Genomic DNA, 144,179 nt, shown 5'->3' with positions numbered 1-144,179 from the left:
AGAAATGATCTCATCTACTGTATATCTGTTTTTTTTTGTGCTAAATTCATATAATTTTCTGATATTTGTGGATTTTCATGAGCACATGTATACTTACACTGTGGTGTACTTTATTTTTTAACAGAATGGTGGCACTCAAGCATGTCTTATAGCCCTCTCAGCCTGCCAGCAGTGGTTGGGTCAGGCCTGTGACCCCTGACCCCTCACTGTTAAATTAACTCTGCCCCCAGTTGGGTGTTGTGCCAAATGTCAGGAGCGGCCTCTAATCCTGTCTCGCTGTCTGGTTGGCCACTGAGCACCAGACTACCTTTCCTGTCCAGACCAATCTACCTAGTACATACCAACCTTAGCTCAACTCTGCTGCAGGCTCTCCTGCACGGAGAGAGGACTACCTACGACTTGGTTGTCCAACTTCGATTTTTTTTTTTTTTTTTTAATAGCACCAACAAAATGAGTTTTAGTTTTGAGCTGAAACTTTTGACCGACAAAGTGGGTGAAAAGTGGAATTGCAAAATTCTGCCGGAGGGATGGAAAAGTGCTGAGGGGAGGTGAAACTAGACACTGTCAAGACAGCTGTGTGTGTGTGTGTGTGTGTGTGTGTGTGTGTGTGTGTGTGTGTGTGTGTGTGTGTGTGTGTGTGTGTGTGTGTACGTGAGACACCTCTGTCTTTCCTGAGCCCTGGGGTCTTTACTGAGGTCTGGTAAAAGAGAAGGAGAGCCCCATGGCTATATCTGTCACAGAGCACAACAGGTTGACTTTAACTTCCCCTGAAAACTTAGCACAGTGCAACTGAGTTTGATAGTTAGGTGTGACCCAGATAAAGTTAACGCAATGTGAAAAAATTTAGGAATACAAAAAATATGACTCACGAGGAATACCATCGGTGGAATGTCATGTATATCATTGTTGCAATGTACTTTTTGCCATATTGATTGTGCCTTAAGCAGGAGATAATTTCCTCCGGACAGATCAATCCAAACCTGTTCCAGAGACCTATGTGACCTCTCCATACCACAGTCATGGAGCACCGACATTGTCTGATGGCACAGCTAATTTGATTTGAGTCAAATGTGGGGCTCAATCACTGCCTATTAGCTTAGATTTAATTAACCCAAATCGTGTTATTGTGTTCGATGACAAAGAGGTTTCTGTGCGGGAACCTCATTGTCAGATCATTGTTCTGTTGTCTCATTCAGCTCAGTCAAAGGTTGACAAAGAAAGACCAGCTGCTAATATGGACTATAGAGGGAAACAAAGGTCATTATTGTTAATGGAGGCTGGCTACTGGATACCTGGTCAGAGAGGCCGTGTATTGACCACAAAATGAAGAGCTTGATTGTATTTTGAAGTTCTCTTTCAGTGCAAATTAATCAGACAAACAGGACATGACATCTTGAATTTAAGATAAATGGAAATTGGTTTCAACATAGAACAAGAAAAGAAAAACTGTCTGTATTGTCTCACATCACTTCCTTTTTCACATTTAGTATCTTGACTTCACTGCCACTAATGATGCTATACTAAGGAAGACAATATATATATATATATATATATATATATATATATAAGCATTTAATCGGTTTTAACTTGTCTTGCTGGCTTGTCACAGAAGCGACCTATATTTGAAATCAAGTTTTTGTTGCAAGTCAAATTAGCAGGAAAAAAGCCTGACACGCAAAGAATGAAAAGTGCAAATCAATCACCTTCAAATGAAATGACATAAATACCATTAGATTCCATAAGATCTTATTTTACCTCACTCTGCTCTTAATGCCTTTCTCTCATCTGGAGTGACATGATATTTTTTCCCTGTGACACACGCTGTAATTGACAAAGCCTTGCTGCACTTTTCCAAAGCGTATTGAGGCCGCTATCTGGTTGAAGAATACAAATTCATCCTGAATCGGAGGTGCTCAACAAAACTGCTGCCAATTATCTGAAGCCCTGTAAATGATAACTCTGTGGCCACTCAAGCATAAAACAAGGAGATGAAGATGAATCTTACTATTCCCCATCATTTCATCCCATTTAATTGACAAGCTCTCACTTCGCCGTTAAATTTAGAAGATTACAAATATGAGCTGAATCTCGAGCACCCAATCCACCCGCTCTAATCACATGCAGAACCAGTCGCAAATTAATCTACATATTTTAATAAGGTGCCAGTAGCAGGGAAGGTGTGTGCAGACATTTAACGGATTATCATCCGCCGTCCCGAGTTCAGAAATTGAATAAATATCTTTCATATAAATACATGGGAACCTCGGCGGATGGTGAGGAGCTTTTTTCTTTCCAACTTGCTCATATTCTTGTCTTTTTCCCCCTCTTTTTTCCCTCTCACAGACAAACATATGGCCTCGGCTTTCAGAGGCTTTCACTTCACTTGTGGGCCATAGTCTTATACTTGGGCCGATTAACAGTCCAAGCACTTATTGAACAAAGAAGATGTAATTTCCCCAGCCCTGCTAATACCAACTGCTCCTGGGTTTCTTACTTGCAACGTAATCTTTATGAGCACAGGAGCGAAATATGATGGCTTTATTAAGAATTAAACCTGCTCTGAAGATGAGGAAGCCTTTGAGTATAAAAATGGCCATGTGTAAAACACTATTATAACTTCCAGTTTTAAAAGTTAATAAAACTAAAAGCTTATTGGGGTTGACTCATGCCTGTGTCGAACACTGTACAGAAAATACTGCACGCAGTAGCAACAGCCTGATTAAGCTGAATCCAGTGAGGTGAAGACTACAGTGTTGGACTGTTCTGAACATTTTTCACAGTTTAGCTGCAAATATATTTTACAATTCCTCAGTATAGTGCAAGCTATCCACAAAAGCAGGCTGGTAATATTAAATAAATAAGTGTTACTGTCAACAAATCCTATGAAGTCCATCTCTTAATTCTTTCCAACTTTCCCATATGTATCTCTCAGTATATATTTGTAACCCAAAAATGGGTCATAAATATATACTTTTTTTTTAAAGGCTAAATCATTTCCCATAACAGCTGGGCACTGGAGCTTTTCGCAAACGTTACCAAACTGGAGTAAATATTGCATTTTTTAGGGACTATTTTCACCTGCGGATAAATACACATTTAGTACACTTGTGGGCAGGGGCGGACTGGGACAGAAATTCGGTCCTGGCAAATTCTGTTCCTTACTGGCCCAATTTCAGACGCGGACATTGTTTGCTTTGTAATAGCAAAAACCAGGTTCACGTGAGATTATGGCACTAGCAGGATGAGGCACACTTACAGGCTTTCATAATTAAATAATACACACACTGGAGCAATTCTTAAAACCTTCAAATAAACTACTATGGCACCATCTTAGAATAGAACAGAAATTAAAACATATTATTACATGCTTTTATTTTGAAAAGTAGAAGCCTGATGGCACCAGATGGTTGGCTCCAGGCAGCAGCCATAAACTTGTGCATATTTTTGTCAAACTAGTGTGATACGCCAGTGTTTTTTTTCTTTCTTGCAGCGGCCCAAATTCGCCCATGAGTTCATCGGCAGACAGATTGCCAGACCACCTATGCTTGTAGGTATTTGTGGTAGCAGAAAACTGTTATGTACAGTAGACTCAAAATAAACTACGGTGTGGCTCATTTGTGTTTTTAATCTCTTATCTTTGCTTTTTGGTCTTTAGTATTTTCATTAGACTTTGACAATAAGATGTAGAATATCACCAGACGTATCCCTTAACATTTGCCGTTGACAATACAGCTATGTTAACCTTTGAAGGTCACACGTGTGCCCATATTGTCATTACATGTTTTCATTGTGCTCATCTTTAGTCCCCGCTCTAAACTACGTACACAAGAGCCGTAAAAACACTAACCCTGAACCTGCAGCTTAACCTGCTATTCACCCTCTTAAACATACCTATTTTCCTGGAGAAACACTGAAAATTACAAGCTTCCTCATTCACCGCAAATAAACCGGTGATGGGAGTCCTTAAGTGGCAGTACAAAGAGTTATAAATTGTTTTTTTTTTCACCTTTTCACAATGCCAGGAGGAATATAGCCCCATTACACTCTTGAGGGTCACTTTTAGTGTCTGAAGGTAGTGCTTACACAGACTTTACAACGTGTATCATTATAGCTTGCCATATAAGGAAGCGGCTGGGATGTGAAAGGGAACGAAAGAGGAGGTCACCAACGCTGTCAGTTTTAAAGGGAAAGGGAGGACCAAAGATCAGCACTCAATTATCACCACTTAACTGAAGTGAATCTTCCTTCTGATTTGTGCCACCTGTTTGTGAAATCAGTGACGTGAACCTTTAGCACATCATACGATAGCCTTAAACGTTCTGTCAGCTAGCTCTTGCTTTAAAGTTCCCTTTTGTGGAGGAATTCTAAACCCAACTATCACACAAAACTCACACACATCACTCCCCATCCAAACACATATTTATCCTCAATCAGTGATAGACATATCTCAGTACCAAGACAAAACGGTGATAAACCACCACCACGACAGTGATTTGTCATTTAGAAGTGATTCGTCTGGTGCTGTCCCATCTCCTGGCTGAGTAAGACATCACATGTCAGCGGTGATTGACAGATTCCAGTTCTGTCAGTTAGCTGCGGGGGAGCTGCAGGGAAAGATAAGGACATCTATCTGTGTAGTCCCCAATGGCAGGCTGGGGTCACGTGAAGGTTCCCTCCAGCCATGATGATATCTGTATCTAGTAGGCCTGGGTTTACTCCTACTATAACACCTGTCCTCAGTTGACCTTTAAACCTGACCCCTGCCACATATCTGGATCAATCTGTATGATCGCTTATTGTTAAATACAGTATGTGGATAGAGTTAACATCCCAAAGTGAAGCAGGTGTGGAACTGCAGAACATCAGTAGATACGTTTTTTTTAATTTAGTTTTAAAAAACAATGACCTATATGGCAAAGGTATATGTTTAGCAAAAACTCAAAATCTTAATGTAAATCTTGGTAATTTGTAGTGTAAACCGTATAAAATGTAAGTTTTCCTCAAATAACTCAGTTCATGCACAACATCTTAGGGCTGGGAACGTCGATACTTTTATGGCACCGAAAAGAAAATACCCAGATCCTATGAGTTGATGATTTATCTTTCGGTGCCAAATTTCGGTTCCAAAAGCGTCTGAGTGCGTAAGCGCAAGCTTATCTGTCCTCTCTGCATATTGACACAGAGCGGAGCTCCGACCGACACACACACACACACACGCACGCAGAGGTGCGGACAGAGTAAAACGGCTCTGCAGTTTTGTTGAAGTCACAGTGAGTCTCGACAATGCCGATAAAGTGGTTTCAAGTGTGGTTACAGTTTTTCAAAACTTCACGCAGACAGCGTTTGCTACGATATGATATTAATGGAGAGGCGAAAGCAGTCGCGGTGCTGTTGTTTTACACTTCCTCTGAGACAAGCAGGCACAACAGTGGTTTCTGTGCCCTGGGGACTGACTGACAGGCTGAGGTTGTAAGGCAAGGCAACTTTACTTATACAGCACCTTTCAGCAACAAGGCAATTTAATTACATTCATTTGCACTTAAGTTAGATCTCCATTAGTTCAATGTTGACAACAGGGCATTATTATTTATAATATGTTCATGTTGTGGCAAAAAGGTTTCTCTTTTTTTTGTTAATTTTTAAAGTTCGGATTGATACCAATCCTGAGTATCTTGACTGGCGCACCCCTATCCAAAAGCACAACCAGTTTACTTTACTGTACTGTACTTTACTCTGAGTGAGCAGTGTTACCAGAATGTTTTAATTTTGATAACTGTTTTGATTCACAATTAAGGTGGAAAAGAAAAGTTTTGTGTTTGATGGATTTTTTTTTATGTAACTGGATTTTTAAAACATATGGTATCGAAAAAGTATCATTAAGGAACCGGTATCGAAATTGGCACCGGATCGAAATATTTTGATCCATCTGGTGCTTGTTTTTGTCATTTACCAGCAATTTACTGGTGAAATAAGTCATTGTTGTAAGTTATTGTTAATACATTATTAATCAATCATTTAATTTTGACCATATGGCCTTAGCAATAAACAAGCCGTTCTTTAATGTTGCCAACTGTCGTTTTGTGGTCCTTTTTTATATTTTATATTATATACATTATAAATATATTATTTTATATTATTTCAGTTCAGGCACCGGTATCGAAAAAAAAAAGAAAAAAGATACCCAACCCTAGGTAATACACACTAAAATCACACTGAACGTGTTATTCCTATCCTTTTGAAGGTATTAAAGGAGCACCCCACCGATTTTACGCAAAGGTTCAGTTTCCTTGTTTTGGGGAGTCGTCTGTGGCTCTGAAAGGAAGCTTTTTAAAGTTTGACATATGTACTGCACTGTACCAGACTGCACAATACTGTTAGTGTGTTAGCAGATTTAACGTCCCTTTACTTTTATCTCTTCAAATCTCCTTATTTGGCTTTATACAACTGCAAATGGGGAATCAGGCATTGCAGGGGGTACTAGAGGTGGAGGGGCGAGCCCTGCAACTAATCTTAAATTACCTTGTATTTAAATCCCTCAACATATGTAGTCTGGACATAAGATCTGTGTCAGAGTTTGTTTAAATGTGTTTAACTGAATAGCTCTTTCATAATGTAATTAGCTCAGCATTACCATGTTGACTGTTACAGTAAAGAAGTCTGGGTGCCCTGTACCTGTAAAGTACAGTATATGCTATGCAGATAAACATGGAGCCATCTGAGGTCAAAAGACTTTACCAACATACAGTATAAGAAGATTGGTGGGCTTTGAGAAAAACAGGACAGGAACACATTTAATTACAGTATAGGTTTCACTGTGCATCTGTCACAATATCAAGAAAATCCTGTCTGATGAACTGACGAGTGTTGGCATGTTTGACTGTTTGTTTCTGAACAGGACAGCCCTCTGAGGTCAACCAGGTTACTTTAGTGAACTGACTTACCCTGTTCCTGTTCTTACGTGTCACAGGTAGTTAGAGTCACCAGACCACAGCCTCACCATGGGGTTAAAGGATATTTTGGCATTTAAAGATGCATTTATGAAATAGAATTTAAGATTAAAACTTGTAGACACGCTTCTCATATTTATGCATAGTAGAAAAATGGACTGATAAGGAGTGATGCAGAAAACTACAAGCAGCAGCTCCGAATCCATAAATGACCTTGTCTGTGAAAGAAGAGAGGGCAAAATGCAAATAGCAACGGGAAATGACAGAGTGGAACAACAGGACATTCAAAGGAGAAACGAGACAGAAAGAATCAGGGGCGGGGGGTGTAGAGGGTAAGAGAGAAAGCCTTGATTATTATCTCAATCATCGAGCGGAATAATAGGACAACAAAAAGCCTGAGTGTGCCCAAACCTACCAGCCTGCTTGCCTGCCTGTCGGGCCTGATGTGGTTAAAAAGAGTTTGGCTAATCGACTAAGCTCTCCCCGTCCCCACCCCAGTGACCCAGAACAGCCATCTTCCTCTCCCTGCGAGACCCCTACAGAGCAAACACTGCAGGGACATTAAACACTCATACACATTTTTAACCATTATCCTAAATGGCAAGGACTGTTCTTTTCTCCTTCCATAAGGTTTGAGCCATTGAATAAACTCAAATGACAATCCATCAATTTATTTCTACTTAGGTTGGTGAATAATGGCGCAATATCAGTCCTGGAAGGAGCATTAGGGAGTACAGATAAGTTCATGAAAAATTGACATCATTCGTTTCAGTAGGGACCTGGATTTTCTTCTCCTGCTGCACCATTTGCCCCTCCTACTAAAAACTCACACATGGCTATGTGGCAGTAACATGGGCAGCATGCCAGGCCCTATTGTTACTGTAAATACTCAAGGGCTAGTGGTTCCCCAGAGGAATATCATTTGAATTGTAGCTATATCTTAACCACCTGTAACATGTGAACTAAGTTTGATCCCTCGAACGTTTCCTGTCCCAGAAGAGAACATAAGGCTCGGCGGTGAAAGGAGGGTAAAATCCCTGTGTGTGGATTTCCTTTAATTACAATAACATTTGCAGTTAATTATGTGGTAAGTATTTTAACAGCACAGGTTGCCTGACCTTCTGTGTCCTAAACTATTGAAGGTTAGGCAACACGATAAAACAGCAAATGAAGACAAAAAAAACTGAGTCAATTATATAAATAAATGTCAATATATCTTCCAAAAGCAGCCACTGTATTATTATACCAAATTGTTTAAATAAAATAAGACAAACTTCCACTTTGAAGACTATTACTTTTGGTTACACTGTACAATTTTTTTTTTTTTTTTAAGATAATTTTTTTGGGGCATTTTTAGGCATTTATTTTCACAGGACAGATGAAGACATGAAAGGGGAGAGAGAGAGGGGGAATGACATGCAGCAAAGGGTCAGAGTCGAACCCACGGCTGCTGCGTTGAGGAGTAAACCTCTATATACAGTTATGTGCGCCTGCTCTACCAACTGAGCTAACCCGGACACTACACTGTACAATTTTAAGGTAATTATTCTTGTGAGTATTTCCTTTTTATAACATTTTATACTTATAACCCACTACCTTTTGAGTAGGAAATATTGTACTTTTGACTTCACTACAAGTGCTTGTTAGCTACTTTACATATTAAGATTGTTCACACATAGATGAATCTATCCAGTAATTTATAATATAGTTAAAATTAGCTTCCATTCCACCATCTACAACATTAAAATTCTTCTCAGACATTAAAGCACCAGTAATAATAATATTAAAATAGCACGACAAGTATTTTTGCATTGTGGTATCTCTTCTTCTACTTCCTGTTGAGTTTTTGACCACTAGTAGTGCTGTTGAGCAATGTTTTTTTGAGTGGATTCCTGTATTGTTTGTATCATGCATGGGTGTGAGTGACTCGATGTGCCAGTTTCAGTCTATTCCAATGAATAGGAGAAGTTGAGAATGAATCCCATTTTCTTTTGTATCGTCCTTATTATGATGAGTTAAGATTAGAGATGTTCCGATACTGCCTAAAACGCTAGTATCGGTATCGGGAAGTACTGGAGTTTATGCACCGATCTGATACCACGTAATAAAGCCCTAAAGAAAATCTAGGTTAAAGTAGTTTATTTTTGTTCTTTTTCTGTTATAACTGACTGTCAAACTGGATAATAAAAGAAAGTTCTGTGGCATTCATTGTTTGTATTTGTTCATGTTTCACAAAGAGTTTAACCTGAGCCAGACCAGCAAAAAAGATAGAAATCATATCACATCCATACATGGATAGTAGTATACAGTTCTTAAAACATAATAAAATATATAACACACTGGTATCGGATCGTTACTCTGTATCGGCCGATACGCAAGTTCAGGTATTGGTATCGGGAAGCAAAAAATGGTATCGGGCCATCTGTAGTTAAGATCACCCATCTTAAATGAAATGTTTTGGCGTACTGATGACGACAAAATGGAGAGGTTGTTTTTAATTTAATGTATATAAGTTGGCGACCTTTTTCTCTAAAGCATGGGGAAACTGTCAAGGTTTATTTGTTTAATTTATGTAATTTATGTTGCTATTCTGGTATCTGGTCCTTTGTTGTGAATAGTGGCATATTGTAAGCCTTGTTAGGGTTGGGCAATTAAAAAAAATTCATTCATATTCATTAATTTCATAAATTGTTTTAACTGACAGTTTGAGGCAGTAATGCACAAAGAACAAAAGCAATGCGCTAGCAAAAGCAAGGAAGAAGAAAACTGCAAGGCACTGCACATAAACGTAGACAAATCACAGTTTAAGATAAACCTAAAAATGTTTGTTTGTTGACAAGAACTCTACAGGGTACCTTTTAACTAAAAGATCAGAATACGTCTTCCACCACTGGCTGCACGTCAGGTGAAACAGTTAGCTCTTTCCAAGTGGGGCTAACTTTAAACCTCTACAGGGCAGCTAAGAAAACAATGGCCCACTTTTGTCAGATGCTCCTCTAAATCCCTATTGGCTTGACCTAGGGAGCAAGTTGGCGTGCTGACTTCCTGTGTGTGGGTGGGTGTGAGAGAGTTGTAGAGTTGGTAAAGTTTGTAATAGCGAGGTGATTGTTAATTTACATCCGTTCATTGCCATCCCCTGGTTTTAATTCCGCTATTAGAGCATTAAAGGCACTGCTGGCAGAGGTCCCATTACTCTGTTACTGGGGGATGTTGGAATGAAACAGTGTTATTATATAAATACCATTGCACTTTTGACTCCAGGAAGCTACTTCCTGAGGTGTAACCCTTAGTCATTCAGGGACCTGATTTACAGTAACTAGCCAGGGGTGGACGTACTTCTTTAACACTTTATTTCACCCCTCTGCGCTCCTTCCCTCTTCTCTCTCCTTCCTCTTCCCACCCTTCACAGACACCCAGGTTTCTTATCTAATTTTAGGACTGGAAATCTCACTCTTTGACATATCCTGGGGCTGATTTTCACCTCGACCACCGGCACAGCTGTCCGTCCATGTGACGTCCAGAGGCGAGATGTTCTGCTTTATTAAAAAGTGTGAATATAAAAAAAAAAGAAAATAGGAGAGAGGGAAAGAGAGTGAGGCACGCACACAAAAGAGGTACAATGGCAGAGACTGTTAACATGCATCTGTCCAATTTGTACATGCAGAGATACAGCCTTGCACTAGCTGAGGGCCGAGGTGTGTTTGTTTGAATTATAACTGGCCATCATGCATTTTGTGTAGTGTACAAATCCATAGAAGAAAGTGTGCTGTTGTGGATCTATTCATCTGACAAACTTCTCAGGCAATTTGAGGTAAAAGACAATAACAATTTACATGACATAGAGAGAGAGAGAGAGAGAGAGGGGGGAGAAAAAAGATGCAAACTCCCTGCCAATCAAACTTGCTTTTGTGTACACCACAGCAGATAAAAAATAACCTGACTTTGGAATCAAAAGATTAAAACAAAAGCTCCCTTGTCGAGTGTCTGTAATAGCAGCAACTCTCTGGCTACTGATTATATAGAAAACAACCGCAATTACATTTCTGAGCTCACAAGAGAGAGGCGAAGAGGCAAAACCAGGCCCAGGAGAGATGATTAATAATTAAATTTGTATTCAAACGCAGCCAATGCACTGACAGCCACACCATCTCACTGGTTCCCTTATCAACCAAATGTAAAAGCATGGCCAACAGGAGAAAAAAATAAAGTGGCTGTCTTTTTCTGGCACAAAAAACACACTCCTTTTCTTCTCGTCTCACATTTGATGAGAGAGCAACAGTGGCGTTTTGATTTAAATGGGAAAATCCCAGTTCTGGGAAAGAGAATGATGCTATTTCCCCCCTAGTGAGTCTTTGGAGAAATCCTCAGCTCCCCTGTGCCTCCGTAACTCCTAATTTATTTCAAGAGTGTGTGTGATTAGAAAAACCCTCCTAAATTACTGTATCGCACAAAACGGTATAATTAAATTAATATTGGATGTAATAATTACTTTGTGGATTCTCATTTTTCATAGACACATCTGCTTTGTTGCCTGAACCATTAGCATTTGTCTGCTGCAATTAACAAAGGCTCTAATGAGATTTCTGCGTATGTACGCGTGTGTATGTGAGCGTGACTTTATAGGAGCCGTGTGTGTGTGTGTGTGTGTGTGTGTGTGTGTGTGTGTGTGTGTGTGTGTGTGTGTGTGTGTGTGTGTGTGTGTGTGTGTGTGTGTGTGTGTGTGTGTGTGTGTGTGTGTCCATCCTTGCGCGAATGCTTATGCATGCAGATTTGACTGCATAGTGTGGGTTAGCGGGCACTTCGCCTCACACTTACAAATATATAACAGCTCGGCGTTTCGTGACACGTTAAAAGGGTTTTGTCATCGCAGGGTTTTTTACGAGTATCTTTGGACAGTAATTTAGCTTCAATGAGAACATGAACTTTAAGGAAAAGGTGGAAAAGTTCCCACTTCTTAATGACTAAAGGTTGAAGAATCTCAGTGGTGCCAAGAAAGGTACATTACTCTCAATCTCAACTGTAATGTATTCCACTACTTGTGAAAAATAGCTACATTTGTCTAATGCATGTCATGGAACTGACTTAATTCTGAATGATGATCCTGGCCACCGATTTCATTCACATTCTCACGCTTTCCAAGGACATGAGTCATTTTCTTTTAACTTTTATCGTTCAAATTTTATATTCACGGTTACTTGTACTAAGAGTTTGATGTTAAGGCTTGGTTAGGGAAATCCAATTCAGATACGCTCTCCCGAGTTTCACTTTGCAACAAATAAATTCCATTACATTAATAAGGTGGCTAAATATGTCAGGTAGTCAATAACTGTCACATGCTGTTGGCAGGTTTGGGACCTGCTCAACCTCCTCCAGTGGTCTTTGAGATAACCCTGTCCATTTGTAATGACTACAGTGAGTGTCACAGTCGTCTCTGTGTATTCTGACTGGCAGGTGAAGCTCTCTTTTCTTCAAACAGGACAACAGTCTCCTTCCCTCTCTCTCTCTGTCTATCTCTCTCTTCTTCTGTCTACAGCACTTCTGTGCCAGTACTGTCACTGCGGATGAAAATGTCCCCTAGTTATCTGCCTGTGTAATTGCTGTCTTGTTTGGTTAGGAGATTAGAGGGCTGAAACTCTTTGTGTGGTCTTGCAGATTGAACAAACAGGCACCAGTAAGAAACCCCTGTCCAAAAACCACAAGACAGACTCTCGTCTGTGTGATGATAGCGAGCCAGATGGACTGGCGCAGGTGATAATTGTGGAGGTTGGCGTGTTGATGGGTCATGTTAGGATTTGACGACGCAGTCTCATTTGAAAGCCATTCCGCTCCGTGCTATTACGTCTCCAGATATGAGAGCTGAAGTTTCTTCCTGCTCATGAATACATACACATCCCACCTGATGACTTAGACTTTTAGATTTTCTTTTTTGAAAATGATTGTGTAGTTGAATTTCTCTTTTGAGTTCTTATAGAGCAACATTCTGTCTGTTCGCTCTTCAGTGTACTGTATACAACTGCTGCACTTCTCCAAGCGGTGAAGTCTGGTTTGGTCCTCTGTGTGCTGTCGCTAGTCAGAAGTGACAGCCTTTATTTCAGCAGCCTGCACTTTTCCTCCCTGTCTCTGAGGGTGGTATCCCATCAACAGCACAGAATCAGCCTCAGCTCCATACAATACGACACTCCTCACCATTAAGGCCACATTTCCATCCCAAGCCCTCCAATCTCCTTTGGCCGAACATGCTTTTATTTCCCCTCGTCTTGCTCCTTTTCGCTTTTTCTTTCTGCTGTCCTCCCTTCTGTGAGCCGAGAGAGGATGTCAGGCTCCTCTTGTCACGGTGGTTCCAATCAGCGGGGCAAAGCTCAGGGATCATGTTTGATACTGTCAGATGGCCTGGAAAATTAAAAACCCAATTAAAGTGGCAGTCCAGAGGTCAGCTCTTCTGCATATCAAAAGCTCTCCTCTGGCTATTCTACACAAATTATATCCAGCTCACAGCTCACTTTGCTTAGGCTGCACCAGCACAGCACTTAGGGAGTAATAAGTGCTTTCCCCTCTCCCTGTTCCATTTCAAACGTAAACCCCTGCGCTTGCTCAGCCAGAAGAAATAGAGACGAACAAATAATCATTACCAAATCATTTTTCGTTGTTTCTTTCTTTGAGCAAGACACAAAGTTCTGTCGTGGGTGTGTTATTAATGTAGCAGGAGAAAGAGAAATACATCCAGGAGTTTATTTTTAGATATGTTACCACCTAACTCTTTTTCTCCTCTTTCTCCTTTGTCCACACAAGACATGCTACATTTCTGCTCGTATTTATCTTTTTGCTTTTTTGAGAAATAGCCACCGACCAAGCCCCCTCATTTCTCTCTCACTTTCTCTATCGCTCTCGTTCTTTTGTGCTCCCTGTTTTACCCACGATTCATTAATTCCTGTACAGTGGTAGGGAAAGGACAGAGAGAAATGGCCAACCAAGCTTAATGGCATGCGTCTCGGGCCAGGCCATTAATATTCAGCTTAATGTTTCTGATAACAGGGCTGGGGGCCATGAGGAGCCGCTGGCCCAGACAGCCTTATTAAGCAGCTGAAGTGGAATGATGCTCGCTCACGTCGGGGATCAAATGCAAGAGTAAACACATATGCACGCACACACACATACATACGTACACACACCCACTCACAGTCAAGACAATTGTGTTTGGGACTTCAGACAGCATCAGGATCTTCCCACTAAATCGCTCCCACCATCCGCCCTCTTCTTATCTGCGTGTCAGTAGCAGCCTCAAAGGTTTGGTAAGTTGCAGGAGCTGTTTGTAAATGTATAGCACCAATGTTCAAATTCATGGTCACAGCCTGGTCAGCTTATTAAATGTTTATGTTCCCACATATGAACATAGCCTTGATAGCCTTGACATTTTTCTTTTTTTATCGCAGAATTTTCTTTTCTTTTCTTTTCTTTTCTTTTCTCCCCTCCCCTTTCTTTTTCTACAGCAAGCCCCAAGTCCTCTGCATTTGGTCTTTTAGCTCCATCTCATTTACATTTAATGACATGATAATACACATTAGCAGACTATTTCAAATAATTACAGCCTTTCAATCGCTTTTTACCCTCACCTCTCTCCCCCAAATGTTCTTCTACATCCTACATGCTCCGTTCATTTTTTTTTCTTCTTCTAAACTTTCATAATTTTAATGGCAATAATAGAAAATGCTTTTCCTCAGAAACAATGTATAATAATATGGCAGGGAGAAAAGAAAAGATTGAGCAATTTTCGAAACAGTGCAGGGCGGAGGGGTGAATAGGACATTACATTCTTTTCTCTGATAGAGGTGGTGTTTTTTTTCTTCCTGTCAATGCTGATGGGTCTTACGTTAAAGCTAACAGCGGCCGGGCAGACGGAAGGTGACAGCTCTCCTGTCAGGTCAGCCATGGCTGATGGTGAATAAGAGCTGCTGTAATTCTCCCTTAAATTAAAAAAAATCCATTCAGAAAACAGGCTGAGAACCTATCGTATTATGTGCTCTCATACTTTTCCTTGTTATATGACGAAAGTCAGACATGCTGCAGACGATTTTAGATGGAGCGGGAGAGAAAGAGGGGAGTTGAGAGATGTTTCTGGTAAGGTGTTGAGTGCCAGAGTTTATGAGTAAACAATAAATAAAGGAATTGGTATTGGCAAAATGTAGGTGCTACACATAATCAAAGAATAATTGTGATGCAGTACAACTTTTTTTTATCATAACTTCTATCATTTATAATCTTCACAGTAACTGCTAAGATCTGGGAACATGGCAACATGGCTTTACAACAAAGTCTGATGTGAGAGGAAACGAAACAAACAACAAGTTGGCAGCTGTTTAGCCAACACTGGCATGCATTGTCATATAGATCATTGAAACATTACCACTTGGACACACGATTAGAAAATGGAAAATGTATATTTCACTGTATCATTTCAATCTGATTATCTGACTAGAAGTAGGAATGATCACCCAAACTACAAACGTAAAACCCAAGCTGTAATAATCCGGAGTTTAATCTCTCACATTTTATCTTCTTTCCAAAATGTCCAGTGTTTTCCAGGATAAAGGTTAAAACATCATTATTCTTGGCTCTAGAAACTATGCTTGAATCTATTTAGCCATGTGTATGAGGGCCTTATCAACTTTGGAAACCTAATGAGAGAACAGTGTTGGCACCCAGCGGTCCCTCTAGTCCTATAAAATGGCTTCATATCCCTTTGCAGTTATGGTACCCTGCAGAGTGATCACTGGACCTAATGACTCTGAAATGTTGGCTGACCATTCCGTTACAGGCCTACACCTTGTTTGAAAGGCGTGAAAGATGACTCATCATCAAGCCAAATTACTTTTCCTATGGCTCCAGGTGTGTATGTGCCAATGCATGTATTGTACTGTCTAATGGCTTTAGATGCAGGTGCTTTCAGGCCATGGCATTTGTTTCTGTTTAGCATGTAATGTCATGATTTCTGAGGCTGCTGCTTCTGCCACTTTTGTAGTTTTAGTGACAGATGCATCAGCAATTTAGGCATCGACTGTTTTCAGTCTTGTGTTGCAGATGAAAGTGGTGATTGTCAGACGTCCTCAGGAGTTGACACATTAATAACTGGCATTTCACTTAACATGGGCCGCCTCTGAAGCTCCTTTTTTGTGATTGAGACGGACAATGTTACCTTTAAGTTATGGATTGTCTACCCCACTCAGAAGTGGGTTTCTTTCTGTTTGTTGTGTGCACCAGCTCTGTAAATGTTCATACTCCAGCTCCATGTCCCATATGTCACTGTAACATCAAGTCTTTTTAAGCTTCATGTCTGAGGCACATGAGCATCAGATTTTCGTTTTATATTTGAATGCATGTCTGAATTGTCCAATGAACACTGGACACTGATAGAGGACTTCCCCGTGGTGCCTATGTCCTGCCAACATGCTGCCTGCATGGCTAAACAATGTAGACTTTATATCTGGAGCCTTTTATTCGTACTATAATCCCATTATTTTTCCCACTCCCTTGTTTCAGAAGCTACTGTTGTAGATGTGAAACTATTCAATCAATGAAGGATTTCTAAAGTATGAAATCCAAACAAAGGGAAATCGAGAACCTGAAACATTGTAATTCTCTATTGTGTGCTGAAGTAGCTTAATATGTACATTGTCTTATTAGCATATGACAAACACACCGTTATCTTTGTATTAGCACGTGCTTATGTATGAATTCATTTGCATGTATGTGCACGTGCATGTGTGCGCGTGCATCCTCGTCTTAATGCGTCTTGACTGGGAAACGGGACTTGTAAATGAAATCAAGGTTTCTGTAGTGTCTCTATTTTTTCCCCTCATAATATTGTGTGAAAGAATTAGCCATGTGGAAGAGTAAGCAGGGCTCCCTCGTGGTGCATGTATGAATCTATTCCTCGCAGTTGCACTGTACCGGTCAAACAAATTAAATTACCACACCAGTATGTAAGTAATTTTATGTAAATTATGGTGTTAATGTTCTGCGTCGTGCTGTTGATGATTGGCTGGTGTGTTCCTCCTCTGGTGGCTGTAGTCTGCGGGCCCGGCAGTCACCGGCTGGAAATGAACACATACGTTTGCCAAGAACAGTCGACAGTCTGCCCTAATTCTTTTCTCTGTACTGTCTGTACATTCAAAAGGATTTAACATATCTTAGTTGGCTTGAGGCTAGAAAAGTAGGGGGACTTTGTACAGGCCTATTGCTGTCAGTACAGATATATCTACATTTGGGATTTTCTTTGGCCAGGAGGAACACTTGTATACTGTAGAGGCTTACAGCAGAATCCATTATATTGTTAATATTATTGAACAATAAATATTACATATGATGCATTATAATGAAAAGCAATATATCTTAATTTCATGTTTCCAAGGTGTTGTTTAGTACAACTTTCAAGCCAGGAATGCAGCAATTACAAAACCCATTCGTGGACTTTCAACACATATCTACCTCCATCTCCTTTCTCCCTCACCAAAAGTCTCCGCTGGCATCCTCCCTCCCCTTACCTTTCCTCCTCTGGCTGCTACAATTTATAGAGCCACAGAGGAGTGCAGGATTTACGCTGGGATTTTTGTTTCAGCCATCTATGGAATTAAGAAGTCTATCCTTGCATTTCATTAAATCCTGCCTAATGAGATGACTGTCTCTCCCCAAAGAGCAGATGATAAAGTACCCTATGCCATGGTGCATAAATTAGTATGGTGAGGTTAAATGCTGGAACTGACTCATGTTTCACAAGAGGACCCTATCCAGCAGTTAAATCAACTTGCATAAATACTGCCAACTGCAGGCTGAATTCAGCTGCCTACTTAGAGCTCGCATCCAAAATTAATGGATCATTTGTTGGGTTATAATAAAATCAAAAGGCAAAAGAATGGAGTTAAGTAGAACTTGACAACTTTGCGCACTGCACCTGCACATATATAGTGTTGTGATTTTAAGTTGCTGTGTACCATAAGGAGTAGTAAACGGTATCAGCAACAACACCACATTGTACAAATACTCCATTGCTGGTTAAAGTCCTCCATTTGAATTTAATTCCATTTGATTTAAAACGTGTAAGTCTTAGTAAACTAGTTACTATAGCTGTTAATGAAATGTTGCAAAATTACATACAATACACAATACACAATTACTCCCTTTGAAATATAGAGCAGGAAAGTACAAATACCAGAGTACCCAAGTACAATACTTTTCTTTTTTCTTTCAATGTTTTTATAGTTTTTTCAGTAATACAATAATACAATTATTAACAAGGACCCCCGCCCCTTCCCACAACAAAATCTCTCCCAACATCTGCCGTATTACAAAAGCCAAAAAACAAAAAGCAAACTATATGACCGTATCATATGCACAGAACAATGGCACCTCCAACAAAGCTATACACACAAATACAAAAACAAACAAGAGTTGTACCTCTGCTATTACCCTCCAATACATGCCCCAGTCCTTTCCCCTTCTGGGGTTCACCACTTATTGAATTTTAGATCTCCTGTCCCGCATTTCCCCTCTGTATAAGCTCCCATATGTCTCTTTTATTTTATTTTTTTATTTTTTATAAATTGGTCAAATGGTTTCCAAATTTTCTGATACATTAATAAATAGGTTAATCTCTCCATAGACATTAATTGCACCATATTCTTGGTCCAAGCACCAATTGTAGGTGCCTCCATTTTCTTCTGGATGAGAGCTATAGTCCTTTTTGCCTGTAGTATAGCGAAAATACACTACTTTGGTAAATGAACTTAGTTGCTCACCACTGCACGCTGTGCACGCCTCTCATTGTATTGACCCTCTTTTTGTTACTTAAACTATAGGTTAGAGTATTCAGTCAGAATTTGTTACAAATCTATTTATTACATTTTTCATCCCTGTTGCTATTTCCGTGGCTGCATTTTTGAGAATAAACCATGAGTGATGACAATCAGTTTGATATACATTTCAGCCAAAACTATCTTATATAATGATGTGCCCCACATGGGTCTTGCACTTTGAAGGAGGCATTCCCAATGTATTAGTATAATTACCAGTGATGAGAAAACAAGCCAAATTTCCTTTCATGAATTCATCTGAGCTGCGGACACACACACACACACACACACACACACACACACACACACACACACACACACGTTCAGAGTGAGAGACAAAGAGAGAGAGAAACCATCAAGAAGAGGTTCATGCCTGATTTGATCATCACCTCTAATTGGAAGATCATTTTCATAAAGCCTTTAAAATAGCTGACAGCTTGTGTCCTTCCTTTCTGTCTATCTCTTACAACTCTTTCACCATATTTTTCCATTTTTTTAAAAGATGCCTTCGGCAGATGGGGAGTGATTGGAGGGGATGCTGGGAGTTTGCTGATATTCCAGGTATTTTAAGCTTTTGGGTCCACATGGGTGTAATGGACTTATTCTCAAGCAGTTCTTGTCTCTCTAATTAGTGGTCCCCCCTCGAGCCGTAACAAGGGCACTGACGAGAGAGGCTTTTTCCCAATGATAATATGAATGGATACCTGCAGGGGGAGATTTCTGCACTGTTCCTCATCCTGTCAGCCACTCTGGGTAACACAGGGGCTTAATGAACCTGAAAACAAGACTGTGTGTGTGTGTGTGTGTGTGTGTGTGTGTGTGTGTGAAATCCAGATGGGAACTGTACAGTACCTCAGAGTTGGCTGTGGTGTATTTAAAAAAAATCACAGTACATCTCTGGTGAGAAATAGGCACTCTGTGTTATGATGATGAAGTCAATTATTTGTGTGTTTTGGATTTCGTGGAGTACGGTATATCAACTGTAAAGGTGAAACAGGTGTCGTCACCTCGCCACGTTCACAGAGGCACAGTTTACCTTGCGTGAAAGTGCAAGAATCCGAGTCAAACCGTACGTGGAACACGAGCTGCCGAACATGTAATGTGATATGTATGTCCTGCCTGTGAGACAGTTTGACTGGTAAGTTGACACCGCAGAGATGCATAGCTAGGATGCATGCAATGTCACAAATGTCACGTATGATCGATCGAACGCCACGCTGTCTGAGTGAGAGGTCATTGCTCTCCATATACAGCCGGAGGATGGGAACGGGACAGAATGCCTGGTCAGCACATGGTCACATTTTGGACGCACCATTTTTCCCCTCCCTCCCCTCCCGAGTGGGTAATGAGCTGAGTTGTTGTTGGTGGAACACACGTCACTCCTTGTGACATTAGACTCACTCATTGCTGCCAGACCCTACCCTGTGCTTTATCTTGGACACTAGGCCCTTCCAATGAGATGCTGCCACTACCTTCTCAAGCTTGCTGACATTGAATGATGTCTTTGTTTATTATGTCTGATAGGTGTCATGTTAGACATGCATTAGGTCTTTGCAAAGTGAGCCTTGCAATTTTTTTTTTCCCTCCGGTAATAGTGCTGTGGACCAAAGCAGGAAAGCACTTGCTTGAGGACGAAGCGATGGGGAAAGTCTATGACAGACTAAGCAAAGTGAAAAAAAAAAAAACGGAAGGGAATAAAGTATAAAGAGGAGAAACACGGGCAGGTTGATTGTGAGGGATGCAGAAAGAGAAAGAGACAGAAAGAGAGAGAGACTGAGAGACAGAGATGGAGGAAGGGAGCCACAGATGTGGCGGGGCCTTGGGCGATACAAGTCATTATGGTGTAAACTGCTCCAGTGGTGATGTTGTGGGGAGAGCAGAGAGGTCACCAGCTCGGGGTGTGTCAAGCAATACATGCAGGCGTACACATAAGTAGGAAATTGAGACACAGAGGAAATTGAGAGAACATCTGGATATGTGCCACCTGCCTAGAGGAAGTCATCTAGTTTACATGCAGTACAGGAGGGGGGTTGTCCCTTCCTGGATGTGCAACCTTCATGCTAGCCTGCACCATTGGGAGAGGATGGAGGACGAAGTGGAGAGTGAAGAGCGTGCAAACCAAATGACACACTTTACAGGGATTAAGTGTTAAAGTAAACACGGATATCGTGAGTTGGGACAGGAAATGGGGAGAAATACACACCGCCGTCTCCTCTGCAGACCCCTATCATGTCACCACAGTTGCTTGTTTTACTCAGCTGCAAGGCCCTGGTCCAAGGTGCCGGATGGATGCTTACCGACAAGCTCCCTGCTTTATCCATTGCAAACCAATTCACACAGCTATTGGGATTTTGGAGTTCAACAGCAAAGATGAAATGTAGGTAAAAGAAACAAATTTACAATTGGAATTTGATTTATTTCTTTATGACTTCTTGTGCGTAAAAGCAAGAAAGAACGGAGAAAAAGAAAAAAGACAGGAAACGCAAAACACAGCGCTAAGTATTGACCATCTGGCTCCAGCCCAAGCTAGCGTGCCACAAAACAATTGCATTCATTAGGTTAATTTATCATGGTGGTAAGCTCAATTTACTTTTGCTTGTGCGAGCGTGGCTCATTAAGATTCAGTCTGCCGTTTCCTCAGGCCGTCTTGTGATCATTCATACAGGGTTAACGCATTTTGGACCAGATAGGAAGCACTCCAGGGTTATCTGCCAGACCTAAACTGTTTAAATAAAGGCAGCAAAAGAAGAGGTGGAGAGAGGGATTACGGTGGCAAATGAGAGAATGAGAAAGGGATGGGGGGGGGGGTGTGTCAGCGGAGGAGTGATCTGAAGAAGAATGCAGTTGAAGAGAAGTGGGGAGAAAGAAAGGCTCAGCTCCTCAGTTGACAGAATGGATGTTGCGGGGCCGTGGTGGAAGAGGAATGGAGAAAGAGCGAGGGAAGGGAGGCACGTGACTAAATGTATTCTGATAACTGAACAGCAGATGTCTCGCATGGAGCTCCTTTGTTGCCTGAACAGCAGGACCCTGCACTTCAGTGGGCTCACTTCACACCGCATTCATTTGCCTGCCAGCTGCCAATTTAGGCGAGAGAGAGTGAAAAAGAAGGAGAAAGAGAGGGAGAGAGAGAGACAGGGAAGGGAGGGAGGCTCACACCAGTCCGTCCTTCCCCTCCCTCGGCATGTCTTGCAGAGAGGCTGCAATTCCGTTCTCTCCTTCCCCCGGTGGCCTGTACAATTAGTGATCTGCATAACCACCCACACCTCCACGCACTGCTCTCACAGAGCAGAGAGGGAGCTGCCTTTGTCTTTTGGCTGCTGTACAATGGGTCGCTTTAGACTTGGCTGGAAGCCAGAAGTCGTGGCACAAAACTGCATGTTCTTGATGGATGACGAATACTCCCCGAGTCTTGTTTCCTCATGCAGCTGATTTGGCAGGTTAGAGATAAACTGCAGCGGCGGCAATCAACAGCCCTGACGTTAAAACACTTCGTAAACTGTGGACAGGGAGAAGTTTCTGAATTGTGAACTCTTATTATCCTCCCAGGTACCTTTTGCTCAATAGAAGCACGCTCTCATTAAGCCCACAAAGCCCACAGTTCATTAACGCCTGGGTGAAAACAAATTCACACCCCTCTGCTAAGTGATGCGGGGCGAGGCGTGATGGCTCGGGTGACTTAAACCACAACTTCACAGCTCACCTGATGCTCATGACCTCGCTGAGAACCAAATCACATCTCACTGCATGCTACACATCCTCCGCCTTATGAGCAAGAGGAAAGAGAAGAGTGTGAAATTCCTGTTTAGTTCATACAATTGTGTATGAGCACACTCCTTACGTAATATTAGAAGTAAACCTGAGCCAAAAGGCTTTATTTTTCTCTAAACTCCTTCGTCATTTCATTGTCCCTCATTGCACAGCAGCACCGTGAACTTCTGCTCTGTTTGACTTTCACCGTGTCATTATCTTAATTGTGAAGGCCATTCAGTGATGGTGGGCGCTATGGAGGTTTGTAGGGATTGCAAGCCCCATTATTAAGCCTTGTGTGGTCCATCGTATGGGAGATAATGCGCGTATTGATCGACGACCACCAGCTCATCTAAATTGTGCTCACTTGTTACAGTACAAAAGGCAGCAAGAGCAGATCCCTCTCATCACCCTCCCCAATGTCAATTCACAGGACGAGCAATGGAACGAGCATTATCCCCACTTCCTGAGTTGGAGAGGGGGGAGATGATAAAAACTTTTTGATTAAGGGAAGGGAATGTTCTATTTCATTCTGATTCGGGAAGCAGGAGAAAGAGCAGAGGATTAATCTTAAGGCCGTCGTTTTACTGCCTATCCCCACTCCTGTCTCAGAGCTGAAGAAGCGCGAGTGAATAATGGGGTGTCCATCAGCCGTGGGCTCAAGCCCAGATTGGGATTTTCTCTGGGGATAATACAAAGCAGGGCGACAATTGATGATTCATAATGTACAGTTTTAGCCTGGCGATAGCGCCAGCTATTGTGGCGGGCTTGGCATTAGTATTACAGTATCTCGCAATGAGGTGTTCCCGCCTGACAGCAATCTTTGGAAGTGTTCTTTTGCTGAGGATGGGAGAATCATAAGTTTATAAATATGGATATAGAGAATCATGTATTCTGTAATTCAGATATGTGACAAATTGCACTTTTAAGTCGTCTGAAGAAACATCCTCATTCAGTCATACATGCACAATATTTAAGGATCCTTTTGAAAGGAAGGGAGGATCCAGCCACGGCAGGAATCAGCGAGGAATAATGGCGCCTTGTTGCGTTCACTTACTTGACTCCCTCATTTTGTTTCATCGCAGTTTTACCTGAACCGAGAACAATCCTGCTAACAAAGTTGTCTGGCTCTCCAGTCATGTGAGCAGCACCTGTCGTGTCAGGGAGTGGAGGCAGAGGCGGCGCTGGGGATCCATGGAGGGGACGCTATCCATCAGTGGTTCCATTTGATATTTAATTTAGACTTTTATGAGCCTTAGAGGATGGGCCATGTCATTTTTCTCTCCCAGGCTCTCTCTATAGGGATTGAGGATAAATTCCTTCCATCCGTGCAGCAGCCTAAGCAAGGATCCCTCAGATTTATAACTGTATGTGATAGTGGTGGTGCTGGTGGTGGACGATAACTGGCCCACACACAGGAGATAGCACATGGGTCTCTGTCTGGGGTCATACCGCTATACTTGCTCAAACTTTGAAAGAAATTTGATAAAAAGTAAAAGACGCACTGATTCATTGCAGATTTTAGTAGTTGCTATAAAAGGTGACTGTGGACGTCATTGCATTGGCATTATATTAGTAAGAAAGAACTGTTATGATGATGTCATATCTGGCGTCTTTAGAATATATTCTCATTTTAAAGCAGCAGAACAAAATCAATTAATTTAGCATTAATCAACAGAGTGTGATATTATGCATACATGTTTTTTATTTCCATGAGTTATGGATTGAGTAAAATACGCAATATTCTGAGAGGGTAATTTTAAGGAGCAGCAACGAGTTTTATAAACTAATCCTCTCCTAATGGTCTGTTTTAACGTAATTTATAGCTTCATTCATTACCCCTTTTGTATCAGTAATTATTTCTAAAATACCAAAGAGCCATCTTTTCGTTCCTGGTTCTTCTCTGGCTCTGATTTATCGCCCCGGCTCTGGCCTGATGCTGTCTTCCCAAGGTGTGACATTTCAAAATATTTATAGCTCTGGCACATTAAAGGCCTTCCTTTGAAGGTGACCGACCGCTCTTCCACACCAGTGTAATTAATGGAATCTCAGCTTGTTCGCCTTGTGTTATTTATCCACTATATTCTGCAGAAACACTATGGAAAACAGCAAGGTGTTGGCTTAGCTACCTCAGCTCATAAACAGGCATTTTATACCCTCCGGTACCAGGATGCATTGCACCGGGGGCGACAGGGAGACCATTCCACATCAAAGCTCCAAAAGTTTAATATTTTATTGATTAGATCTAAACCTTCTGTCCAAAGTGGCAATTAAAATTCAATTAAACTGACTGAAAGCATCATATTAAACTTCATCTCTTTATGAGCTCCAAGATAATGCTGGAGGACAAGACTTGAATATAATCACACCCTTTTTAGATTATATTATCCTTTTCATTCACTATAAAAGTGACACTTTTAGGTATACTTTCAATATTTCTTATCTATAACATTCTAATGAACACATTTTATAGCCATTAAATCAACTATTATTGGGCCTAGTAATAAAGAGAGACTGTTACTTTTTGTTCTGCGCTGCACATTAGAAAATAATTAAGTTGCACCAAATTTCTTCACACAGGTAAATGAAATACTATCGAATCCAGTAACCTATACACAGATTGATTTAGCATACTTTTAAAACCTCAATAATACTTACTGACATTGGATAGCTAATAAGGCGGCCTCAAACTTTTGTTTTATTGAAATGCGCACATCAGTATTATTGTTTTAAGTCCATCATCAACAAGACTCAAGACTACAGCCTATGCTAGCGGGCACAGCGATGCATGCTAACATATGCACACAAAGACAATATTAACATGGTAATGTTTAGCAGGTATAATGCTTACCATGCTCACTATCTTTCAACATTTGCTAAACACAAAGTATGCTACAGCTGAGGCTTATGGGAGTGTTAGATTTGCAGAACCAAAGTATTGGACAAAAATTTCACTCACTAGATGAATAATCAGAGGGACGCAATACATTACATTACATGTCATTTAGCTGACTCTTTTATCCAAAGCGATTTACAATTGGTATATGTCAGAGCTCGCACGCCTCTGGAGCAACTAGGGGTTAAGTGTCTTGCTCAGGGACACATTGGTTGATGTATCGCAATGGGAATCAAACCCAGGTCTCCCACACCAAAGTCATGTATCATATCCACTGCGCCATCACCACCCAATAGTTATGTTATGTTATAGCAATAGTTATATGCAGTCCATCCAGTAGTTCGTCGAGAAATTTCCCTCTGAACCAAAAATGTCAACCTCATGGTGGCGCTGAAAGAAAAGTCAGGGTGTCAACAAAGTCATTAGCCTCCTCCATTTTGCCTGAAAACATATTGTGTTTGTTTCAAAAACGGGAACAGAAATATAACCTAAGAGGAGAGAATATGTTTAAAAAACAAATGGTTAGAACAAATTTTAAAATGAATACGATTTCGGTAAAAGGGTTCGATTTGTGGAATGGTCTCACCGATGATCTTAAGAGGAGCAATTCCATTCATTATTTCAAAAAACAGTTTAAAACATCAATTTTTGTTAAATATATGGTGGCCTAAGAATAATTGTTTGTGATTAAGTGCATATGTCTGTAGGTAGGTATGTATGTATGTATATATATATATATATATATATATATATATATATATATATATATATATATATATATATATATATATATATATATATATAGTATGTATACATGTATATATAGTATGTATACATGTATGTGTGTATGAATACACATGTTTACGCATGTATATTGTTTGTTTAAATTCTGATGGGTAGATGTTGTTTTGTAAAATAGGGTAGGCGTAATAAGCCATGGCTTCAGCCTACACCTTTTCGGTTACCACTCTTGTTTCTAATGAATTTGCTGTACATATTATGTTCTATGTTCAGTAACCGAATAAACATTCATTCATTCATTCATTCATTCATTCCTCCTCTGGGAACCTTGAATGTCTGTAGAAAATGTTGCCAACCCATCAGGTAGATGTTGAGATAATTCACAGAATAAGTCGACACTTTGACCTGCTGGTGGAGCTTCTTTGGGCATTATGGATATCCATTGTTGAAATATTTCCCAAATAAACCAGAAATGTCAACCTATAGTTAGGGCTGTGCAATTAATCTAAATTTTAATTGTGATTACGATTTTGGCTCCAAATTATCACAAAAACAGAATAATCGAGCAAAACGATTATTTTGCACATTACGATTTGCAAGTAAACTCTTATTTTGTCTCGTGTTCTGAATGAAAAAAAAAGTTCAGATGGGAAAAGTATTAAGGGAAATTTCACAGTTCAAAGTGTTTTTAATGTGAGGTAAAAAGGAGAGTTCGCTTCTGCAGACCACAACAAGCCGGTGCAACCCTTTTGTAAGGCAGGACACAACCGTATAAAATAACAAAACAACAACTTTGTTATGTTTTTAATGTGAATTTGCTTAACTTTTTTATAATTTTTTTTATTTTAAGTTCAATAATTGCAACATCTTTTCAAAAGTCAATGAGTAATCGTGTTACATAATCATGATTTCAATATTGACTAAAATAATCGTGATTATGAGTTCTTCCATAATCGAGCAACCCTAGCTATAGTTGCGCGAAAGGAAAAGAATCACCGAAGTCAGTAGATGTTATCCTCTGAGAAACGTGAGTCTGTGTAGAAAATTTCATAGCAATCCATCAAATAGTTTTTGTGATATTTCAGTCTGGACCAAAGTGGTGGCCAGACCGACCGATATTGCCAGCCCTAGAGCCATGTTGCTAACATGTCTCAATTCTAACAAAAACATTAACATGTCTGTTCTATTTGTTGATCAAAAATAATGTCTTAACTTGTGTTGTAACTCCACTGTATCCTTTCATTTTCTTCCTAGGGTCTCATTAAAGGTCAAAGGTCAGCGCTAAGCCACAGGAAGTCCATTGATCCCGCAGTATCCACCGCAGTAAGCAGGCTATTTAGATGTACACACAGAGCAGTGTGGGAGACTGAGAGAGGTTGTTATTACCGAGTGCCTTTCTGTTTCCCCAGGACTGTTTGCTCTGTGTGATTATTCTCTCCCGCTCCCTGAGCATCCAGGCTCCTGCCTCTGTGATAAAGATATTCATTTACCTGATATGAAAATCTTGTTCATGCTGATCCCAAATGACTCTAGATAGAAGAGGGAGAAAGCGGGGAGGTGAGAGACAGCAAAGTGGAGGTGATAGGAGCGAGAGTGGCTGGAAAGAATGACATGAAATATTAATACGTCCTGAGCCAGTGTGACACCTAAAGTTTGCATGATAACAAAATAAGGCTTTGTATCAAATGTGGGCCCAGGATTTCTTTTTTTATTGATTTGTGGAGAAACCATTACTAAGATATACAAGTCAGTGGAAGTGGAGAGTATAAACTTCCCATAGGTTTGAATGTATTTGTCTGATAGGGATTCTGGGAGATAATGAAAAGAATGAACGGATGGAGGTTGTGCATGACCGACTGTGTGCGCAATTGTAGGAATGTGTGTATGTTTTGTGTGTTCTTGACTATGTCAAGGAGTGTCCCACAGTACACTTCCTCCCCTTTATGCTAATGATGAGATTCATATCGTTTTAACTGCCTCTGAATGAGGAAGCTTGGCATGCAGTGCTAGCATCCATCCACTAACTCTTCCACCGATATGAAGTACAGAGATAGATATTATGGGGGGGGGACGATGACTAAATGTGTCCTCTCAAACGCATCCTCATGGTTAAAAGGGTAAAATGAGATGCAGGCGTAGTCCCTCCCCTCATCACATAGCCAGCCAGTCTTCTCTTCCTTTATTTTGTTTGAGTAAATGGCTCACTCATCTCAGGTTTTATTGTCTCTGTCTCAGGGAGCGCTGCTTTTCCCTATAACACGGTCACCATGCGCGGCACATCAGGCAAGTTCTTGATTCTGTACTCAGTAATTTAAAGCCTTTATGGAATTGCAATTTCAGGGCTCAGTGCTTGTTTTTCTAAAATGTACTCAAGGAATTAGCTACTCCAGCCACAAATCAGTTGAATTTATGCACAGTTGTAATACACTTTATGGGCTCATGGTACATTGCTTCAAAAACAGCAGATGTGAAATTATGATAAATATAATGAGGGATTTCTTTTCCCCGCGCCTCTCTTTCTGTCTTTTTTTTTTTTTTTTTTTTTTTTTTTTTTTTTTTTTTCTCTCTCTCTCTCTCTCTCTCTCTTGACTGTGAGAGAGAAGGATGTGAAGCGTGTTTACTTACCCCATACAATACATTTAATGTCTTAGTAAGGGCCGCCAACAAAACCTGATTAATGTCCTCATCTCTTTTATTAAAGATAAGAGTGGCACTGCAGTCAGGAGATAGAGAGAGTGCCATAAATCTCAGGCAAAATGAGCAGTCAAATAATCACTCATCAGAAATGAAATCTACATACATTAACACTCGCAGACATTCTGCGGTGAATATAAACACAGGGCTACGGGCGATGAAGCCAGCTCCATTTATACACATATTCACAGTTAGGGGGAGGTAAAGGTGTCTGGAGAGGGTAAGCTCTCAGCTGGCGGTGATGTTTAAGGGGGTCCTCTCCTGCTAAGCTGCAGTCCACCAGACTAACCATGTGTCCAGAGAAAGAGGCGCACAATCATTAGGGCAATGGATGAGTTGGATGGCGGAGGCAATTAAGCATCACCCTGAATAGGACATAATGTTGATCCATCCCTACGATTAATCAAGGCATGCATTAGACAGTGATGGGCGACCCTGTGCCTTTGTGACAAAATGATTCTTCATCCCGTGTTTGGGGATTGGGATCCTGAGGTCCCTAATGCGCCTTAGAGGCGCCCCAATGAAACCCTGTCATTTATTCTGTTTCTGCCCCTGACAGCTATCAACCTGTCTTCTGCCAGCCAAGGAACATTATCTGAACTCCCAAGGCGGTTAGCGACAGGGACTTATGAGTGGTGATAGCAGACAGGCCGATATGCAAAGCAATGATAATGCTACCTTTCTTTTGTACTATCGCGATCAGCAACCCAGGTATATGTACAGTACTTGCCAAAAGTAACACAGTCTGATACAAAAGACCTGCAATAAATCCTCCTTTCACATTTTTTGTTGAGACTGTTTCAAATTATATATTCATCTGTGTGGTCATTTTGGAGGATTTAGTTTGTGCTGTTGAATTATATTGCATTATACAGAGAGGCATTATTGCTATTTAGCCTACCCTCATTGATACAAATGGGGTGGACAAAATAACGCACGTCAGTATAATGCAATACATTTCAGCAGCACCACAAACTTGCAGCCTCCAGATTCACAATACAGTTGAATTAACACCTTTATAAAGCAGTTTCAACCAAAACAGAACATTAAAGCCTTCATGAATCAACAGTGAGTGTAATTATATTCCTATATGTACCAGCATAGACAACAACATAAAACATCTATAGATGCATACAAACCTGTATGTTCTGTAAACATACAGTATACATTAGGGATGGGTGATATGGAGAAAATCAAATATCAAGATATTTTTGACCAAATACCTCGATATCGATACCGCAACGATATTGGGGTGTTGACTATTGGTGCTTTCACAAAATATTTACACAATGAGATTTTTGATAAATAATCATCAGTAATGTGGATACAATGACTAAGAGGGTAAAGGAAAATAATAGAACCGTTACAACAGTATGTTAAGTTCAGAAATTGACATCACTTTACTGTAATGCAACCTTTAAAACCAGGAAAAGATAACACTTATGTCATATTACGATATTATGATATCCAAAATCTAAGACGATAGCTAGTCTCATATCACAATATTGTTATAATCTCGATATATTGCTTAGCTATAGGATATGTGCAAGCAGTTATGTATGTTCACATACATGAGGTCATATATAAACATACTACTATGCATACACCACAAATAGAGTGCTTTTAATAAGTGATGTTTCCATCTCACTCACATCACAGGCCTCCATGTGACGGATGTCATATGTTGTGATTTAAAACTTCTAAACAAATTAAAAACAAATGCCCAATTCACTATGACTGCTCTTTGTTTTGGTGTCAATCGTATCTTCATAATTAAATTTTTTTTTTTCCTCATTTCATTTCGCTCAATCGGCACTGGTGTGGCACCTGGCAGGGACAGGCTGACACGGTGTCTTTACGGCGGAAATTACAAGAAATGGATTTTCCATGCTTGATAGGAGTGTCAAATGACTTCATATAGAGTTGTGCAAAGTACTACAGCTCAACTCAAAATATTGACAGGGATGTGCAGTAACGTCAGTGGTCTTACTGTGATAATGACTTGCTTACAAGTTAAAACTGTACATGTGCCTCAATGACACAATGCCATAGTACATTTATTGTTTATCCCTCAGAATTAGTCACTCATGATCTCAATATCATGTCCGCTTTGTTTTTTGTTTAATTTTATAGTTGTCTGTGTATTCACCCTGTGACTTTTTGAAAAGATTCAATAGGTAGAGAATATGATAGAAAAATCTTTCATCACTTACTGTAATTTAACACATTATTTAAATGTATAAGATGTCCAGTTGTTCTGCTCCACAGTTTTCTGCCTCTCTGTAGCCTCCCTCTGTCCATATGGTTACCTATTCACCTGTATTGCTGGATCATGAGAATGTCATTACCTCCATCATTGAGCCCAGGCATCTAAGAGCCTGTTAACCTGGAACAGGCCTGGCTGTGCAGCCCTGTGCTGATGGTACAATATGCTCCTTGTTATTCTAGGATCATTGACGCTAAAGCCCTGGCAATCAAGTCAGTTTTGTCGAAGCTCATTGGCTCAGTGGGGTCTCATCTCATCTGCGAGCTTGGAATGAGGTAAGGAGTGTTCGGGTTAGTTGGGTCGTTAGGTAGAAATTCTTTGATAATGGTGCATGTTACATTAGAGCCTTACAAACCAAGGATAAGGGTTTCAGAGTCTGTGTAATGTCATTTTCAGAATGGTTACGGTAGATAAGAAATTCTCTTGAGGTGTGAAGTATGGAGATGAATAGTTCCTTATTAATCTAGACTCATCACATGCTATACAGCCAAGACACACTAGTAGAATAGATTCATACATATCCACGACACTTTTATTGCAGATGATATATAGCCATATGCAGACCTTATGTAGTTAGTATAGGAGTGTGGTTGTTTCTGCTATTATCTTACTTGTTTAAAACAATTGTCCAAACAACAGCTAATTTCATGTAGCATTAAAGAGACATTCATGCATGCCCAGTAGTTGTGAGCAATCTCTCAGCATTAACAGGAGCCTGATGAAATGTACACCCATGAGGAAATGGAAACAGCTGAACAGCTGAGGCCAGAGGTGTGACCTGCAGCCACCAGATCTCCCCTTGTATGAAACTGTGTGGTGGTGGGACACTTTTTCATTGGTCCCCTGTGAGACCAACATCACACATGAAACTTTTGTCATGCAGTTTGGTGCAACCAAAGTTGCAGATAGCAATACCAATAGAGTACTCGATTTGATATCTTTTTTTTATTCTACTTTCGATACCCATCATGTGAATGGAAACATTCAGTTGGGTAGAATGTCACCACCACTCAACCAGTAGCTGCTGTGCTAGTGGGCCAATCACACGTGAACAGCTCTAAATACTGAGAAGCAGCCGCTCAGAGGTGCGACTTAGAGTGGCAGCGAATTCAAAACGCTTCGTTGTTGAATTTGTGAACAAAACATGGCACCATAGATTCTGAAGTCATCCAAAATTGACCCAGAATCCACAAGTTCATTTAAGCAGAATGTAAAATCCGTTTTCAGCCACCGTTAGTGGCAAAGATAATGGGATTGTAAGCTCTGTATTGGATGTTTCTTGCCGAAATGCACATTGGGAGTCGTAGTTAACTTCTCACCTTATGTTTTTATGTACAGAGGCAATGTACCTGCAACTTCTTATAAAAGAACCAGGTATTTTCATGCGCAACTGCTGTGGAGGTACTGCAATAATCACCTATATTGTCTATGGCAGGGGTCTTCAATGTGTTTTAGACCAGGGACCCCTAAGCTGAAAGAGAGAGCGAGTAGGGACCCCCTACCCCATATATTGTATACAATTGAGTTGCATATTAAACTGGGCAGAATGGATGAAAAGAAATGGATATTATTTATGCATCATGTTTTAATGTTAAACATACATCTGGAAGGCACAGTGACTCCTTGATCTCAACTGTACGGCTACTATAGTGGCTAACTTAACTATAGAAAGCTTACCTTCATTGTGTAAATAATTTGTTTTCGCAAATTTCACAAAACGATTTATCTTTGCTATTAACATTTTGCAATCATATTAATGTATGTTTTCAGACTTTTTTTTTGAATTAAGAAACTTTCAAAAATACATATTTTTTACATAATTTGGCGGCCCCGCCAAATTATATACATAACTCTGAGGAACCCCTAGGGGTCCCGGACCACCTGTTAAAGATCTCTGGTCTATGGAGATAATTGTAATGTTTTTAATTGTGTATGTAATGTGTTAAATTCAGTTTTATTAAACTTTGCGTATATCGAACTAGTCCTAAATATGAACTTTAACTGGCAAATTGGATATATACAGTATATGACAACATGAAAACCTCCACGATCAGGCTGCAGTTGTAATAGTTTTATTCAACAGTTCAACCTATACGGCAACTTCTACGTGGTGCATGCTGGCAAATCACGACTTTAAGGAATGTAAAATAAGGATAAAATGTTACCACTATGATCGTATTTAGTGTTGAGTTGTGCTGAAATCCTCAGCAGCATCTCCAGTTTATCCCTGTGGGATGTCAGCCTCTCAGAGGAAGAGGGGGCCATCTTTGAGGAGGTGGCGTCACACAGCTGCCATAGCCCAGCAAAGCTCCTCGAGGAAAGACATGTTGTCAGTGCACATTAATCATCGGGCCCACCATCGGAAACAGATTCCCCTCATAAGCAATTTCACTCATTAGAGTTACGGTGCTGATTTGCTGATTGGAGTTATGCTGAGGCTACTATACTGTGAGGGAAAGAGAGGAGAGCAGGAGTGAGAGGAGAGGAGGAGGGAGGAGAGGGGGAGGGTCTGACACATTTACGGTGATGTGAAAGCTGAGATGTTGATTAATGTGCATTGTTCCTGTCACATAGACTGAATAAATAAATATCAAACAAAAGCAGAGGGAGAGACTCATTTACAAACCAGGAAATGAAAGTTCCATTTAGTTGGGGAGTAAGACCGACTGGGATGACAGTCTGTAGACATGACTGTAAACACGAAATCACCACAGTGTAAGTCAGGGCCGTGTGTGCCCACATGCACAAAGCACCTGGTGTGGCTGTTTCAAGCATTCCTGAAACTGACTCGGTTCAATACTTGTGGCATAGACAAAACATTAAGAGGAGAGCCCCACTGCCCTGTCAGCTCCTCTGAAGTCTGCCTCTGTGATAAGTGGCCTTCCTGGTTAACATCTTGCAATCAGCTTTTGAAAGCCCTTGGGCTGTGATTGATTTCAAAGCAATCTTGCAGCTCACAATTCAAGCAGGACATAAAATAAATACTATTTTACAGAATTTAAAAGCCATCTTACGTGCTCCAAGTGATGCATGGTGATAACAGAATATTCTACAACATCCCCATCCCCGTTCCGGTCATATTTAGGATAGGCTGTTTATATTGATCTTCATATCCCATTCACAAACACCCTTGTTTACATAAATAAACAACATTCTGTTTGCTGCTATGGAAACAGAGTTTACACAGGCCGCAGAAGCACCATTTAATGGAGTAAGATGTTTACATGCCTGAGAATGCTGGCTAATAATGGCATATCTCAGCTGTCATACTCTGGTTTCTCATAACTGGAATATGTGTTTATCCAGGCTATTGGGAGTGGAAGATGGTGTTTACAAGTTACAACTCTTAAATGTAATACTTGTGTATTCCAAGTAACTTCAGAATATTAATGTGAACGGTGCTTCTGTGATAATTCTCTGGCAGTAATAGATATGGAAAATACAAAAGTTGTTGCTCATCATTTCATATTAGATTCCAATTAGTTTTTTTTTTTTTTTTACATTTTCTGACATGAAATCCAAGTAGTTATGTTCCTGCAGTAGCAGAACTTTGTGAACATACTGAATCCATAGTTTAACAGTGCCAACTTTGCGCCGTGTTTTGGTTTGATCCTATCCATTACATCCTTTCAGTCAAGTCCTTGCATGACCCCCAAGTCATTAGATCATTACTCCGTTTTAGGGCGCAGCAAACATCCAAGGCCGACTGAACTTTTCCTGTGGAGTGGAGCCAAAAACCGCATGACTTAATAAATGGTGACAAACATTAGCCAGCACTCACTTCAGCAACATTACATGCTAACAGAGACATGGAGCAAGTTCAACCAAATAAATGGTCACTACAGGTTGTGTGTGTGTGTGTGTGTGTGTGTGTGTGTGTGTGTGTGTGTGTGTGTGTGTGTGTGTGTGTGTGTGTGTGTGTGTGTGTGTGTGTGTGTGTGTGTGTGTGTGTGTGTGTGTACTCTCCTCTGTCACGCCTGCATTATTTCTGTACTTTGATCATTTTCCTTGGCATGTCATTCTTCTTTGACTATGTACAGAGATACACAGCGTGCGCTAATTAGGCGGTTGGTTTTTTTTGTCAGGTGAACGATGGCTACCGATACACCCCTCTGTCATTTTCTTCAAGAGAAAATGCACTCGTGCAGGAATTCCTCTATCTGCTTCCCTCGGCTCCTTTTTTCTCCCTGCTTTTGCAGATTCCTCCGTCTGCCCGGGCAGCCCGGGAGAAGTCGTTTTACAGTTCAATCAGGAATTCTAATAAACTGACCTGTGCTTTAATGACTAATTCATTGTCTCCTTTACTACCTTCATGGGTATAAAGCGGATTAATGACTTGAGCAAGGTTAAAAACAGTACCACTGTGCTTTCCCTTCATCTATTATCAATCATCCTTTAGATTCTTAGGAGAGCAACGGAAATTGAAGGGAAATTAGTAATCCTTTTGATGGATGATAGCATAGGTAGGAGTGTATGCGTAAGATATAAGTGTGGCTATAGTATTAAATAGAAATCGCCTGATAAGTAGCATCGCATGAGGAGCTTGCATTTTAAGACATGCCACATATATGGAGCAAACTGAAATGCTGTATGACAGGAGAATTGTCATTCTCTGACAACAAAGCCACCACAGTTTTAGACCACCCGAGAGAGGAAAATAAGTCATATTTTTGATTATCCTCTCAACGCTGGACTCATAAATACCTGTTATCAAAATGGCCCAGAGACATAATCTCCTATATTGCACAGCACAGTTCTTTACAGTGTGTTTACAACAAAGCTTTTAGGAAAAAAACTACAAGGAAAAAACTCCACAGCAGTTTAGAGAATAGAGGTTAAGAATTTCTCGCGAGTTGTTAAACTTCTTTGACAGTTTCTTTACTTTTCCTCACACTGTACTTCTTTCTTGTTGTTCAGAAATCCCATGGAAGAGGAATATAAAAAAAAAAAACCAAAGGGGAGGCAAAAGGGGAACGAGAGAGGAAGAGGAAGAGCGGGTATAAGGCTGCCTCTCTTTGTTTACCATTCTATATTCCCATCATACGTACGTACACCTCTGCTGCATCTCTGGGCTCTTCCCGTTCTTGGCCCAGTCATTTCTGACAATGTTAATGATTTAGTAGAGAGCCCTCCACAACGGATGATTTGTGACATGTAGGACGGCTCGAAACGGGGGAGGACTAGGCAGGTTTCTGTGGGGAGTGTTTGGGATCCAGGGATGCCTTGAAGATAGTGATTCATTATATTTAAGACAAGTGTGACATCCTACTTCAAGGAAGCAGCACACATATGTATGGAGGGAGAGATTTTTCGGGTGGCCAAAGTGGGGAGGGGTAGGCAAGTACAAAGGAATGCCGCAGTGTTTTTTGAGATGACATAGGAATAGGAGGCAGGCATATGGAGACGGCAGACTGGAAAATAATGGGTAATGGAGGAATTTAGCCTCGGGCTATATGCCTGCTTTGCCTACTTCTGTATAACTAGTATATTTATAATTCAAATACATACCTTTAATAATTAACAACCAGTGAATATTAAAGGAGAATGCAGGATATCTTTTCTACAGATGGAATCAGGTGAAAAATAGTATTACATTTTAAATTTGACAACAACACGGAACAAAGGGCCGAAGAGCGCAAACAAAAAAAGTTGGCTGCCATTTTGGGCCAATTCTTTATCTTGGGCTCATTCAAGAAAACAAAAAGCGGCCTCGTATGAGATTTATTTTTCACACACGAGTGTGTCTTTGCAACACAAAAATCTCTTAATGTCACTGGATTTTAAAAGCTGGTTACATATTTGTGTTTTTCATCCATTACGGTACGTTTAAATTAAAAGACATTCAGTCACTGGCTGCTTTAACAGTAGGCTTATTGTTTGTTTGGTTTCTGTCAGTGAATCATTCTGTAAGTCAGTTGAGGGCAACTCCCTGGAAACTTAAGCGTGCAGTTACACAAGCAAACATCTCACAGATTTTCCTGGAGTGTCTCATTCAGTATTCAATTGTTGTCTGGAGTCATAGAGAACTTTTTGCATGACAGCACCAGTATTAGTCTGGAGTTGACACCTTTTTGTCTGGCCAAATTGTAAATCTGGGGTGCGACATACACTTGACATGGAGTATGACATTCATGTGACTGAGTGATAATGATCCACTCTCATTATACACACCCTATACTTTACATAGAATTATGTAATTTCAGACACATTAAGGCTGCGGCGAATTAGAGCTGTGTTACCAGATGCATTGAAATTCAGTGTATTTATGCAGAGCTCCAAGTGTGCCTTTTTAAAATAAAATATCCCAAAGGACAGTGTGTTTTGTAGTCTGTACACAAGTGGCACAGAAAAGCTCTCATAGACTATGTCAACCCATGTTATGCAAACATCAGAGTTCAACAAAAACCAACACATTTGCATATCGTGGATCTGAAATGTGTTCCGCTTTTGTGCAGGCCTCATTTCTATCTCCACGCTTTGATGTAGCTCATACATATTGACGACCCGCCGAAGAAAACCAACCATGTTAACTAAAGCATGAGCTCAATTTGTGCATCCCGTTTATAAAAATGGTGCATTATTTTGTCCCAGTTATAGTTCCAGGGTTAATTAGCAAGTGAGAGATTGGACAATTAGTTCATCCATGCTAATTGATTATAATATTACAACTAGGTGATGATAGGATGAATGTAGACTCCTCGTTCCATATTCCTCTAAGGGATTCGATAATGTATACAATGCTTCTGTGTAATGAGGGTTTTAAAAGACCAAATCAGCTAGGGAAATTGTTAATTCAATTCCACTCAGATGACACTGAGTTTTTCAGGGCGCAAATGAATTGAATTGAATCGCAGGGCTTTTACGGAATGGCGGTGTCCTTTTTGATTTCGACTCATGTCAACACAAATGATGTAGATCACTGGTTCATTTCTGTCACTGGCACAATAGGATGTGAACTTTCAAAGACCTGATCATATCTAGGTCATTTTTTTCCTTCTGCTTGTAATTGGAAAGCCCATTCCGTTTCATATCTGCAACTTTCAGAGATTCGTGCGGCTTCGGAGGGAGAAATGCTGTGAATATAGAAGGAAATGAAGATGTATGTGTTTTCCTCAGGGGCAAACGTGGTGTCTTTAAACATGATGCCTCCCCGGCACAACACTGCCAGTGTCCATATTAAACCACAAGTATAGAATTACACTTTCTTTCCCAATTCACTGTAATTCACCCCCCCCCCTTATCTAACTTTACAGACATATGTAGGACCACTTCTCTCCTCGGATGTCAGATGTGTGGAGTGTGAAGCTCAGGTACGGACCTCTAACCACCTCTCGCTGGTGGCCCCTCCAGCTCCATCACGCTGTGACAGTCTGTCACGAGGCACGGCTGCAGGAATGAGTGCTGATGTAGTTCACCTGGAAAGTTACACAGGAAGTGCTCAAACTCCCACTTGAGATACGACAAGTCAAAGGAAATTTAAAAAGTTGCAGCAGTCATGCCACTACTTTTGATATAGCAGAAGAAAAATATATTTCTGTGCTCAGTTATATATGGCCTTTTAGCTCACATGTTAATTATGTATATTCTCACACATTTCTCGTGTTCAATTTGAGAATTATTGCTTTTTTATATCTTGTAAGTCATCATTCTGAAGCACTAACACCTTATACTGTATTTCCAGACTTACAACGAGAACCATTTTGTGAAAAATGTCTCCTCGAAATGTTCATCCTCGGGTGCGGCAAATAAAAAATAAGATTCATGTGTTAAATGCTGAAGTATTGCACTTCTTTACTGTGCTTAATAATTAATAGCCCATCCCATCACCGTATGAATATTTACATGCAAAGTGTCCCTGGGAGCCTTCCACATGCCAGAGGGAGGGAAGCCTGTGTGTTTATAGCATTAAACACTTAAACATCGTCACCAACCCTATTTCGCCTCCAACCACGAAAAACAGACACTAAAGCATTGCGAGCATTTTATTTGTTGTTGCACAATGTAACCTATTCAACTTCCATTTAGACGTGGCAAGTCAAATTACAGGTACTCTCTCTGTGCTCAAGTGAAATCCCAGGATGCCGCTTGTCTGGTTCGAACGTGAAGGGAGCAGAAATGAGGTTTTGCACGGGTTGTTTCCTGAGCGATGACATTGCTCATTGAGATCACCTTCCACTTACTGTGTCAAAGTGTCAAAGGTCTTGTTGTCAGCCCTGCTTGAATCCGGGCGTCCGCAGGAAGGAATTACATCGTGTTTTAGATTATGTTGTAATGCAGTGGGAGAAAAGGGGTGCACGCTGAATTCAAACGTTCACTTGAGCCCTGTGCAACTTTCAGCAAGAGGAAAATAAAAATACAAACTGCAAATTATAAATGATTGCTGCGGTTATCTCAGCTAATTACGCTGAGGACTTTGGACTTTTGCAATGCCAGACATTGACGTGATACTCGATTCTAATCTTGGCAACCAGTTTGCCTTTATTCCTCGCGTCGGATCCAGAAATATAGAATGAATGCTGTAACAGAAGTTTGGAAACATTGCATGACCGCCTTGCTTCTGACAGCTTCGGATTCCCAACCTCTGTTGGAGAGGGACTCAGAAGTGTGCACATCGGTAAGGAGCAGGAATATAGCAAAATCCCTCTTGTTGAAGTTGCACTGCGGCCACTATAAAGGATACCACGAGCTAATAACGGACAAGTAGAATATGTAATACAAATAAATCCGCTGTTACTAGTGAACCTGGGCATGTTTGGCTCTGTTGCTTCCATTGGTGATATTTATCTAGGAAGGGAAGGCTGAGTGTTGTTGTTGCGTCTCTGCAGGTCCCCGAGCTCTCAGATCTCCTCTCTGTCTCCTGTGTGGATAAGTAGTGGCTGCAAAGGCAATGCCGGTCTTTGATATTTCACTCCTCATTTGAATCAGTGGTCGCTTTATTTGACAATGCCAGGTAATTACCTGGGTACCTTGCTTGATCATGTGAACTCCTGCAGAACCAGAGTGGAGGGAGGGAGGGAGGGAGAGAGAGAGAGAGCTGGGCTGTGGGTTTCGGAGAGGAGATGGAAATGGGACCACGTAAACAGGAAGAAGAAGGAAAAAAAAAAAAAAAGCAGGGGGACAAAAACAAACACAAACAAACCATCTGCATTTGCTTAGCTGCATTGTTTTCGGCAAGTATTTCAAACAAGCAGAGTCATGAGTAAGACTGTGTTGTGTTAAGCAAGTCGTGTGTGTTTTGAAACGTTCAGCAGTGGTGGGACGGTCCCATGCTGTGAGGGGAGGTCAGACATGGACGGGTTACTACATAAATGCTTTTACCAAGAGAGAAGATACACTAAGTGCAAGTTTATTATAACTCGAATGAATAGTGTTTGTCTCTTGGGTTCAATCATTTGATTAGCTGTGTGTGTGTGTGTGTGTGTGTGTGTGTGTGTGCGTGTGTGCGTGTGTGCGTGTGTGTGAGAGAGAAATGATTCAGTGAACAGAGTGAAAATTGTGTGGACACATTTTGAAAAAGAGAGAGCATGGGGGGGGGAGAGAGGAGCAAACCTGAAAGACAGTTTAAAAATGATTTAATGCCGTTACATGAAAGCATGGGGAAATTACAAAATGTACAAACAAAGTATAATGTGTCACATGTACCTGATACATGCTAAAAGATATTCAGATTATTTATGTTTAAGCAAAAATGCAACTGTGATTTTATTTCATTCACAAATAACAAAATGCCAATACTGAATGAGGGTTAAGTTCAGTATTTGGAATAGTTGGATATGGAACCATGTCAATGATGTTTATTGAATAGGAGAGCAGTGTTTACTCTGTTGTGTGACTGGAATATCAAAATCAGTCACTCCATGTGAATGCAGCTGGTTCAGGCTGACTGACTGAGCTCTCCTCGGAGGAAACCAGTAGACAACTTAGGCTTGGCCCTGAACTTTAACTGAAGCACTGTGGCAGCATTTCTTAAAAGAAAACATGATGTGTGTATATATATATATATATATCCTGTAAGCAAATATGAAATAAAAATAAATTTTAGCATTGAAAGCATTATCTATAAAAGCCTTTTTTTTAAACACATAAATAAGACTGATGTTTTAATGGCCTCCCTTTAAAGGACAAATAAAGGAGAATGACGCAAGTCACAGAAGACGGGCTAAATATATCCCAACTTTTCACCAAGAGCTGTTTTCTCACCTTTTAATGAATTAGGCTATATGAATCGAGCAGAATCCATTCGTGTAGGTAGTTTTTGCCTGGTGTGTTCGGCGTGAGTTGGGATAAGATATGCAAATGTGGTTTCTTTATAGCATGTTGAATGTCTCTTGACTCTCGAGTTTGAACGCGGCATATGCATTATTTCGCATCTGGACAAGTTTAACAGTTTGCATGGCACTCGGAGGCAGCGTGCTTTAACGATTTTATTCACTTTCTAATCATATTGGAACCATGGAAACATTTCCCCCGCTTCCGGACTGGACAAAGAACACACGAGTGGAATTACTATTCATTTCAAAGTGGAGAGGGGAATTAAGACAATTTAATAAAGGCTTAAACCTTCGGGGTTGTCTCTGCAGCGCCTAAAGCCATATTTTCTCTGATCAGCGGAGGAGGGCGACTTTATTGGACATGTTTCTATTTCCAAATCCGCATAACCGGCAACGATGCGTGTATTTCCTGTAATGTAGATAAGGGAGAGAGGGTTTGATATGTAATAAAAGGTGGGTCTGTGCTGCCTGTTTAAGCCCCTTAAGCCTGATAAATGATGAGCGACAGAGGCACAGCAAGAGGGTCACCGCTATTAACTCCTCGGTTTCCCGGCCTCCACTTAAACTTCTCTCAATTACATCTGGTAATGTGGCTGGAAACGGGCCTTATATGCTTCGACCTGTTCAATCTAACTGGAATAAAAAATAATAAAAAAAAATAAATGATAGGCTACTGAAATCTCCACAAGCGCCTTTTGTGGATGTATAGGCTGTCCCTTAAGCCACGTGTTAAGGGGGAAACACAGGGATTATCGTCTTTGGCGTTACTAACATGCACACCGGGTATTCTGGGACAAACACCTAATGCAAGCTCATTAAATCAGCATTTGGTGTATCCGCACAGGCGTTAACGACGGGCTCTAATCTCGGCGGTGACCTGCTCCAACTGAGTCACAGCCGAGCAGAGCCGAGAGGCTGCACACAGGCTGCACACAGGGCGCAGAGCACAGAGTTTGGCAAGAAAATATTTATTTTTTACAGGTTAGGAAAATGCACTCAGCTTTAAAATTAGATTGGGGGGTGGGGGGGGGGGTCGCAATATAGCTTTACACCTGAAATTATTTTTATCGAGAAGATTAGATAGGAATTATTTTAAGATTATTTAATGTTATTATAACAATGTTTCCAAATTATAATATGAATCATTTTAGTGTTGTTTTTTATGTTAGGCTTCGCTTGACTGATATTTTAACTCGTATATTATCGTGTAATAGCAGATAATAAAAGTCGTTCAGATTATATCAATATTAAAATAATCAATAGCCTAAACATCAATGTGTTTTGGGGTTAGATAAGGCTGCCTATTAAATAATTATATAGGCTATCTAATTGATTTGGATTTATATATATGAAGGCCGACTTGCATTCAAAATGAATTAATAAAGAAAAAAAATCACATACATTCACAAATTAAAAAATATGAATTGCACACGTCATAAAAGACAATCTACGACTAATAAAGGCCACATTGTTCTAGTTTGTGTGATATTCACAATCCTGGAACACGATCAGCTGTGAACGGTGCAACCGGATTTATGGTTGCAGCATTGCTGGCAAATAAATTAAGAATTATAAGAAACAAATGCATGGCATGCTCGATTTGGACACTAAAACAAAATCTGCATTTTATAATATATTTCTATTTTAGATGTACGTTTCTGTGTTGTCAGAAATTAATAACTTGATCGCAATCCATTTCATTTTAATTTTAAAACACGATTTTGTTCATATTTGTGGATATATTTCGTTTAAATTGAGTCAATATTATTTTGTTTTATTTCGTGGGCCTTCTCTCGTTTATTCCAAAGCTGTGGGCAGCTCGGCCTCCGCGGCGGCCGCAAGGTGTCGCTAGAGGGCCGCCTAACTCCTCGAGACTATGAAGGGAAAAGCCACAGTTACATTTGGTGTCGGCCTCCTCGCTCTCTCTCTTCCTCTCTCTCCCCCTCCTCCCTTTACTAACCCTCTGACACCAGACTCTGAGAATCGGTGGAGGGGAAAATGAGGCTTTGGAGCTGAAGAATTTACAGTTAGTCGCGAAACTTTTACAAGTATTTGAGTTGCTCACTCCACTTTCTGAAACCCTATAGTCACATTTCACTCGGGGGGGGGGGTCAAAAAGAGTTCAGATTTAGATGGCTGAGGTAATGCGTTCTGCAAGAAGCACTGAGGAGCGAAGTTAATATAAACAAATCATAAATAAAATCATCTAAAACATGTCTGCAAAAGAGGAAAATCAAATGCAATTTGTGGAGATGATTAAAAAGAATCTGAGCCGTTGCCTTCTTTACAGCTGGAACAAACACAAAGCTGCGTTACATTAATTTAGTGCAGGAAGTAAACTTTTAAATTATATTACGCATCAGTAGCTGCATTTCTTTCAGTTTTCAAACTGCTGCTGCAAAAAAAAGAAGAAAAAATGGACAGGCTGCAAGCTTTTTACTTCCCGAGCCTCTCCAGTAGTCTATGATCCAGTCTTATCTCAGCGCCTCTATGCATTAGCTCAGCTCATTTACATAATCTCAAACACTGAAGAGGGCCAAAGAAGAACAAAGTTACAAACAAGATTAGGGCGATTTTATTTGTTCCTGTGGTTGAGCGCCAATTGTTTCTCCAGGAGTGTTTAAGGTCACTAAGAGGATTTGAAGCTCGTTTCATATCAGTGATCTTTTTGAGGGAATTAAATCAACAATGCTTTTTCTCTCTCTCTTCTCTCTCTCTCTCTCTCTCCATATTTAGCAACAGGCTTGTGTGTGTGTGTGTGTGTGTGTGTGTGTGTGTGTGTGTGTGTGTGTGTGTGTGTGTGTGTGTGTGTGTGTGTGCGTGTGCGTGCGTGCGTGTGTACAACCGAGCCCTGCAGGACAGGAGAGGGGGAGAGGGATTGTAAATCCTGCAAAGAGTAAACAGAGGAGTGGAAGTTCAGTGCTGGAGCTCGGTGACATGCGGTCCTGGTGCACCTTTAGGATGTGACATGCAGTGGATCTTTAGCCTGCTGATTGTCCCAGTAGTGTTTTCCTTGAAATGGATCCTCTCCCCCCCCCCTCTAATGAATCCAAACGCAGCTGGCCATGTCCCACACGGACACCGAGAGCTTTAACCCTAAACTGACCTCAATTTGACACCACCAGATGAAATTTTACCGCCTGTTAATGCCATCCTCTGATTTTTTTCTTCATATATACGCATAAGAGTTGTGTGTGCACCTGAGAAGGGTCGCAACGTGAAAGCCACTTGAGAGAAATCTAAAACTCCTTAAAAGCTGTAATTGTCTGATCGGTGTCCTCCTGGAATCATCTGGCTTGTAAACGCGGCCAGCTTATAAGCAAAGGGAGTTTAACTTGGCACAGGTCTTGTTTATGAGCGAAATTAATTTGAATTACCTATTGAGTGAATGATGATTAAAATGAAATTAGAAAATTAAACACCGACTCGTGTAATGTCGCATCAAAAGCTGTTATTAGGCGAAATTAACCCATTTCGCAACCTAAACGTTGTTAATGATGATGTCTTGTGTATATGGCTTCCATTAATTACTCAAATAAATAGTTCACAAAAGAAGGAGTTTAAAAATGTCCACGTCGTTAGTAGGAGTCGTTGCTGGAAGTTTTATAGGGAAGGATGTGTTTCTGTGGAGCCGTACATTGGACACGCATAATTAGCTTCTGCTATTTTCACGCGCTCTTCGGGTGTTTACATCACTCTCCTCGGGGGCAAATCACATATTTCCACAATAAATGCGAAATAAAATGCGGTAACATTGCAAGATCTGGAAGTATGTATATTTAACAATTCGCTGCAGCGTTTGGGTTTTTAGGATACTCTATCGTTTAAACATACATATGAGAATATGTTATATATATATATATTTTTTTTTATAGTCGAGCCTCAAAACTTTCCCTTTACTGCACCGTGAAATGACGCGCGTTCACAACAAAGCGGCAGATACAGTATATAAGGTGCATACTACTTACCGTGGTTGTCCAAAGGAGGAGGATGAAAGAAAAAAAAAAGTCAAGCGTGAGCGCACAAATCAATGTGAACGATAGTATTTAGCTTATGAAAATATCAGTCTTCAATAGCAGAGTCTGCCGGGCTGGTTGTGTTTACAGAGTGTAAGAGAGACTTGGAGACGGTGAATGCCTTGGCTCTCTGCGCACCGCTCTGCAGCTCCTTCCCGGGGTATTGCACGTTGAAATGTCCACACAGCCGTTTGTCAAACCCTGCAGTCCTACACCCCCCCCTACCCCTTTATGCCAACAAACATAACTGTTGTCACGGTTTCATTTATTGAATCGTTTTCCTTGGAAAAAAAAAAAAAAAGAAGAAGAAGAAAAAAATAAGAACAGCTATTTCTGTAATCGACCTCATCAACTCTGTTTGCTATTTTGTTTGTTGGGAGAGTTTATTGACCCTCCAACAGTAGCCACAGCCCATGTCCCTGAGCGTGTGTCTACCTTAATCCTAACCACGTGAATAATTAATTTCCACCATCAAAAATGTCACGGAGCCATAAATGGAGCCTTTATGTGAGAACCTATCAATACAGCCATGATGCCATATTAGCATTGATGGAGCTAAATATTAAAGGGGATAGATGGCCTGCTTCTGTTTTGTGCGTAAAAGTGCCCAGGCTCCAAAAAGGGCTTCACTGCAATCGATGGCCAGAGCGTTGCTCCTCCTCTAAACTTCAATCTCCTCACATGATTGATGATCTTGGGGAGCTTTGATAATTGACTACTCTGAGGTAAGGCACGGATTTCTATCAAGAGAGGGGATTGGACGAAAGAAACATACAAAATTACTTTCTCTACAAAAGCTTTTTTTTTTTTTCCTTTTGGAAAAGTTCATTCTGGGCTTAGAGGGGTGCTGCGTGTCGTTTAATTTGCTAAAAAGAGCAGTGCAATAATTAGCTATAAGATTAGGAGGTATTACTGTGATATTAGGCACACCGGCTTATAACCACAAAACAGATAACAAGTAAGCGTCATGCTCATATATTAAACACAGCATTCACATAAGATGTCCTGGAGATGTTTTTTTATAATATTTAGTTTAACTTCTATCATTGACTGTAAGGATGAATAAAAGTTCAAATATTTGTATCTTTTGTTAATGTTACATTTTACCGTGCGTACGGTGTGCATGCGTAAATATGCTTTAAAATAAACTTCTTCTTCTTTTTCTTCTTTTTTAACCCTAAACCATGATTCGTGTAGTTTAATTCAGTCAGAGTTGTGTTTGATTGTACTCAGAGGAGCTGCAGCCGAAGTGTCCGCGCTAGTAAACCTTCCTCATTGTGCCTTCTCTGCTTTTTCTTTAGGACTCTTCACGGCGAAAAGGAATTGGGTGGGAGTTTGGAGCTGTGTTGGTTTGGCTTTTACCCCCAGTGTGGAGTTGAAGCCGTCCCTGTGCTTCGCATACACTCTGCATATCACAAGATTTGGTCTCTCCTCTCTCTTTTCTGGAGCTGCTGTAGGACTGGCTATGGCCACCGCTACTTCCGGGATCCGTCATTTCATTCGCCCACCGCTCAGCGCTGCGAACTGACTCTGTTTCTATAAGCAAGCTAGCAGCCAACCTGCCAACACTCGCTGACACTCACTCATCTCAGTCTCGCCAGATAGACGAAATACCTACGGGGGAAAGAAAGGAGAGATCTGAATCGCAGTCTCTTAATTTCTACTGCTTTTTTTTCTTCCTTTTTTTTTTTACAGTGATAATAAAACAAGATAGCGATCTGGAGGCATTAAAGGAGACGCGGACTTTCGGGATGAAAACGGACTAAAAAGATTCGTCCTTCTCTTGAACATCATCACCAACCGTCATTCATTCATTACCTTGACAACCTCTGGCTTTGATTGACAGCTGGAGTGGCAAAAAGCCATGAGACACGACAGTTTAGTTACATGCAGGTTGTTGATGGGCCGATTGTAACCTTCACTTTGGCGCATTTTTTTCTTTTTTTAAGAGGAAAGAGGGAAAACAAGAAAAATTGCAAAACTCCCTGATGCTACGATTTCAACTGAACCACACTGGCGAATAGGAGAAGTCGCAAAGTTGGTTGAAAAAGGAATCTTGCCTCTAAATCACTTTCTAAACGGGACTGGGATATTAAATATACGACAGATTCAGGAGTTTATTGGAGCGCAGCCTGATGGCGCAAAGGGTAGGTTTTAAATCTCCTACACTTACCTGTTCAAATCCACTGTAGGGAGGCACTCGTATCGATAACCTCTTGTCGGCTGGTGGCAAATTCACAAAGTATTCATATCAAAGCCGCTATATTTGACATTTTTGCAGCGCCCCTGCTCTTCAAGCAAAGTGACAGCCTCTGCTTTTACCGACAGCCTCCACGACAGTCGTGGCTCAGTTTCACAGGAGACTCCAAACTAATTCGCTCTTTTCACCCTCCAAACTCTCTTTCGAGGAGCACCTCAGTTATAATGTTTTTGGTAATGACAAACCGTTTCATCAGATAGAATATATGACACTTTTTTTCTGCCCTGGCTGCAGCGCATTTCCAAAGCTTATTAGGTCCTCATTTTGCGTGTATTCCAAATGAGACGGCATGCTTTTTGTACTTTTCACATTTGTTTAAAAAGTAACCGGGCAGCCCGATGACTTTTGCTCTGATTTTTGTTATTCCCAGTACGATGAGCTGGCCCACTACGGTGGGATGGACGGAGTCTCGGCGTCGATGTACGGGGACCCGCATGCTCCCCGGCCGCTTCCCCAGGTCCACCACCTGAACCACGGACCGCCGCTGCACGCCAGCCAGCACTACGGAGCCCACGCTCCGCATCCAAACGTTATGCCCACCAGCATGGGCTCTGCTGTCAACGACGTTTTAAAGAGGGATAAAGATCAAATTTACGGGTAAGGTTTGTATGAACCGAACAGGCGTGCAATTATTTCCCCCCTAAGTTCTCAGCTTTTCATTAAGTTAGTTTTATTGGAGTTCCTCTCCCACCACTAAATTCAAATAGTGTTTTGTGCGGGACTGACCGCAATTTTGGAGCTCTATTGTTGGTCAGGGGAGTCCTGTTGATGTGTAATTTTATACGCATTGTACAAGGCATCGTGAAGCCTGCAGTAAGTAAGAGTAAGCCTCGAGCTTCCAATACAAGCTATACAATAATATGGAAGCTCTCTGTGCACAGTCCAAGCTCTAAAGTCACAGACTGCATGGAAATATAATTTAAAAAAAAGTATTTTCAACATCACAACAATTGTTCCACGTTTTAAAGTCTGCTTTAATATCACAGCCTAATATTATTTGCCTATCCTTTAAAAACTCATTTAAACGTCCTCGTTGCTGCCTGCAAAAAACTTCTCAAATGTTTTGTAAAATATTGTTTACAGTAACACACACAGCGCGTTACAGCGCACCGTGTGTCTTTATAATTATACGTGCGTCACCTTATTTCCCAAACAATGAAATGTATGACATCAATGACATTTAGACGTTCTTACGGATTATTACAAAACTTAAAAAAAAAAAAAAAAAAGGTTTCCAGACATTGCTCACTTACACGCATACACAGAAAGTGCTATAATCCAGAGTGTATCATTATAATCTGGGATGTAGTGCAGAGTAAATCCTCTTCATCTCTTTAACTCACGTTTTCAGACGCTTACCTTTATTTATTTTTCATACTGATACAAATCTAAATGACACAATTAAAGAAACTATAAAGCCAGTTTTATGAAGTTAACTTAGTTTGTTCTAGAAATAGCATTTTATTCAGAAATTATAATGTATCTTTTAAAAATAATTGTGGTGACTGTTTGTCTCGTGATGTTGATTGAACAGTAGTTAGACTTAGCCTATTTTTAATCACCTCCGTCTCACTTTTAAAGCTATAGTAAACTCCTCGGTGCTCCAGTAGCCTACGTCTGTAGTGTAACTCTGCAAAAATATTTAATTTCAAGTTTTTTTGCAGACTATAATTTCTCTAAACCCCCACTAACTGCTGTAAAGTGTGTCAGTGTTGTTTTTTTGTTGTTGTTGGGTTTTGTCGACTTCTCAGCCGTTTCTAGTTTGCACTGCAAAAAATGTCAATTTCAACAAGTCGATTCGCAACATATTGACTCTAAAATCCTTAAATTCCCCCAAAACGAGGAGTAAAATATTCCAGATGCGTGTTCCAACTTAAAACAGCTTCTAAAAAAGAATCTAGAATCCAGATAGGATTGTTTTAGTTGTTGTCTGCCTTATTTTAAAACGCGGTCCTGTGTCTGGACAGAAGTGTGTAGAAACTACAGCATGATAAAAGTAAAATGATCCCGTCCAAATGTGTTATATTTATATAGATATATAGAATTTGTAGGGGCCGACAGATATGCAGGTTGATTGGACATTTTTTGCAGTGGGCATTGTGGAGCCGGTGTGCTGCTTGTACTCAGGCTGTGTTTCCCCTCTTGCAGTCACCCTTTATTCCCACTGCTCGCGCTGGTTTTTGAGAAGTGCGAGTTGGCGACGTGTACTCCGAGGGAGCCCGGCGTAGCAGGCGGCGATGTCTGCTCCTCAGACTCCTTCAATGAGGACATTGCAGTCTTTGCCAAACAGGTCAATTTCGAAATATTAAAAATAAATATGTTGGATGTTGTGGCTGCGTCAGGGTACATAGTTTAATGCCTGCTTTATATTTTCTTTTTTCTTTTTTGCAATAAAACTTTCTTTTGATATGATTAATAAATAGTGTGTGTTCTCTGCAGAATTTCCACTTAAAAACTCAAGCTCATTTATGAGAATTGTTTGTATTATAGGAATAGACAACACATTTCATGCCAAACTAACTTTGACATTTGGTGTATTATTTTAGGTCCGAGCAGAAAAACCTTTATTTTCATCAAATCCAGAGTTGGACAATTTGGTAAGCGCACACTTTGACCTCTCTTGTCTCTCAATAACTGCCGCTTCGGCGCGGTTCTACTCTGCTTTGTTTTGGTATACTCTGGAGTGTCCGCCTCGTCACACAGTAAACATGTGAACATATGATTTAAACTCCCGCACAGATGTCAGGTCAGTTTTGAAGTGAAGCTGTGTGACCACATTTGCCGCTGTCAGTGCTCAGTCTTCCCTTCTAACTGACCCAGCTGACCATTGCGTGATGACCAATTAGATTGTGAAATTCAGCTTCCTGTTAAGAGTTACAAAAATATATATATATATATATATATATATATTTGCTCTTGCTGACTGTAGTGCACTCCATAGAGTTATGACGGGCGGATTATCACATAATACTGTACAAGTGTAAAGAAATATGAATCCTGTAGATTTTGTGATGTGAACTGTGTTTATTTTGCCCTTTTTTCAGATGATACAAGCCATACAAGTATTACGGTTTCACCTCTTGGAATTAGAAAAGGTAAATATGATCATTCTTTATAAATTGAGATTTGACGCATGACGCCGTGCACCTGCACCAATGCAACTGATATTATTAAACGTACTTCAATGTTCAGTGCAGTGTAGGCTAGTTATTAGCAGATATAAAAAATTAAAAATAAATATATATATATATATAAACCAGCATTGGGAGAAAGTTTCCGGTTTATCATTTTCATAAAATATGCTATTTTATTTAGCCAACTATTTCTGTGACTATTGATAAAATATGCTGGAGCCTGTTTGCTCACGTTGCACGTTGTTATCGATCCGCAGATTTAGTTTCAACTGCTCATTATTCCACCAGCTGACGGCATGCTGTTTATTTTTTGTCGTTCAACTTGTTGCTCCAGTCCCAGGAGAATAATAAGCACTGCAACAATTTCACTATTGTTTCCTCGACGCCGATAATGCCCATTAATTGGAGTTATTCTTGGACTGGCTGAAGCCTTTCCCCATCCTGAAAAAAAGGTGTTTTCTTCCTTTTTTTTTCTATAGGTGCACGAGCTCTGCGACAATTTTTGCCACCGGTACATCAGTTGTTTGAAAGGAAAAATGCCAATAGATCTAGTTATTGACGAACGGGATGGCAGCTCAAAATCAGATCACGAAGAGCTCTCGGGATCGTCGACTAACCTCGCAGATCATGTAAGTAACAGAATTATATTCATAAGTAATGTGCTGTTTGGGTCCGTGTCTGCATGTTTATTGCTACTGATAGAGAACACTGGGCTTTTGTATTTTTTTTTTTCTTTTTTTTAAAACACAATGCATATGAATAATCGGCTTGGTTTAAGATAATCAGATTTGTTTGATGTGTCTCATAATGCCAACTTTTGGGCTACGTCGCCTGTGTTCAGTGTGTGACCCTGCTGTGCCATCAGTAAATAGAGCATGCTCTGTTCTGCAAGGAAAATGTGCCGATCGATGTTCTAAGGTCAAAAGCTAGATGTGATACAATAGACTGAGTTATTGTTTTAGTCTTTTGATTAGGGGCAGTCATGTGTGCATAATGCGTCCGTGCTTTCTTGTGTGCTCGAGGATGGATTGTGTGTGTGTGTGTGTGTGTGCGTGTGCGCGCGCGCGCGTATATTAGAGGGTGCGCTTGTGCAAATTGCTGTCGTACATTATGGAGAGTTGAGAGAAAAAAAAAAAACGTGAGGCAATTATCTGTTACGCAGGTTTAACGTTAAAGCAGGGTATCAGCGGTAAGCTTTAGCTTTAGGCCAATATTTAAAAAGAAAAGGGCTTTATATTTGGGGCTGTGGGAGCTGGATATGGCCTGTGCGTAAAGCTGTGGATTTTGCTGCAGAGGTGGAGAAAGTGGTAGCCTATTGAAATAGATCTCAGAGCTAAAGGCTTACCATCAATGTCAAGTTCACAAGGCATCTGATGGTTCGTCTGGAGGCCTTCCATTGCTGTTGATGTTAATGTGTTTAATTGTTTCGTATTGATTGCCGTGTGGTTTGCTCTGCAGTGGCTCTCTCCTCTGTTCCCCATTTTATGGCTGGAGGCTCCATAATGCTGAATTCAATTATATGCACCTGAAGTACAGTAGCTTTAAATTTGAAGATCGATTCCCTGGTTTAAATCGTGCATTTTCGGTGTAATAAACACAGGCTCTCCCCGCGATATGGATTGAGCTGACAGTATATTATTGAGTTGATATCGGGTGAATTATTGCTACTTGCATGTCTGTGATAAAGCTAATGTTTTGGTGGGGGTAAAAATGAGCGGGCTATTGCACGTATACGTGACTAGTTAATATCGGTGTAGCACAAGGCCAAGCCTATTAGGAATTAAAGCAGATTTAAGTGTTATGCAAAGGTCACTGCGCTACATCTGTTGGGTCTGGCTGTAGGCCTAATAGCAGTGCATTCCCTTTGAAAGCCCGTCGCGTTTACATGGCCACGCAGTGCACCGCACAAGGTGAATTAAAACATAGATAGACCGAAGATGCCGATGTTGGTTTGAGAAACGGTCAAAACGGCAATATTGTGGTCCTCCAACACAAGTGTAGAAATGAGGCATGCTGTTGTTTATATTGTAGAGATTAGATAAACTAGCCTGTTTAGTTTCATGGCAGATGGTTGATACTCAAGCCAATTTCCAATGGTGCCTCCAGTGCTCCCTGACACCAGCTTTGTCATCAGTCCACTTGTGAGAAATATTTTGATAATTAGAAAATTAGATATGCCAATAAAGCAAATCAGGAGCAGCAATAAACAAAGAAGGTTGCATGACAAGCCATTTATCTTGAAGTCATTTGGACTGACCACCTCATTAGGTGTTTAAGTTTTGAGGGATTTATTTCACTTCTGTGGCACCAGTGAACTTTTTACTATACCAAACTGCTGGGCTGAATTTGACAAAAGCAGAAGAGAGTTTTTACCCACCTTGTTAGCTTTTAGAGCTCTGTCTGTGCTGAGAGTGATTTTAATCATGGCTGAGTAGCTACATGTTATGGAAACATACACACGCTTATAGTTATTGTTTTCATAAATAAAATACAATGCCGTTCTACCGTGTGTGAGAGCATGTGTGCACCTCATAAGGGTTTAGTAGAAAATATTTGCAGAAAGTGAAACCATTGAGGTGGAAATGTGCACTGTGCCGTCATGATCTTTGTAGTAAATAGTTAACTTCTTCAGCAGTAATTTCCCTGTCTAATTGAAAGGGGTCCATCTTTTCATGCCTAAAATGTGTTTTGAATATTGGAAACAATGCCTAAAAATGCATTTGGCTGCAAGACTGTGCCGCTGGATGGAAAACAATTTCTGCCCTACTTTAAATTTTTTTTTTTAATTTAATTCGTTTGTATTTGGCTTTATTTTATTATTCATTTCTATCCTCGCTTCTCATTGAGGAGAGGGAGGCGGTTTGATAGTTAGATATGCTAATTTATTTAGTTAGAATCTCTCACGTCCATTTTTCTTTGCTTTGATATGCATTTTTAATATATAGCCCTGGGCTACATCTCATTTGGTGAAAGTTGGTTTTTCTGGAGATGATGAGGCTCTTCACTGAGAAGAAGGCGGCACATTGAGCTTGTTTGTATGTGTTTGTGTGTGTGTGTATGTGTGTGTGTGTGTTTCCTTCCTTTTTTTTTACCTCTTTCTGTTTCCCTCCTCTCCCCTCTTCATACCTGACAGCTGAGCATAATAAGCACAGTTTTATTTACACTTGAATGCAGCATTGTCTTAGAGATGATTGGATTATAGTATAGTGAGAGCTGGATGAGGCCTTGCTGACACTGTTGATTTCCCTTATTCGCTTGCGGTGACTATCTCAACCATGTAGCCCACCCAAGGCTTCCTAACTCATCACCCCTCCTCAGATCAACCCCATCCCAATTAAAAGAAAGGAAAAAAAGATGTATTACACATGAAGGGTGATGGGGAAGAGAGAAAAAAACAACACAGAGCGGTGTAGATTTGTAAACGGTTGATACAGTGTGTGCTTGTCAATGGTTTGCTCTCTTGTCTTTTAATTAATGAATACAATTTATGTCTCTTCTGTGCTACATCCAATTAGGGAGGCAAATAGAATTAACAGTGTCTGAATATTATCTGTTCTAATGAATTAGCCTTTGTGTCTTCTCGTGCTATTGTGCCGCTTCTCCAGGAAAGCTTGCATATTAGCAGAGGGCTTTTCAAATTCCTCCATGCATATGCATTAAGCTTTTGAAACTTTCTTTGGATTTTGGATTTCTGCATAGTTTCAGATTTGTTACCGAGAAAGTGTGTAGGATTTGCAGGTCCCGGCGCTTTGTTTTAGATAGCTGTCCTCAGGGAGTGATAGTGGTTCCCATAGAGGTTATGGCGTAGCTTATCTTGACCCTGCATGGCTGGAAAGGGGGGAAAAAAAGGGAAAAAAGCTTTCTGTTTACATTTGATTCTCTGGTACAGTCTCTGGGCGCTGTAGACCATTGGTCAAACATAGTGATGTCACAGGTTCAGTCAAGTAATAGCAATAGTTCATCTTGTGCCCATGCAGTGATTTACTGTGTGCATCAGCAGAGATGGGTGCTCAGTAATGTCCTGTTTCTGTATGTCAGTATGCAGGCTGCGGCGCATACACAGCCTCTCTGCCTGTGGACAGAGAGCCCTCGGGCCGAGCCGGCCTGCTGAACCGTGGAATTTCTCAGTTTTGGAGGTGTTCTAATTCAACTAGCTTTGTTCTCCTCAGGGACCGACCCTCTCCCCCCCCCCCTTCTTGTAAAAAACAGTGCAGCGTTGACTTGGACCGCTCTGTCTGTTCCACACAATTGTTTTGTGATGGGGGGATGTCTGGGCTTACATTTCCTATTTGATTAGTGTTCAGAGGCAGGGTCCTGTTGGCAGGCATATCTAATCATCGCTACCGCGGCTTGAGAGAGAGGCTATAGGCTCACTTGTTGCATCTCCCACACACCCCTTCCTTGAACTAAATGCATGCTGTAAATGACTGCAATGAAGAACAGTTGCTGCACAGTCATTTTAGGATTGTGAGATGCATGTTGTATGTTGACTTGTACTGAAATGCAACATACAGTTAATTTTAGTACAGGCATACACTTTGTAATTCAATACAGCAGCTCCGCCATCAATTCTACCTTAAAAAAAGTTAATAATGTTCAGTTATTGTCGATATAGATGGAAATGTGTAAATTCAATTACATGTTTATTATTTATTAAGGTGTTGTACTGGACTATATGATATTGAGAAGTGGTTAAAAATGTTGACATAAATGAAGGGCAAAATATTAGAAAAAGCTCTCAATATAACATCATCACTAACTGACCTCAATGCTAAAACATCAAATTTAATCAACACATATGAGTGTCGAACAAAAAAAGTAATTATAGCCTTATAAAAATAGACTTTATGGCAGAGAAGTTGGATTAGATTGTACAGGTGTACGTGGTAAAGTGGCCATTGAGTGTATATTTACATATTTTAGGGCTATTTGCTACAAGGAATTACTGAAACTAGAATTATCTATAATGACTTGTGTGTTTTATATTAATACTATTTCATATTTTGGAATAGTCATTTTGATGTGTGTTATCAAGACAGTAAAACAGGTTGTTTTTGTCTCAGAGAAAGTTTTTAAGCTTAAATACAATCACTCAATCTCTGGTGTCTGTTAAAACATGCTAAATTAAGGACTCTTTATAATCTGGATAATTGAGGGTGTTGTAAATTGAGTTGTTCAATAGAGGTGCACCTACACTTTTCTAAAGAGGCTGTGTATAATTATGTGCTCAACCCAACAGAAATGTGTGAAGAGTTTTACTCTGTTTATGCCGTGTAGCAAGATGTGCCTTGAAATGTCAGCTGGCTCGATGATTTACGGGCCCTTGTGTTTCTGGTGTGTCAGCGATTCTGTACATGTTCAGCACAGGATTCCTGTAGCTGCTCTTCGCAGTGGCAGTGCAAGACACACACACACACACACGGCTAGTCGTTCTCAGCCTTTCCTCACGCTGCTAGTACGCTAACAGATTTCTTCCCTTTCCTCCAGGTTTCAGGGGAATTTGAGGGAAATTCAATGATGCTGCTAAATCAATTTTATCTGAAATTCCTAGGGATGTAGGCAGAGTGCAGTGAGGGAAGTGAGATTGTGCCAGGCAGGTGTTTGTAAATGAGAAACGGGGGACAGGAGCAGCATTCTCCTGCTCTCCTGTGGCCTGGCTCCACTACAAGCCTTCCTCACCATATTGTCTCTTGCTTTTATATTAATTACAACTTGTATTATCAGCTGCCAGTTGCTAACCCCAGCAAATAGACACAGCTGCCCCTAGAGACCATGCTTCTTTTGTATCTTATTCTCTATCTAGTCCTATTGTGTGTGTGTGTGTGTGTGTGTGTGTGTGTGTGTGTGTGTGTGTGTGTGTGTGTGTGTGTGTTTCCGCCTGCACATGTATGTGCGTTTGCTTGCTAGCCTTTTTTGCTCTTCCTCCTCCTCCTGGTAACACTGCTCTTTAACACAATTAGGCAAGAGCATGGAGTGAACCATGTTTGACTCCTAATTATGCCCAGCTTTAGGGAATAGTCACATGGGCCAGAGGCCTTCTCTTCTCTTTTGCTTCTTCCTTTATTTTTTTTCTTCTTCTTTTTTCGAGGACTTCTTTGTGTAGGTTGAAGAAGACTGTTTGGGTGACATGATTTTTTTCCCCCCAACTTGTTTGAACTTTATCAGACCCATGAGGGTTGTGACAAAATGGTTGTGTGTGTGTTTGTGTTACGCGGTGTCTGGTGATGCACCCTCCGTAGCTCAGAGAGGCACACTAAATTATTCATGGGGAGGAAAGGCTGTTGCTTTTGTCGCCTTGTTGAGCGTGGAAAGTTAACGCTTTTGCTGTGATATTTGTTGTCTTGTTTTGCAGACAGGGTTATGAATGAGAGGTGACTTACATGTATTAAAAAAGGAGAGTGTGCCTCATTAAAGCTATCTACTGCATATGCACTAGGCGTAGTATCTACTGTATTATTATTATTATTATGTGATATAAAGTGCTGTGGTCTGCTTTTTGCCCATTAAGAAACAAACTAACAAAGCTTTATCTGTATCCATACAGACCAATTAAACCCACAGGGTAGCAAATCACAGCCAAATATCATTCCCTTTAACACCATTAGCTGAGGTGTCTTTGAATTTAATTTAGTGCCAGCACCATTAAAAATGACACATTACTCTGCAATGATAGCTAAATGAAGTCCTATCGATTCAGTTGTTGCATTAAAACTGTGCTGTGGCCATAGCTGTTAAGTGTTGGAGAGAGCGAGAGAGAAAGAGAGAGAGAGAGAGTGTGTGTGTGTGTGTGTGTGAGAGCAGGGAGCATAGTTTTGAGGTCTGTCTCGCATCTTGCCGGCAGTGGGAGTCTCATTGTGAGGAAGTAGAACCCAGTCATTTTCTTCTCTTGGAACAACAACGGAGAGCACTGATCCCAGCTCTGCCTAAATACACTATGTACTCTGGGAGTCTGGGATTTTTACCTCCTTCCCTCCGTGTTCCATGTGACGCTGACAGAATTAGCCTGACTTTTCCCACATTAGTGATTTGACTCAGCATATGCTGTGTTGAGAACAACAGACAACAGACCTTGTTCCCATGAAGTGTACCATGTGTTGATCAGTGGCCCAGAGCAGGAACACATCACAATCATCCATCCCTCTCAGAGCAGGGACACTTTTCCCTCCGCTCACTCTGGAGGGCTAAAACCCACGCACGGGCTATTGTTCACCCTGTCTTCGTACCACTCTTCTGAGCAATTCTCCGAGCTCTTTATCTGATTGCCATCCGGTGAACAGCTGACGCTGAGAGGGCCTTGAGTGGAGCGGAGGGTCTGAAGGGCCTTGTGTGTTTCTGTCTGCTGTTTTCAGCTCCGAGCTGTTTGAGAAAACAGCCCTCCTTCCCCAAAAAACTTAGCAGATAAAAGGGCCTCGCTCACAGGCATAGCAGCAGCCGCGCCTCCGCAGCAGAACAAGCAGCAGCACATCAGGAACGCGCACCCAAGGGAGCTCGGCAGCCGCTTGTCTTATATCCTCTTTTTCCCTGCAAACCTACACCAGTCTCCAGGCACTATCCTGTCTGTCCTCCACCAGTACAGCTCACTCTGACTGGGGCACCAAAGCAGGCAGGCAGGCTCCTCTCTGGCGGGAGCTGAGGGAAAAGAAGTTCACCAGAAACTCAAGTTAGACAAAATGGTAAAAACGATCTCTTTCTTGGAATATTCTCTGGCGTGTACATTTTCCTTCTGCTTTCGTATGTATGTATATGTGTTTATGTGAGTTTGAGGGAGAAGAAAAAAAAAAAACCATAGCGGGAACTGAGAAGTGGGTTGAGGTTTGTGGGAAGCCCTGGTGCAGGCCTGTGTTTGTTTGGCTTGGGCTCTGCTCAAGGGGCCGCTTCTCTCAGGCCCCAGACAACGTTGGGCTTACGTCCGCCAACATTTTGTCATCATGCTCAGGTGACAAGTTAAATTGGGAAAGACTAGCTAGGGTTGTGTGAGCTATGAAGCTGTATCAACTCAATGCGAGAGGCTGTTTGGAGCGTCTATTGGATTGAGCCTGTGTGTCTGAGTGTAGTAAATGACGTGATCCGTCTGTCCCTCTATTGCCCGAATGGCAGAGGAAATTCCACGTCCAGCCTGCCTTCATGTGGCACTGATAAAGCCTTTCCTGTACAGTAGAAAATCCTGTTTCTCCGTGTGCACCGACAGGGCAGTAGGAATGACCAGGAAAGAGAGGAGGAGAAGGAGAGAAAATGAGCTGTAGAGGGAGGGAAGGGAAAAAAGAAAGACGCCTTAAAAGCTATGAATTTGTTTATGGACATTTCTTTGAAGTTAGCCAGCAGAGATTTAACACTTTTTTTTTTTTAGCATGTGTTTGTATATATAAATGTGAGTGTGTGTGCATGTGTGTTTATACTTCTTGCTCTATTATGTCATTAGCATGTGTGCGTAAGTGTATTTTCTTGCAAGCCTCTGTGGGCGTGTGTGTATGTCGGTGTGGGTGTGTACACATTTTTGGCAGATTAGCAGGAGAATCACTGTCATATCTTATTTTCATTTCTGACAGTGGTAATGATTAATGGCGGCTGTGGTGTGTTTGGACTTTTTACCTCTATATTTCTCACTTGACACGGAAGTCTCAATTGGTTATGGTATAAACGAACTCCACTGGGCTCTGCCATATGTGTTTAGACAATTACTCACAAGTGCCCCACTTGCAACGTTCAAAATCAAACGCCACACCAACCGTGCTGCGTTCAGCTCTCATGCATTAATGAAACACTTTGATTACAGTGTTTTGACTTATTGCCAGCTGCTTTAGTGCATTAGTTACTTTCTATTCATCTACGATTCTAGTGGCATGGTTGATTGTCTGCTAGCTGGGGAAATAGGCGATGGGGCTCTTTGCACTGCCAGGAGAATGTAAGCAGGCCAAGGACCTTCACAGTGCCTGTAGACTCTTACAAATGTCACTCACTTTTCCAGCATACTCATGTGGTCTCTCTCTCTTTCTGTGTCTCTCCCTCTCTACTCTCCCCCTTCCTGCTCTCTCTGCTCCTGGTTTGCGGTTTGGACGGGGAATGTGGATGGATGCACGGATGGATGGATGGATCCCACGCTCGCTTTCTCTCTTTTCAAACCTCAGAACCCAGCTTCCTGGAGAGACCATGATGACGCCACCTCCACACACTCAGCCGGCACACCGGGGCCCTCCAGCGGGGGACATGCTTCACAGAGCGGTGACAACAGCAGCGAACAAGGTGAGCTAGCACAGAAATGGGCATGCATTCACTTGTGCACTCAAGCACTAACACATAAACATACACACATACAGGCACAGGTCTATGCAGGACATATTAATCATCATACATTGATAGAGTTGCCAACACTCCACTTTAACCCTGTCTAATGGGAGATCTACAGTGAATAGAAGGCACATATGTCCCAGTCCCTCCTTTTGCACATTGGATTATCCCGCTTTTTGACTGGCGTCCATGTAAACACATAGTCACACCTAAAAATGAACACGCTTATCCACTGTTACATGAACGCACAAACGCAATCAACAGCCACTGTAATACACCAACCTAGTATAAGGGCTTTCCAAAATGTTGCTATTTAGAGAGATGAACAAAAGCTGGTGATTAATACTATATTTCTGCCAGTTCTTGCTTGCATTTAAACCATATTAACTTTGCTCACACAACAGCCCCTAATTATGTCTCAGTGAGCCTTCTGTTATCTAGTACACGACCTGCCAAACAGCAATAATGCATTTCAAAACAAATGTATTTTGAATTATTACAGATAGTTTGTGCAAGTCACAGCTATCCGCCTTGTATTTGTGTCACGGTCTGTATCAAATTTGACATGTAAATTGTCACAAGCATATGCTGTTAGTTGAATTTAGAGGTGAGGACGAGCATCAATACATTGTGAGGTAAAATTGTTTATGAAATGCAACTGCTGCCTGAACTAAGAGAACAGATGATGAGCTCTTGGCCTTTCTTTTCTTTTCTTTCCTTGTTTTGAATGCACCACAATCTCCTTTCACTTGCGAGAGAGAGAGAGAGAGAGAGAGAGAGAGAGAGAGAGAGAGAGAGAGAGAGTGTGTGTGTGTTTTGGGTCTCTTTCTGTATCCTTGTGTGCCCTCTGGCAGTGTCCACGGTTTTGCATGAAATTTCATCACACCATCTACACACACACAAACATGCTCAACAGCTCACTCACAGTGAGTGAAGGCGCTTGTCGTGTCCCGTTCAAGGCTATCGTTTTGCCGATAAGCGATCAAATGTATCGATGGGATGAGTGTCTGTGGTGGGGTCGTTTAAATCATCTTCTCCTCTTCAGGCAGAAGCAGCAGTTGAACCATTAATGACCACAGGCTGAGGGCTGCAGCAGACCTCTGTGGTTAGCTGTGTCAGGACTAGTTGGATCACAGGCTGTTGTCAGGCTAGATGATCATAGCTAGGCCTTGGCTAAGCAACAGGATGCGTCTGTTTGACAGTGTAAGCATAATGAAGGAATGGGGTATAATAATATGACACTTAATTGATCCTGATGGGGATAATTCTATTATTCTGCTTTTGGTTGCCCCCTACATGACGAGCAAAGCAAAGGGACAGTTGCAGAAAGAGAAGAAGGAGAAAAAAAGAGAGAGAGAGAAAGAAATGAGAAAATTAGGTGTTGGATTTTTTGACATGGAAGTAATAATATTACTTAGAAACACTGTAAGATTGCAGGTCAGCAGACAGAGCATAGGTGGAGTTCTTGCAGTCATTGTTGCAATTGCAAGTAGCATGGGAGATGAAGACTGCAGGAACAACAGAGAGAGAGGAGGGGGGATGAGAGAAAGAAGTGCACTGCCTATTGATTATTTTACACACATAAGTACAAGTGACCTGTAATCCACAGAGCACTTATCGACTCCTCTCCCCACCGTATCCAGTAACAGCGGATCAATACGGGCCAAAGACAGTTACGGTACAGCACCACGCACTGGGCCAAGATAGGCCTGGACTAGATCAGGGCCAGAGCCTGACCTACACTGAAGAGTGCTAAATGCTCGATCTTACGTGGTTAAAGCAAAGTAAGCAGCATAGAATAGACGCAGAGATTTAAAAGAAGGCGAAGCAAGAGACATTGAAGTGCAGAGGTGAAAGAGTAGAGAAGGTGAAAAAGTATGCAGAGTGAGAGAAAAGGGGAAAGAGAAAAAAAGAGAGAGCGAGAGAGGGCAGCTGATTTAATGGTCTAATGAGGCCGTCCTCCAGCCAGTTGTTTTGTGTGAGGCATGCTCTGACCTTTCGCTCCGCTCGGGAGCCCCGCCGCCTCATTTTTCACATTCTTGCAATTACGTTAACGCTTGAAGCGCTCGCTGACTCCCGACTCTGGCCCTTCCATTCTGACAGAGCCTTCCCTCCCCAACCTCTCCACCTTTTCCCCCTCCTCTCCTCCACTCCACTCCACGCATGAACTCGCCTCCGATCTCAATACATTTCCACATAAAATCTGTAGTCCATACTCTCGTGTCCACAGAGAAAATGTGAAATGTGTGCTTCACTTCAGTAATGGGGTCTTTAACAGCTTGGCCCCTGTTAAAAGGGGTGACGATGTGGATCAGTTGAGGAAGACAGAATAAGATGGGAGTGAGTGAGAGAGAGAGGACGAGAGACCCACAGTGCTTTTTGGGTTTCAGCTGCCAAGAAAAACATCAACTTTCTTCTGCCATCTCCCATCTTGAAAGGTGTGTTGTATGCGTGCCTGTGGCTTGAAAAACATTTACCTCGAAAATTGATCCAGAAGCGTCTGCCACTGTGTTGAATATGTGACTCCACCCCATTTCTCCTAAAAATGGTGAAGCATGTCTCACAGTGACCAGATCCAAATGTTTTCAAGAGTAAAAGAAAAAAAAAGTTTGAACTTTTTTCTTCCCTTCCCTTTGGGGTGTACAGAAGAAAAAAGATCAGTATCACTCGCATACATTTTTTTTAGTACTGTATATACAGTGCATACAGGACTCAGGAAGGTCAGAATTCACTTGCACAATCTCTGGCTTGTATCTCAGCATTGAGCATTGTTCTGAACCGATGCCAAAAAACTGTTTAGCAAGTGCACAAATATGTAGTAAACCAAGGTAAAGCATGCTCATAGCTGTGAGTAAAGATTGCCAGTTAAGGTTCTGACACCTATGAGAAAGGTTTCAGTACAATACTCAATAACCCCCGCTCTTAACGGAGTTTTTTTTTTTTCTCCCTTTTTCTCAGAATTTCCCTCCAAAAAAAACAAAAATATGAATTATCTCCCTCAGGGCAAATTCTGCACTCTCACTTACTGGCTCTTAGAGAGTGACTCCCTATGTTCTAGCTAGATAAACAAATATCCGCGGTTTATGGGAGATGGTTCAGAAGGTAATGCACAATAACTTCATTGGCCCTGCTCGCACATCATTTTGATTAACAGTCCTTTGGAACTCCTCCAAGCTTATCTAGAAACATCAGAGACATCAGTTGCAGGGAGTTAAACTTGATGAATGTGCGTGCCTTAAGATAGCAGTCGTTTCCAAGCAGGTGTCCGTAATATGTTAAACACCCAAAGTGTGATGGAGCAGCGTGATGAAATACTCTGCCCACACCAAACACAGTTGAGTCAAATGCACTCAGTCATGAACTGTAAATCTCCAACACTGATTCAGCACGGTAGGTAATGTTTTCCCCTCTTGCTGTATGTGCATATGTGTGTGTCTGAGTGTGCGTGCGCATGCCTTAGCTCCAGTCCACACTTGTAATTATTAGCTATGCATGAAGACCGAAATCCACGTTGACATCTTGAGTGGTGAGCAAAGAGGCTTTCTGTACAATTCTACTGTAGATGGAAAAGGCTCAACAGAAGAGAGGAGAAAGCATTTTGTACATTTTCTCAGCAATTGAACAATCCCCACGCTCTACGGATAGACGGACTCCCGAGAGAGATTGAGAGAGGCAGAGATGGAGAGAAAAGGAGGAAGAGAGGGAGAGCGTGAGTGTTCGGCTCCAAGGGAGCATGCTGCGCTTGATGGTATTGTGGTACATTTGTGTGTGTGTGTGTGTGTGTGTGTGTGTGTGTGTGTGTGTGTGTGTGTGTGTGTGTGTGTGTGTGTGTGTGTGTGTGTGTGTGTGTGTGTGTGTGTGTGTGTGTGTGTGTGTGTGTGTGTGTGTGTATGCGTGGGGAGTGTGGTGAGCTCCCTTGGCCCTGGCCAGGGGCCCCACTCAGCAAGGTCTTTGTGGTTGAGCTCACCAGAGGGGGGTCATTCCTGGTGGGGACACGACTCTCCGTGTCCGCCCAGAGACTCCCAGCATGAACGAGGCCTGTTGAATGTGGCATTTTCCAGACCTTTGGCTTTGCTACACTTAGGGCTCAAGAAGACAAAAAAATGAGAGAAGATCAGCAGAGGTGTGTCTGTGTATAGAAAATATATATATGTAGTGTGTGTGGGTGCATGCGTGCATGTGCGTGTGTTAGCTGGTTCTCTCTAAGTGCCTGTTAGAGTTTAATTTAGTGTAGTAATTAAAGCTGAACACTGGCCCATAAAACAACAGATAAACAATAAAGCAGACCCAAGCCCTGCTGTTTCATGGCTCTCACTCCCAGCTGTTGGAGCACTGATAATTTTTTACACAGTGCCCCCACCTCACCACAACACAATGCTGAAGCAACAAGGGTGTGTATGTGTTGTAAATGTGTGCCTTGGTATATTTTAGTGCGTGATGGCAGAGGCTGAACAAAAAAAGGCCAAAGAAACACAAACACACAGGATATGTCCACTTCCCCTCTCAAAAGAAAACACAGAGAACCACAGTGTAGCAGAAAGTGTAAGCGGAGTAGTCTGCCCTCGGTAGACACTTACAAAACCAGCTCAGTGGCAACAGCGATCACATAAACATTACACCAAGTGCCATTCAACCTATAACTTGCAAGATCTTGCCATCAGCGCATCAGCGAGTGAACTGCACTTAAAGATATTCCTGCTTAACGAGGATAACAATGCCACAGCGTTTCTCAACACGCTACCGTGTGCCATTTTAGCCTTGTCACTACATGTCAGCCCCATCAGTCAAGTGTCTGTTGTGAAAACAGTACAGTAGGTCCGTCTGATGGTTTGTTGGGAAGGGGCAGGGCCATTGTTGAAAGCCGAGAAGAGTTGCTCTGGAGGGGGAGAAAACACGGTACGGAGGGGATACTTTCATGATCCCATTAGCATAAGAGAGGCTAAATTATTCATGTGGAGTGCTTAATCTATGGGGAAAAGTATAGTTAATGCACATAGTTTTAAAATGGATCTTTCCCTGCCTCTGCTCTAACACCAGATTCTTGCTGGATTCAGCATTCACGGGCATTTACGGGAACGGCTGTCACTCTCCCCTGCACACACACACATAGACATAATATGTGTGGGCATATGTGCACTCTTGCTTAAGCGCTGCTGCACTTCAAGCTGTTTCAAGGGGCTCTGCTCTCAGGCTCATCCCCGCTCTCCCTCTCTCTATAAGTCCCTTTCTCATCCTCTCTCACCCTCTCCTTCCATTTATTCCTTCATCTCTCTCTACCTCTCTTTCCCCCCCCCCCCACTCTCTCAACGTCTCCCTCACACTCCTCTCCTCTCTCACCCCTCTCAGTCTCGCTCTCAGTACCGCAGACTGCCTGGCCCTCATCCAAAATGTGATTAAAGAGAATGATCAGCTCCCTCAGCTCCCTCCTTCCTTCCTCCCTTCCGCTCTCTCTCTTCCTTTTTTATGTCTCTCTGTGTTTCTCCTGACCCTGTGTTACGTTCTTAGAGTCTATAGATCATGAGAGAGAAAAAAACACACATGAAAACAGCGAAAGCAAAGGAACTGTAAAAGGATGCGGGCTGCCAGTAGAGTCAGCTCCACTTCCAGTAACATAGTCCTCTACCCACAACATCACCACCACTCCATCCACACTGCAGCTCATGCTTTCTCCACTTTCCCGCTCTTCCTCTTACCGTCTCCTTCTTTCCACTCCTCTTGTTCTCCCTCGGCTCTGGCTGGGGCCTGGTCCCTCTGGTCCATAATCAGGAACAGGCCCCCGGCGCGACCCGGCCTAACCCAGCCTGGCCTAGCTTGGCCAGGAACTGGGTCCTACACAGCAGGAAAGGCATATTAACTGGGTGAGCCTAATGTGCAAACTAATGTTTGGAGAACATAGGGAAAAAATTACCCAGATTATTCTGACAGCAGTCGAGGAGAATGTCTGTCTGTTTTGCGCCATTAAGGGAAAGCTCGGGGGAGACCTCTTTTTTTTTTTCTTCTTTCTTTTCTTCTCTTTCTCTGAGAAGCAGATTAAGCTTATCTGGGAGTGAGTTGAGCATAATTAAAAAGCAGAAAGGAAAAGGTGTTGCACGGATATAAACATGATTGAACTACAGTAAAAGGAGGGGAGTGACTTTTTCTCCCTTTTACCCAAAGGCTTGGGCCAAAAACAAAGACGGTTCTGAGTGCAGTGCTGTTGTATCAGTTCATTATACATTGGGTTTACACACCCATGTTCCTTGGCTGATTACTCCAGTGCATGTGGTGATGAGGAAGAGTGCACAGAGGTCTGATGTAATATGTCTAAAAGGGATTTGAGCATGTGCCCCCAAGGGGCATTTTCACGTCCATTAATGCTGCCGCCGCTGTATTTTCACAAGGATGACAGTGCTTCAGTTCTTTAAAGGGAGAGTGTTTTCCCAGGAAATTTTCTGTCTTGTTTCAGCAGGCTAGCCTGAAGGGGGTCAGCCAAGAAGTCACCCTTAAGAGGTGATAATCCAATTGCTCAGATTTGTTTTCCCCTTATGTGTGTGTGCGTGTGTGTGTGCCGTGTGTGTGTGTGTGTGTGTGTGTGTGTGTGTGTGTGTTTGTGTGCGTGTGTGCGTGTGTTTACAGAGTGTAAGCATGTGTGAATGTAATAGACATAGAATGGGAAGCAGAGGCAGCAAGATGCCACCGGATTCTTCTGTGTCCAACCCCGGGCCCCATTCTAGATCAGAGAGAGGTTATAGAGGCCAAGTCTGTCAAAGGCACACCTGCAGGGAAACTCCAAAAACCCTGACTGCCAGCTTACACAGGCCCGTTTAAGGTGTGCTTATTTGGAGTTTAACCCTGACTTCAAATGTCCTTTCCCTCTCTTCCCCTTTGTGTTTGACCAATGGGCCTTGTGCTCTTTTACTTTCTTTCTTTTCTTCTGCCTCCCTTGGCTCTTTAATCTCCTCCACCACCCCCACCCTCCCAATTCTCCTCCCCCTAATATCCGAACCCCACATCACAGCAAAGGTCCCTCCCAAAAGACAGCAAGCGGTTGAGTAGAGTGGCTTAGCAAGGCCAGCTATAGCTTGTTCACTTGCTGTGTGGTTTTCTCTTGTGTAAACCAGGGTTTACACACTGAAGCATATTTGGAACTGAGCAGAGCAGCTATACCCTACAGGTAGTGCTTTAACCATGCTGCCGCCGTCCAAGAGAGTGGGAGGATGATAAAGGAAGTGTGTTACAATCCGAGTTCTTCGTCTCTGCTGCTGATTTTCACGCGCACATCTTTTACGTTTATGCAAAGCTTTAGAGGGCATTATGCAAGATAAGCTCATTTTCTAGTCTGATTCCGACTCTAGTACATGCTTTAAAGCCAAGGGCTGCTTTTTTAGGCATAATAGCAGTCCCGCAGTCTCCCAGTTTCCATGTAGCCAGAGTGCTTTTTTCACACCTGATCACTTTTGTTCACCCATTTTATGGCTATTGGGGAGCAGGCGGAGGTGAGTGATTTGACAGTGGTTAGTGCCATGAGCCCTAATGTTTATTGGAAGCAAGCGTCTAATAATTTTTGATTACCCCAGAGGAGGTATTAGCCATGTTAGTCAGCAAGGATAATTTCTTATTTACATGCCCCAAGCACTGAACACTCTGAAGGAACACTGGGGCTAAATGCGCAACAAAACGAATCAAACATGCCAAACGAGATGCTCCATCCTGGCTGGCTGCAGGGCTGAAGCTGGGAAAACCTTCATTATGCATTTACCATAATTCATTTAGAGGGTTATCAATTTGCAGAATACAGAGAAGATGTTTGGAGGGGGAAGCAAAAACATCATATCAAACGAAGGAAGAGAAAAAGGAACAAGGGAAAGCGAGATGAAAAGGAGTGAGATATTTAGGCATAGCTCAGTGCCTGGATTTTTTTTAAACGTTGTTCCAATTACACACTTTTCCATGTTCTGAGGCAGAACTTGCATGTTAAATGCTGCAACCTCCTCTCTTTTACCAGTGTCACGCTCCGCCCCCTAAAAGAGCAGAAGCTGATTTCTTTTTAATGAAAGCCATTTGACACAGGAATTTTCTTCTATACATTTTTTTTGTTGAGATTGAGGCTGCACAGAGATGTTCTAGTTCAAATATTGTCTTTCTGTTCATTTAGGGTCGCTCTTTGTTTGACTTCTGCCCTGCTTACTCAAGGGCTTCTTGTATCTGTCTCTGTGTGAATTTCAGGACAGTTACTACATGTTTTCATTTTTTCCTCTCCTGGCAACACACATACTGAGAGAAGAAAAAGACCTTTAAAAGCATCTTTCCCTCCGCCATCAGGCAAGGATGACTAAGGCTCCATTAGAACAATTGCAGGAAACTTAGGGAGACGGGGAGTGTTCAAAAGAATGAAAGCAGCCAGAAAACACCACTATCTTGTGATAACCAGAGCTTGCTTTCATTATCTAAACACAAAAACCTCCACCTTGGAAAAATTGCACTCATTCCATAGCTTCATTCAAAAATAAAACAATGAAAACAGAGGGGTAGAGAAAAAAAGGGAGACGGAAAAAGAAAAACACATTTAACATTTTCCAAAGTGAGGAGGGGGCCTGCATTGTTTAGTACGAATGCTTACTCCCAGGGATGCAGTCCTTAGACAACTGAGTGTCTGCAGGAGACATCTGTGAAGACTGACCTTGTGACCCCGGAAAGAATGCTCTTAAGGTGGGGGGAAAACTGCCTTTACCATTGCATCATGGCCTACAGGACAGCCCAGCAGCACAACAAACACAACTGCTACAGAAAATAACAACACAACACACCAACAGCCGATGGAAAAAAGCCGAGTTAAAGTGAGATGAGCAAAAGAGATGAGAAAAGCGGTAGAGGAAAGGAGGGAGAGAAAGGCAGATAAAATGCACAGAAAACACAGACAGACTTGATCTGAATTGTGCCTCACAGGCCTGGCTGTATGCCCCCCTCCCACCCCATGAGCTCATTTTCATCCTTTATGAGTCAAAAGGAAGCCCAGTTGAAAATGAAAGGTTACACAAGCCAGAGCCCAAGCCCTTGGAGTGAGAGAGGAGAAGATCCCTGCTGTAAGGGCCCTGCTGCTATTCAAAGCACCTGCCATTGTGTGGGCGCCCATCCAGGCCTATTGTTGTGCAGAAATTAGTCGTGCTCCCTTTGGCTCCCTTCGGCTCCAGAGGCATGCGGCAGACCCCCTTGTTGTTTTGGGTTCAGATACGTGGTCGGATAGATGCGTGGCCCTGGCTACCATCACCACTGGCTGTGGCCCTTTGCCCTTTCTCCCAAAGCACAGTATCATTCTGCTTTTTTTCCTCATCTACCCTCTGTTGTGCACTTCTCTAGAACACTTTCAGGCCAACATTCCTATAGTTTTCTCTCTCTTTCTTTTGTACTCCTACTCTCCTTTCTCCTTTGGTGTATATGCTTATTGTTCTTCGGAGCACCCTCATTATACCCATGGTTATATTTTAAGGGCCTCTCTCTTTGATTTTGGTCCCGTGGGGAGTGAGTGGTGGGCTGGTGGGAGCTGTAGGGCTGGCCCAGCTCTCCGGGCTCCCCAGCCAGCGTCTCGGAGAGTGGGCTTGGGGGTATTGTTGGGCTGGGCACCGCTGCAGAAGCTCTGGTGCTACGGCTAGTGCAGGGGGTGGATGTGAGGGGAAAATTGAAAAGTCAATAACGAAGGCCTCACAAAAAAAAAGAAAAGAGGGTGAAACAAAGGGAGATAGAGAGCTTCAAAAAGCTGAGAGCTATAGAACACTGCTAATTAATAGCATCAGAGGAACAGCTTTTTTTCTTTCTTCTGGAACTTTAATGCTGCATATTAACTTTGAAAGCGAGGCGATTAGGAGCTCACATTGTGAGTCAGGTCCATCTCACTGCCAGGCCAGCCTACAGTGGCCATTTTATATAAGGGTGGATTGGTAACGTTGCATTTAGAAAATGAAAAACAAACACATAAAATGCATTGAGTGGCAAACAAAAAAAGCAACAAAAAAAATAACTATATTGTAATGCAACCCTACTGTACCTTTGTAACACTATTGAACCATCAATCACTATGTTAGAGAGGTGTTGATTCAAGTCTGTGGTCATTTCTGAGGTTGTAGTTTATGGTGTTGAGTTGCTTTATATTGTAAACTGTTTCTAATATGTTTGTTCCTCCATATGTAAATGAGATGGATACACTATTTGAAACACCTCTGAAAAAATGTAGTCCAATACAACACCACCACAAAGGGCACCTCCAATGCACCATAGAACTGAATTAACCCACAAATAATTAAGGACGTATTTATTGTAATGCTATTGTATTCATTCATTACATACATTTGTTTCTCTGCATTTGTCAAATTGTACCCTTATTCCAAAATAGATTGCCGTGTGTTCCTACTTTTCCTTTTCATGCAGCTAATCAAAAGGTGAGGTGCAGGAACTTGACAAAAGACGAATGTTGGATGGTCAGCGAGGCAGAGTGGCAGTAATTTGAACCAAGGCTTTGCAATTTGTATTTTTTTCACAGCAGTAATAGGCTCTTCTCTCACTTTTCCTGCCATAGCAATTTCCACTGCCAACAGCTGTCAAGCCCCTAAAATCAAAATTAGTGCCATGGAATTGGGCCTTAATGAAATGGCCTGCTGGATTTACCTTAAGGAGCAGGGTGGACAGTCAATACTAGCCTCGTCAAAACCCTCTCTCTGCATGCTGCGGCCCCATTAACGAAAGGAAATAGTCTCGAGTAAATGTATTAAGCACTACTTCCACCTTCTAATTATATTTTTCTCCTCCTCCCTTCATAATTCATTCACTCTTTCATTAGTTCCTAATATTGAAAAAAAAAAAGGCTTTTAACTGGCTCGTCTGTCCTTGTGGGGTCAACAATTATTTGTCACAATGTATTACAGGTATGTCAGACATGTCCGTGTTGTATATCGGGGATAAATGTAGTGTCTCACCACGGCTAGGATGTGGAAACATATTTCCTTATGTGTTAGGAGCATGTTCATAGCAGAAATACAACATTATGTCAATAATATCAGCAGAATAATGTAGCATAAAGGGTTACACCATGGAATCCAGAGCTGTGTGCTCCCCATCGCCTCTGCTTCCTATAGAAAGACGTGAATGTGTGCCAAGGCCCAGTGGAGGACACAGGGCCTTGGTTATTGACTTGTAAAGGAGCCGGTAGGTGAGGGGTCTTGACAAGACATGAGCGTCTGACTCTCTTGTAAAGCTGTATCTGATTTCTCTGCTAGTTGGCTCCCCGGAGAGACCCGCTTTACCCTCTGTTGATCAGACTCTCACTCACAGCTGTATGGAAAAACGCAGCGATAAAAAGAATGAAAGAGTAGTTTTGTGAAAGGAGACGCTCTTGTTGTGTATGCCATGATTCCCTCTTAGGGTGAGAATGAGAGCGAGGGAGAAGGAAGCAAAGGAATCAGCTACTAGGTGAAAGAGCTGTAGCCAAGAGTACATTTAGAATCTCAGTCAGTATGCCAGAAAAAAATTTCATTTGTGTAGGTGGGATAGCATAAAAATAAGAGACAATTGTATCAGCAAGAGGGCAGACAAAGCTAGATCCTCACTCCTCACAGATCTGACTAATTTATAAGGGTAAACTGCGCTGACACAGAGAGAGAGAGAGAGAGAGAGAGAGAGAGAGAGAGAGAGAGAAGAGAGAGATGCAGGTGGAGGGAGGAAGTTTTCATTGACTCTCCAGAGCAGGCCAAGCCAAAGCCCCGGAGGGATCTCTCTCAGTTTGAACTTTATCAGGGGCTACGCTTAATCAATACACTATCGGAAAAAGAATTAATTACTAAAGCAGAATAAAACAGCTGCATTTTAAACCAAGGATTCATCAATGCTGTTCTGCTCTCTTGGTTACAGCTCAGGTGTCAGGAGGATCATTTTAGCTCCATGTAATGAGGAACTGTGGGAGTTTACCCCAACCGTCTGTCCTCCTCCTCCACCTCTCTGTTTTTGACCCCCCCTTCCCACCAACACCCAGTTCCTATCCCCTACCTCGTTCCTATCCTCTACATCCTCACCAAGATATTTTCCTTCCCTTCTTTTTTTCATTCCATTTCCTACCTTCTCAGCTGTTTGTCATCTACCTACAATAATCTCTCCTTTTTGTACATTTTTCCCTCTTCCCTTGCCCCATCCTTAATAGACCAACTGTATTCTACTCTCTTCACACCCCAACCCTTCCCCCTCCCCCCCCATCCCACTACATTCCCTTCCCACCAAATTCCTGTCTTTGCGGGTATGGGACGAAGGGGTATTAAACTTGAAATCTCTGGTGCGAATGCTGACTGGAACGGGACATTCCCGCTGCTGCAGCCATCAAGCCGGACATTCCTCCGCTCAGGCTGGGACACCGCTGGTGTTGCGCAAAGAGGGGGGCATAAGAGATGGGGGAGGTTGGTGTAGGGCGTAAAAAAAACAACACACAATGCTCAAAAGGTGAAAATAAATATCATTTTTTTGTGTATAAACTCAATGGAGTGTGACAATCAAATGAGAAGATTGGTTGAAAGGAAATGAAAGGCGTATAGTGAAGACATTTAGATACTGGGGGACAAACTAACCACATAGGAAGTGTCCCGTGTGTCACAATAACCTTGGCCACGCTACTGCAATGACCACTGCCATCCACCCTTCACAGCCCTTGACCCCAGCCCAAAGCTTGTAAATGGACTGTCCTTGACTCTCCTATATTGGGGGATTTCAAGGCAGGTTGAGAAGGGGTTATGGGTGATGAATTGGGTTTTTAGTGAGCTCATTAGGAAGCCAAACAGAGTTTAGACTGGTGGAGCGGGGCAGCAGCACAGTAATCAGTTCTGCTCGCTTTGTTCCCTGCCTCCAGGACATTTGTGTGAAGAAAAAAAAAAAGAGAGCGGGGAGAGAAAAAAACTTCATGGCATTTTGGCTGATGAGAGGGCTGCTGAGCAGAGGCTACAATCTGATGGTTGACTTGTTGATTTATAAACCTTTTAATCCATTTACTCTACCAACCCCCCAGCTCTGTGTAGAAACCCCCATCTCTGCTAAACTTTACTTTGATGCCACTGTCCATCAGGTGTGGCAAAGATGTCTGCAATAAATCCAAGTCGTACTTCTTTCTCGGTATGAAAACAGGGAGTTGGTTTGTTTGGTTTTGAATTGTAATTGAGGGTAGAGAATCACCGCTGATGCTGTTGTCATACATTGCCTCAAACAGTGTAAGCTGTTCTGAATCACAAAACCACACTCTGTTAAAACTAGCAACCAGCACACAGATGCTCTTTCTGGTGGTTTAGGTAGAAGACTTTGATATGCAATAGTTCCTAGCGGGATTGTAAAGCCATTTTCTTTCTTCACTAGCAGATGAATCCATATGATGCATGTGCACGCTCTCCATCTCTTTGTTTTCTTTTGCTCTGTCTAGTCTCTTTATTCCCTGCTTTCGCTACATTATCATTCCAAAGTAGAGCAACCCAGTCATTTTTACAAAGCAAAAAGTGTGGAAGCAGCTTATTTTACTAATGATCATGCTTGTTTCAATTCAACATAGCCCCACTTGCTTTTGGGAAATACCTATTCTTTAATATTTAATGCAGCATCCAACCTTAGGATTTTTAGGTATGCTTCTCTGTGGGCACCCAGCCCTGTTTTTCCACAATTGTAAATTATAGAGGGTGTAGCATCAATATGTGCAATTTTAACCACTAAGATCAAGAATAGCTTCATTGTACCATATTAAGGAAGGGATAAAAGAAGGACAAAGTCTGGGTAGACAGAAACACGATTTGGACAGGTGCACTGGCAGGTTTGTACATTTGTTTATTAAGAAACAAGGTATGAACCGTGATTACCTGTGAGACCAATTAGCCCCATTCAATTTGGATTTAAGAAGAGCAGTGGTAGTGTTGGAGTGCAGGGGGAAGCGGGGTGGAGTTGTCACGGAGGCAGAGAGTGTGAAATGTCTGGTGGAGACCCAAAGCCCTTCATTAGCCACTGATCCCTGTCTGCTGAGTGAGGAGCAGTCATGGGCATCACAGCTCCCTTTTAGTTCCCCCAAAAAGAGCGGGGTGAAGGGGTGGAGGGTAGCTCCCCCATCCCCTGCAATTTAGCCCTTTGCCATTCATGCAAATTGGGTCCTGACATCTGCAACAGCCTGCCTCCTTTCTTATATACATCTTTATTCCATCTCTTTTCTTTGGGTCTTTTTCCTCCTGGAATAAAGAGTCTTGTCTCAGCTGACATGCATTCTGTTATACATACTCCACATCTGTGTAAAAAGTAGCACTATTTTGTGTGTTTACATACACACACACATATATATATATATATATATATATGTGTATGGAACAAAACAATCAAGATCCCAGGATATAAACGATCATTGTGCAACCCTAAATGTCCCAATTTACGATATAATAAGAAAATTGTTGCAGGTAGAAGGTTAATCGCACCAATAATTAATTCAGTATAAAGCCTTGGATGATGTGCAAACTCTGTGCACCCAGTGTTAAACTTTAGGATGATAATCTTATGAAAAGATCAAGAGAGTTCTAGGCAGTGACTCTGGAGAAAAGGAAGTAACCAGGCAGTAACCCCCCCCCCCCTTCTTCCCCTCCCTTCTGGACGAACTACTCTTCTTTGGCTCCAGGGGAGAGGCTGAAAGGGGAGGGTGGCTTTGCGCCAGCCCTTATTTTGGATTAAAAGGTAAAATAGCCTAACTGGCTGTTAAAAAACAAGTTTTACCTCCAACCTTCACCCCTCCCCTCTCTTTCTTTCTGCTCCCTCCACTTCAACCTCGCCCTCTATGGTAGGGATGTGCACAGTGGGGTCAACACTGTGCCTGTGAGAGGAGAGAGGCCTTGTATCGGTACAGAGGTGATAGTTATCTCCAGCATTCCAGGGATGACAGAGAGATATCTGCCTGATGGCAGGGTTAGGGGGCTTAGAGAAGGGGCGGAGAAGGGAGGGAGGTACAGGAGTTGTTGAGCAACTACCCCCCACCACCTCCCTCTTTCCTTCCCTCCCTGCCTTTCTTACTGCCTGACTGCCTCGCTTCCCCACACATAGAAAAAACCCATCTAATTAGAAGCTCTTATTCCACTTCATTTAAGGGAACACTTAATGATGTGTTTTTGGGGGGAGACAACTACACATTACTTCTCATGCAAAAGGAACCACTCAGTCGTTGCACTCAGGATGCAGATACAGCTGTGTTTGAGATGGAGGTTTGTCCTCATTTCTCCCGGGTGTCATGGCTATTGGAGGAAAACGTGGGAGTCCTCTGTCTTTCACCTTTAGCTGGTCGGTGTCCTGGTGGTAACAGGGGGTGGTGTAGAGGAGGCGGGTAGTGACATGTGAGTTTGGCAGGGAGACTTGCTGAAGGAGAGAGTTTGTTGTAATTGCTCTGACAGATTTTAGGGCTGTTAATGACTCCGGCCTGAGCGCTACCAATTTGTCAGCATGCTTGCTGTTTACTAAGCTGTTGTTTTATGGTCCAGTGCAAGGGGCTGCTGCTTGTTTAAGCACAGATCAGGAAATAATCAGCGTAAAACACTGGCTGCAGTGGTGCAGCCATACTAAAACAGTTCCGTTTAGAGCCCTCATCTACTGTATGGATCTGAATGAGCGCAGTAAGCCATATGGTGTGTGGTCACACTAGGACACACACAAACACACTGATGGGTTACTTACTGTTAGAAATTGGATGCTCAAGTGTGTGTTTTATCATTAAAGGGATTATGTTCTACTCGTTAGCACTCTGTATGTTACGTAAGTGCTAAGCATATTGCTAGCATGCGGTTATAGCCAGTAGACCTGTAATCCCCATCGGCACAGAGCAACAGAGGGCCGGCCATTCCACTAGTGTGAATAGAGCCTCTACGCGTTTGTGTGTATGTGAGAGAGATTGTGTGTGCGTCAAGAGCATGTGGTCCCAGAGCCGACAAAGACCCCTTCGTAAATCCAGAGTAAATAAAAGGGGTAACCAGACGGACAAAAGAGGAGCCCCCACTGCTTCTCTCATTCGCTGCCATTTGGGGGACTGAATGTGCTAAACGCCGCTTATGTTGGCTGAAAAGTTGAGGAGAAAAAGAGGGAAAAGGGAGGCTCTAAATCCCCCTCTTCTTTTCTCTTCATTCTCCGCGGCCAAGCCTGCAGGGCTAGAGGTGGTGTAATAGGAGGGTGTTGGAGGGAGGGTTGGAGGATCACTGTGGTGTGCTAAGGTGGAGAAGGCCAAAGGAGCTCCTGCTACAACAAGCCTCATAGCTCCTGTTCTCCGTCTACACCTCTCTCCTGCTCCTCATGAGTTTCTCTTTTCTCCTCATTTGGGTGAGCTAGGGTGAACTTGCCTGACTAGTTTGAGCTGACAGGGGGTGTGGGGGGTCTGTTGTAATTAGTCACTTTAACCACAGCTTCCATAAGCCACTGCCTCTACACTCTTGCTTCATTACCCTGAAACAAATGCCGGGGCCTCCCAGTGCAAAATCACTGCACGGCCTTTAGAATAATACACAGACAACATCTAAAGCTTGTCTAGAGGCTTTTTTCAGTAGGTGTTTTAATAGTACAGGGACCAATAAGTCTGGAGTGTTATTTGATAACTAACCGTGACTGGGTTTGAATGTTTTCCAACTATTGACAAGCCATTATTCATTCATGCACTGGTATATCGGAATGGTAGAGCAGCAAAGGGAGGGCGTACTGATGGTGCCGAAATATGTGTTACTCACGGCCATTTCCATAATGCTTCCAGGGCTGACTAGACCTCAGTGGCTCCCTGAGGGGCAGGGTGCCTCCTAGACATGAAGCACGATCTCTAGAGTCATTAGGACACCCCGTTACTCTCAGCAGACACTGTAGGACACTTTGTGCTTATCCAGTTCTTTGTGCAAGAAATCCTGAAGCGACCCTGAATGTGCCAACATTAGATAAGCAAGAGTTGCAGTATGTTTACAGTCCTTTCCCAACCCGTTAATGAGCTCAGCCCTGAGACCAATTTACTCACAGGGAGATATATCTGAATGCATTTTTAATAACCACCCACTGGTGATGAGAGAGGGAATGTATGTGAGCGTAATGTGCTCTTGGACTTGGTGCTTGTTTGTTTGCTCGTGTTTTCATTCACTCTCTCGCCCTCATTGCGTCTGGTCATTGTCTTCCATCTCGCCTGATTACACGTTCTCGGTTTCCGTGCGTATTAAAATAAGCACAAACTTTCATTGCAAACACTTTAGGTCAAGATATTGATGGAGTGGGTGAGGGAGAAGGAGAGAGGAGGAAAGAGTGAGGGAAGACAGACAGAGACTGGGGAGAGAGTGGGAGAGAGGGGAGGGGGGGGCTGTCTTTTTTCCATCTCCAAGGGCGCTGCTTTTCCAAAAAGTGCCTGGGGCTACACTCCAGCACCTCGGCTCCCCTAGGCCTTTCGGCTGCCTCCTAATAGCCAACCCCCATCTGTGTCACATGGCCAGATGATGGGACGCTTCTACATGCTCTGCCCTGCACTTTTTTTTTTCCCCTATTTTTTTTTTCAGAGTGCACATCCACACAGGTTAGAATGGCAGAGTTGCCAGGGAACAGTCAGAAGCCATTAGCGTTTGGGACAATTTGCCCTGCAGCGTTCCTTCTCTCGCTCATAAGAAAGGAGTGGGGGTGGATGCAAAGCACCAGCTCTCCTTTAGATGTAATGAGGTTGTGCAAGTTGGGTCTTCTTTATTCTTTTTCTACTCCTTCTTTTCTTCCCCCTGCTTCTTCTTGTTCTTCTTCTTGTTCTTCTTTCTTTCTTTCTTTCACTGTCCAAACTTGATTTTCCTATATTCTCTGAATACACATATTTCTGCATGTATATATAAGTTCAAAACAACTATTAATACTGAACACAAGATTTGTGCTTGAATGCCACATGTACGTTCTGTGCACACATGACAGTATCCATGTGCATGTGAGAGAAAGACAGAGGGAGAGAGGAGCTGAAAGCCGCGGAGTCTGGTTTCACCCTTGCGGGCTAGGGCAGGAGGCAGCGAGCATGCTGGGTAATGAAGTGACAGGTCAGTCTGTAAATACGCACGGGTCGCTCTGGCCCTGGCCAGGGGGGAGGCTATCGCATTGCAGTGAAAATGGAAACGTCAATAAAATTAATCTGCCAGCCTTTTGGCCACTGTGTGGTTCCATTGGATGAGCCTGACTGCTCACAGCAGGAGAGGGATTTGGAGACTAGCTCGAAAAATCAACACAATCAACAACACACCTAGCGGCACACAAACAAGCAACCAAACTGTGTATCAACATTATTCAGTGAAGCTCAAAAGCACAGCAACAATGGGAGGGTGGTTAAAATTCACAGCTCACTAGTTGTTGTTATTGAAGTTGAGAAAGCAAACTGGGGGAGTTAGACTTGACTTCCGTCTGGGTCGCATTTCTCAGGAAGCCCCTCACAGTCAGGGTAGGGCTATGGCCAGACCAAAGTTTATTGTTTTAGGCTTTCCTGAACAAGGATTCGTACTTAGCCTGGGATTTACGGCATTTGCCACTAATGAATGCCCATTCTACAATTACAACACCCCTAGTCCGTGTCCCCATTCCCATATGTCCTTCAGAGGGGCTGTTGCTTCTTTAACTTCACACAGGGAGCGCAAAGTCGGCACTTCTCTGTTTTCCTCTTTCGTGTGGCTCTGCGCTAATGATGTGGAAGGAAAACACTGTGCACAGAAAGAAAAGAAAGACAGAGAGAGAGAAGAAAAAAGAGAGGGAAAAACAAGGGGGAGGAAAAAGAAAGTGGGGAAAGTAGTCAGAACTGAGGGCCCCTGCTGTCCCTGTATTCTTCATTTATTTTGCATTTGATTACGCTACCAGTCGGATCCTTTTTCTTTCCCCCTTTTTAATGTTATTAGTTCAAATATTTATGCGAGATTAAGGCTTGTATAGGTGGTTGTGATTGACGCCTCCCCAAAAACAGGAGGACATGCGAGTCTGAATTTTGAGAACATCAGGGTCCTTCTCTGCCTTAGTGGAGGACTTTTTCAGATACATAATTTAGATGCCCTCAAGGAAGGCTTTCAAGGCATTTGTGCCTGGGGGCAAGAAAAAATAACTATGACTGTTAAAAGTAAATCATTTTTGCTAATGCACAATTAATGCTGGGGAAGAGGAACAAGAAAAAGGCAAAGGACAAAGATGGAAACTTCGATTTAAAAGAGAAATCGTGCCTGGGTTATGTGCATGTTTTCCTCTTGAAATCAAACGCTGATGGACATTAATGCAGGCGAAGCCGCCGCTGGCCTGTCATGCTAATCTTGTGGCGGAATGGGGAGGGGTGGCTGCGAGGGAAGGGAGTGAGAGAGGAGAACTAAGAGAGTCGGGGCTTGGGCTGGGGTGGGGGAGGCAGACGAGTCCATTATTGCATCGAAGTGCAACAATAAACCACCCCAAATCACATCCCTACTTTAATACTCATGCGTCTCAACTCCTTTGAGTTTTGTTTGTATGCGAGTGTGTGCCTGTGCATGCAACATGAATTTATGAATGTACTGTATATGTCTGCATAACTCCGTCCTGTCCCCTTTGGCTCATTTCAAAAGATGAAAAAAAAGCTCTACATTATGTCAAGCATGCAAATTTAATTGAATTAATGGCATGAGTCCTAGCCTCTACTGTACTTGAAGGCTCCTTGTCCTTTTTTTTTTTTTTTGTCCTTTGCTCCATTTTTTACTTTCCTCCTCTTCCTACTGCAGAATTGGAATGGGGAACCTAGCGTTTCAGCGTCCAACCATAACATTAGAGTCATTAACCCCTATTCCCCTCTCCCGTGCTCTGGGGTATAGAACAACTCTGCTAGGCCTCTGTGTAAACCCCTCGCTCGCTGTACAGGCCTTCCTCTAAGGCCATCTAAATCCCCCTACCTCAATATCTTCACTACACTACAACACTGGCTTTGCTGCGGCGATTCTCTAGGCCTCAGCCTGTTTTTCATGAGCCTTAAACTCAGCTTTGACTGTCTGTACTTCTGTTTCAGCTCTGAGAATTTTTTGATCTGTCTATATATATATATATATATATATATATATATATATATATATATATATATATATATATATATATATATATATATTTTTGTATTGTATTCTGAGTCAGTGGTGTTGTGTGGGATGTTATTTAACCCTGGGTTTTGTTTCCGTCCAGGAGATGGCTTAGACAACAGCGTTGCATCGCCTGGCACAGGGGATGACGATGATCCGGACAAAGATAAGAAGAGGCAGAAAAAGCGTGGCATTTTCCCCAAGGTGGCCACTAACATCATGAGGGCGTGGCTGTTCCAGCATCTCACAGTAAGCACAGCCATTACTTTTTGGAGATACACATGTATGAAAGCAACCCAGGTAGAAACACACACACACTCATACACACCTGTCACACAGTTGTTGAGTGACGGATGCGCTGCAATGCTCACCTGTCAGCCACCTGTCAGAAGGACACAGTGACCAGGTCAATCTAATCAGTTTGGACTGTTTACTCTGCTCAGCACACTCTGAGTAAGAGGGAGATGGCCCAACAATCCATCACATTTACTCCAATATGAGATGCACTGTTTGTTTGGCCTGAAGGAGAATGTTTTTTTTCTGGGGCAGATTAAGAGAAGGAGTGCTAGTTACTGGAGGGATGATTGCGAGCGTTAAGGAGGGTAAAGATTTATATTGAGTGCACAGATTTTTGAAATCTGATCACTTGAAATCAAACGTATTTTGTTATTTTTACAGTAACTCTTGTGTAGGTGTATTGATGTTATGGGTACACATTTCTAGCGCGGCAGCTGTAACTTGCAGTTTTTTTCATTGGAATGAGCGAAATACTTAATCTATTCGCCTCTTGATCAGTTTCACATTTTATAATCTAGTTGACTTGGTGACATTCTAGGTTATGATTGACGTTGAGATGGCACATGCTAATATATTTCTCCTCCATAGCTTGAGAGGAAATTGTTTGTTTGCCAAACAGTTCAGTCAGACAGCTCTGACATTGGCTCATTTACTTCATGGCTTGGATTAAATATTCTTATGCCACAGTAATTCAAACATACCCGTAAAATGATGGAATACTCTTAGCTTAGCTGTTTTCTGTATGTGACAAGTCGGCTTTTCTGTCCTGTCTGTGTGTCATGTATAAGGGGATGGACCACATGTCGCCCCCCCCCCCACTAATGTCAGGACATTATCAGAACATCAGGCTGTATTGATTTTGCTACACAGGTCAGATTTCAGGAGGAGGTGGCCACGCCATGACACATAAGCTGCTCACTGAGCACGTGGCTCCCTGTCCCAGCGAGATGGAGGGACAATGTAGGGGGAAGGGTGAAGTGAAATAAAAGAGAGAGAGTGAGTAGAAGAGATGTAGTTTAGAGCTTTAGCCTTATGGGTCATCCACACATTGTCAGTCTGTCTCTGTGTCCGGATGCCCTCAGACTTTTTATGAAGACTGGACTGAGTTTGGGGTTTTCAGTTTGCTGTGGTTTTCCTCCTGTGTTTCTGTCCTGCGTTTCCCTCCTTTGCCCATCTACACACCTGCTCTCAATCAGCCTCATTCGCCCTCATGCTCCCAGAGTTGTTTCCAGACAGTCAGCTCCCTGCCTGTTTTCCTGACTAATGACCTCATTCCTCTCACCTGAGCTTCTCGCTCCATCTCTCCACCTGCCCGTCATCCCCTCATCAGAGTAGTTTGTATTTAAGTCCTCTGGTTTTCAGTTTAGTCTTCGATTGATCCTTGTCTTTGTTTTCCTATGATCAGTAGTAAAAAGTTATTTCTTCAACTTCCTGTTCCCTGCAGTCCCCTGCATTTGCTTCTACCTGCTCTTCCACTCTTCATGACACACATTTAAGAGGAGGGTCAGGTAGCCCCTGTGCACCCTGGAACCCCCCCCCCCCCTCCCTATACCCCTGCCCAAAGCCCTTCTACCCTGATTACCTAACCAAATGCCCAAGTAATGTGTGGCCAGCAAATACGGCCTAATTGAAAGGGCTGTAAATCCATTACATATTGGTCAGGGATAATCAGGAGTGCTTTAATCACTTTTATCTATTCAGGAGCAGTGAAGCTGCAACAGCAAAGCCCTGAGCCTCGCAGGCCTTAGCGGCTCCACCACGCTAGTCTGCATGCTTATTATTCTCATCATTATCAAAATGACTTCACAGCTGTTCACAGCTCCATCGTTCCCTGACTGGAGACTTCTCACCAAACCGTCCAGACCAGGCTTTAATCAGATGCTGAGGGTGGGGGGAGGGAGTAGGATGCCTTGTTTGTGTTTAAAAGGGACAAATGACAAAGGCAAAATGTTTTATTAAAGTGAAATTTAAATACACCTTATGTAAGTTAAGACTAAATATTTCCTCATGATTTGGCATCTTTCCTGGCCTCACACAGCTTCAATGCTCCCCTCTGCAAAAGATGCTGAGAGAAAGACAGAATTTCACATACAGAGCTTTTTGGAAGAGTTGCCAACAATTTTCTTTAGAATTGTTTTAAAATTGAATTCAAAGAGTGGAAAGGAAAGGGGGTGGTGGGGGGGGATCCCAATGTTGGGCACAGGCGCATTTTTCAGAGAGCTGGTTAATTCAGATAGAGCAGAGCTTTCAAGGCCCTCTGTCCCTCTCTCCTTTATCACATCCCCTGCTTGTAGATGTTCTCTCCAATCTTTATTTGTTTCTTTTGTGTAAAGCCCTGGCCAGTCTTGTACAAATTATAATCCCTCCCTTTTAACCTGCCTTCATTCCTCTACTGAGGAAGAGGACTAATTGAATTATCCCCCTTCTCACAATCCAATTCTCCCACCCATAAACTCTCTCACACACACACACATTAGCCATTCTCTTAATTTGTTAAGCAAATGTATTTGCCAGTGCTGGATGCATTTGTGCAAGGGTGAATTCTTGGGGACTTTGGCCCCTGAATGGCCTATAGCGGCATTCTGCCATTCATGCATTCATTAACTGAGGGGTGAGGAGTGAAAGGAGCGGCCTTGTATTTTCCTCAAACTGCGGGGCCAGCATGGAGCTCCTCTTCTATGAGCCGCAGGGGTCTCTCTACATATGTTCTCAACATCCAGCTATTGTCACATCTTCTGAAAAGCTCAAAAGGACAGGACCCCCCCTCACACACTGAAAAACAACACAGGCCAATAGTAACAACTGTTGGCTTTTGGATTCAGTATAACAAAATTGCCCTCTCCCTCTCCCCTCCCACCCTCCCTTGCTTCACTCTGACCTCGCACTCTCTTGGGAGAAATCACAAGATGGTCTTCTTGACATTCACATATAGAAAGTTACCATCAACCCTACCATGCCAACATTCCAGCTGAGGGGAAAATACAGCGTTGGTGCCATAGAGATCTCACAAAATATGCAAAGATTCCACAATTACTCTGTGGAGAAGCTGTGATAACTCTGACGTATTTTACATTGAGCCCATATGGACATGCATTAGAGAGCACGTGAGCTGGCAACCTTAAATGCCCCATATGTAATTGGCAAACGGCAGGACAGATCAGCTGGTGTTAGCTGGCAGAAGAGGGTCAGGCAGTCTCTCCACTCGCTCCTTCTATCATCCCTCTCTCTCTCTCTCTCTCTCTCTCTCTCTCTCTCTCTCTCTAATACCCCCCTCCCTCCCCAGGAGTTTCTGGATGTCTTCCAGCCACATTAGGGGAAGGAAAATCCCAGACTGTTGGTATAGGCTTTTCAATACTACAGGGAGATTATGTTATCAGAAAGGTAAACTTCACTGTTAGGGGTAAAATGTTTTACTGCACTTCAAAAACATGGTCTACAAAATTCAGGACAAGAAGAGGATAGGTAGTTAGAGGGAATAAAAGATAGTAGGAGAGGTTAGTTCTTTTCTTATTGTCGCTCAAGGCAATGCCCTTTTTTTTTTTTTGGGCCAAAGCAAACTCTAAAAATTTACAATTAGCCCCTTGGCGCCCCTGGCCTTCCTTTACTCTTACCCCCTGCTAGCCCCCTGCTAGCCCTTACTCACCCCTGTAAAGACAAGGGTCGGCCTCGCAATGAAAACAGGAAGCACTCCGATACAAAGATACCACTCTGGGCTATGGCCTTGTCTTTTGACTAGTGTAAACCCTCAAACACCTATGAAAATAAATAGGGGACCTCAGGAGCAAACCAGGCCAGTTGAGGGGTTGGCACACGTGTGCATGTGTTACTTAAAAAGGAGGGAGGGAGGGATTGAGTGAAAGAGAGGGGGAGAGTGGTCAGTCAGATGAGTAAGTAGGTAGCCCTCTCAAGCATCAAGCGTCTCAGGTTTTGTGCCGGGCCACCCTTTGGCCTGGGTGTTTGGGGAAATTCTGTTAAGCTGCTAAGCCAGGTGTATTGGTCCCCTGGGCTCCTTGAAAGGGAAGTGATATACCCCATGGTCATTTGGAAAGTCCTTGGACTGCGAGTAGTAGAACTGTGTGTTCAGATGAGATATGAATGATTGGATGCTTTTGTAGATATAGTAATTAGTACAAAACATGATTGTCTTGTATCCTCCTACTGTAAGTGTAACGCCAATGTGAGTATTGACTCACATAAACAGCTTTTTGACTGAATTAATAAAATGAACGTTATACCTGGAAGAACGCTCACAGCGGAGCTGAAAAGATGCCCTGTTAATACAGGCGTTAACCAGAGTGGGGACACAGCACACTTTGTGAGGAGATGAGTGCATTGTGCTGCAAACATCATTAGACATTACTGGCAGTGGCTACCCCCCCCCCCACCACCACCACCACCTCCACCTCCTCTCCCAATCCCAGCCCAACATAGCATTAGTCTCCATGACAACAGGGTGTCATCGTCAGGTCGAGCCCTCCTTGCCGTTCTCTCGACCGCCCTTTATAGATGCACATAAAAGAGCCAGCTAAGGGTCATTCACAAGACATGGGCGCAGGCAAGGCCAAACCCTGGCAACGGATATTTGTCCCATACGATAAACAAGTGTACAAGTCCATCCCTCAAAACGAGAGGGGCATGTTGTTTGAGTAGACTAAACAGTCAGCTCTGTAGGATCCCCAGTTTTGTTTAAGCTACTCTAGTCCTTCTAATCCTTGTGTGTTGTTCCAGTACAAGTAGCATTTAACTGGTGGAGGCACACATCTGCAAACAGTTTGAAATACCCAAGCCCTTTCTCCTTTTACACTAAACTGCTGAAATATGTTTATTCCATAGCTGCTGGTGCCTACTTTGGCTTTCCAGTATACATGTCACAATAAAAAAAAAAAAAAAAATCATGCTTAGTTAGTTAGTTCACTTACATCTTGTGCGATTACATTGTTCATTTGTTTGTAAAATGAACTTAACTATACTATTAACATAACTTATTTATTATGAAGAAGCAACTATGTTTCAGTAATGTACGTTGGAAATCTGTTTGCTTTCTACCTCCTTAGCTTGTGTGAGTTTAGATGAAGAGAGAGGGTGGAGACAAAGCAGAAGGAGGGTGAAGGGGGGGGGGGTTAGGGGTAAGAACATGGGTAAGGAGGGGGGTAAAGAGGGGGCTCCTAAAGGTCACAGAGGTGGAAGCCTGGAGGAGGCCCACACACTAATCTGTCATGTGCTCGTTTGCCTCGGAGCCCAAAAGTCAGCTCTCCAGTCACCCGTAGCAACCCAGGCGACAGTTTGGTTCACTGCCGCTGCCCAAATGTGTGACTATCAGTGGGAGACGCAGGAAAGAGTCATCACATTACTTGTGTGACAACACCCATTGCTTTGTGCGTGTGTGTTTACAAAACAGGCGTTAGTGACAATATGACAGGGTAGTTTGGTGGTGTTTAGCACTGGACTCATTGCAAGTCTTTGATAATGACTCTGAAGGAGATCTTTGGTGGGGGCGAGGTTTGGTGCTTAGCTATTGTCTAGTCACTGTGTTCTAATGTTGGCTGCTGAGCGACCCTGGAAAACAGAGACACAAGCCACCTCAGCCTGCCATCTGTTCTTCCCTAGCCGGGCCACCACAGAGGGGCTACCACGGCACGGACAGACACTCAAACCCAGACACTCCGACACTAACCTGCAAGAAATTATTTTATTTCACACAAGAATCTCACCTTCAGTGTCAGAACTCATAAACAAATTACCCCCTACATGTCAACAAGATGATTTCTTGTAGATCGCGAGAGCAGAAAACAGAAAGTTTAGAAGGGGGATCCAGTGACCACCAATTTTCACAGGCCGTATAATTATATGACGGGCCGTATCAACTTGGCCATCTCATTGCAGATCGGCTTTGTGGTAATTTACCAGTGTTTGTGTGTCACAGCTCTGTGGCTGAAGCCTTGTTTACAGTGTGCTTTAGCATAGTAGGTAGCCGTTCCAGAGGTTTAGTGTTGCTGTGCTGTATTAGAATGCAATAAGCCCTAATTCGTTTCATGCTCCGACATCCGACCTTTACACTTTGCTCCCTAATCCAGATCTGTCATAGTTCCACTTCAAAGCCAACTAACACATGGAATCCACCGTCATATAACGCATGGCACATAAACCTAACATACAATACTGTGTGTGTGTGTGTGTGTGTGTGTGTGTGTGTGTGTGTGTGTGTGCGTGTGTGCGTGCGCGCGCGCGCGCGCTTGTGAAAAGAGCAGACATGTTTGCTTGTTCATCCACAAGATGAGCATCGTGTTATTGTGCATGTGGAAATGCAGGGATAGCTGCATAACCCCAACACTTCTCTTCCCTCTACCTCATGTTCCCTCCCTCCCGGTTGATTTTCATTCCTGCTGTTTGCATCTTAATACAGGTTGTTTAATGAAGTAGCAGAAATGAGTGTTTCGCTAAGGGACTGTTTATGACACGTTCCCTCTGCGTGGAGGTGATTAAGCTGTGTGAATCTCCACAGTGTTTGCCAATGAAAAAATGAGTAACCCGCAACATATCCTCCAGTAAGACAACAGCAAGGGGAAAACAAAGGAGGAGAGTGTATGTGTATTTCATTAAAAGACATTTTACAACAGTGGTGTCCTCATGGAAGACTGGTAGCGCAGCATGAGTTTGACCGACCCCTGCAGAGGTGACTGCACGTGCCATGACCGCAGCAGAATGCAAACAGGGCTAGGCCTGTGGAGGGCAGTCAGATTTATAAGCTCACAGCTCTGAAACAGTGAGAGTCTCCTCCAAGAACACACATGCACAAAGCTGAGGAGACCTCTTTAAGGCCCTATACGCCCCAGCCTGGCAACGCCTCCCTGCTTTCAGCACAGCAGCGCAGTCCTCTCCTGCTGTAGTCATAACACTGATCTGTCGGCTAGGACCTGGCTGAGCTGACTCTACGGGAATAGGGCTGAATGACGTCATGTGTAATAAAGGACCCCGCAAGGTAGTCTGTGATAGCGTACATGCCCCCGGTGGAAAACCAAGGCTATTAAGATGGTGGTAGCTGATTCTGTGCCGTTTTCCCTTTTCTACACTTTTAGGGTTATCTTACTCATAACAAAATGTATAAAAGGATTTTGGTTTCACATCTTAGAGCGAGTTTCCTTAAATTACCCCTTACCCTTCCAGGGGTACCGCCCTGCAGGCTAGCCTCATCCCCCCCACGGTTGATTGCGGGGTTGTGGCAATAGCTGCAACGGAACGGTGGCTGCTGCATGCTGGGGACCATTGAGGCCAATGAGATTCTGCTGCAGGCCTCCAAGCTGCCCCAGCATCGCTTTGATATTCATCTCACACCAACAGAAGAATAATGCAAAAGGGAAAAGGAGCAGCACGAGCGTTGAAACGGCAAACCAGGCTAAAAAGGGAGGGAGGCAAGGAAAGAGAAAAGGTTGAGGGATGGAGGCATTGAGTAGAAATCAAAAACAGACTGTGTGTTTCACTGTTTGGTTTGTCATGGGACCGTGGCTGCACCAAATCCCACTCCTGCCATTTTGTGTGATTTTTCTCCCCTCCCTTCCTACCCCTCTCAAATGCATGCTTTTGTTTTGGCCAGCTCTCAGTCCAGGGGCAGGCAGTGGGATTCTTGCACAGTGGGGTCCTTATAACTGGGAGCCATGTCTCTTGTTCTCACCTTTCCCCCCCCCACTTCCTCACCTTTTCATTTTTCCCCCATTGATATCCTCTCCCTTTCCCTCTCTGAACATATGGACTGGTTTTTAAGAGAGCGCCAAGTCCACATCAAAGACCGAGGCTGAGCGGGTCAATTTGTTGCTCCTTGCCCCAACTCTTCCCCCTCCACTAGCCTCAGTGGACCCTCCCTGCACCGCAGCCATTTACCCAGAATGCTCCATTGCTTCAGCAGTTCTGCCTAGCATATATATTGAGCTGTATGTTGTTAGTGTCTGTTCTTCAAATGGAGCCAACCACGTTTCTCTGCAGCCACCTCCCCCTAAGATCATGTAAGGCTATACAAATGAGCATGTGTGAAAGATAGCAACCTCTGTATCAAAAATAGCTGTACCACATGCTGATAAGAAAAAGCAGAGGGATAGAGGAAGAAGAGAATCAAAGAAAGAAAATCAAATAAAAAGAAAAAATAAAGATATATAAATCCAAATCTAAGTAGAGCAGGCCTTGGCTCCAGATGTGAATCTCTCTGAATAGTGATTATGAAGAAAGCTAGTCCCCCATATCCCCAGGGCTGCAGCGACTGACACACAAAGCACCTCTCTAAAGCCCATAAACCAGCTTGTACAATTATTTAGATAAAGAGGGCGACAACAGCAGTGTATGCCTCCCAACCCAGAACCTCCTCCTTGGCTCTCATCCTCCTACTACTCCTGCTCCTCCTTTACCCCTTTCTCATCCAGCATAAAGATGAAGAAATGAAAAAGGGGGGCAAATGTGTAATTAGCCACACATTTCTGAATCCTCCTTAATGTTCATTACTGAAACCAGGGGCAATTACAAGTTCAAAGGGGTTTAGGGCACCAGCAGCCCGCATAATCAGTTGCAAATTAAGCACAGCTCATTTGTCACAGCACAGCATGCACACTTATATGTGCACATGGAAACACACATGCATGCACGCTGTCAGAGTTGAGTCATAGACAGGCTGACAGGCATCAATTTCCATGCAGGCACAAATCTCAGACCTAGTTAGGTCGCCCAATCCTCTTATGCTCTGATTCTTTGTTTTTACTAGACAACAGCAAACACCGCTGACACCTTCCCCTTAGCTTGCTCAACCTTATACTGTATCCGACTTGCATTCATCCTCTTATAGGTGTCCTGTTTGCTCTTTCAATCCCCGCCGCCACCTGTCCCGTCCGGTCTCCATTTTACAGGTTTTTTTAACCTCTATCTTCCTCTGTGTCTCTCTCCTCCCACCTGGCTGTGCCTCTGCAAACACGTGACAGTGTGTGTTTCATGTCTGTCCCCGGAGGTGTATCTCGGTTACCTCTGGGGCCGGGTCACAATGGCTAATCCTGTCTTCAGGTGGCTGTTTAGCACACTGAGAGGAGAGCTCGCAGAACCGGAGGTGAGCTCCTGTTACAGGACTCCCTGACCAGGGGTCACCTCCGACACTGTCAGAATACACACACTCACATATATACATACACACACACACACACACACACACATACACATACACACACACACACACATTCACGTATTGGCAGATAGGCAAGAATGCTTGTACATGTATGCACACACACACACACACACACACACACACACACACACACACACACACACACACACACACACACACACATATGTGTACAATCTGGTACACACACCAAAGTTTTCACACACAAACACTGTCACTCAAACACATTGAGCCTGCTTATCTATCCCAGGTGGCTCAGCCTTAATGTCTATCCTCCCTTGTTCTTCTTTATCTGCCTACTGTACTACTACCCTTCTAGTCTTTCTCTGTCTTCTCTCATTCCCAGATCAGCCAGCCTCTTGTTCACATTAGGATTCCCTGATATGATCTCCATGAAGACTTGCTCTAGTGGCCATGCGTTGCCTGTCCTGCCCGGCACCCTCATTGTTTAAGCTGCTCTCACACAGGGACACAGTCAGGTCTCCAGCGAATTGAATGGAGCCCTATCATGTGTGGCTCAGCGTAGTGGGAGAGAGAACTCATTTTTCACTGGGGGAACGACATCCATCTCAGCAGCCAAACGCTGGCTGTTTCATTAAGTAGCCCATCCAGGCAGACAGATGTGTTCACCACACAGCCATGTTTGCCTATGCAAGAGCGTGTATTAACCCACAATCCTTTGGGGGAGATTAATAGGCTACCAGCCCCTTTCCATTGATTATCTCCATGCCATTTTCCCCTCCGTTCCTTGGCTAGATATTAAAAACTAATGAAGCCTATTAAAAAACGGGAACCGCGAGGCTCTTCACGGATCATTTTAGGTTATTTGGATTAAAACAGAGAGGGATCTCTTCAAGGCACAGTTTGAGTCGAATTAAGAAAATAAATGTGGAGAGCAGTGTCGAAGAAACAGGAGGAAGAAAGAGGAGAGAGAGTGGAGAGTGTGACTGTAAAAAGATGTGTGTTTAAGAAAAGACAACTCTACTCTGACACACAGAGCGGAGATACAGCAGATGTTAGCAATTCCAGAGCATAGCAAAGCATTCCTAGTGTTGGAACCACGTCCTAATTGCCATAATGGAGGTGGTAAGCGCTGACAGTAATGGAGTCGTGGGGATCCATCCCCAGCAACCTGAATTAGGGTCCACTTGGCAGATCCACTTCAAGATGGCCTGTGTTTTTTTTTGCCAAGATACCCTTGTTTTCACTGCTCTGCAAACTTTTTCACCATCTTACTTCACCAACTTTTTCATCCATGTCATGGTGCCAGACGTAGGGGGCTCAGGGTTGGTGGTTGGCATTGGGTGCAGTGTGCAGGGAGAAGGCTAGTGTGGGGACGAGGTTGTGTGAGATAGATGGGTCAGAGAGAACTGGGCGGCGAGTGAGCAAAGAGTTAAAAGCATCCATGTGATGGGCTCACCTCTGCACCAGGCCTGGTGAAAGGCGGCAGGGTGCTGTCGGGGAAAATGACTTCCTGAGACATTACCATCAATCACCAGACAGGTCAGGCCCCCCAATCCCGCCATCAGGATGGAGGAGAGGAGAAGGGGGATGGGGATGGGGGATTAGACTAGAGGGGACGAAAACGGAGAGGAAGACTGGGTTCAGGCTTGTTGGGGAACAGACTATTAACAATCTCTTTCTCTCAGTGTCTGACTGTTTTATGTCTTTCTCTTCCTCTGCCTATCTATCTCTCCATGTCTTTCTCTCTTTCTATTTTCCGGTCTTCCATAAAACGGCTACCCAGGCATTCTGGAACAGCCCCTGCTGGTCAGAGTCCTCTCCTCTGCTCAATTGCATCATTAATTATTCCACAGGCAGTTGGCTAGAAGCAAATCTAAAGAGAGGAAGAGAAATAGAGAGGGAGCAAGAGTTAGATGGGGGAGATGGGGGACAGCTGTCCAACACCCCCAGTTGGTCTTGCTTTCACTCTCTTTCTATCTCTGTCTCTTTTTTCTTTCTGTAAATGAAGGATGGGAGAGGGGAGGGGCTTGGGTTACCTCAGTGAGCGGTTGTGTTACATTCCTGAGAAGGGAAGGGGTAGGGGGGTGGTTCAACGAGTTGTTGAAAAGAACACAGACGCTTGTCAACAGCCTCCGAGCTGGGGAGCCATCATGCCTTGCTTTAGGCCCAGAGGTCAATGACCCTGTGTTGCACCCAGAAAGAGACCCAGGTAGAAAGAGAGAGAAAGAGAACCACCAAAAGCTACAACAAATCACCATATGGTACGTGTCGCTGCTTGTCTGTGGCAGAGGTCAGTCAAAAGCTTCAAAAATCTCTAAATCCTTTTCTTTCTCTCTTCACCCATAAAACACTGTACGTGACAAGTGACTGTGGATTAGCTTTCTCCAAGGAAGTAGAAGGAAGAGGAGAGGCAGAGAGAGAGAGAGAGAGAGAGAGAGAGAGACCGAAAAAACGGCAAGCGCTGGCAGTCACGGCAAAATGGCCCATTAGATTTAAGGAGTAAAAGTTCATCAGCTTTATTAATGGGAAGGTATATAAATGAAGTATGAATTACCTGACTTTTATGGAGTGGCGAGAGTGAAACTGGAGTGTCTTATGATATAATGTTTTAGTGAGCTGCTCTGAGCGCTCTGATGAGCACGCTGCAGAGAGGAGGATGAGAGAGAGAGAAAGAGAGAGAGACTGGAGTGTGCTGGGGTCCCCTGAGTCCAGCGGCTGGAAGGTTGCCTGATTGTTGCTAACATGCGTAGCTGATCGGGTTAGCTTGGAGACAGGGACGTCCGTAGCTTCCAGGCTTATTATTTGCGTATCATTAGCTAGCATAGTAAAAAAAAAAATTGCTGGCACGAAAAAAAAAGGTCAGCCACATCTCTGATTTTGTCGCTCTTTTACACACGTGCATGCAAGCACAATTGTGCAGCTACAGTCGAACATGCATCCAGTTGCGCATGCACAAGTTATAAACAAGCATGCATGCACGCTCGCATACAGTATATACAAGGACAAGGGCACACACGGCAGTGCACAGACAGACACATACACACACACAAACACACATGCTCCCCACCATCCTGTAATAAGCGGTAAGCTGAGCTAGCTGATGGTCATCCTCCCATGGGGCTGCTGGGTGGCTGCCAACTTCCTGCCTGCTTTGTCAGTGGATAAAGCCCCTAACAAACGAGAGGGCTGTAGCTAGGCAGGCCAGCCAGGTCAAAGGTCACCTCGGCCCCCGGGCAGGATTGAGCCTAAGAGCACTACAAGGAGAGAGAGGGAGAGGATGGAAGAATGCACTTAAAGATTGGCTGCTATTAACCAGGCCTAAAAGCTATATCCCTCCCTTACCACTCCTTCTCTTCTTTTCTTTTCTCTTCTCTTCTTCTTTTTTTTTTTTTGGCGGCACTTCACAAAGGCATTTTAACTTCACCTCGCATGTCGACTCTGCTTTGAGGAACATTAAGAAAGTGAAAGATCCTGAGGGCATTTGTCAGTCCACACAACCCTGTGCAGCCAGCCGCCCCTGGGTGTTGAGCAATGACAGGAGATATCTCCTTGACTCATGCACCCTCAGATGAAAGGAGAGCTCAGAAGACGTGCATGTCTGAGAGGCAAAAAACGGAATTCAGTAAAAGAGAACAGACACAACAGGTAGGGACGGGGTGGTGACTGATCAGGGCTTGGCTGGCTTTGTTCCATGGAAGTACTTGTGATCTCAGATGAATGCACCTATGGTTACCATCAGCTATGCTCCTCCGTCTCACTGACAGGGACATGATGTGAAGTGTCTGTCTGTCGTGGGCCTAAGAGCTTCTCTCACTGGCAGAGGATAGAGGAACAGGGAGACAGTGGACGAGAGAAGAGAAAATCCTTCCTTCCACCCCAGCTGTCCATTCAGAGGGAGAGAAAATTTGACATGGTTGACTTGAGCACATTTAGCATCATTAGCAAACAGGAAGTGTCCCCTGCAGCTGTTTTTTGGTGGGGGAAGGGGTGTTCCTGCCCACACTGTAATGGACAAATGTTACCCACCATGTTTGCCTTTGATTTTTGACCTGAAAACAAAAATTGACATTACAAATGTCCTATGATATCTTCCAAATTGGCTTGACATTCCATAGCTGGCCCCGGGGGTTTCTTGTTTGTCCTCTGTAAGTGGTTGTGCTCTTGTTGTTGTGTCCTGAGGCTCGCTATTAGAATGTACTGGCCTTTCTCTCGAGAATGCAGAGTCTTAAAGAGACAGAGGGAGAGACTAGAAAGAGAGAGCTAAAAGAGGTTGTGGTTGTGTATTTGAATACTTATGCTCATTAAGTTAATGCACAATGAAAGGGATAACCGTCAAGTGGAAACTCTAAGAAGCTTCTATTTGAAGAGCAAATCAGTCCCTCAGTCTGTCCATCTCTCCACAAATTAATCTGTTTCTATTTCAATTGAAGATCAGCACCACTTTACATTGACTTGGGAAGTTAAACAAAGTCAGCAGAACACAATAGAGAAAGAGGATAAACTTAAAGAGACCCTGTATGTTAATATAAAGTCCTTTTCCCAACAGACTTTATCAACAGGCTCTAGGTTGTAAGTGCTTTACTGTCTTGCCCCCTGTGCTTTCCCAGCATTTATTTTTTGTAAGTGGCCTGTAAGCTTCAGTATGCCTGAATAGTGTCTAACAACCTAGACACATTTGATACAGAACATTTATATATATATATATAAATCCTAAGGAAAAACAAAGCCACATGTCAGGAGGTATTTATGGTAATTTTGAAAGCACAGAAACTATTTTTCTCCCCCGTAGGAAATGATAGGACCTGAAAAGGGTATAAAACATTTTTTTGTGTGCATTTGGTGGTGTCCTTTTTTATTCCACCCATGCTAGAGGTTTTCTTAGGCCAACTCAAATTCAGTAAGTCAGTGTAAAAAATAATTGCCTTTTTACAATGTGTGCATACGTCATTAAACCAGTGCCAGTGTTTATTCAGAGGCTTAGTAGGTTCACTACACTTCAGCTATAGCATGTGCTCCCAGTGACTTTATGACTGGCAACAGTGACAAGTGGTGAGGATATGAGGTTGTCGAATGCAGGCAAAGTGGGTGGGTCTACTGCTTTGACAGGCCCACCAGGCCTCTAATGATCTGCTTATAGGCCCTAAAAGTCCCTCGCAAAGGCAGGAGACCAATTACCTCACGCTCCCAACTAGCAACATCATAGAGGATAAAAGAACGGTAGGTTCATTTGTACCGAATCACAAAACAAATCTCCCAAAGAGTTGAAAAATTAAAGTTTTTTATTGAATTTTACTAGGAACAAAATCCTTTGTAGGAGGATGATCTTTTTGGCTCAGCTATAGTCATTGCAACAATATGTTTTAGAGATTTCTTTGAGAGCAAGTAGTGAGCATGGCTGTGTGTTGACATCAGGCATGCTGGAGAGCAGAGCAGAACAGAGCTGGGTGCCCCTGAGCACGCAGTTACCACAACAAAGCCAACAGACTGGTCTGATAAACCAGGCCAAATTCCTGCCCTCTAGGACCTGGCTTAAAGCTTGAGCGGAAACTTTGAAAGAGGGGGGACGAGAGGAGAGGAGAGGAGAAGAGAAAGAGGTGGAGTGAAGAGGATACGAGGCCAGACAGGTTAGCGTGTAGTGAGAAAGGGATAGCTGCTGGGCCCTATGGAGTATGGCAGGAGAAGGAGAGATCGACGGAAATGAGAGCGAGGGAGGGACTGAGAGGAGACGAGGCCCCCGCTGTAAGGATGCAGGGATCGTATTCCTTTTCTTGAAAGTGGAGGGGCAGCCGTGTGGTGGAAAAAGAAGCCATGAACTCGATCTGACGATTAAATAGGCCCATCTCTATGGCTGCAGGCAACAAATGAGACCAGGTCCACAACAGAGTACACACACAGTTTGTGTATATAACTGTTGGCAAATTCCAAAAGATTGATCATTGAGTTGATCCTCGTTCGGGAGTCTTTTAGAGATAGTGAACACAGTTTTATTTTCTTTATCGGATAAAAGTGATACCTAAATATAATTATGCGTGATAGCATTTGGAAACGTTCCCCTAAAAACATCTCCTTTTTTGCTGGTCGATCTGCTAAGTCTGGAGGTGCATTGGGATTGTGTGGGAGTGATTGCTATTTAGCCTCATGGAGCTTGGTACAATCAGATGCCTATATCTCACATATCCTCCAGGGCTCCTTTCTCACCCTCATCACTCCATTCATTCCTCGCTCCTTCTGACTCCCCTCACCCACTTTGCTGTTACTGTAGCTTGGCAGGCGAGCGGGGCAGTTATGCTGTAGAGCTTCTCTACAACCTTGCACCATCTCCAGTGAACATAAATTAATGGTGTAGAGCAAACAGGCTGCTGGCATTGGTCCAGGAGCTGGCTTTCAGGAGCCAAGCCAGCGATTGTTGTGGCGGGCCATGGCAGCAACAGCAGTAGTAGTACTGATGCACTGCCAACCAACCAGCCAGCCAGTCAGAGAGGCAGACAGAGAGACTTGGGGCCCTTTTGCTCTATAATAGATGCTGCGGGCCTCGCCAGTCCGCCTTGCATTTGCAATCATCACTGTTTTACTGTCAGAGGGCAGTCCTCTGAGAGCCCTTATATTTATTGTGGAAGCGCTAGAGTCTTGAGTGAGCGAGACAGAAGTGTAGTGGTATGTTCTGAATGCAGACCGTGTGAGGTGTAGATATGGATGTACTTTTATTTGCTGTTATCAGAGGTTGGCATGCAGTGTGTGCGGTTTTGTAGGTTGGCATCTTGTGAGTTCTGTTTATAAGTTGGCTGTTATCTGTGTGTGTATGGGGGGGGTGCGTGCGTGCGTGCGTGCGTGCGTGCATGTGTGTGCGCGCGTGCAGTCAAGAGAGGGAGAGAGAAAGGGAGAGCTGCCGGGTTGAGTCATTGAGTCATGTGGCATTCTTGCCTGTTTTCAGACTGTTGTCAGGAAGCAGTGTAGTTCCCAGTAAAATAAAACAAACACCCCCAAAAAAACGTCTACTCCCTCCCCACCTCCACCCGCCCGAAAACACACAAAGGGAGGGAGTGAGAGAAAAATGAAGTTAAGCGTAGAGATACAAATGCAGATGGTTTTGAAGATAGTGATGAAAAGAGAACAGCATATTAAACTTTAGTTCACACGCACGAACTTCAACCAGTTTACTCCATTTGCAGTCCTCAGTTTGGGGTCAGCTAAGTATGAGAATAAACCAGACATTAGTGCATAACGGATTAAATAAATTAAAAATGATCTTTGAAATCACAAAGCTGCATTACTAATCATTTTAACTCATCATAATTGTAATGTGGTACAAATAATTATGTGTAGTTTATACTGAAATTCATTGTCATAGGCATATCTTCATATGTCTATGACAATGAATTTCTATTCTCTTTTTTTAATTGTCACTCGTAAATCTATTTGATGTTTACAGACGGAAGTAATTAACCATATTCTTCAATTTAAACCTTAAAATCTGTCAGAAAACCACAACTAAAAAGCCAGATATTGCTCTGTGCATAGTAAACACTCGTGATGGAGTCAAAAACTCCACTGGATTTATTTGTCATATCTGTTTGATCTCCCGGTAATGCCGATATGCATTCAATCTCATTGTCATTTGTCAAAGAAGCCAATTGTAGCATTATTAACAACGGCGACTTGATATTTAAAATGTGCCAATCTTACGCCAGCTCAATGCAGAATCCATATTAAAATGTCATTCCTATATTTGATTGCGTTTATTTCTGACAGTGAATATTATTATCATCCTCCAGTTGCTTTGATTAAAAACAAATAAGATTCCAATCAATGTGAGGAAGGCATTTATGAAAGGAAATACTGGGAAACAATATTGCTGTAAAACTAGACACAAACTCACAATGAAGCCCAACATAAAAGCATTACTTTGCAAAAAAGTTATTATATAGAATTGTGTCTATTTAGCATTTGACACTTTTTTTTTATAATAAAACTTTAAAACAAATAGACAGACTTTTATAAAATAAAAAAAATATATATGCCGATTATGTAATAACCCTTTCCAAGTGACAAAATAGCTGGGGCTAAATCACACGAATCATCATGAGCAAATGCTCTGTGTTGCCACGGCAACAGGGTAAACAGCCAATAGCCTGTGATTTCCTGGGAGTCATTAGCATGGAATAGGTTTGCAAGCCTCTGCGACCTTGTGACCTGGCACTATAACTCATGTCACACACTGATGATGTCATTCATCAATGGGGTCCACCAGCGGCTCAGGCAAGGGGCTGCAGGTTGGCTGAGCGGCGGGGAAGGGGGCAGAGTGGGAAAAGCGGCGAGGGTCGAATTGAACGGCCGGGATAATGAGCGGGCTGTGGGGTTTGACGGCGGCAGTGAATAGGTGTCAGGAGAGTATGAATCTGATCTATAGCAAGCTGGATGTTGAATGAGTAGATAGGAGTCGGTGTAGGGGCGAAAGGTGGGGTGTGTAGTAAGTGTGGTCCAGCAGTAGATGTGGTTATTGTATATGGTGAAATGCCAAGCTGGGGCTCAGGGGGGGTTTAAGGACCAAACACAGCAGATGATGGAGCCACCTCGGCTTGTAATGTTCAGCAACCACAGGAGACTATCAGAGAGCACAGAACACATCACACCCTGTAATTTAGCCATCACACACACACACACACACACACACACACACACACACACACAGCTCAATCCTCAACGACTGGCAGAATGTGATCCACCTGCGTATGCGCCTGTGTTTATGTGTTTGTGGTGACATTTGGCTGTGCTTTTTCAGGTCAGATTGTAGGAGTTGGACAACATGTGTGCATCAGGAAAGTGCAGGCTTGTGCCATTAAGAGGCGTTAGCATAATTAACAGAGCTGTTTTCGATCCGGCATTGCCCGGACAACAAATTGAAGCTGCTCATTTCTGGCTCTAATTATTTATAGACTGGCTGTTTTACGTTTTGCGGTCAATTCTTTTTTAAGGATATTGGCCTTGGTGTTTGCCTTGAACATATTGAGCGGATCCTAAGCTAGTGCAGAGATTATCAATACCATCTTTGATCTTGCTCAGTGTTTGTGTTTCATCCATTAAATAACCATGTCATACTGTCTCCTGAGGGTAGGGAAGGACATTTTCTGGAAGGAACACATTAGAACAGATTTAGCACTTTGACTGTGTCTAATATTTATTCACTGATTCATCTCATGTTTACTCTTTTCATATCAGATTTAGTTTGTGCTCATTGGATGATTTACTAACATAAATCTTTATAGATGTAATTAACATTAAGAGGTTACTCAGAGGTCTAAATAGCCAGTTCTCCAATTTCACGGCTGCTGCAGCCCTGTAACCACGAGGCCCACCATGCTGGCTTATTTCTCACGTGTGTGTGTGTGTGTGTGTGTGTGTGTGTGTGTGTGTGTGTGTGTGTGTGTGTGTGTGTGTGTGTGTGTGTGTGTGTGTGTGTGTGTGTGTGTGTGTGTGTGTGTGTGTCGCCATTGCCACCACACCATTTTTTTGTAGCTGAGATTTCAGAGCGTCAAGTGTGGGTGGCCTGCAGTCACAGCCATAAAAAGTGTGTGTGTCTGGGAAGGGGGTCAGTAAGTAAGGCGAGAGAGAGCTAAGAACAGATTAAGAGAGGATGAATAAAGGTTGAATACAGACATACTGTGTGTATGTTTGTTTGTATGTGTGTGTTTGCTTGCTTGTGTGTGTGTGTGTGTGTGTGTGTGTGTGTGTGTGTGTGTGTGTGTTGTGTGTGCCTGCCTGGCGGTGCATATGTGCAAGTGCATGCAAGTCTTGGGGTTGCAGCGGAGTGATCTAGTCTGACACAGGGAGGCAAGGAGAGGGGAATGAGCGAGGGCTGGGAGGGGTATGAGATGAACCAAATAGGATTTTATTTTAGTGTCGTGTCTATGTGGTCAGAGTAAATCTCCTTACTCAGGGGTTTTGTGTGCGAGGGGGGCTTTAACGTTCCCACTCTCCTTGATGAGACATCTTTCTTGTTTGTTCAAACCATTCATTACGTGGTGGCTGCTGGACGAGCTATGCCGCTGGTCGGCGTATTTATCACCGGGCTAAAGCGCGCTCTGGCTGACAGTATGCGATTGATGACCGGGTCTGGGCTCGAGAGGCTGAGGAAGCCTTAATACAATGTAAATGACCCACTCCCATTTCCAATCTAGGCTGCTCCTCTCCCCTACACCTCCATACCACATCATCTTTAGCTATGTCTCAATTTGTGTATATGTTTGTGCGGTGTGCTCACATAAAAAAAGAGTAGGAGGGAGTGTGTGTCCTGTTATATTTGCGAGTGTGTTCTGATTGTGACCGAGGTCATAGCTAATGTGAAAACGCCTAGGAAGCCCAGGAGGGTAAGGGGGAGGGAAAGAGAGGCTGTACTCTTATAACATGTTGTTGTCCAGAGCGGACACACACAAACACACACACACACACACACACACACACACACACACACACACACACACACACACACATGGATATATAGATATGTATATCTCTTGCACACTGTGCATTCTACTGAGCACGTTTACACACACGTACACACACACACACACACACATACACAGAGTAACCAATAGAGATTGCTCTGTCTTCCCGAGCCAAGGAAATGTCAGCACCTGGCAATCAAAAAATGTATTCCTATGCAAGCATTATCATCTTTCCTTTGTTAATAATTTTAGCATATTAAAAGGGACTACGTACACAAGTACAAATCATAGTAATCCCTCTCTGCAGCCGGGACTCATTATTTGTCCAATCTCAGCCTTGTTTGTTATTAATTGAGCACATTCCTCAAAGCATTTTTTTCCCCATCTCTCCTTTAATTAAAACAGACTACATTTAGACAGCCAGTACTACCTGAAACGAGAAATTGTCCTCTCTGCTGATAGGAAACCTCACTTAACATCAATTATTTCAGCAGTAAATTAGGAAATTGTTCTTGAGCAACTGTTATCATTTCCAGTTAAAGTTGAATTCAATTAACACGAACCAGGTATATATTACCAGCTTCATGAAATTTGTTTTCTCAATGAGTGTGGAGCTGGAAAAAAGGGTACAAGTCGTGAGGTTTAAGGTCTTTTCCTTGAAGGGGAAGAATGTGTGTTAATGGAGCTTGAAACCAACCGAAAACAGAGGAGGATTTAAGTGTCAGTTTTTAAAAGGAATGTGTGTGTGTGTTGTGATTTGCAGGTGTCATGTCTATGAATATTTGTTTGTGTGCATTTCTGTTTGCACAGTTGCGTGTGAACGTGCAACTCTGTGTGCATGCATGCTCTCTGTCTGCAGTGGCTGAATGCAGCACATAGTCTCGTTTGTTTCGTTTGCGTGCGCCCCAACTCCTAATCTGGCCCTTAAAGACATCTGTCACCAGCGATCACTGTTGTTTTGTCATGCTTCATAGCAAGCCCAGGGGGAGCAAGGCAGCCCAAGGTCTGCCATTTATATCAGCCCATGTTCTCGAGATTGGACCTGACACAAATAGTATCATCGCAGCCGTGGTCGCAGAATTACATTTTCAGGTAGAAATCTTGGCGAGGCTGTGGAGGAGATTTCACAGCTCTCTGTTCTTTTAGCATTAGTCTGTATTCAGCTGCTCTCCATGAAAGAGCCACCACCAGGATAAATGTCAGACATTCAAGGAAAGATAAATGTATTCATTGCAAATATGCACCCACTCATTCTGTTGCTTGGTATTATAAAAGGATTCTCAGACACCACAGTACAGTATCTTCGTTCGGGCTTTCTTGAAAGTCTTGTTCGTCAGCGTGTTTGTGTACTTGTGAATGTGTGTACACACTATATTTGGTGTGTGTACACACACACTGTATGTTGTTTGGTTGTGTGTGGGCGGAGTGGGGATAGGGAAGGGGGTTATCACAGTTGACAGTTTTGTCAAACTTGTTCGGCCAGCTCTGACAGGTTTAACACTGAATTGTGTAAGTGTGTGGTTTGACGACGTATGGGTGGACCAGTGCGAGCTGTGAATGTCTATACAGCGCAAGGGAGGGGCAGGGTTAGGTGGAGGTCACGAGAAGGTGCAGTCTTGGGTTACACAATTAAAAAAAACATGGGAACATATTGAATACATACAGTAATAATCAACAGCCAGGAACTTGACTCAGAGCATGTGTTCCCATTATGAGTGCTTACATACATGGATATTTATGTTAATCTGTATGTCAAAGAGGCTCATTTGTGTGCGTTTCTCTCTCTCTCTTTTGCTCCTTACAGCACCCATACCCTTCTGAAGAGCAGAAGAAGCAGCTAGCCCAAGACACAGGCCTCACCATCTTACAAGTAAACAACTGGTGAGTCAAGATTTCCGCTCGCCCTATCTCCACCACCAGCATCGCTCTGCCTTTCATTTTCAAAAGCCTTCGCCTCCCTCTCCCCGGCAAGTGTGAAAACCGTTTATGTACAGCTCCCCCTGTCACATATAGACACACACGGAGGTGCACACGTTGATGAACACACAGACAACCTTTGTAACATTATTACATGTAAGCTACCAGGATGTTCCGGTGTTATCGGCGAAGTGTTCTGCGGCTAAGTCAGTGGTCTTTGTGGATTGATGCACATGTATTCAGTGGGATATATTTAAGGGAGAAAGGCAGAGATCATAAGCTACCCCGACAGCCCCCACACCTACCCCACCCCTTCATCCAAAAAACATACCTAGCACTGCCACTGGTGCCCCCACAAAAGGCAAAACTGCCTTCCACCCCCTCCCCATTTTACACAAGCTATATGGTGGATTAAGGTTTTGGTGGCCTGGCCAGCAGGGCCTTTGTAGATGGCTTAGCACATAACTGGGGGTGGTGGATTAAATAAAATGATCACAGAAGCAAAGAAATGATACAGGAATTACTTATCAAAATACTAGCCCAGGTTTTATCTGCAGCTTAATTTTGTTCAGTACATTCTCAGGGTGATGTTCAGATTAATTGAACTGACAGCTTCTTTTCAAATTTCCGGGAAGGTATTTGCACGGATTTCAGGTCTTACACAAACTTAATTATATGGAACCCCATTTTATCATTCTAATTCCATGTAGCGGGGGTTCTATTTACAAATGACAAGTCTGTGCCTTTTATTCACAGCTTTCCTTAATATATTTATCAAAGCGGGTTCATTTACAAAGTGCTCTATCTGTTGGGTACAGGCAGGCCGACATTAACGAAGCTTTTAGGTTTATCAGACTCGCAGCCTGACAAGCCACCCGAGGGTCAATTGATTTTTTGGTTCTGTGATACATTTTCTCATTTTTCCTGGATCACAATGAGAAACATGCCTAGAGAATTAGCCTGGTTTGGGTTTGTCGGCCTTATCTATCAGCCCCCTCCCTCGTCCTCCCCCCTCCATCCTGACATTCTCTCTCTCTCTCTCTCTCTCTCTCTCTCTCTCTCTCTCTCTCTCACCATTTTCTTTATTCCCTTCTAGCCAAGGGAAGTCAAGCTACTTAAATTGGCCACAGGAACCGCTGTTATCAGACTTTAATGCACCCTACAGTGTGGATAGCATTTCAATTACACCAGTAACCAAAGATTAGCCCCCGCTTGCATGTTTCATGCCTCGTGCCACCGTTTCAGGACGCCATGCACCTTACCTACAGGAGCAGAAAATTGAGTTGCCTTGCCTGTGTCATGGTGATTAATGCAGAAATATTCTGCAAACCTGCGAGGAGAGAGAGAGGGCGAGAGAAATAGACAGAGACATAGACAGAGATAGATATAGGAAGAGTCCCTGGCTTCTCAGAGCCTTCTTGTGAAATCCAAGCCTGGCACTAAAATGCCTCCGATCCATTTATAAAGAGGTCTGAAAGAATCTTGTGCTGGCTAACGTCTTCATGAACCCTGTTTCCACACGCACATACACATAGGTGGTCATGGAGCTGTGTATTAATGTTACACTAGCCATGTTAACAAAAACACACCAGGAATCAATTTTCACAAATAAAGTCATTAGATAGGCTTAGACTCTGCTGGTCTATCTCTGGTACATTCTGGGTGTTGTCATCTCGCCTGACGGATGATGCCACGTTATTGGCTATTTTATAGTGAGGGAAAGATGAGAGAGGGGGATAAGAGAGAAGATGCTGACGTTTTTTTTTTCCCCTCAAAGTGCTTAACCAGGCAGGACAGTGAGTTAGTTACAGTTGAATATTGCTTTGTTAGGCTTGTGAACTTGCTTTTTCCTCTTTGGTTTCTGGTGGCTGCCGAGATGGTCCACCTAAGATATGACAGAACTCTGCCATATGAAATTCCTGTTTAAAAAGAAGAAAAAAAAGCTCTTCAAATTCCTGGCTGGCCTTTTGCATTGTTCTGTAGTTCCCTTTGATGCATGGCCGCTGCCACGTTACTGGCCGAGAGAGAGAGAGAGAGAGAGAGAGAGACAGAGGGAGATAGAGACAGAGGGAGGGATAGACAGAAGCAGAGGATGAGTGGGGGGAAAGGGAGGGGATGGCCGCCGTCTTCGGTTTCCAGAGCTCTCCCTCGGGGAAAGGATGTGCTGAATCAGGGCTTTGTCCGCCGGCACAATCGCAGCCCAGCGAGGGCACAAGGGTGCTCTGTGTGATAGTCAATAGACAGTACATCTCGCTCTCTCCGCACTTGCCCCATCAAACCCTCCCGAATCAAACTCTCCAAATGACACCTCCCTATACGTTTACCTGCAGCTCACCTGTACACACAAAAAACTAAACTCATTGTAGACCACTTCCAGCTGGTTCGAAACGTTTGGCTCGGTAGCACAGAAGACACTCCACCTGCTTCTGTATCTAGTCTACTGTATATCATTAGCCGGGAGCTCACCTGTTTGTAGTCCACACCCCATTAGCTGTCTGATGTTAATAAGGAACAAAGGAAAAGGTTAAAGTCCAAAATCTCACTGCACTGGTGTTGAGAAGATGAGGAGGCGGACTTGATTATCCAGTTAATAGTATAGTCTGTGTGTAAGTGTGTGTGTGTGTGTATGTGCACCTTTACACATTATTACTAATGGGACACTCTGCTCTCTCAGTATGTTCGGAGATGTTATGTGTGTACAGTGTGTCAGGACACCATTAGTTGAGCATTAGGTAGTGTGTTTGCTCTGGCCACATTTGAGACATCTGGCGTCATGCTAACGGAATCGGGGAGTGGAGAGTCTGACATGTAATTGCATTTGTTTAAGATTGCGGGAAAAGGTGAGGGCCGTGTCACCCACGGCATTCTGGGATAGCGAAGTAGGTGAAACGGCAGACTTAGGTGTCTATACGCTGGAGAAGCGTTCACAGTTTACAGTATCTAGCGGTATATTTGCTTGCCTCAGCAGCTCCTGGTGTCCTGCTATCAGTCTGGGCTAAATGGGGCCTGACCGAATGCTTTCATGTCTCAGCGTCAGGCCCAGCACGATGCACCCTCACTCACTGCCATAAACACACACACACACACACACCAACTATCCTGCCGTTATTTACCACTGCAGCAATGCACACACATACACACATGCACGCAGGGTTATTACATGGGCCTGAGAGATGACGCCGATGACAGATGACTGAGAGAAACAGAATCTAAAAAAAGGAAGGAAATCGTCCCCTCATTAATCCCTCATCTCACAGGCAGCCAGTTGGTCATTTCCACGGCAGAGAGAGAGAGAGAGAGAACAGAGAAGCAGAGCGAGTCAGAGAGTGAATATGTCAGTTCTTGGCATCTATGATGACTGACTGCTGTGCCACTGGAGCACTAATAACAATAAAGAGGGCACTAAGCCACACTCTATTTTTACTTCTCTGCCTCCTCTCTACAGCCCAGGGGGGAATACATGGATAGACACACACACACACACACACACACAGGGGAGAGGCTCTAATTAGCGGCAGAAAGGAATACAATGAGTGAGTTATTAAGACACAGGGGCGGATCGCAGCCAACCTTTGCCCCCTGTCGGAGCACAGGTCACATGATAAGGGAAGGATATCCGCCAGACGACGGCGCCAAGCCGCCTGTGCCCACTGAGGAGATGAAATAGGCTCAATCTCTCTGGCCATTCAGGGCAGGGTATTGTGCACTGATTGTTTTTTTGTTTTTTTTCCTCAAGAATCTGTCCTCACCAGGAGGACAATCTCCACATTTAGCAACAGTCATCATATCACTCATTGTGCATTTACTGTACGTTTACATTAATACTATATAGTATATATATTTAATTCCATTGTTTTGTGCAACTGTAGAATAAGCTCATAAGACTAGACTACTAAAACTGCAGTATATACATATCTGTGTCCAATAAATGGCCGTATAAGACAGGTGTGCAGGTGAAATATATCAAATAAGAGTTGAAAAGAAAGGGCGAAAGGATACTACAGCTAAAAAAGACATACTTTTCAAAAGTCATTACACTCATATGTCTTTACAGGCCTCATCTACGTAGAATCCAGATTCTCCTCCCAGATTGCATCCTGCTGTAGTACAGCATGCAGAAAAACTGAGTTTAGCTAACTCTAAACTGACTGCTCTGTAGCTCTCTTCAAGCATGATCCCTATTCCGATCCTCAGTTTTCCCCTCTCTCTGCCTTTCATGGATCCTTCCAGACTTCTCAAAGTTTGAATCACCCAACAGAGGTACATAGAAGCTGTACTGCAGGTTCACATGCAAAGTGTTACTAACAAGCAACATTTGTTTGTAGTATCTGAGAACAAGAAAGTGAAAAACCAAAGCCAAATTTGTTCCTCCACTTAGCTAAGCATTTCCACCCCCCATTCCTCAGTCCAATGAGACACTTAGAAACACTGGCTTTTATGATTCTCTATGATTTTTTTATGATCCATGGTTTGGCGGGCAAGGCCATTATGAAATGCAAAATAATAACTAATATTTTCCAAATGTAATATTAAGCTATGAAACTGGTCCAGCCGGCTCTTTTTTCCACATTCTTTATAAGTATTTAAGTCTTATGAATCTCACACAGAGGCTTTTGAGGTGCCTTTTCCCTCTCCTCACTCCTCCCTACATCACTGCCTATTTCTTACTTTCGGTCCCTTCGTTTCTGCCTCATTGGTGGGCTAGTTGACTGAAGTTGCTGGTTATCTGTCTAACTTTGACCCAGATGGAAATGTCAGGCCTTTTTTTGGCTGCAACCAGGGACTCCCGGCAGTGGCCATCATATGCCCCTGGCTTTCTAAATATACAGTTGGAGTGTGGAGAGGTTGCGGCTGGTGTGTCAGTGTGCGAGAATGAGTGTATGTGTGAGTCTGACTGAGAGAGAGAGAGACTATCAGGGCACTGCCAACACAGGCATCATGATCCCTCTCATTTAGGGACCGCTAATTGGCAGTTAATTAGCAGAATTGACTCTGTTGTCAGATCCCAAGTGCCAGCCCCCCCACATACACCCCCTAACCGCTAAGTTCATTTGATCTGGCTGCTTTCTTGATGCTGTAATAATAATCCCATTTTATCTGTTTTGGATAGAGAAACACATTTGGAAAAACATATTTTCATTATTGGCAGAGTAAAATAGAACAGGCTCCCTGTTGGAGGAGTTTTCATTTAGTTTTTTTTTTCATTTTGATCCACAATTGTTACAGATCCAAATATCTGTTTGCGGTGCAATCTAGACACATGCCATACTTACAGGATAAGCCATGGTAGTCTTGAACAGCTGATGCTAATGTGCGCCACTGTGTTAATGTGTGCGCTCACAGTGTATGTGCTGTGTGCGAGTACATGAGCACATGCCAATGTTGAAACGCTCAACAGGGCCCACTCGCACTTTATCAGGCACTGGGGGCACACTGGGTCATATAGCATGGCATGGACACCCACCGTGGCCATTGAGCAACCCAGTGCCCACCTCAGTGTAATTCTAGAGTTATGAAAAACAGATGGCGCTATAAGAAAAAAATTGGCACTATTGGGCGATCATGCACAAAAATGAATGCTTTTTTACTTGTTTTCCCATTACAAGCTCAAAACTCTCCAAGGCTGTGGAATTCTCCCAGCAAAGACGGCATGCAAGGAGAACGAAGCCAGACGAGGCGAGATAGAGAGGCAAAGAGCTGAAAGAAGCATTACAGAGAAAGCATGAGAGAGATGGAGCGAGGTCTTTGTACTTCACTGCTCCTTTTGGCTCTTTTATTCCTCAACGGCTTGGTTTTATTGGTGGGTCGTTTAATAACAAGGGCTCTGCGTTTGAAATGAAGTCGAGCTGCGTTTGCGTGGGCGAGCCTCCTTTTTTATTTTAAAATGGTAATTTCTGTACTTGGGGTGAGAACTGGAGAGAGATCGAGAGAGAAAGAGAATACACTAGAGAGAGAGAGAGAGAGAGAGAGAGAGAGAGAGAGAAAAAAAAATAGACTTGGAGGGAGAACGAGAGGGTGAGAATGTGGGAGAGGGATAATTCAAGGAGGAAAGTAGGTTAATTTATTTCATTTGCAGGAAGAGAAGGAACTTAAAAAAAAAAAAAAAAAAAAAAAAAAAAAAGGTTGGTGATAGTGAGAAAGAAAGTGTAGGATGCTGTTTTCATGAACAAGCAGCTTAATGCACACGGGCAGCCACAGTAAGCCTGCCAGAATCTCCCTGTGCCTGAGGCCATCTGTGAGCAGAATAGCAATTTTATTACTTTGTCATTAAACCAATTTCACAGCAGTATTGTTTGTTAATGAGCAGCCGCAAACGAGCGAAGATGTCACGTAGTAGAATAGCAGCAAGATTTGTGACCCCAGTTCTCCTCTGTCTTCGTTCTGCCAACCTGTACCTCATTCTTATTCCTCTGCTCTTTGCGCCATCGTCTTCTTTCTTAACATCCTTACTGTCATCCTTACTCTCTCCCTGCCATCCTCCCATCTTGCTCATCCCTCCCTTTCTCTCCCCCTGTTATAGGGGTCCCTGGCCCATAAAAGGGGAAACTGCTGAAAGATAAAATACAAAGTCTATACAGTCAAGTCTCTGTTTATGAGCTTCCATTTGCCTTTAGAGCTCATTGGGACGAATGGTTTCTCCATGGGCTTTCAGGGCGTGCAGCTGGAAAGCCTGGGATATTGGCTTGTTATTTAGCTCTAAAGCCTGACATGGGTGCCAATGACAAGTGCCAACAGAGGGACTAGGCGTCTGAATAGGTGCATAAGTCCTTTGGATTGTATGGTAGATGATGTCATGCATTTTTTTGTGATTTTTCAAAGTTGTTTAGAGTACCAGGTTTGGTCACTGCTTTAAAGAAATGGATTTGATTTGTGTTGGAGTGGTGCATTTAAAGAAGATCTAAGTTCAGGTCAGTCTGGTAGTTGTTTGGAGTGATCTGTTTTCTCAAAGAAAGCCATGCGCTTCAGCTGCTATGGTGCTATATGTGTCTTTATGGCTACTCACTCTGTTTATGTTTTTACTCAGGAGGTCAGTTGGCACAGATTCTTGGTCTTTTTGTGGCGAGAGATAGAGAGGGAGGGAGGGAGGGGAGAGAGAGAGAGAGAGAGAGAGATTTAAACCAAGGCCCCAGAGGATCAGACAACCTGACAGAGTAGATTTGGAATAATTAGTTTTATCTGCTAAAGGAGATAGCCAGAGGAGCTGTGTGTTAGCCACAGGGTGCTGCTATGTGTATCTAATGTAGTGATGTGTTTAGGGTTGCTGAACGTTGTGTGTGTGTGTGTGTGTGTGTGTGTGTGTGTGTGTGTGTGTGTGTGTGTGTGTGTGTGTGTGTGTGTGTGTGTGTGTGTGTGTGTGTGTGTGTGTGTGTGTGTGTGTGTGTGTGTGTGTTTGGAGGGAGGGGTGAGGGTGTGGGGGACTAAAAAGGATAAAGGTGACCAGGTGTAACAGAATGGCCTTGAGGGTGTGTGTGGGTGTGTGTGTGTTGGAGTCAGAGAGGACAGGAGCTCCTTCTTTGGCTGAGCTCCTTAAACTCTGTGAACCTCTACAAGGTATTTTCTCTCTGTCCAGGCATGCTCGTTCTCTCACTCTTTCTCTTTCTCTCTTTAACTCCCTCTTTCACACTTTGCATTCCCTCTTTCCCTATGTTTGGATATACAGTAACAGCATGTAAATAAGCTTCTATCTTTGCTCTGTTTGTGTGGTGTCGCATTAAAAAGAACCTCCACTGACCTACCTCCCCTCCTTTAAGACACAATGAGAGTGAGTGTTTTTGGAAATGAAAGGGGGAAATGGTTGTAATGACATCCTTAACAATGCTCCAATGTATTATTCTTACCTGTTGTGTGTGTGTGTGTGTGTGTGTGTGTGTGTGTGTGTGTGTGTGTGTGTGTGTGTGTGTGTGTGTGTGTGTGTGTGTGTGTGTGTGTGTGTGTGTGTGTGTGTGTGTGTGTGTGTGCGCATGCATGTTTTTTTTTCTGAAGCTGTGATTCATGGCCCGGTGCCCTATGTGGCTTTGAGGTACAGGCCAATAAGCCCATCATGGAAGACCCTATAAATCAATATAGCCCTTTGTGTAAGCCATGCTCTACCCCAGTTCAGGCCTGTTATGGATGAGATATCAGTGGAGTCAGTGCCAAGCAGAAAAGGGGAGGGAAAGGCGAGAAGGGAGGGAGTCACAGGGCCTCTCCACAAAAACAATCCAATCTTAATTGGACTGTGGCCCAAAATCTTGAAGATGTCAAATCCAGTAATTAGCAATTTGGGAGAGGTGAGAAATAAACGGTGCATCTTGCCGCCACGTTCTCTCCATGCACTCACAAACACACATGTGCTTTGATGAAGTTATCAGAGGTTGCTGGAGGAATTAGCCACTATTAGCCAACACTATTACATGCATAACAAGATCCAGAGATACTGAGGAAGAGCTGGATGAAGGAAAAGGGGAGAACAATGAGCACTACATTACTCTAATCTAGGGTTTCTATCTTCCCAGCCTTATGAATATTTATTCCTCCCATTATCGACGATGATGTTTCAATTGGGAGACTCTGTGAGCATGTGCGGCGAGGAGGGAGGGCGGTGGAAATATCTTTTCCCCCTAGTGGGGGTGGGGGGCGTCTGCCTGAAGCCCCCTCGAGACATTTTCTTGTTATACTTGGAGATTTTCTGCAGCTTTCTCACAGGTACAACGTGAAGAAAGCAAGTCTCTAAAATGATCTATCTGCCATGTGTTAGAAAGTTACACTTTTTATGAAAACTTTATATTTTAATCTTAACCTACAAAATAAAAACATTTTTGAGAATGGGGTCATCTGTATGAGGAAGAATCACTCGTGATAGTTCAGAGGCTTACATTCAAGGACCGTATTCTGCAGTGTAGGCTGAATTCAATGTCTTGAATTCAATGGCTTTTGTGAGACACCAAGATTGTTGTATTTGTTTCTGGCTGTAAAATATGAAGGAGGCCAGTCAAGCGCTGATCTAAGCGGCAGAGGGCTTGCTTTAGGCCACCAGGCACATCAGAGTCCCTGTGGTCGGCTCCACAGTGTCAGTGCTGCTTCTGCCAGCAGTCCCCTCCACAAACAACAGCTATTTATATCACTTGCCTGCTGCTGGGCTTTTTAGCCTTAAACTCTGCTTCTGACCATGCCTGCACATGTGTGTTTGTGTGCTTATGTGTGTCAAAGTGGTTATGTGCAATTGAAACTGAAGATGAATTAATTATTCAATAGGGAAGTCAGAGGCAAGCTGACAACATTTGACCGATGACTCTCCTGGTCACTAATATGTGCAAACACACTTCCTCAGACACATGATGAAAACATGCTTGGTGAAAACAGTCACTCACACGCCAGAGACACAATGAAGAGAAGATGGTGACATCATCACACACTGAATCCTGTACTCCCCCCAGTAGTCTGGCTCTTAAAGAAGAATCTCAGCAGTCTATCCACTAGGTTTAGGTGTCACTTTTTAATTGGTCAAACTGCTGTGCCCTAAATTCGTGGTTAATAGTACAGCAGTGAGAGGTGAAAGAAGTGCTTGGCAGAAGGAGAGAGAGCATGTGCATGTGTATATATGTTTAGGGGTGGGGTGGTAAAATGGGGGCACCCTCCCATTGGCTCTGCTTTCAGACTTGTGCTAATGCATTTGAGATTCAGGAGCGTAAGTTAATGTCTGCAAGTGTGTGTGTGTGTGTGTGTGTGTGTGTGTGTGTGTGTGTGTGTGTGTGTGTGTGTGTGTGTGTGTGTGTGTGTGTGTGTGTGTGTGTGTGTGTGTGTGTGTGTGTGTGTGTGTGTGTGTGTGTATACATGCATGCTCACAAGTGTACCCAATCATGTTGCGTAAGGACGTAACTGTCGAAGCCCCTCTTGGCAGGCCCCCACTTCTTCTTCTCTTTGAGCTGAACCCATTATAGTCTTATAAAGGAGGTGGAAGAAGAGACGTTTGATATGAAGCAAAGGAAATAGATTGGCCTTATTTCCTGCTTGGCTGCTGCAGCGCAGACACTTGTGTTGCCTAGACGATGCAGGCAATTGACACTCAATTTTGTTTGAAATATCACGCCTCTATCATGCCATTATCAGCTTCCCCTGGTAATCCACAAAGCCGCCCTGTTTGATATCTGACAATAAGGGGGAGTCACAGAGTCGCGGAATCTCTCACTCGATTACCAGGCAGAGAGGGGAAAAAGGGTCGAGAATGAAAGGGAGCAGAAGACGACAGAGCAAGAGACAAAGAGAGGGTGAAAGAAATAGAGATGGAAAGATAGCGCATGAGGGAGGCAGAGAGGCTAAAAAAAAGTCACACATTTGTATGATAGCAGCGAGAAGTGGATGGAAACGGAGATTATACCTGCCCGCCCCACAGAGACATACAAAGAAGCCCAACAGGCCTGGCATTGTGGGGAAAAAGAGAAATCTGTGCAATAGGGGTGGCACTCTTCATAACTGAGAAAATGGGGCGATCTTGTAAGCACACCCTCTCATCTCAGGAGGGCTGATGGGTAAGACGGGGTAATGATGCTGGATTCATTCTTTCTTTCTATTCTCCCCCCTCTCCTCTGTGTGTGTGTGTGTGTGTGTGTGTGTGTGTGTGTGTGTGTGTGTGTGTGTGTGTGTGTGTGTGTGTGTGCGTGTGTGCCCCCCCCCCAAAAAAAAATCTTTTGTGTGTGTGTGTGTGTGTGTGTGTGTGTGTGTGTGTGTGTGTGTGGGGGGGGGGGCCCCCCCCCCTTTTTTTTTTTTCGCCGGGGGGGCCACACGCCGGGCCCCCTCACCCACCCAAAAGGTGAGAAGCTGACTTATGAGGAATGAGCAGTACCTTCCAGCGTTGACGACCTCTGTCATGCGCTATGTGCTGGAACCTTTAACGGGGGCGCTAATATTGACATTTGTTGAATGTTTTCAGATGCTCTTCAAACAATGCAAAACACAGCTGTTAGTCCCTCGGCTCCTGGGCAGGCGGAGAATACCTTTTGTGCACCTATGCACGTTAATAAGGTGTTGTCTTAAGGGAGGGAGCCCAAGAGTAAGAGAAGAGGGGCCACGCTAACAAGGGAGATGTGGATCAACTATTTTCTTAATCCCCCTGTCTGGTGGTGATATTAAAAAAAATAACAGTGTTAGTAAAAACATTCCAGGGCAGAGGTGCCAGCCTCTGCGGAAAGGGAGGTTAATGACGGGAAATATTAGGGGACTGTCTGGGAGAGAGAGAAAGAAGAGATGATTCCACTCTCCCTCCTGACATCAGAAAACTGGTAGAGCTAGGGCAGGTTAGCCACGTTGGGTTGCTACAATAAGGTCTCTTTCATACAGGTGTGTTGACGCCTGGGGCGGACTTGGCCTCGGTCCATTCCATTCACCCTGGCTGATTTGAACAATAACTATCATATCTCTTAAAAGAGAAGGGAGGGAGAGAAGAGAAGAAGGAGATGCCTGAGAGCTGTGTCGGGGCCAAGAAAAACCCCGCTGCCGTTGTCAGAGCTTGTTGATGTTGTAGGGAGGAAAAAACGGGCAAGTTTTTTTTAATACCCCCCCCGCCCCCCCTCTCCCTCCATAACCCCCACATTTTTTCTTCTTCTACTTTCTCTCCCTCTACTTCGGCACTGGATTCAGTGTTTTTGTGCCGTAGGACAGAGTGTGGTGAGGAGACAGAGGAACAAAGTGCTGCTGTGTGGAGCAGCAGCTGCTGCTTGCCGGATCAAAGGGGCAACAAGCGTGGTCTTCCTGGCCCAACGCTGCTCTGGAGGTGTTTGACGGACAGTCAGCAGCTGGGGCCGCACAGCCCGCCATGTAGGGGTCAGGCTGCTGGACTGCTAGGCCCAGGGGTGACATGCCCTCACTGGACAGGGGGAAGAGGGGAAGGAGGTGTTAGATGGGAGGGTAAATAGAGGGAGAGATGTCTATGTTTGTATCCTTTGTTGTTTGTCTTGCGGTTTTAGTTTCGAGAGTCACTTCTGGGATTATTACTGTATATTTCTAGCATACAAATTTGATATAGATAATTACTTTTGCGTGATGAGCCAGTGAGTTCTCACTCATTCATCATAATGCATGAGCGTTAGTTGAAGCCTGATTTTTAAGGGTAAAACCATCACTAGGACAGCATTGCACTCCACGCTGCAGTATTCCACCTCTTTGGTGCTGACAGAAAATCTGAGTGAGAAAAGAGAGACAGACAGGGAGCGAGCATGCCGCAGTGCTATTGATTTATTTTAATTAGCTGCTCGTTAAATCGTGTCAGTTTGCAACACAAATATATAATTCTTTGTCTGATTTTCCACTTGAGTCTTAATGACTCGTACTCCCCGGGTTTCAGAGAGGAATGACTTCTGCAGCTCGACTGACGGAGCAATGCAAATGTTACTCATATTGGACTGAGGCGGGGGGGATGCCACAAAAGGGCAATGAGTGGAGTAATAAAAAGGGAAAGAAAAACAGGTCAGTGAAAGTCCATGGAGGAGAGGTGAAACAGTCCCCCTTTGAGAGGCAGACAAAAGAGTGTGGAGGGGGGGCACAGTGGATGAGAGAGAGAGAGAGAGAGAGAGAGAGAGAGAGAGAGACAGAGGTAAAACTATGTAAACACAGTGGCTGCCCTAAACGTGGGCCCTCTCTGACGTTCCTAAAAAATGATCCTGCCTCGCTTCGCTTCACATCTGCACTAAATCAAACACGGGGGTGAGGTAATGTTCGCCCAGCTTATGTCTCTTGACTCCTGTTTTAACTTAAAGAAGGGAAGAAGGGATAAAAAAAGGGAAACTCTGTCTCTGATAGGATGAGCTTGAGGAAGCTTCCCCGTTCCTGCCCTATCTCTTTGTCCTTTATCTCCATCCTGGAGGAGGGGAGCCTGTGAAAAGCTCCTTTGTAATAGTTTATGATAAATCCATAGATACTGTAGGTCCAGTCTGGTGGCAAGCTATGTGTAAACTGTTATGGGGGGGGGCCTGTTAGGAGCATGTGAGCTGATTCAATCAGTGTTGTTGACACTACAGTAGATCAGTGTTGGAGGTTCAGTAGCCCCAGACTGCCCCACTGTCTGACTGGACCATAATTAGTGTTTGCTTATACTAAACACACCCTCCTCATGGGGTTAATTTGCATGCACTTCCTGGTCAAAGGACACTGAGTGTTTCCCTCCTTTCTGCCCGTCTTTCTTTATTTATTTTTTTCTAGGGGGCGGGGTGTGGAGAGGATCAAACTGAAGCCTTCCTCCTTTGATTCCAGTGAGTTGTGACTCAATCGCTGGGGGTTCGGAATCTTTATTTCTGTCTGAAGCAGAAGTATGGAAGCAATGAGCTCTAATAGGAACCAGAGGACAGTCATGTTTGCAAGCAGTGATCAGGGATTTAGTTCAGCACGTTCTTGTTCAGATTGTGTTGCATCTAGTCTTCTTGCAAAGACAGACAGGGGGCCCAGGAATTTGACTGACAAACGGAAACTTACCTCCATGTCCCTGGCATATGAGCTCTCAAAATGGGCATGAGTAGGTCAGCCGTGAAGGCAATAAACTGTCAACGATTTCTGCGTCTCAATTTAAAAGCTGCCTCCTCTCTTCGCACGCTCAACGAGGCTACATTTGGAGCAGTCCGGGACTTATTTCTTTGGAGAAGACAAATGATTAGTATTTCCCTGTTCCTCTCTCCTGTCTCACTCTGGCTCTGGCTCGGTTTCTTTCTTTCATCACAAACTCGTCAAACGGGTGACCCTACTCCTGATTGGCCGGGTTCCTTTCTGATCTCCTACAGCAATTGGCCAGCCAAGCAGCAAGGCGCTCTCTCTCTCTCTCTCTCTCTCTCTCTCTCTCTCTCTCTCGGCTGTGCTCCAGGGTAGGGTGGTTTGGCACGACAATTTCTCAGGGAAGGAATGCTGACAACAGGAGCCAGTTACCAGGTGTGGCTGCAAGTCAGTTAACCAGAAACAAGGCCTTTCTGACAGATTGAGATGGGGAAGCAAGACAAAAAAAAATACAAGCCCTGAGTCAGACAGACTGGTTTGCTGTGATTTCATCTTCAAATTTCCAGTAACCTCCCACAATATTGGTCAACTTTCTTTTATGATGACGATGCAGTTGGTTTGTTGCATTAAAGGGTCATAAAGTTGAAGGACTTTACTTCATAAAATAGGGGCACATGATATGTTTTAGGATTATGTAAGTTCCCTATTGAGTCTTTTCCTCTGTCTCTGACCACTCCTACCCTCAACCCCTTGCACTCACACACACACTGGGTATAGCATAACATTGTATGCTAGCCAGGGTTTTTAACACCTAAGCAGACACTCTCTGAAGCTCCCACCCCCCTGTGCGTGTGAGCAGATATTAGTAACCAAGGATGCCGTGTTGATCCAGCCTAGCGGAGACCGCGTGTCAAGTGGACTCCTGCTGCCCTGGCTCCATCATTCATATCTGCCACAATACTCAGAGCGCTAGTAAACTTAGCACTCTACATCGTCATGGAGCAGAGTTCTCTGTCTTCCAGCGGACATATTTGTATCTGCAATACACACGTGTTTATTAAGACGTGTCGCCTTATTAAACACGTGCCGCTAACGCCATGTCAGCGGGAAATGCTGCTGTAGGCCAATTGGCAGTAGCGTGTGAAGAATGCGCCGACGCGCACATTGACTGACGCGTGCATACGTATTCACATGCACGCTCCAGCACGTTATTAGCACTGCAAGAGCAGTTTTTTGATATGCAACTTGAAAATGTGTTTAAGGTTTATTGGCTTGAAGAGAGCAGTTGCCCACATTAAACAGCAGTGGACCGTTGGCCCCACCAGCCCTCTTTCTCCTGGGGTAATGTACACATTCTGAGCTGTATCCCAAGGAATGACCTGCACACGACCCTCTAACCTTGCCTTTAATTATTTGTTTGAAGACAGCATGGAGTTCCCATGCTGAGAGGTACTCTGTGTACTGTGTGTGTGTGTGTGTGTGTGTGTGTGTGTGTGTGTGTGTGTGTGTGTGTGTGTGTGTGTGTGTGTGTGTGTGTGTGTGTGTGTGTGTGTGTGTGTGTGTGTGTGTGTGTGTGTGTGTGTGTGTGTGTGTGTGTTTCTGTGCTCTAACATTGAGCAGAGGCAGGCCATAATAAGCTAGACCACCAGATGTAGATAATAAAACATGGGCTTTGGGTTGGAGGTTTTTAGCTGGTGTCCCCTGTGAGCCTCCTGTGTTCTGGTTGGCCTACAGACACACTGGCGGTGGTTGTGGTCATGTCCACCGTGTCGATGTGTAGATTTACAGCGTGCATGTATTTTTTAGTGAGTGGTTGGGAATTCGGAGTCCCTGTGGTCAACCTCTGTGTCTCTCTCAGGGCCTTGGGTCCGTCCATCCCAGTTTGACTGGCCTTCATCTCCGGAGGATTCCTGGTTGTGTTGTTCTAAGCACACACCATTAGCAGCTCACGGGTCGAGGGAAAACAGTGTTATCAGGCCCGGCTCTGATAATCTCAATTGGCTTTACTCAGACTGATAAAAGGTGCTCTAAGGCCACGAGAGGGGCCCTCGATCACCCCCCCACACCCTCCAGTGCACCGCATCGCCTCCTGGTTACTGTGGCAACTTGTTTGGCGTACAAAAACAGAGCCTTTGTGCGAGGGGGAGTGTGTGATATGGTGGTGGTTGGCCAATAGGGAATGTTGACAAAAAGCAGGTCCATCTCAGAAGCAGCTTGGAGGGAAAATATTTGAATATCTATGTTTGTGCACACAGCAATGAGCTGTTTTCAGACTCAAACATTACCATTTCAATGAGAGCAAATACTCTGATAGCTAAACATGTTCCTGTATACTTTATGTCATACATTTCTGGTAAAAAATAAGTAAAACACAAGAGGAACATCTAGAATAAAAAATTTAAAAAAAAATCTGTAAACGGCACTTTGATCTTTTAGCATACTCTCCAGTACATAACATATTTCCTGGAAGCCAAATTTAGCACCTGGGAAGAACATTCCTAATATTATGTGTTTATGGTTATGTCCCAGAATAGGTAAGAATGCACATGGTTGTGATTTTGAGCCCCTTGGTGCGTCTAGCAGGACATATATTTTGGCAGGCCTTGCACTCTGAGCTTAAAGAAGGGAGCGTGGTACCAGGAATTTCTTACTGTTTACTTGCTCAGCTGGTTTTGATGCTGGAATCGTCTTTCTGTCTTAAGCACTGCAGGCATTTCTGACTGCATAGCTTTTTAAGAATGCCTTGTCCCCGTTGTTCTATCGAAAAACTACTTTCACAGTTAATAAACCTTAACCCTCATTCCTCCCTTAAATCACAAATCATGCATTACAATCATATAATTTCCAATCCGACTCTCACTGGTGTACCCCACCTCCCTTCTTCCCCCTTCGTTCTTCCTCATTCTCATATGGATGCGTTTCATCTTTTTCTCTCAGAGGCCCGCGGCACCCCTGCGTACCTGCACTCTGGATGCCCCCTGGCAAATGAGCACCGCGTCTCTCTTTTCCCAACCGTGCATTTTGTACGTTTAACCATGTCACTTTGAGCCGGGCAGATTACAGGCGTTTAAGTTCATTGGAGAAGGTAAGGGCAGGTATCAGGGCTTCATGGGGGATTAGGAGCCCAAATTGGTTCCAGCTCTCCCTTCCTTCTAATGACCAGTTCTTTACCGTACTGATGGTGGCGTGGCCCGAACGTTAGAAGAGGGCGGTGGGGCCTTTTCTCTCTCTCTCTCTCTCTCTCTCTCTCTCTCTCTCTCTCTCTTTCTCTCTCTCCTCTGCTTTTTTGGAACCAGCAAAGGACTCCATGCTGGACAGCTCCAACCTGATTTGAAACCACTCTTTAATATCAACCACATGGTGGTACCTGTAGTGCTAAGTCCACGCTACGTTTTTAGTATGATTGAGTAGGAAAGTGAATGAGACAAAGACAGAGAGAAAAAGGGGGTAAAAGAGGAAGAACGAGAAAAGGTGGAGAGCTTGCTTGGCCTGAGTGGCCAGCTTGCATTTGACACAGCCCAAGGCATCTCCGTTATAAAGGTTGCCCCTGGCTGGCAGTCACCTCCAGATGACCTGGGTTCTCCACTGGAAAAGCCACAGGAGCAAAGCCGGCTGGGGAGGCTTTGTGGAGCTGCACTTATTCGCTGCTGTGGTGGTGATAAAACTTCAGACAGCCTAATTGATGGGCTCGCTGACATAACAATACCTTGTGAAAGCACGGAGTGGCCCATGCCTGGTCCTCATTTCTAGACAGCTGGAAGGGGAGCAGAACCCCCTACAATGCAGCCAGAGTGGGGGTCCCACAGAGGGGAAGGGTGTAGGTGGGGGTGGAATGGTGGGGAGTAATGAAAGGAACCATTTGTACCCTCCACTTTGCTAACTTAAAGCTTACTTTGAAATTCCAGTGGGTGATAACACTCCAGAAATAACGTTGTTTTGGAGAAGGAACTGTAGACATGATACTGGACACTATGTATAAAGTTGCAGTGTGCAACTGTCTGCAGGAAAGAGAGAGGGAAAGAGGGATGTGCCACGGTGAGGGTTCTTCTGTGCCCGAGCTGCACTTAATACTTGAGGAATGTGTCCCTGGTGCCCATAGCAACCAAACGTAATCAAAAGCTTTATTAAAAGAGGGGGGAATAGATCATAAGGAACATTAAAAGTATCCCTCGCTGGGTTCCCAAGTCAGCACACAATTGTCCTTTTGTTTGTTGCTGTTTTGTCGTGGGCGCCTCTCTCAAGGACTCGGTGGCTAATGTTGCCATTAAGTCATGCAAAACTGTTTTGTCTTTGTGGTGGCCTGTGATGAATCTTTTTGTGTGTGAATGCAGGGTGATTTAACGTTTGTTTTTCTCCTCTGTCTTTTTTTCTTCTCTCTGCCAGGTTCATTAACGCCAGGAGAAGAATAGTACAGCCCATGATTGACCAGTCCAATCGAGCAGGTAAAAAAAAAAAAGAAAGAACAACCCAGCCAAACTACAGCAGCAAAGTGCTGCTACTCTCTCTTTCCTCCCCCAGCATGAAGACACCCTTCCCAAACCCTTTACTGGCATGCACATCATGCCTGGAGCCCCCCCTTCCCACCTCCAAAAACAATCCCATCTACTTCCTCTCTCCCTCCCTTCATCCCCTGTTCCGTTTTCTGTATGAGATGCGTTCAGCAGTGGTATGACCCGTTTGCTGATTGACTCTAATTGGCGATTTCCCAGTCTAAGTGAAGAGAGAGGTATATTAGCACTCTCTCTGTGAATTACTAATTGGACACAAGAGGAGTGCCAGAAATGCTAGCAGCAATTTATGAGTTATCTTCTTTTTTTTCTTTGTGGCTGTTTTGTTTTTAAATTTTTTCCAGTCCAGGGTTAGTGGGGGATTCCCCTCACTCTTTCTGCTGCGTTTTTATTTCATTCCCTCAAGAATCCCTGTTCTGAATTTTGATATTAAGTAGTCATTCAGCACATTTCCCATATCAAGACCGCTAAATAGCTACTTAGTCAAATTTTTAGTTTAACAGTATTCGGAAATGTATTTTCATGAAAACTGCCCTCAGGAGGGAGACTGAGTTTAATACGATGCATAGATTAAATAAGATCTGATGTTTTGATTTCACGCCAACGCAGGGAGAGATTTTCATATCTTTAAAACAGATTATGGAAAGCTTCATGTTGTTAATTGATAACAGATTTTATTGTCCGTATCTATTGTGGTCAGATTACAAAAAGCACTAACTGAGTAGTAAACACGGCAATCTGTGATCCCATGGAATGATTCAGTCACCCTAAGCTTCATTGACTTTGGCATTACCAAAAAGAAGCCAAGTAAATTGTCTCAGGGTGGGAAAAGCTGTTTCTGTTGATTAGCAAGCTCCCCGTCTTAAAAAGGTCCCCACACACACCGGGGTGGAGATTGTTCAAAACGAACATGAGCCATGATTAAAATGAGATGCACTTCCAAATGTGGGTGACTCTTTCTACAATTACTGCACTTTTGTGTGGAATATTTGTGGGCATGCAACAGATGTGTGCCAATCAGCAATCTCTACAAAAACAGCATGACTAACATTCGTTACGAATTCCAGATTATCCGAGATAATACTGTCGTAGTCCTGGAATACACAGTTTTCTACAGATTCCAAAGAGCATTAGTTCTTTAGAGCTAATAGTAGACAAAACAAGATCCAACTGAGCAAATTGATTGCTACTGTAACTTCCGTATTATAACAGATAATTAGGTAAATCATTCAGAATATTCAGTAATGTTCAATTAGGATTGTATGTTAGTGCAAGTACTGACTTGAGTACTGACTGGGTAAATAGCCTGCCATGGCAGAAATTCTTCTCATCTTGTCAAACTGCATGCTTTCTTCTTAGAGAACAATGTATCTCCTGTGAGTGTGGTTTTGAATGACATTGGTGTGTGTGTGTGTGTGTGTGTGTGGTGTGTGTGTGTGTGTGTGTGTGTGTGTGTGTGTGTGTGTGTGTGCGCCACTGTGTGTGTGTATGTGTGTGCTTGCATGCATGGGGACCTACTGTATGCGTGTTTGCATGCCACGTGTCAGTCAATGCGGTCCACAAACATGAGCACAATGTCTTACAGTATGTTTGGGCTGGAGCTGGGACAATTGCTGATTGTCTGGTGTGTTTTCTCTTCTTCTTCCCCCCCCTCCCTTTTTCATGTCCACGTTTTGACTACAATCAGGTTTTCTTCTTGATCCTTCAGTGAGCCAAGGAGCAGCATACAGTCCAGAGGGCCAGCCAATGGGCAGCTTCGTGCTGGATGGTCAGCAACACATGGGGATCCGACCAGCCGGTAAGTCGGTCCTCCTCTTCATCCCTCCGTCATGCCTGCTTTACCAGACACCGGTTTCACCCTCAGTTATCGCACAGCTGATCAACACAGATCCTCTTTGTCTGTAGCATGTGATTTAGTCACCTCAGCACGGAGCAGGGCCTGTAAACCTAATACTAACAAGTGCTACACAGCCATAATAACACTTCTCTTTAAAACTCCCCTCACCGTTCCCCAGACTGTCTGCTGCCTGTCTCTAATCTAACACATCTGGGGAAATACCCTCACAAATGATAATAACAAATGGGGGATGCAATGCAAAATTAAAAAAAAAAACACTCCACTTCTTTACATCTTTCACTTCCCCTTCCCTGATAATTTTCCATCTAACGCTAACCAACCTCATCCTCTCTATCTGTGGTTCTCCTCTGACCTCTGTGATTCAAACTCCTGCTGACCCTTTTCTGGCGTTTATCTTCTCTTTCTAGGGCCTATGAGTGGAATGGGGATGAATATGGGCATGGATGGGCAATGGCACTACATGTAACCTCCATCTTGTAAAGCAAAACGCAAAGAAAAAGGGGGAAGTAAGTACTGGGCTCTTTTCCTTGGGTTTTTTTACACTTTGGGGCTGTGGGTTTTATTTTTTTCACCCACAATTCCCAGCACCACCCCTTCTTACCCTGGCCATAATTTTGCAGCAAGCTCCGACCCCCTTCTCCCTAGCATCAACAACTGTGAGCCAGCATGCATGGCTGTTATAGCAAGATGCTTTAAGGGGTAGAAGCAAAGGGGTGGGGGACTTGGGAAAAAGGGGGAACCGTCCTGGGACAGGGAGGACCCGTCGACTTGTGGCGCCAGACAACAGGAACAACAACAGGGGAAGAAGGGGGGAAGAAACAACCTGGCATGGCATGCACAAATTTATTTATCACAACAGCACCATCGCTCTCTCCATCCCGGACAGCCAATGCAAATGTTGGACATTTAGGGAAAAAATAACATCTCCTGGGGAAGGGGCTGACGGGGAGAAATTAAGCAGGCTCCAGTGAAGCGATAAAGAAGGAGAAGTGAAACTGTCCTCCGAGTGACATAAATCTGTCTGGGGAAGGATTGATGCCCAAATTATCTTATATGCAAAGACGGGAACACCACAGTACATTACGGCCCCTGAGCGAGATATACGGGACGTGGGTGACATGGCCGATCCTTCACTGGGGGTTTGGTTTGAGCTGTGTAAAGGGAGGAATGAGTGTGGGGGGGGGCTGTGTGTTTTGATTATTTTTTACTGGAGGGAGACGATTTAAGGGGGGGCGGGGGCCAGTGACTAGCCTGACCTGAGACTCACAGACAAGAGCATGGAGACATTGAGATACATTTATAAGGTTGTAGACACAAGCTTGACTGCATCTAAAAGGAGGGGATCTCTTTCGCACATACAGATACAGTCTCTGTGTCACTGTCTTTCTGGCTCTCTCTCTCTTACACACACACACACACACACACACACACACACACACACACACACACACACACACACACACAATCCCTATACAACTAAATGGCAGCAGTCTGATTAAGCTGGCCATTCCACCTCCCACTAGTGCCACAGTGCTGACATTTGAAAAATCAAGACATATCACATCACAAAGGCGGCAGGGCAGAAGAGATTTTATTTTAACACCTAAACTCCCTTGCCCAATGAGGCACAATATAATAACACTTACCTTGATTAAAAGTACCCTTTATATGTAAATGGAGACTGGATTTTCCAAAGGGTCACAGCGGCAATTCTGCCGACAGAGATCATTTCACCCCTCTAGTCCTTGCTTCCTCTCTCTCTCTCTCTCTCTATCTCTCTCTCTCTCTCTCTCTCTCTCTCTCTCTCTCTCTTCCCCTGTTACTCTGTGTCTCTCGCTCATTTTCTCTCATCCCCTCCTGTCTTTGCTAATGGCAGCAGAAAAAAAAAATCTGGAAGCAATGTTCCCTAAAACAGCCACACAGAGACAACATTTGCTCAGGTTGGCTAATTCTTAATATAGGGCTATATAATTTTGAGACTCTTTAATTACGTAACATACTTTATGCTTCATGACCAATTACATTAATAGCTTAATACAGAGGAATATTATCCTCTCTTGATTTGATTACACAGCCACACAATATGGTATATTTGGTACTTAATTATGGCCAGCCATTGAGCAGGACCACTGTGCCATAACAGAAGTGCACACCCAGCCAGGGAGGCAGGCATGCAGAGATGGAGAGAGAGAGAGAGAGAGAGAGAGAGTGAGTGAGAGAGAGAGGCCCAGTCTGTCGTCAGTTATTGTCTTCAGATGGTTTTACCACTCTTGTTAATAAAGGAGGGGGGTCTCAGATCTACTTACCAGAATGACTGCAGCTTACAAGACTGGAGATTACCAGCTTACAGTGTCAAAAACATCTGCTGGGCCTTTTAACAGGAGCTGCTCTAGGTTATATGGAGGTGAGGGCACCCATCATACCCCAACACCCTGAATGATTTATTTATTTTATGACCCCAGTAGTGAGGTTTTAAGAGACCTGCTCTGACAAACATGTGCATTTCAAATGAACTGACATGGAAAGGGAGTATTAGAAAATGGCACAGCTTTCAACCAATGAGACTGGTCATTAATCTTGCCCTTTGCTGTCCCTTTTTTTTTTCCTTTCTCCTTTCTGTCCTCCTCCTCCTCTTCCCCTCACCGGGGCCCTGCAGTGTAATTTCTTAATTGCAGTGTACTAAGGTGGAGGAATGCAGAGAGTGAGCATGCCTAGTGACCTTGCGGCAACCTCTCCCCTCCTATTACAGCTTCTAATCCCCCAGGGGTTCACATTACAAAGCAGGTCGGCCCAGACCCAGGCCCCCTGGCTCCAGCAGGACCCCCTGCTCTCACTTCCCTCTCCCCAAGGTCCAGGCCTCTGGACCAGCCATGTTCCCATACTCCAGTCCCAGGCTCCAGGAGCAACCCCCCACATCTTCCTTTTTTCTTTCTGATTACAACAAACAGCCGTGTGAAAAGCCAAACAGTGGCACTGCTGAGCCAGCTCTGTGTCCTGGGTCCTGTCACAGTGTGAGAGATGCCAGCATGCTGAGGTCTCTACACATATGGAGTGGAGTCCATCTTAAGGGACATCAATATACCCCACCTTGTTTTTCCTTTCTTTTTTTCTTTTAACTTCCTTCCCTTTTATCTTTGCCACTTTTCAGAAAAAGAATCAGAAAAAGCTTTATTGCCAAGTACATTTTACACTTACACAAGGAATTTGTTTTGGTGTTGTAGGTGCATGTCACTTATTCACTAAATATAAAACGGTTAAGAAAATCAAGTATTAGAATATAAACAATATAAGTATACATATATATCCACAGTATGTATTAAAAATTAAAATTAAAAGAGCAGTACAGCAGAGTAAGTACAGTGGCATGTAGAGCCAGAGGTGGAGTGTGGAGAGAGTCAGGGTGGGTTCCGGGCCTTGTTGATAAGGCTAGTGGCGGAGGGGAAAAACCTACACTCCATGCATTTAAGAGCAGTACTTTGTTTTGCTTAAAATACTTTCATTCAGGGGTGGAACCGAGCTTTTAATGCTTTCTGTCTTGGTGATACAGCTAACTGAGTCTACACCTAAATTATTTAGTAACTTGTGTAAGGGATTCTAAATCAAATATGTTCACAGAGGCTCGTCCCCATGAGAGAATGCCTGTTCAGTTTGTCACTTAAGTCAGCCGGGGAATTGACTGTTCCACTTGTAAAAGTATTAGCACTTCTCCACATCAATACGGCTGGTTGGTTTTCCTCACATCCTCCAGGACTGCAGTGTCTGTGGATGACTGAGGATCACTTTCCAACCTGAGACCTGACCACAACACTATTGGGCATTGTAAACCACTCACCATAGCCTAAAATAGCCCAGTGCAAAAATGTCTCTCTTTACTCGTTGAAGCTGAAAAGCGCTGTAGTCACAGACGCGATGTCATAAAATCCGCTAAGCCCTTTTTTTTCCCCCCGTTGAAGTCGTGTTTAAATTGAATTAAAGGCCTGTTAATGGAGAAGGAGCATGACAAAGAAATAAAAAAGTTTAATTGAGTCTCTCTTTCTGTCTTTCCCTTAAGGTCTGCCAGGCATGCCAGGGGAGTACGTACCTCAGAGCGGTCCTATGGGCATGAGCATGGCCCCACCTACTTACACCAACCCTCATCAGATGACTTCTCACCCTTCCCGACACGGACCCCCTCTCCACGCGTACCTGCCCGACCACCCCCACGCCCACCACCCTCATCACCATCCCCACCACGCCATGCTGATGCATGGAGGACCCTCGTCGCACCCAGGAATGACCATGTCTGCACAGAGACCCCCTTTGCTCACTCCCATTGACCCCAGTACTGGAGGACAAGGCCTGGACATCCATGCCCAATAGTATAAGGGAACTTTGCTACCACCACCACAACAACAGCAGCTACTACAAGAAACCAATTTTTAAAAAAAAAAAAAGAAAAGAAAGCAGCAACCCACAATAAATCCTATTTTGAGACTATTTTTAAGAATAAAAAGCAAACCCTTTTGACCAGAATTTGACACTAAAGAAACAGAATTCCAGATGAGCTGTGATAAATCTTTTTTTGTTTTTGTTTTTTTAGACTTGTCAATTTTGTTACTTTCATCCAAACGGAGGACCAAGCTGACAAGAACACTTTGTAAAGTCTTGGGCTTTTGGTAAAGATCAACAGAGGATGTTTTGACGTACACGTGTGCAAAGAACGGACAGATGCACACGCTCACAAACACACACTTTTCGCACACTCACTCACTCACTCACACACCATCATAAACACGTTCAGTAGACTTTCATGTGACGCGCTCAAACACTTCTAAAATAAAAATCACTCTGGAAGATTTAAAAAAGAAACAACAGACTCCAAGAGTTATAACTACTGTAGTATAAAAAGTATAGATAAATAAGTTAAAAACTTGTGCATTTTTTTCGTTGATCACATGGTTTATGTTTCTTGAGCTAGTTTTAGAATTAAAGGTTAACCCTTTCTCTCTCACACTGTGTGTGCTCCTTCCTGGAGGAGAAACTGTCTCGCAGCACAGCACTATAAAAGAAAAAGAAAAAACAACAAGAAGATGGAACATCTCAAACCATAGAGGGCAATCAGGTCCTGTCCCCCATAAGAACAGGGCATGATGGGAAAAGGCTGCTAAATGACACCGGATCTCTCCAGAAGATTCAGTTTGAACATTTGTCATGCCCCTCTTCTTTTTTTTTTTTTGGTTCATGAATGAATGTTGCCCTGTAGGTTTTAAAGGAAAAAAAAAAAGTTCTTTGTTTGAATTGCCCAAGCACTGGATTGTGTTGGTTTTATACATTTTTATTTTAATATTATTTTATTTTTTTGTACCCTGGACTCTCATTGGTTAGAGCCTATTGAAGGAAGCTTAATAGTGGAAAAGCAACATCCTACGGCGCTTCTTTATCTGCGGATCAACATTCTTGCCATAAGGACAATACTGACACAAACGTTGATTCTGCGGCACTGGAGAAGCATTTGATGGTTGATGCACCAAAAAACCTAAAACAAAAAAAAAAAAAAGGAAAAAAAAAACTTAAATTATGAACTCAATGCTTTTGGGGGAAAAAAAAGCTGAGAGAATATTGTAACAAACTTCGTACAGAGTTCAGTCTATTAATTGTTTCATGTTAGATATTCTATGTGTTTACCTCAATTGAAAAAGAATGTTTTTGCTAGTTTCAGATCTGCTGTGGCATTGATATTGTATGTCCATGAATTCCTTCCTTTTTCAGCACGTGTTCCTCACTAGATGATAAGATGCCGTCTCCCTTAAGCTTTGTCAAAAATACATTAAATACTTGTATGAGGACTGTGACGTAATGTTTAAAAGGTGTTCAGTCACAAATGCTGTAATAAATATTTCATTTTTGATTTTTGTTAGATTTTTGTGTGATTAACTGTGTTATAAACAGAGTCTTTATCCACATTTCCATTTTTATAGTCCTAAGATTAATTGCTTTATTATTATTTAGAAAATGTGTTTTGGGTGCGTTGTTACCTTGTCAACAAGGTCTTATTTTATGTGTGTGCAAATGGTCAAAAAAATACAATGGTCCCACTTTTTCCAGCACTCTATTTGCAGTAGCTTGTTTTACCAGACTGCCCATTTGGTTATCAAATGCACTTTTATAATGACAATAGCAAATTATAGTTGAAATATATCTTGCCAGGGCAATTTATTTAGGCACACAAAGATGTCCTCTAAATGATAAATAACTGTCAGATGCTACTGAAGGGTACAAATTATCCAGCAAAATCACCACCAACACATCATAGTTTTAGACCAAAAGATAAACTGTCAGCAGTCAAGTGGACCTGAACATAAAGAAGTTACATTTATTAGGAACATTTTATCCTTTTTTTGTGTGAAAAAAAAAAAACAATTCCCCAAATTAGCTATTTACAGAAATAAATACAAATTAATAAAATGAAGGTGATATAATATCGTAGATGTTTGTATATAAAGGTAGTGTAACCTTAATTTGGAATGGAAAAAAAGAAGTTAATTTAGTTTAGGTGGATTCAGCCTTCACTCTTTCCCTGGCGTTCAAACAATAGAGCGAGGATTGTCCCCCAGTGTAAGTGCTCCTACAGTGAGAGCTGTGTGTGTGTGTGTGTGTGTGTGTGTGTGTGTGTGTGTGTGTGTGTGTGTGTGTGTGTGTGTGTGTGTGTGTGTGTGTGTGTGTGTGTGTGTGTGTGTGTGTGTGTGTGTGTGTGTGTGTGTGCGCTCTGCTTGTTTCTGCCGTTTTGCAGCGCCGCCTGTCGGCCTAATGCGGCACTGCCGTACAGGAGTACATAGATGGGCTTTGATGGGCCATCTCCTCTCTTTTCTCTATCTGTTTGCCTGTGTTTGCCCGCGGCCATCCAACTCATAGCCTTAAACCAGAAACGACAACATCTCTTTGGCTGAAATATGTTCTGCCCTTCACATAGAAGTTTAAACTTCTGCTATGTTGGATTCAAGGCCTTAAATATTTTGTTCTTCAGGGTTTTTTTTCTTTCATTTTTTTTTTACGAACACTGCTGACTTTGTCCTATGTGTGAATCAACAAATATAATAAGTGGCACAAACTATAATAGTAATAATAATAATAATAATAATAATAATAATGTAGCCTATCATTTTATTTTTAGGCCAAACAAACAAACTGCTGGGATTTTCGTTTATAAAGTCAGCTATTTATTGGTATTTATTGGTATTTTTTTTTCTTCTTACTGGAATTGGTTAAAAAAAAACTGACGTTGGCCTAAATATGACATGATCCTTTATTTAGATATTTATTAATTTGCAATTCATCTGAATGATCTTAAATTATTATTATCGAGCAGCTATAGGCCTATTCCTGTATTTATTTAACTGTTGGCTTTTGTACGTTTCTGTTAAAAAAAAAAGAAAAGAAACGAAAAAATATGAAAAACAATGACTCGTATTTGTGATTTTAATCACTATCACATACTAAATATTTCCTGTAGCTTACCATCCCGCATGGAAAGCCATTTTAACATCTTAAAATTAATTCGTTCAGTTTACAGATTCTTTTCTTTAAGTTATTTTAGCATTTGATTTGCAAAAAAAGCAATTGTTTTGAGTTGTTGTTGTTTTTTTTATTCCGGACATAATACCTGCACAGTTCATGTTTGTTTAACAATTTCTCCGAACACAGAGGGCCATTAACCAGGTTGGAAAATAATGTAGTTATTTACTGATTTTACACCAGAGTCTGGTTAATGATGCATCTTCTTCCCTCAACTCTTCAAAACCTAAAAGTCTTTTTTTCGTTGTTTTTCTAACGCTCTATTATTCTGTGGATAAAACGGAAGGAAGAAGCCCTCCGTTTTGTGCGGAGATTATCAGATGAAAAAGAGAGAAAACGCGAGGATTACCGTGGATGGAGAGGATTTTAATATTAATAGTTTTTTTTTCTTTTCTTTTCCCCCTCCCCTCCCCCTCCTCCTCCTCCTCCTCCTCCTCCTCCTCCCCCCTTCTTCCCCGATGAGACAGAAGGTAGATTGCCTCTGCTGCTTTCCTTTTGCCGATTCGGTGTGACAGGGATGATGGATGATCCAGCCGGGCTAAACAACTCCTCCCCTTCATCTCCTCCCTGTCAAAGCCAGTCCGGGCTGCTGCTGCACGAATAAAATAAGGAATATATTCCCTCTGCACTGCTGCACAATGCAGCCCGGTCCTCAGGAAGACGCCCGTGCAACAATATTAAAAGTCCACACACAGTTTACCCGCTAGAAACACTGTGCGCGCGTGTGTGCGTCAAAGACGCAACATGTTAATAATGCTACGTTATTGGCTCTCTGTGTTTTTCTCTGCAGAGCTGCTGGCAACGTGTCTTTTTAGATACACAAGTGCATCTGCTGGCAGCGAGGGAGAAACGCATTTTAAAAAAAGTTTTGTTTCTGCTTTGCTTTTCTTTCAAATTGCTGATTTGGATAGTGGTCATAAAAATGGACGCGCACGAGGGGCTGAGTGTCCTTCGCTTTGCAGCTGGCTCTCCCCGAAATGGCTTGCTCTGGGGGACAGTTTTTAGGTTTTGTGTGTGTGTGTGTGTGTGTGTGTGTGTGTGTGTGTGTGTGTGTGTGTGCGCGCGCGCGCGCGCTGTGTGCGCGCTGTCCTCCTTTTTTTTTTAAACATTTCAGCAGTTTTCTCTCCTCTTGCCATAAGGTGTTTCTATGACTACGTTATGTAGGCCTGTGTGAGCGGGTCAGAGGCGGGGGTCCCTGGGAGAAAAGGGCCGCATTTGGCTGATCATTTATCAATGTCAACCGCATAATGATTCTCCCTGCAGTCCCCCTATTGATGAGGATAATTACATTAGCTCAGAGTGACTGATCAATAAAGCCCAGGGAAAATGGTTTATTATAGCACCACCGAAAAGGCTTTCTTTAAAAGGGCTGGCTGGGTTTTTTTGTGTGTGTGTGTGTTTTTTTTTTATAGAATTTAAAAGGCAGGGTGGATGTGCGCAATCTAAACTCCGGAAAGATAATCGAGTGAGAGGCAAACTTTATCAGCACGCACATTTCATGACCCAGAGTGTTTTTCTTTTTCAGGATTGTGTTGCAGTTCCTTATTTTCATTTCTCTTTTGTTGTTTGTTGCTTGAAGCGAATCGTAGTTTATTTTTCCTTCATTGGGAAAATCCAAAACAGCACTATTAGCCTACATCCGTCTTTAACACATGAGGAAATAGGACAGAAAGAGTGCAGCTTTACAATCAACAGTCAAATCGACTTGAGGTCTACATGAAGCCACATCAGTTCACTTGTTGTTTTTTTATATGATAAATCAAAAGTCAAACTGGAAGTCACACAATCACCCTATAGCCACTTGAGGTGTGATTTCAGATACAAACATTATTTTTGTTGCCGGAAAAACGACGTTCAAAGGGCAGCAACAACTGATGCAGTGTCAATCCAAGCCGGCCTTGAAGAGAAAGCCCTAAAATGAACATTGTTTTGTTCAAATGGCAAAGATACTAGACCGGAATAAACCCAACAGTCTCAAAAGACTAAATGCATGTTTGACCTCTCTCTTACTTCCACTCTCTCCGTGCGTGCATGCGTGTGTGTGTGTGTGTGTGTGTGTGTGTGTGTGTGTGTGTTCTTTAATTGTCAACAACTTATCCCCTGCAGGAATGTTGCAAACTCTTTCGCCTTAATTCTCCGTGGTGCTCCGCGCCAGCTCCCATTTAACGCTGATGAACGTGTCTGCAGGAGACAGCTCCATTATCTATTTATCATTTATGATAGTATTTTCTCAGACAATGGAGGAAGGAACGCGCCTACGGATAGTCCCACTGATGGCTCTTCACTGCCCTTTCACAAACTCGCACTTCCCTATTTAGACTATTCGATGCCATTTTTGATCAGTAGAAAATTAGGATTTTCTCTCAAAGATAAAGACTTTGACATGTTGGAATATTACACACGTACATGCAGGATTAGGTTTAAGATTACAACTATTTTAGTTATTACATTTTTAGAAAATATTCAGCCTTATTTTAGAAAAGACAAATCATGAAAACAAGATCGAACAGGGAAAATGTGCATTATTAATCTTCATGTCAGGCGGATTGTAGAAAATTAAAGTGTGGTTTTAGGGGAAATATTGAAAATAAATCTCTCAGATGGGTGATATCAGGACATTTTGCGCTTGGTCGCGACTACTTGAATTAGAGGCGATTTTGTTCACACTTCAGCGATGCTTGTCTTCTTAAATATGACTGACATTCACACCCCCCCCCCCCCTCCTCTCCACAACACACACAGTCTTAATGATATAAAAAAAAATTATAATTACCCAAAGAATGTAGCTATAGGGGTTTGGAAGGAGCAGCAATTGAAAATTGCAGTTAGCCTGTGTGAAGAAGCAGAGAAAGAGGGCATGTGAGTGCAGAATAAATAAAGCGCAATAAAAAGGGAAATAGCCGGAGTTTAGTCAAGCCTTGAGGTACTCAAACCTTTATTTCAATCAGTTAAGATTTAATCAGGCAAGCCCCAGGCCCGGTCGTCTCCTTTTTTCTCATTATGTTGCCATCTCCAGCCTGTGTTACAATGCCCTTAGGTTGTCAACATTTGACCGGTTTCTCCAGTGAAATAATCACGCTTTATGGCTTGAGAACCCATAAGATTCGCAAATAAATCTGGCATTATTCCATTATGAGGCGGAAGTCCTAATAGTCAACGGCGAAAATAACGATTCCATTAATTTATGGGTTGCTGTCCTAAGTTGATTTTTTTTTTAAATTATTATTATTCTTAATTTCCTTCGGTTATTTTGAGAGCTTAAGAAAAGGTTGGAAATAACTTTCGGGTAGCCGAGGGCAGCAAAGTGAGACATTTCACAAGAACTGTAAATAACAGAACAGGGCTGAAGAGAGAGAGAGAGAGAGAGAGAGAGAGAGAGAGAGAGAGAGAGGAGAGGGAGAGGGAGGGAGGGAGGGAGAGAGGAAGACACAGAGAGAGCTTAGCTAAAATATGAAATTTCGATTAATGTGCACATTTCTATAGGCCCAGTGCACGCTCCAAATCAATGAATGAATAACTCCAGTAGGCTATAATAGATGTTCGATGGTTTTTGAAGAGATCTGAGCTGGAGACCCCCCTCCCCACCACACCCATGGGCGCACTGTTATTACAGGATGGCGACCCCTTCTGGAGGCCAAAGTAAATGTGTTTATGGAAAGAGAAGAAGAAAAAGAAAAAGAAGAAGAAGAAGAAGAAGGGGCCTGTTGTGACAGCAGCTCCCGAGAAGCTTTCATTCACATGTGCGCTTTAAATATGGAGGAGACTGATCAGCTCTCTCACATCCTGCACCCAAAGGAATCATACAAAAAAGGCCTCCCGCCATTTGAATCCTATTCCATCCTCTAAGATGATAAGACCCTGACCTGCTGCAGTAAACGTGACCTCCAAAGACTTTCATTTCATATTTACTCACAGGTATAGAGCTCCTTATGCATGTATTAGGCGGCCACGTTGATGGTAAAATCAATAAAGATGGATTGTAGGGTCAATATTATACCTCGCACCTGGGGACTTGTTGCCCGACTCCCCTTCCTGAGAGTGGGCGTGTGACAGAGAGAGAGAGAGAGAGAAACGAGCAATTCATAGCATGCGACCGCAACATCTATGCAAGAGCTGTGCACGAGCGTGACTATGCGTGCGTTTAAAGGAAAGAGAGAAAGCTTGAAGAGCAGGGCAGCAGGGCTCAAGTCATCCAGCCAGGGGCTAACACTGACATCATTAATCACGGCCCACTTGAAGATTATGACTGAAAGTATATAGAATCGGTAACCATTATCGTCTCGAATGGCACTTAAAACCTCTCCTTATTTTTCAAAACAATGTGACGGCATAGAGGTCTACATAGGGAAAAGACAGGGGGAGGGAGGACGAAGAGAGGGAGACTGGTGTCACTGGGATGGAGTTACAGGCTAGCGTTTCCTCTGGAGTCAAAATCAAGGAGACACAGAGGTGGTCCACTTCATTATGTAGCCTAGACTGCTTTAATAATGATTAGAATAACACTCACAGACTCAGAATTCTACAAAACAAACAACAATCGGCTACCAATGCTTTAAAAATACATAAGAAATCATTTGAAATAATAATAATAATAATAATAATAATAATAATAATAATAATAACAATAACAATAGTAATAATAATGATACTAATAGCCTACTAGTAATAATGATCATAGTGATAACATAGGTAGGCTATTAGGCTATGGATTATTTTTTATTACTTAGAATTTGTCTTCCATATTCTTTTAACGTGTCTACATTAGGCCTATCTACACATGTTATATTATAATTCTATTAAAATAAAATAAAAACAAATACAATATTTTCGTTTTGAAATTTAATGGAAAGCATTTTTTTTTTAAAGAAAACAAGAACACGGCTTTGTCAATAACGACAAAATTGCATTGCATTGCATTTCAAGTTGTGAACAAGTAGCAACTTCGGGGAATTATAACTTTAAATGTATCGGTTATAAGGCAAAAAGTGGTCGTCTAAATTTAATGTTTAAAAAAATGCCACCGTATTTTCTTTTTTACTTAAGACCTACTCTTTTTTTTGGCAAAGACTGATATTTTGATATCAAAAGAGCAAAATAAATTCATAAAAAAGTTCAAGATGTGTAACGAGTGAAAATGAAGGCACTGAATTTCTCTTCGGATTACAAAACAAACTGTAACAAAGAATGCAAACGCATCCACGTCACAGTTAGAGAACCATGATCAGCGTGATGCAGCATCATGTCAGTCTATCCGTTTTAGTTTGGCATTTCCGGTGTCGATGCATAATAAGTCGATGACTGATGCTGTGAGGATTCGTAAAAAATACATTTCATATATCTTACAATTTCTCTGTGATAACTTTGATGTGTTCCTCCGGTACACAGCCAATGACAGAGGCAGGAAACTAGCAAGGTCCCTGTTAGCAGTCGGAAGCTGCAGTGATGAAAAGCAATAGCTGGTGTCAAGAACTTTTTTAGCTCATCACTACAGCTGGTGGGAATAAATAGTAGCCAGCTGAAGAGGAGCTGGAGCAGGAGGACGAGGGGGAGGAGGAAGGAGGGGAGTGCAGGCTGTGACATAAGTCTATTTGGGTGTGTGACCACAGGGAACCTGGGCTTTCAAATCTCCTCTACACAATACATGCACTGTGTGCCACTGTCTCACAAATCCAACTTTGTTTCTCAACAAGGAGTGTAAACTGTTGTCAATATTCTGATAGCCTTCATCTGCCAATAATGACAGGCAGCCGGCTTCCTATCTTATCTGTGGGCCAGGTAGCGCCGTACCTGGGGGGAATAACTGCTGCGATAAAGAGTGTCTGGGCCAATAGAAAGGCTCTTGTCTGTCTGTGAGGAGTCAAAGGAGAACGCCACTGGAGACAGGAAGTCCTCAGAAAGTGAAAAGCACTTTATTGCGTACCTGAATGGCCTGGCGTAGGGTTTCTCTCAAACCCAATGGGAAAACCACATTACAGGTCCTTACACAGGGTCATTACAACAGGGCAATGGAGTTCAAGTGATCCATTGCATTTGAATGACAACATCACATCGCTCCATTCATTCTTCCCTCTTGTGTGACCTGACGATGATCCCTGTGGGACTGGGAAGTTGTCAGTGGAGTGATGTGCTCTACTGAAGTTAGAGTAGAGAGTGTGCAAGATTGGGTTTATTCAAGTTTTTTCCTCAAAGTGTGCGTGAAAATCCACCGCAGCACACATGTGTGTTGCCTCATGCACTCCTCACTGACTCTGAGTTAAGACAGTTGGGTGAGTGACTGTTGCTTTCTTTGCAGCAACAGGTTCATGGACCCATAACCCACAGTACAACGCAACATGACATCATCAAGCCTCTAAAAATGAACTGCAACATCGATCCCTCACAGGCTGACCTCCCATAAGTCAAATATAGACGATGTGGGACATGTGTTTGAATGGAAGTGTATATTTACCTGTCACCAAGAACTCAAGGACATGGCAGCAGCGAGGTTGTATCCAGCCCAAGAGGGGAGTGTTTTGGGGGTGAAAATGAGTTGTAAAAGTGATAAATGGCCCACATTTCTCTAGCTGAGGAGCACTGGAGCTGGCATAGTGCTTTCAGCCAAACAGTTAATTGCTCAGCACAGTGAAGGCCCAACAAAATACTAAAGTAAAGCATCACAAAAAAGAAAAGAAAAAAGTTGAGTTCAGTATTCCTCTCTTCTCCCTCTCTGCCTCTTCCTTTTCTCGACTCCACCGGCTAAACGGCTGCTTCCATCCCCGCCCCTCCAAATTTCCCAGCACAAAAAAAAATATTTTGTTGCCAGTGGCAACAATTGAATAAAATAAGCAATCACATGTGCTCTTTCACATATTTCCAAAATTAAGCTGAGTCTGTACATAATGGAGGAGTCATCTCATCTATGCATCAGGATTTCGAGCCAGGATTTTTTACGGTGTGATAAATGATTGTGAGGCTTGTTTTGACAAATGCAAGGGTACTTTTGAATGAGCGTGGTGTGCAGTGCCAGATCAACCGTATTAGACGCTCTGATTATGCCCTGGATTCAAGCTTTGCTCTCAGCACCAATCAAAACCTGTGGTCGATGCATCCCATAATAGCTATGCTCGTCTCCATGGTCACCGCCGCCTGTGTACAGTAGCCCCACCTCCTCCTAAGTGCACTTATTTCATAATAACAAGCTTGCGACAGCTCTCATCAGGCAACCGTGCTCGCAAATAGAGGACAAGGGAAAGGGTGAGCCAGGGTTTGTATTGACTCAATCAAATTTTGTCTCCTGCGTCCCCCCCTCCCACCCCACCCCGTCCCTACAACACAGCTCTAATCCTTTAGAATGTCACTAGTGCTCATACGTCTACAGCTGCCTCTTCCTCCTCTGTCTCTCCTCTTCCCTGCTGTTCTTCTCACCCCCGCCCGTCCCCATGCTGGCCTGTACCTGTACCTGTGGATGTTACTGGGCCTCCCCTGGACCCCTTGCTGAGAACAGTAGATGACACAGTTTCTGGGTCACTTCTGTCACAGTCCAAATGCCACTCAGGGGGGCTGACCTTTCCGGTGGCCGAAGCTAGAGCAGGCATCCTCCATGCAGGCTGTCACCCCTGTGGTTCCAACCACAAACGCACGCTCCCTCCATTTCACTGACAGACCTTTTCCCCTCCAAACTCCCCACGCTCCTCTGTGGTATTTACCTCCTCCTTTTTATCCATGACAATACATGTTAAAACATTGGGGATGAATCAAAGATGACAGCAAAAATAGCCACTGTAAAAGTTGGCTGATGCTTGACATCTTGGCTAAATTCAGGACGTCACAGGCCTCAGTGATGGCCACAGACACATGGTGTATCAGGTCTCACTGGAAGGAACTCCAAATATGCTTCCTGGATTTATTTGAAGGCGTAGGTTACACCGAGAGCGCCACTGTTTTTACAAATGGGAGCTTGGCTCTAAATGGAATACCTCAATTAGCAAGAATCCCAGTCAACACCTTACTGTTTAACATAGAATACCATCTAAGATATTTAGGTTTCCACAACCATGCTGTTACTTTTAACAGACAGTGACTTGAGTTGCTCATTTAGGGCTGTCAGAAATGGAATATTTCAATGGCCAGGCCCTGGGTGCATGTGATCCCATGTCACATCAGTGTCAGGAGTAATTTTTGCAGGGTGTTCAGAGCTCTGAATTTTTAGTTTTTTTGAAGCTCTCGGCTGTGCCTCTGCTTGTCCCGCGCTACCAGTGACTCATACATCACTAAACTAAACTAACCCCCCCACCACCACTCTGAGTGAATTACTGTGTCATAGTTGTTCACTTTTCCTCAAACATACCATCGGCCCTCCATACCGTCAATCAAACATCCATTGCTTTGCCATTTAAAATCCCCCAGACCATTTTCTCACGATCCATTGTTGTTTTTAAATAACAGCATCTGATTAGCAGGCAGAGCTCCCTAAAAAAAATAAAAATCCCTTCGTATCTGCTTAAGAGGCTGCTTCCCACTCACCCACTTCTTAAAAAATCCTTTTTTAATTTCAAACTGGCTACTCTGACTCTACAAGGAGAACTTTTATTTATTTCCACCCTGTGATGTCTTGCTGGCTGAGGGAGGCTGAGAGGATCCCTACTAAAAGCACTATGCTGCCTGGGGCAGAAACAGGCCAGAACTCTCTCCACATAAATAACACAGGAGCATGGAGTAAGTCCGTTTGGTGGTCTGCTGGAGAGATCGAACCTACCCTTCAGTCTGTCTATGGTTCTGTCCTTCATTCTCATTCCCTGTGTCTCAGTGGTCTATCTAGCAGCTTGTCTGAAGAGGCATTAAACAGCAGGATGTGGAAGAGATTGGGCCAAGATGTACATCTGAGTGGATAGTGGACTGGCCCAGGCCAGACAGAATGGATGCTGTGAACTGCATCAAACTAATCTGACACATGGGAGTCACAGATTTAAGAGTTGTAACCAATATTATAATACGGAACAACATGTGTAACTAAATAGTTCTGCATGTTTCTTGGCAATACTATAACAGAAAAAACATGATTTACTAGAAAATGCATTTCCTGCAGAAAATGCATTTCCTGCAGAAAATGCTTGTGAATGCTGAAAAGCTAAATTGCTAAAGCTAAACTGGATTGCTGGCATAATTGCGTAAGAAGAGTGAATGAGTTGATAAAATGGGAAATGGGTTTTTCAAATTAGGAAATCTCAATCAACTGTGTTCAATATTTTCAAAAATTTATAAATTGTATAAATCTCCTAATGAATGAAAGATGTGGAACATTTTTAGGCTTGAATTAAATATGAATCCCTAAATAAGACTTGGTCAAGCATGGAAAGCAGCTGAAGCAGTATAAATAGATAAAAACGTGAGAAAGGGACAGGTGTAAACGCATTCAGGAAACACACAATCAATTGTAATGTTGTGTTATTGGTCATAGTACTGTCTGTAATTGTAATTTTTCTGTCTGGGGAAAAGTGCAGTGTCATGGTATAGGAGAACAGCAGCTGGTCCTTACAGCAGTAATCAAGCCTTGCCCTGGCTTTGAGTTCAATCATCAAACCTGTTTTCTTGCTACTGAGATTAACTGAAAGAGTAGTGGTAAACTTCCCATCGAAGAAGCCTCAAAAAAGCCTAAACAATACAGTGTATCGATATAATGACCTCACCGTCAGCAACTGAAAGCATTTGTGAACATATTGATGTATAATTTGTGCGGATAAAGTTGAAAAATGTGGACATATGAGCGATTGGAAAAACTGGTACTCTGTGCTTTCGTCTAGAAATGTCGAGGATGTTTAACAAGGGCTATCAATGAAGGAATGCTTGTGGCTCTTGTCATTTGGGGGCTCACAGAGCCACATGTCTATGTCCTGTTGCTGAAATGAGCACATTGGCTGACAGCAGAAAGTATATCTACGTTTTGATGTATAAATGGTGTATGAGAAGTAAGAAATGTGGCCGTGAGAGAAAGTTGAAGAGAAAGTTTTAAAACAATGTTCTCTATCCATTGCACCGTAGCTGTGTGCAGCCCTTAAAAATGCAGAAAAGGCATAAAGAAGCACTAAACTTAAACAGTAACAACACAAAAACTGTAAAGGATATCAATAGCTGAATCATTTTCTAGTATCTGAAGGTTTTGGGAATAGTTTAAAGTTTGAATGAAGTCTGTAGATGAAAGTATGTGGGAGGAGTAGCATTTCGAAGTGCAAGAAGCCTGAAGAGGATTTGTAGACTGCTCCATTGACCCTCAATGTAAAAAGAAAAAAGCTTAATATTTAAAAAAAGTAATAATATATGTCGAAAAAAGTCATAGAATAGTATATTGAAAAAAGTGGTAATAAGTCATAGTATAGTAAGTCGAAAAAAAGTGATAAAAAAGTTATAGTAAATGTTCTAAAAAGTCAAAGTATAACATGCCAAAAATAGTGATAAACAAGTCATAGTATAGTATGTCGAAATAATTGAAAAAAGTCATAGTATTGAATGTCGAAAAAAGTGATAAACAAGTCATAGTATGTCAAAAAAAGTGAAAAAAATCATAGTAGAGTATGTTGAAGAAAAAGGAAAAAAGTCATAGTATTGTATTTTGAAAGAAAGCAATAAAAAAAGTCATAGTATAGTATGTCGAAAAAAGTGACACAAAGTCATAGTATAGTATGTCGAAAAAACTGATAAAAAAAGTCATAGTATAGTATGTCAAAAAAGTGACACAAAAGTCATAGTATAGTATGTCAAAAAAAGTGATAAAAAACTCTTAGTATAATAGGTCGATAAAAGTCAAATTATAGTATGTCGAAAAAAGTCTCAGTATAGTATGTTGAAAAAAGTGAAAAAAGTAAAGTATGTCGAAGAAAAGTGATAAAAAGTCAAAGTATAGTATGTCAAAAAAAGTTATAAAAAATTTAATATTGTAGTATGTCCAAAAAAGTGATTAAAAAGTCATAGTATTGTATCTAGAAAAGTAATAAAAAAATAATAGTATAGTATGTCGAAAAAAAGTAAAAAAATAAAAAAAAAAATAAAAAAAAAAAATTATTATATAAAATTTAAAAAAAATATTTTTTTTTATGTTAATAAAAAAGTAAAAACATAAAAAGTCATAGTATGTCCAAAAACGTTATTGTATAGTATGTCAAAGAAAAGTGATAAAAAAGTCATAGTATGTCGAAAAAAGTCTTAGTATAGTATGTCTGGAAAAGTGATTAAAAAGTCATAGTATAGTATGTCTAAAAAAAGTCATAGTATAGAAGGTTGAAAAAAGTGACACAAAAGTCATAGTATAATATGTCGAAAAAAGTCATAGTATAGTATGTCAAAAAAGTCTCAGTATAGTACCGTATGTTGAAAAAAGTGAAAAAATGCAATATTGTAGTATGTCCAAAAAAGTTATTAAAAAGTCATAGTATTGTATGTAGAAAAGTAATAAAAAATGAATAGTATAGTATGTCGAAAGAAAGTCATTAAAAAGTCAGTATAGAATGTCGAAAAAGTGAAAAAAAGTCATAGTATAGTATGTTGAAAAAAGTTATTTTATAGTATGTTGAAAAAAGTCTTAGTACAGTATGTCTGAAAAAGTGATTAAAAAGTCATAGTATAGTATGTCGAAAAAAGTCATATAAAGTATTTAGAAAAAAGTGATAAAAAGTCATAGTATTGTATGTAGATAAAAGTGATAAAAAATTAATAGTATAGTATGTTGAAAAAAGTTATTTTATAGTATGTTGAAAAAAGTCTTAGTACAGTATGTCTGAAAAAGTGATTAAAAAGTCATAGTTTAGTATGTCGAAAAAAGTCATATAAAGTATTTAGAAAAAAGTGATAAAAAGTCATAGTATTGTATGTAGATAAAAGTGATAAAAAATTAATAGTATAGTATGTTACAAAAAGTCATTGTATTGTACATCAATAAAATAAGTGATAAAAAAGTCATAGTATAGTATGTTGAAAAAAGTGGTAACGACAATAAATCTTTTAGATTGTTGAAAAGTGCATTTATCTCTTCAAAGCAACCAGTTGGGACAGAGAGTGAAAGACACAGCCTTTAGATAAAAAGTCTCTCAACTTTTCTCTTCATCTATTTTATTTCTTCATTCCTGTAAAGTAGGTCTTGAAAGTAAGTGCACCCTGTAAAATTTGAACACTCAACCTTTTGTTTTCCAATCATTCTCTTATCACCCAAATATCTTTGACCTTACATCAAAGTCTATGTTGAAGTCATATTTGTCTCTTTCATAGTTTAGTGGACCTCAAAAAGGTGATAAATAAGTCATAGTATAGTATGTCGAAATATGTCATAGTATAGCATGTCGAAAAAAGTCATAGTATAGTATGTCGAAAGAAGTGATTAAAAAGACATAGTTTAGGATGTCAAAAAAGTAATACAAAAAATAATTGTGTAGTATGTTGAAAAAAGTCATAGTATAGTATGTCGAAAAAAGTGAAAAAACAATAAAGTTTTTAGATTGTCGAAAAGTCCATTGATCTCTTCAGAGCAACCATTTGGGACAAAGAGTGACAGGAAGACAACCTTCAGAATTAGAGTCTCCTTCAACTTTTCTCTTCATCTATTTCATTTCTTTATTTTTGTAGTAGGTCTTGAAACTAGGTGCACCCTGTGTGATTAGAACACTCAACCTTTTGCCTTCCAGTAATTCTTTTATCACCCTAAGCTATTTTACCTGACAATCAAGTCTATTTTTTCATCGTATTTGTCTCTTTGATGTTGTATATTGGACCTCAAAAAGTCATAGTATAGCATGTTGAAGAAAGAGGGATTTGAACACTCAACCTTTTGTCTTCAAATCATTCTCTTATCACTCTAAGCTATTTAACCTGACACAACCACGTTTTTGGCATATTTGTCACTTTCACTTATTATACTGGACCTCAAACATTACTTACTGAAACATATAAGATTTGAATACCCAACCATGTCTTCCAATCATACTTTTAGCACCCTAAGCTAACTGACCTGACACAAAGTTTATGCTTTTGTCATATTTGCTTCTTTTACTTAGTATATTGGACCTTAAAACTTAATGAAACATAAGATTTGAACACTCGTCACACACTTGTCTTCCAGTCAAACTCTTATCAAACTAAGCAACCTAACCTGACACAATGTTGTTTTCTTAAAAAAAGTCATAGTATGTCCAAAAAAGTGATTAAAAAGTCATAGTATAGTATGTCCAAAAAAAGTCATAGCATAGTATGTTGAAAAAAGTCATAGTATAGTATGTCGAAAAAAGTCATAGTATAAAGTATTCAGACCAGGACATAGTACTATTACAGCTGCAACACTTGTACTTATAATATTTTGAATGGTAATTGATAACCGTCAACACTGTGCTGCTATTTTCATCGACTTGTCTAAGTCTTTATGACATTGTAGACCATAATATTTTATTAAACAAACTGTCCTTCATTGGTTTAGACTGTCTTTCCATCAGCTGGTTTTCCAATTATCTGTTTGAGAGAAAACAGGCTGTTGTCTGCAATAGTGTTCGATCCAGCTCTCTTGTATTGAGTAAAGGTGTTCCTCAAGGGTCTATTTCTGGTCCACTTCTGTTCACTCTATATATTAATAATATTTTCCTCCCTTCGCCGCATCGTGATGTCCATAATTATGTGGATGATACAATTTTGTATAGTTTTGGCCCCACTCTGGCTTCAGCTGCTGCAAGCCTGCAGACTGCTTTTAATGAATTTCAGCGGTCTCTTATCAGCCATAAGCTTGTCTTGAATCTTGACAAGACAAAATGGATTATATTCTCTAGGTCCCCTGGCCTGGACCCCTGGCCTGGACCCCTGTCCAAGTATTCATACACTTCATGGCGGGCAAACTGAAATTGTAAATTCATAAAAATACCTCGGCATTTGGCTTGACAATAAACTTTCATTTCAGACCCATGTCGAACATCCAACCAGAAAAGTCATAGTATAGTATGTTGAAAAAAGTGATAAGAAAGTCATTGTACAGTATGTAAAAAAAAGTGATAAAAAGTAATAGTATAGTATTTCGAAAAAGTCATAAAAAAGTCAAAGTATAGTATGTCAAAAATAGTGGTAGTATAGTATTTCGAAAAAAGTGATAAAAAGTGGTAGTATAGCATGTTAAGAAAGTCTGGAAGAACTCCACACAAAACTGCTGAGCCCAGACTGGGTATTGAACTATGGTCACAGTCTTTGCTGTTGACTGGTGTAGATGGAGCATTGCTGACCTCTAAGCCACCATGTCACCAAATAGAGTACGTTGAAAACAGTCATAGCATAGTATGTCGAAAATTCTCATTGTATAGCTTGTGGAAAAAATGGTCATAGTAGAGTATGTTGTAAATTGTCATAGTATAGTATGTCGATAATAAATGATAAAAAGTCATAGTATATAGCAAGTCAATATTTTTTCTATAATGAGTCTTGTTGTTACTGGATGCTTCTTAAGGATAAAATTGCTCCACACCACTGGTGTTCCTGGCCCCAGGAAACAACCTCTCCAATCTGGCCTTATTTGGAGAACACTCGAGTGCCCCATTGTTGTGACAAGAACAATGAATCTAAAAGAGGTGGGAGACTAGGGCTATGAAAACACAAAATAATGATGTCTGGCTCTTAAAAATTATCAGATGGAAGTTTTTTTTCTATATTTGCACTCACATCATGGAAATACTGTCAGCTGACGCCGATGTCGGCCCTCGCCTTTGAAGTAGATTTAAAAAAGCTGTATTTAGTTTGCATTGTGTACAGAACCTAATTTATAGGAGTTGACCCTGACTCCTCTTTTGTGTGACAGCCATCTTGGAAAACAATGGCAGGAAGGCTTGAAACTTGAGAGGAACTGAATCTGCTGTTTTGCATTTTTTTTTCTGTTCTTG

The 144,179-nt window shown here is 42.6% G+C and overlaps 1 protein-coding gene across 7 annotated transcripts; it reads left to right on the top strand.

Annotated features, from left to right (window-relative positions):
• The first annotated feature begins 46,739 nt into the window (after nucleotides 1-46,739).
• On the top strand, nucleotides 46,740-127,654 carry meis2a (Meis homeobox 2a). 7 transcript variants are annotated; one of them, XM_039785876.1, is made up of 13 exons: nucleotides 46,741-47,568; nucleotides 48,052-48,278; nucleotides 49,830-49,971; nucleotides 50,228-50,278; nucleotides 50,726-50,776; nucleotides 51,295-51,444; nucleotides 59,941-60,055; nucleotides 80,273-80,415; nucleotides 101,825-101,901; nucleotides 119,776-119,834; nucleotides 121,588-121,698; nucleotides 122,166-122,264; nucleotides 125,810-125,948. In XM_039785876.1, the coding sequence occupies exons 1-12, from the start codon at nucleotides 47,557-47,559 to the stop codon at nucleotides 122,222-122,224; spliced, it is 1,197 nt and encodes a 398-aa protein (XP_039641810.1). In that variant the 5' UTR covers nucleotides 46,741-47,556; the 3' UTR covers nucleotides 122,225-122,264; nucleotides 125,810-125,948. The 7 variants fall into 7 exon arrangements, with proteins under 7 accessions (XP_039641813.1, XP_039641810.1, XP_039641814.1 ...); XM_039785874.1 differs by having other exon boundaries at nucleotides 46,743-47,568; nucleotides 80,270-80,415; XM_039785877.1 differs by having other exon boundaries at nucleotides 46,744-47,568; nucleotides 80,270-80,415; nucleotides 121,609-121,698.
• Nucleotides 127,655-144,179: the final 16,525 nt, after the last annotated feature.

This window comes from Perca fluviatilis, chromosome 20 (assembly GCF_010015445.1).
Source record: "Perca fluviatilis chromosome 20, GENO_Pfluv_1.0, whole genome shotgun sequence".
NCBI classification, from domain to species: domain Eukaryota; kingdom Metazoa; phylum Chordata; class Actinopteri; order Perciformes; family Percidae; genus Perca; species Perca fluviatilis.
This window is presented reverse-complemented; position numbering and strand designations above follow the sequence as displayed.

What these genes read in the sequence shown, in the direction of transcription:
- meis2a (XM_039785879.1), top strand. An exon ending in ACCTCTTGGAATTAGAAAAG is followed by an intron (nt 50,777 to 51,294) that starts GTAAATATGATC and finishes TTTTTTCTATAG; the next exon opens with GTGCACGAGCTCTGCGACAA. An exon ending in GGCTGTTCCAGCATCTCACA is followed by an intron (nt 80,416 to 101,824) that starts GTAAGCACAGCC and finishes TGCTCCTTACAG; the next exon opens with CACCCATACCCTTCTGAAGA.